General features: G+C 37.9%; 9 protein-coding genes across 13 annotated transcripts in view; 5 read left to right on the top strand and 4 right to left on the bottom strand.

Moving 5' to 3' along the window:
• Positions 1-31,673, top strand: part of LOC136250766 (RCC1 and BTB domain-containing protein 1-like) — a 123,927-nt gene extending 92,254 nt beyond the window's left edge. For both annotated transcript variants that reach the window (XM_066043054.1, XM_066043055.1), the window contains 6 exons: positions 578-636; positions 1,087-1,163; positions 14,668-14,721; positions 20,620-20,717; positions 28,307-28,437; positions 31,265-31,673. In XM_066043054.1, the coding sequence (XP_065899126.1) occupies positions 578-636; positions 1,087-1,163; positions 14,668-14,721; positions 20,620-20,717; positions 28,307-28,437; positions 31,265-31,405 (560 nt within the window). In that variant the 3' untranslated portion in view covers positions 31,406-31,673. The remainder of the gene's footprint in view (positions 1-577; positions 637-1,086; positions 1,164-14,667; positions 14,722-20,619; positions 20,718-28,306; positions 28,438-31,264) is intronic.
• Positions 31,674-50,912: 19,239 nt separating this feature from the next.
• LOC136250767 (RCC1 and BTB domain-containing protein 1-like) lies at positions 50,913-72,965 on the top strand. Of its 2 annotated transcripts, XM_066043057.1 has the most exons (11): positions 50,913-50,994; positions 59,916-60,084; positions 60,401-60,732; positions 60,921-61,005; positions 61,270-61,340; positions 61,534-61,641; positions 68,331-68,473; positions 68,630-68,699; positions 70,077-70,203; positions 72,531-72,595; positions 72,645-72,915. In XM_066043057.1, exons 2-11 carry the CDS (start codon positions 59,937-59,939, stop codon positions 72,768-72,770), a joined length of 1,275 nt encoding a protein of 424 aa, XP_065899129.1. In that variant the 5' UTR covers positions 50,913-50,994; positions 59,916-59,936; the 3' UTR covers positions 72,771-72,915. The 2 variants fall into 2 exon arrangements, with proteins under 2 accessions (XP_065899129.1, XP_065899128.1); XM_066043056.1 differs by having other exon boundaries at positions 72,531-72,965.
• A 7,021-nt stretch (positions 72,966-79,986) lies between these two features.
• Positions 79,987-91,270, bottom strand: LOC136250755 (uncharacterized). Its single transcript, XM_066043032.1, has 2 exons — positions 91,118-91,270; positions 79,987-84,163 (listed from the first exon to the last, which is right to left on the bottom strand). The coding sequence occupies exons 1-2, from the start codon at positions 91,262-91,264 to the stop codon at positions 80,171-80,173; spliced, it is 4,140 nt and encodes a 1,379-aa protein (XP_065899104.1). The 5' UTR covers positions 91,265-91,270; the 3' UTR covers positions 79,987-80,170.
• Positions 91,248-95,339, top strand: LOC136250756 (uncharacterized). The gene is made up of 2 exons (XM_066043033.1): positions 91,248-91,370; positions 93,159-95,339. The coding sequence occupies exon 2, from the start codon at positions 93,183-93,185 to the stop codon at positions 95,208-95,210; it is 2,028 nt and encodes a 675-aa protein (XP_065899105.1). The 5' UTR covers positions 91,248-91,370; positions 93,159-93,182; the 3' UTR covers positions 95,211-95,339.
• A 1,448-nt stretch (positions 95,340-96,787) lies between these two features.
• On the bottom strand, positions 96,788-98,116 carry LOC136250757 (mannose-1-phosphate guanyltransferase beta-like). Its single transcript, XM_066043034.1, has one exon. It carries the CDS (start codon positions 97,954-97,956, stop codon positions 96,874-96,876), a length of 1,083 nt encoding a protein of 360 aa, XP_065899106.1. The 5' UTR covers positions 97,957-98,116; the 3' UTR covers positions 96,788-96,873.
• Positions 98,032-101,739, top strand: LOC136250760 (cytochrome b-245 chaperone 1 homolog). Of its 2 annotated transcripts, none has more exons than XM_066043037.1 (7): positions 98,032-98,188; positions 98,807-98,845; positions 98,895-98,968; positions 99,017-99,104; positions 99,163-99,239; positions 99,336-99,403; positions 101,556-101,739. In XM_066043037.1, the coding sequence occupies exons 1-7, from the start codon at positions 98,095-98,097 to the stop codon at positions 101,659-101,661; spliced, it is 546 nt and encodes a 181-aa protein (XP_065899109.1). In that variant the 5' UTR covers positions 98,032-98,094; the 3' UTR covers positions 101,662-101,739. The 2 variants fall into 2 exon arrangements, with proteins under 2 accessions (XP_065899109.1, XP_065899110.1); XM_066043038.1 differs by lacking the exon at positions 101,556-101,739 and adding an exon at positions 99,572-101,549.
• A 230-nt stretch (positions 101,740-101,969) lies between these two features.
• On the bottom strand, positions 101,970-105,797 carry LOC136250761 (small ribosomal subunit protein bS18m-like). Its single transcript, XM_066043040.1, has 6 exons — positions 105,716-105,797; positions 105,622-105,662; positions 104,339-104,437; positions 103,929-103,995; positions 102,538-102,597; positions 101,970-102,222 (listed from the first exon to the last, which is right to left on the bottom strand). Exons 1-6 carry the CDS (start codon positions 105,765-105,767, stop codon positions 102,161-102,163), a joined length of 381 nt encoding a protein of 126 aa, XP_065899112.1. The 5' UTR covers positions 105,768-105,797; the 3' UTR covers positions 101,970-102,160.
• On the top strand, positions 105,782-112,228 carry LOC136250759 (endonuclease III-like protein 1). 2 transcript variants are annotated; one of them, XM_066043036.1, is made up of 6 exons: positions 105,786-105,942; positions 105,989-106,119; positions 109,786-109,956; positions 110,159-110,242; positions 110,462-110,643; positions 111,977-112,227. In XM_066043036.1, the coding sequence occupies exons 2-6, from the start codon at positions 106,045-106,047 to the stop codon at positions 112,107-112,109; spliced, it is 645 nt and encodes a 214-aa protein (XP_065899108.1). In that variant the 5' UTR covers positions 105,786-105,942; positions 105,989-106,044; the 3' UTR covers positions 112,110-112,227. The 2 variants fall into 2 exon arrangements, with proteins under 2 accessions (XP_065899107.1, XP_065899108.1); XM_066043035.1 differs by having other exon boundaries at positions 105,782-106,119; positions 111,977-112,228.
• Positions 112,229-115,850: 3,622 nt separating this feature from the next.
• On the bottom strand, positions 115,851-117,311 carry LOC136250754 (uncharacterized). The gene has a single exon (XM_066043031.1). The coding sequence runs from the start codon at positions 117,138-117,140 to the stop codon at positions 116,046-116,048; it is 1,095 nt and encodes a 364-aa protein (XP_065899103.1). The 5' UTR covers positions 117,141-117,311; the 3' UTR covers positions 115,851-116,045.
• Between the last annotated feature and the right edge of the window lie 1,689 nt (positions 117,312-119,000).

The raw sequence follows: 119,000 nt of genomic DNA, 5'->3' as shown, positions 1-119,000 counted from the left end.
TGACTGGTCATTTACGAATATACCGACTGTTCTATTAGGGTAGTTCGATCTTTAGCAAGGGCTACCTGTATAATATAGATATATAATGTAGATAATACATTTAGCATGCTTCCTTAAAGCAATAGCCACAAGGAAACCATATCGTAGAGAGTAAATCTTACAGTAATGTCTATATTCAATGGCTTCAATTATCGCCTATAAGCCACTGCAACCACTGTCACCATATTATTAAAGGTTGGAAGCACTTAAAAATATAAACTTTGGAAATTGTAATTCATTAATTCCAACTTCCAAATACTATATCTATGCAAAGCATAAAACTTTAGCGCTTGGCGCGCGCAGCGCGCCAAGCGCTAAAGTTTTATGCTTTGCATAGATATAGTATTTGGATGGCGGAAAGATCCCTGCATCTACATACTGTATTTACGTACATCAATATACATGCAAGGAATACAATACTAGTTCATGTTCTGTAGTAAAATGTGCTATTTTTGCTGCAAGTCTGCAACAAAAGGACTTTTGCATTTATGGACAATAAACTATAACCTTTTATGTATGTACATTATGTTTACAACAGATGCAGATACAACAGATGAGTTTGTTACTCAGAAAATTGGCCAAAGTTTTAATAAAAAGGTATGTATGAATTCTTACTGCAAATAGTAAGGACACGAGTGAAAGTATCATAAATACTACAAGTGCATTTAAATATTATGCCTTTTTAAAAGTATGGTACTACAGTACATACATACATACATAATTACGTATGTATGCTAGCTAAAGAATCTCTCCATAATTGCAAGTCATACTATACAAGCAAGAGTACATAATAAAAATAGTGAGTTATTAGTTTAGAGATCAGTGCACTGAATAATAGTAAAACAAGATGTACCATAGCTATAATGCTATTATATGTGAAAATCCATATAGTTTCAATTTGTAGTTGATTTTTTGCTTAGTGGTCACAAATTATTTCTATGGTAGTCATTAATGGGAGCATTTTAAGGGGAATCTTATTGGGGAGTCCCTATTAAATTTACCTTCATGACTACAAATCATAACCTATTATTTGTTTCTATGTTGCAGGAGGGTTCTGATTTCACATTTTTGGTTGGTGAAAAGGAAGAACCAATATATGTTCATATAGCAATTTTGAAAATGAGGCAAGTTGGATTAAGTATATTACACAGATGCTTCTCAGCTTATGTTTTACCAGTTATACTGAATGACATAAACACAAAAGATGTACTGAACAGCACTGAAGTAAAACATCATATGTCTACTATGTAATAGTATTTCCTATAAACATACAGTACAAACAAGCAAGCAACACCAATATGTCTCACCCCAATTATAGTCATTAACCAAACATTATAACCAAAAGCCACCTAGGCACTAAACAAGTAATATTACTATGCATTTAGCTACATAACTACAGTAAGTGATAGCTAAACTACAAAGTACTACAAATTTCACTTACACTTAAAACTTGATAACTGATAGTTTAAGTGTAACATTTGTATAGCTGTATACTATGATGTTGCATGCTGTGTGTCACAACATATGGGATTAATAATCTACCGTATGTGTTGAAGGGTATTGAAGTAATAAAAAGATCTGATTATATAGTGACAAACTTGACATATACGTACCAGCACATTATTAATTCCACATGTGCAAGTATTAAACCCGCTCACATGTAGGATTAATAATCTATGAACGTAGTTTGATTAATGACTGGTCAAGCAAGCAAGTAAACCAAATTGCAATAGCTATCTAAACAAGGCCTTCCCCTACAATGATATGCATTCACCCAGTACTATACAGTCAGAAAGTTCTGACAGTATAATTGATGATTGAAAAATACTAGATAGTTCATCAGCTTTTATTGGCTTCAGATTTTTTTTGTCACTCTTTATTTACCGTGGGGTGTGTCTGTCATGTGAAGCATATAACTTCCAAGCAAAAAATAGATTTTATAAAGCTGATGCTATGGGAAGGTACAAAAAAAATTGAGAGTATGAAAGCTGCTAATGGTAATTACAATTATGAAAGTCCTTATAGCTGTCTAAAACTCTCCCCCTAACTACATGTGGATTTTGTTAGCTTCAATTACTTGTTCATTGCATAACCACAAACTAGTTTGTGAATGTATTGTAGTAATGGAAGTGAATTTCCATTGGAATGTTGGCTGCCTTATTAAAGTATCAATGTACTTTAATGTTTAATGTAAGGTCAATGCTTGGCTAACCTTTGAAGCCACTCAGGTCCATCCCTGGTAACTACTTAAAGGTATGCTATATGCACTGTCTGCCAAGTTACTTTAAATAAACTCTGTCAGTAATGTTCAGTGTGAATCTAGCTAAATGTGCATGTTTGTGAACATAGGAGAAACATAGTAAAATGTAAAAGTTAGAAATTTATATTTAAATAGGGATCTGGTCATCTACATCCACAACTATACTAGTGATCATTTAATTCAGTCTTAAACTGCCTGTTAAAAGTGTAGCCATGACTGAATTAGGGATTAACATGTCCACTAGTTTACAAGTAGAAGGAAAAATGAGGAATTTTAAGCTGGATTAGGGATCAAAGAACAAAAAAGCAGGGAAACAAGGGAACAGATGAAAGTTGTGAAACAAGGGAGGTTGCCTATACCTGCAGATATCCCTAATCCAGCTTAAAATTTCTAATTTTCCTTCTACTTGTTTGTTTACTTTTTAATGACACAATTATGACTACTGAATCCACATGTACCACATTAAAAGGAAGAATGGCACCAGGAATTCCATAAAATAATTTTAAATCTAAACACGCGCCCTAATGATCAATTACGCACTGAAAAGTGAGGTGGCCATTATGCTTCGTTTGCAGCTACAGTATGCTCTGCCCGTTACACAGCATTACAAACGAAGAACAGTGCAAGAAATTTCTCGAATCCAGTTGCTACAGAAAATGTGGGTGGAAAGCATGACACAGCCAGAGGGAAGCCGTATCACGCTATCACAAATTGACACCTTGCGTTGTCAGCGAAAAGAACTGAAACACGAAGGAGGACAAAGGTAAGTCTATGATATGTGCACTGTATGTACTGCGGTTGGCAAAAAGGCATGTCTCGGGACGAAGCGACATTAAACAGGGAAAAATCAAGCCCGTAGCCTTATCCATTGTCTAGTTATGCTTGGCTGAAGGCATCAGTTAGTTAGTTAGTTAGTTAGTTGGTTAGTTGGTTAGTTAGTTAATTAGTTAGTTAGTTAGTTAGTTAATTAGTTAGTTAGTCAGAATATAATTCTGTTAAATAGAAAAATTTTAAAATTCTGTAGAAACTTGTTGGAAAGGTTTGGGGTCACTCTGAAGGCATTTTTGGGCTTGACTATGCCTAACCTATACTGCCAAGTTGTTATGAAGGAAATTTGAGGCTGGTTTTAGGGTGATGTTTTTGGGCAAGAAAGCTCAAAACTGCATGATCCCTAATATACCTACCATACTACATGACAAAGCTTCAAATGCACCTTCTTTCGTTGCCTATGATCCCTTCTCAATTTTTTTTGTTTTGTTTTGTTTTGTTTATTGTAATGTAATTTATGACTTGTGAACCAGTGCATACCACATCAAAGGAAAGAATAGCATCAAACATGTCATAAAAGTTTATTGCGTGACTGAACATGTGCCCCAATTATCAATTTCTAAAATGCAAAGTGGCTATTCCACTTCATTTTCAACTATGTTTAACCTGTTATAACCAAACAACTGTACAAGAAGCGCTTCTGCAATCAATCCAGCCACTACAGAAACTACAACTGAACATACACCTCAACTATCAATTACTGAATGGCAAACTGACTATTTCATTTCAGTGTCAGCTATGTTCCATCAAGACACATGATAGTATGTCGTGCAGCCAATTTCAGACAAGTGTGTATTTTGCAGGAACCAAGAAAATGCTATTTTCATGCATTTGTAGCTCGATAGTGCCTGACCGTAAATTATCCATTTTTGCTGTGGAAACTGCCTCGAGGTGGAGCTCCTCCCATTTCAAATTAGAGCTGAATCCACCAAGCCATCACTGAGATATGCACCTTCAAAGGTCGTCTTAGTTTCTTTGTATTTTTTTTCATCTCCTTTTTGCTCCACTTAGAAAAGTCACTATAACTTGCCCATGCTTTAGTTAATTTTCTTCAAAAGTGGACAGTAGTAAGAATGTATTGCACCACGTTTGCAGTACTAATTTTGTACACATCGGATAAAGAACAAAGGGAGTTATATGTGATTTTCAAAGTAATTTTTTGTTATAGTCATAAGGTAAACCGCTTGAAGGAATATCAGTCTGTACATGGAGTAACCATCGTAGTAAAAACTTTTGTGTGGTTTGAAAGAAATCACACACACTCATGAAGTTATAACAAAAACACCAACCATATGTAAAAAGTGCACAATTGAGTTTTGTTAATAAAAAAGTATTACTTGCCATGCCAACTAGACAAGCTAGTTAATAGAATCAGCTGAAAATAGGTAGAGAAGCAGATTAATTATTTTAGGATGATTTTTTTAGTGGTTTACAAGGAATCAGATTAAAAACTACTGAATTAAATTATGAAAGTCAACTAGGTGTAACAAGTGCATGATCAAGATACTCTAATAGTGCAGTCACACCCTAATAGAACATTCAACTACGTAATACGTCACTCTATTAGAATGTTGAGTTACAATCAAGTTGCCTTATAGAGAGTTCAGCTGCAAGCAAATCAACCTGTAGGGAGATCAGGTACAAACAAATCACCCTGTGGAGAGTTCAGCCACAAACAAGTCACCTATAGAGTTCAGCTTTAAAAAGTTATTCTACATAGAGAGAGTTCAGCTGCAAACAAGTCACCCTGTAGAGATTTCAGCTACAAGCAATCACTCTGTGGAAGGATTGAGTTCAGCTACAAACAATCCACCCTATGAAGAGATCAGTTACAAAAATGTTACCTTGTAGAAAATTCAGCTACAAACAAGTTACCTCCAGCTACAAAAAAGGTCACACTTTAGAGAGTTCAGCTACGTACAAACAAGTAACCCAGTAGAGAGTTCAGCTACAAATAAATCAGTGTGGAAAGTTCAGTATTAAACAAGTCACCCTGTAGAGAGTTTAACTACAGACAAGTCACCTGTACAGTTCAACTGCACAAAACCACTCAATAGGGCATTCTGCTACAAACAAATCTCTACAAACAAACAAACACCCTGTGGAGAGTTCAGTTACCAACAAATTATCCTGTAGAAAATTCAGCTACAAGTCTGTGCATGGGGAATTCAGTATTAAAAAAGTCACCCTAAAGAAGTTTAGCTACAAAACGTCCCTGTTTAAAGAGTTGAGCTACAAACAAGTCACCCGGTAGAGAGTTCAAGTCACCCTGTAGAGAGGCCAGCTACAATAAGGTCACTCTGTAGAGAGTTCAGCTACAAAAAAGTCACCTGGTAGAGGGTTTAGCTGCAAACCTGTGCAGAGTTCAGCTACAAACAAGTCATCCTGTAGAGAGTTCAGCTACAAGCTAGTCTAGAGAGGACATGTGATAACGTTCATACAGTATTAATTTTTGTAAAAGAAACTACATCATTATAAAATAAACGTTTTTGTCAAGTTGCTACAGAATTATTTTAAAAACAATATTTGACAAAATTTTCTATTGCCTGCCTGATTCGTTCAGTCAAGCAATGCAGAAAACTGCTTCACAGAAACATTTCAAATTCAGTAAAGAAGAAACCTTTGGCATATTGATAAACATACAATGCTTACCCTATTGTCTTGCCTTTTATCCTTCTGTACCAGTGAAGGTTCTTCATCGATAGTAGAGCTTCCAACCACAGGTGTAGCTGGGTGCACATTATGCAATAATAGTACTGCATAATGTGTATGCCCGGACACATGTTGTAGATGTTGCAGTGCTGAGTGGGCTGTCCAATATCATCAGAGACAAATATTTGTTTATTGTTAACTTAACTACTTGCGTTTCTGAACATTTGCTGTGACCAACACTGTTCACTACAGGCATGGATCCAGAATTCTAAAATGGATAGTTCCACTCTTAATGGTAGACTCCCCAGCAATGTTTCAGTGTTTAAATCCATTTAGGCCTTTAGAAATGCAACTGAAGCCTTTAACAGCTGCTGTAATAGCTTTAGAAGATAAAGACAGTAATTATTTTAGAGGCATCTATCACAGAGAGATAGCAGTATCAAGTGATATTTGAAGTATTATTGCTGTAAACGAGACAAAAGTAAGTGTAAGTGTTTTATCATATAAAATCTTGTAATAAGTATTTCTTTAACTGATAAACTGATTTTAGTTTATTGAATTGAAGAAAAACTTGTCAGTCAGGCATCTGCCAAAGGGGGATTTCATGGAATCCTTTGAGCACCCCTGGATCCACCCCTGCACAATGTGCTTCTCTTGTTCACTTCATCATTATCCAAACTGATAGCATTCTTTCCTTCATGGCTTTCTTTGTATTTCTTCACATGATTTTCAAACAAATGACATAGCAGCATCAACATTGCCAAATGGATGACAAATTATAGGGCTGTATACAGCTCCTATACCTGTATATGCATGAGTGTTAAAGACTTTTTCAAAAATCCAGTTAGATTAATTTGCATTATTATACAGTGTGTTTAGTGGTCACGAACTTGCAGAAAAAGTTCCCAAACAAGTATAAGAAAAATTAGGAATTTTAAACTAGATAGGGACAATGTAGTACCACAATAAAAAGTACTGAAACAAGCTGGATTGGAGTAAGTACGTAATGTCCAATTGCTGTAAAAAAATAAGAAGCAAATATCCCTACTGTGGTTTCAAACTCAATATTATTTGACTGGTCTATTAGAGCACCTCAGTCTTGTGAAGTATTCATTTTATTAAGCAGCCAGACTAAGTGTCCTGCGATTAGTTTGTCTATCCTCAATGATAGCTGTATGCCTCTGCGATACCTACATGATAAAGTAGAAGATGGTGTGTCTATCATACAGTACAATAGTATCATATATCATACAGTATGATAGTGCTGTATAGTAGGGACCACAAAGGTGTAGGAGTGGCCCATGAAAAAACATCACCCAAAAACCAGCCTCACTTTTCCCTAACAACAATTAAAACAGTATTGGTTAGGTAAAACTAAGCCCAAACAAGCCTTCTGATCAACCCAAAACACTTTCAACAGGTTGCTATGAATAGTTTATTAAACAGAATTTTCTACTGACTGACTGACTGATTGCCTGCCTGACTGACTGACTGACTGACTGACTGACTGACTGACTGACTGACTGACTGACTGATTGCCTGCCTGACTGACTGACTGACTGACTGACTGACTGACTGACTGACTGACTGACTGACTGACTGACTGATACCTTCAGACAAGCGTAACTTGATAACGGCTAAGGCTACGGGCTTGATTTTGTCACTGTTCAACATTGCTTCGGCCCAAGAGGTGCCCCTTTTGTGTCCCATTCATCTTTGCTGACAACAAAAAATGTTGATTTGGCAATAGCACATGATGGTTTCCCTTCGTAATGGAAGTTGTCCGTGTTTTTGTAGTGACCACTTTGATTGCAGCGGTACTTTTTGAACAGTTCTTGATTTGTAATGCTGTGTATTGAGTTGAACATAGCTGATAATGAAGCGTAATGGATACTTCACTTTTAGACGATAATTGATAGCTGGAAGTGCAGCGCCATGTCTTTCTTTTGATGCGGTATGTGTGGGTTCACCAGTTTTATTTTACAAAAAAAGTTAACAAATAAGTACACAAAAATTGGAATTTTCAACTAGAGTAGGGACCATAATACATTGATAAAAATACTTAAACAAGCTGGAGTAGTGCACAATATTAAACCACAGCCGTAAAACAATAAGAAGTGTTATATCCCTACTGTGCACAAGGAAATGCACAGTAGGGATATATATAACACTTCTTATTGTTTAACTGTGATTTAATATCGTGCACTACTCCAGCTTGTTTCAGTGCTTTATATTGATGTGTTATGGTCCCTACTCTAGTTAAAAATTCCAATTTTTGTTGTGTACTTGTAGAAGAGAAACGGGACCTATTCATGCCTCACCATGTGCATGTGAGCCAAAAAAAACTTCATTGCATTCTGGAAATATTTCACCCGGACCAATTTTGGTTGACTGAACCAAGTTTGGTTGAAACAACTGGGTTAGAGTGAACTAAAACACAATTTACATCCTTCACTAATGTTTGCTATTGTTGATTCATACCTGCTCCCTTATTTTGTTATAGATTAGAATACATTATAGTTGTGAAGTATAGTGGCTAGGTAACACTGAATGACCGTTGAAGGTCCCAAATAGAGGAGATGAGATAACGAGCTACAACACGTGTTTACGCCTTGTACCAAACCTAATATATTAGAATCACACATACGCATATTTACAAAGACTAATAATAGTAACAAGTCTACAACTAGATAAGTAATGTCAATCAGTCTGAGGCATCCTCCAGGGGGGCACAAAGTGCACCAATCCATTGTTGTACTTTTTGTCATCCACTTACTGCTGCACAATGAACTGGCCTTGGTGTCAATTCCACTGTGGGATGTTTATTAGTACTGTTGTCCTAGTGTGTTGCTCTAGGTAACTCTGCTGCTGTGACCTCAAGAGGGTAAAGTTTAGCTATGGGTCGATTAGTTTGTCCAGTGGATGTTCTAACATTGGCAGAACGAGCTAATCCATCTTTACCCTTGTTGAGATGTTCAATGACACCTAGTCTCCACTGGATCTGGGGCGTGTCATCATGAATGAGAACAACATCACCAACTCCTATTGTCTGGGTGTTATTGCCTGTTGAATGGCAGAATTCTCGTAGCGAAGTCAAATATTCCTTCTGCCACTTGGTCCAGGAATGCTTGAACACCAGTGCTTGGATCTTAGTTCGCTTCCTTAAGTCCATATCGTCACCATATGTTGGGTCATTTACTTCATCATCTTGTACATCCTGATAGGGCAGGGAGATAATGGATCTGCCATTTAGGAGATGGGAAGGAGTTATTGGGTCCATGTCCTTGACATCAGGTGAAACATAGGTTAGAGGACGATTGTTCAATACAGCCTCTACCTCTACCAAAATGGTCTGGAGACTCTCCAACATTGCATGAGTGCAGCCCAGTATCTTCTTGAGAGTTGACTTAGTAAGCCCTATGAGTCTCTCCCAAAAAACCCCAAACCAAGGGGCACGCTTTGGGATAAACTGCCATTTGACACCTCTCCTAGAGAGATTCTCCACTAGTTCTATAGATGATAATAGGCTCTGGAGCTCCTCCGCCGCAGCTAAATAAGTGGAGACATTATCAGATAGCATCAGTCTTGGTAGGGATCTGCAGCTAACAAAATGACAAAAGGCCTGTAAGAAACATGTAACAGTTAAGTCAACAACTATTTCCAGATGCGCAGCTCTGGACACAGCGCAGGTGAAAAGGTAGACATATACTTTCTTTCACCTTCACTGCTACAGACATAAAGTGCACCAGTAAAATCCACTCCAGTCACTTCAAAGGTATTATTGGCTGTGTTGACTCGGCATTTCACAAGTGGCGGAGGGTCTTGTGTTGAGTATGGTCTGCCTGCAACTTTCCTGCAGATGATACATTTCCGTAGCAGTAAGCAAACATGCTGTCTTCCTGACAGAATCCAGTACTGCTGCCTGATTACCGTCAGGGTGGCATTGACACCACTGTGGTGTTGTGGATGTGAGCTTGTAGTATCACAAGATTTATGTAGTGGTGTTTGGCTGGTAGCAAGTAAGGGAACCTTGTCAGTTCCAATAGTGGGGCATTATGAATGCGTCCACCACACCTAATCAGCTGATTATAGTCCAAAAACAGCCTGAGCTGTCGCACCAGTGGGAGGCAACAAGATTTTGAGGTCAAGTTAGAAATCTCTGTGGGAAACTGTGCATGTTGGACAGCTTGAAGTAATTTCAAATTTGCTCTTGACAATTCAGCTGAAGTTAGATGTGGTGTATCTACAGGTGATAGATGCCTTGTGTTGTGGATGAAGCGTAACACGTATCCAGTCACTGCAAGCAGCTTTCGCAAGCTGCTATACCTCTCAATGTTGATGATGTTCAGGAAGCTGGTTGCTGGACCATGGTCAATCTGTCTGGTGTGGCAGTGCTGATCTGACTCCTCTAGATCAACCTCCTCCAATTGAGACAAAAGGACCCCTGTTGGATCCCAGGTTGGCCAAGATGTTGGAGATGGCAGCCATGACAGTCCATGCATCCAAACAGTTGATGAGCTGAGCTGTTGAAAGGTGATCCCTCTTGTGATGAGGTCTGCTGGGTTGTCCATAGATGGACAATATTGCCAATTCTTGGAAATCGAGTGAATCTCAACAACTCTGTGGCTTACATAAGGTCTCAATGTTTTCTGGCTGGCTACAGAATGATCTGGCTATCTGACCACAAGTGAATAGTCAGATTGATGGTTAGGGATTTCATAATGAAGTGGCCTAGCCTGGCTGCATTCAATTCCAACTTGGGAAGCGACAGCTGCTTCAATGGTGTAGCTCTAGTCTTGGACATCAGTATTGAGGCTGGAGCTTGCCCTTGTTGGATGTATGCAACTGTACCATAAGCCTTTAGGCTTGCATCAGCAAAGATATACAGATTGGCAGAAACAACCTGAGGTACTGGAAAAACAATATTGTACTTGCGGGAGAAGGACAAACTTGTGTGCAATATTTGCAGCAATTGTGATCTACTGAGTGCACAGACTGGGGTCAAATGTAGCGTCCCACTCTAAATGCTCTTGCCATAGCTGTTGTAGGAAGAACTTTGTGGAGATTGTGACAGGTGATAGTAGTCCCAATGGATTAAAAATGCTTGATGACCACTTGAGAACCTCTCACCTAGTCATTATAGGTGGAAACGTTGTGTCTAGGTTAGGGGAGACATAGAGCATATCACTCTCAGTGTTGCAGTGCATTCCTAGTACCTTGACTGGGTTGCTTGGTTCAGCAACCTTGTGCTGTGATGCTACCTGCTGAAGGTGATCACAGTTGGAGGACCAGGAGCGTAGGTTGAAACCTGCACTACCGAGTACTGAATGAGACTCAATAAAATATTTGTGTGCAACTTCCTCACTAGGGCAACCAGACACAACGTTGTCTACGTAAAGATTGTGAAGTAGATCCTGCTGAGGATTTCCAAATTAGGTGAAAGCAGTACTGCGTACAGCATGAAGTAGCTCCAAATAGCACAACTCGGAATCTATAGATCACAAAGGGGCTGTTCTCATCAGTGGGATCCAACAGCCATAAAAAACATGTACTGTCCCTGTCTGATTCATCTAAATAAACATGGAGAAAGGTTTTCTCAATGTCAGCTGAAAGCGCAACTGTATGTAGCCAGAAACAGAGGAGAATGGTACAAAGATCTGTGAGGAACGGGGGCCTGCTGAAAGGCAGTTATTAAGGCTAGGACTGTTGCGAGACTGTTTGCAACTGCAGTCGTACAGTATTTGGATGGGTGTGGTGGCTGAGTCTTTTCTGACTGGGTGATGAGGAATGTAGTGTACATTATGTGTGTGACTGCTGCTCTGTACTCTTTCTATGAAGCCTCGTTGTTCTTGATCTTTAATGATGGTTCCATATGTTTTCAGCAGCTCTGGTGTTTTGGATAATCGATGTGCTAGGGACCTAGTTTGTTTTGAGCAGATGGAAAAGTTAGATGGGAGAGGAGGGTGATAGGGAAAGCGCAAGCTATAGGCACCGTCTGATCGTATGGTGATATGGCTTTTCATGTACTGCTGGAGGAGCACATTGTTACCTGGAGTGTCTGTAGTGGGTGACAAACTTGCAGACTCTGAATTCCAGAATTGGAATAGGTCACTAGTTTCTGTGGTTAGCTATGTGTAAGTTAGTTGAATTAATGGGTTGGGGTAAGGGGAGTGGGCCAGACAATAGGTAGCCTAGTCGTGATCGAACTGCTGTGGGCCCATCACCCCAAATTACCTCATCTTGTACGAAACACCAGTAGTAGTCAGCCCCAATGAGAACTGAGATTTGGAAGTTCTCATACCCGGTTACTGGATGAGCCAATGTGAGACCCTTCAGATATGGAACTTCACTCAGGTGGGTACGCACTGAGTTTCAGATGGGGGCAACCAACTGCTGAACAATGAGGACCACAATTGGGATACGAGCAGAGTTCAGGGTGTGTAAAAATAGTGTTGCTACCTCAAGGCTTCTGGACAAGGACACCTGCGCTCCAAATGATGATACTGAGATAGTCTCATGGTGGGTTGGATGAAGACACAGTTCATCATCCAGTGCTTGTGTGATGAAAGAGTGCTGCGCTCCCTCATCAAACAGAATGTTGCCTTCTGTAGTGGTGGTTGCTGATGACACTTCAGCAATGGCTGTCTTCAATAAGCATACACTGGTATATAATGCTGAGAGAGGAGCAGGTGTCATTGTGATGAATGCAGCATTGTCAGTTGCAGGTGCTTGTGCATTAGGTGATGCTGAGGTCTGTTGGTCAGGTTATGGTTGTGTGGTTTCTGTAAGGAAGGCGTGACAAAGGCTGGTGTGGTGTCGTTTCTTGCACTCTCTACATGCAAACTTTGAGGTGCATTGTGTCACCTTGTGCCTGGAAAGACAGTTGAAGCACAAATTGTCTCGCTTAACAATTGCTAACCTCTCCTTAGGGTCTGTTACACTGTTACATACACCAGCCTTGTGGCCTCCCTTACAGAAGACACATACAGGTTCCTTCCTCTGTTGACCATCACGATGGTGGTGGCCCTTGTGTGTAGCTGTGTGGAAGGAACTGGTGGGTGGTGGGAAGCTGTCGTAATTGCTTGGCTTACCGCCATGCTGATGTAACAGCGTTGTGAACTGGATATTGTATATTAGTGTGTATGTGTACGCATGCGTGTAGTTGAGTAGTATGCGTTAATAAGAAGAGTAGTAAAGAACCGCGTGGTCCAGTCCTTGTCCCACGCAGTTCAAGAGACAATTATGAAGATTGATATAAGAAATTCAAGAATGATGATGCAAGCATGTGTAACACAGTTGAGCTTGGAGGTCCAAGCTACTTTAACGGGAGGAGTGATGTAACAGCGTTGTGAACTGGATATTGTATATTAGTGTGTATGTATACGCATGCGTGTAGTTGAGTAGTACGCGTTAATAAGAAGAGTAGTAAAGAACCGTGTGGTCCAGTCCTTGTCCCGTAACGGGGGCACCCCAGCCCGTTACACTGATGACTCATTTCAAAAATTTGGACTTCCTTGCAAATGGCAGCCAACACATCCTTAATGGACCATTCTGTCTCATAGTGCTCACATGCCATATGCCGTTTGGTTTCAACAGGTAGTTTAATAAGTATGGATGAGGTCAATAGCATACCATAAGATTCAGGAGACTTGCCAAATGCTGATAGTGACCTCATGTGCCTTTCTATGGTATCATGAAAGCCCTGTAAACTAGCCAAGTTGTTAGATGGCTCTGTGAGGTTGAGTAATGCCTCCATGTGGGTATTGATAATCTTATATGGCTTCCCAAATCTATCCTTCAACAACTCATGTGATTGTGTGTAATTCCTTTCAGTGAGACAATAACACGAGCAGCATCCCCATGCAGTTGTGCTCACAAGTAATTAAACTTTTGCACATCATTAAGACCAACATTCAAGTGAACAGCAGTGTCAAATGAATCCCAAAACATTTGCCATTGAATTGGATCCCCACTAAAGGTAGGCAGGGTCAGTTTTGGGAGTCAGCTGACGTTATGGTGCGTGTCTGCAACTATTAATGGCTTAGGTGATTTACTCATGGTATCCTCTGTCGGCTTCACAACTGGCAATGAGGTTGGTGAATCAGTTGTCACTGGGAGCTGAGTATCAGAATGTACAGCTGAGGAGTCCGTGGGCGGAAGTGAGGTTAGTAGTATGGTATGAGCATCAGTAGGCTTAGCAGGTGGCGCTTGGCTAGCTTTCTGTAGGAACTCGGTGACGTTCGTCTAAATCAAATTGGTATGCATCAGCATTCGAAATGTCCTCTGTCTCATCATCGATCTTTCAGCGATTGCATTGTTCAGCTCGACCAGCTGGCCTTGCTTAGACTTGTGTTGGCAAAGTGTAGTATCGGCCATCAGCTTCGCTGCTTCTTTGACCAATTGAGAGTTGACACTTTCAAGATCAGCGGAAAGGATGCCATCGACTTCCCCTAGAAGTTTAGTCACACTGGATTTGGTAGCATGTCGTCTAGTCTGGAGGCGTTGGATGTTTTCCATCTCGATGTTTCGTTACAGCACCAATGTGAGGTATAGTGTCTAGATAGCACTGAATGACCATTGAATGTCCCAAATAGAGGGATGAGATAACGAGCTACAACACGTGTTTGCGCCTTGTACCAAACCTAATATATTAGAATCACACATGCACATATTTACAAGGGCTAATAATAGTAACAAGTCTACAACTAGATAAGTAATGTGAATCAGTCTGAGACAATAGTACTATAGCCACTTGAATTGGTGTGTTGCACTGCCTTCAGTTTTCTGTGGAAGCAAATAGCTTTCCACCTCTTTTCACACTTTGCTGTAGACAGTATTGTATTTGTGTTATTATTGCATATAATGCATATTTTATAATGATTATCTAGGTCTGAGTACTTTAGTAAACAGTTTTCAGGAAATTGGAAAGAAGCCACTCAAAAGTATGACATGAATATATGTATGCATAGCATTCTTTAATTTGTCTCTCAGCCATATTGTACTCAAAATATTTACATATTTTGGGAGATAAATATATAGTTGTATTGTGTTACTGTATATATCAGTTTAGTACTACCATTAATGAAATTTGATACCTGTAATATACAGCTTGCTTGTTAAATAATTACAAGTAGAAGGAAAAATTAGGAATTTTAAGTTGGATTGGGGATCAAAGAAAAAAAGGTACTGAAACAAGGGAATAGCTAAAAAGTGGTGAAACAAGGAAGGTTGCCTATATCTGCAGATTTGCTAGTGGACATTAAATCCCTCACGCACTAGTATATCTGCAAGCATAGGCAACCTCCCTTACTTTCTCTTTGATCCCTAATCCAACTTAAAATTCCTAATTTTTCCTTCTACTTGTTTGTTAACATAATTATGACAATTAAACCAATGCATACTGCATTAAAAGGAACAATGGTGCCAGGAATGCCATAAAATTTATTTTGCATCAGAATGTGCGTCCCAACAATCAACTATACAACAGACAGGGAGGTGGCCATTACGCTTTATTTTCAGCTATGCTTCACCCGTTACACAGCATTACAATTGAAGAACAGTATGAGAAGCGTCTCTGCGATCAATCCAGTCACTACTGAAAATACGGGTGATTGACCAACACAGCCACAGGGAAGCCGCATCGTGCTATCGTGAATCAACACCTTTGTGCTGTCAGCGAAAAGAACTGGAGCACAAAGGAGGACAAAGGCAAGTCCATGATGCTTGTATTGTACGTATTGCGGCTGGCAAAAAGGTACATCTAAGGATAAAATGACATCAAACAGTCAAGCCCTTTGCTTGGCTGGAAGCATCAGTTAGTTAGTCAGCATAAAATTCTGTTAGATAGAAATTTAAAGATTTCTTAGAAACTTTTTCAAAGGGTTTGAGGTTGGTCTAAAAATATTTTTGGCTTGAATTGTGCCTAACCAATACTGCCAATCTGTCATGAAGGGAAATTGAAGCCAATTTTAGGGTGATATTTTTTGGCTGGAAAGCCCAGTTCTTCATGATCTCTAAGTACAAACCACTATTCTATGTATGATAATCCCAATTGTCAGCAGTGCTGTTAAAGTAGGGATCACCTCTAAATTGACATGAGCTGCCACCTTTAAAATCATCCTAGAGACATCTTACACAACAAAAATCACCTTTATGGAATAATATATAACATCAAAATTTAATACAGCATTAAAAACAAGAAAACACTTACAGGTGACTGGATGTAGTTTTTTTTTAATCACTCAAACTCGAATTTTCATCTACCCTGCCTGCCTGCCTGCCTGCCTGCCTGCCTGCCTGCCTGCCTGCCTGCCTGCCTGCCTGCCTGCCTGCCTGCCTGCCTGCCTGCCTGCCTGCCTGCCTGCCTGCCTGCCTGCCTGCCTGCCTGCCTGCCTGCCTGCCTGCCTGCCTGCCTGCCTGCCTGCCTGCCTGCCTGCCTGCCTGCCTGCCTGCCTGCCTGCCTGCCTGCCTGCCTGCCTGCCTGCCTGCCTGCCTGCCTGCCTGCCTGCCTGCCTGCCTGCCTGCCTGCCTGTTTGCTTTCCTAATGCCTTCAGGCAAGTGTAACTCGATAACGGCTAAGGCTATGGGCTTGATTTTTTCACTGTTGTACATTGCTCTGTCCTGAGACGTGCCTTTTGGCATACCGCAGTACGTACAATGCATGCTTCATGTACTTACCCTTGTCCTCCTTTGTGTCTCATTTATTTGCTGGCAGCCCAAGGTGTCGATTCGTGGTAGCGTGATGCATGGCTTCCCTATAGTATGTTTGTAAACAGAAATTGTCCATATTCTCCATGGTGACTGGATTGATTGCAGAGACAGTTCTAACACTGTTCTTCGTTTATAATGCTGTGTAACGGGTTGAACATAGCTGAAAGCAAAGCTAATGGCTGCTGCACTTTCAAGGCAGTAATTGATAGTTTTTTTTTTTGATAGTTAGGGCACACAAATTGTCGTATATTCGTGGTGATTGGATTGTTGCAGAGGCACTTCTGCTGTTTTTCATCTGTAGCGCTGTGTAACGGGCTGAACATAGCTGAAAGCAAAGCATAATGGCCACTGCACTTTAAAAGCCGTATTTGATAGCTGGGGCGTGCGTTCTGACAAAAACATTAATTCTGGCACCATTCTTTCTTTCTTTTGATGTGGTATGCATGGGTTCACCAGTCATAATAATGTTACAAAAAAGTAAACAAACAAGCATAAGGAAAAATTAGGAATTTTAAGTTCGATTAGGGATCATAGAAAAAAAGTAGGGAAACAAGGGAGGTTGCCTACACCTGCAGATATACTAGTGAATATTTAATCTCTAATTCAGTCTATACCCCAAGACCAAGACTGAATTAGGGATTAAATGTTCACTAGTATATCTGCAGGTGTAGGTGACCTCCCTTGTTTCCCTACTTTTTTCTATGATCCCTAAATTTTCTATGTTCCCATGATCCCTAATCAAACTTAAAATTCCTAATTTTTCCTTATGCTTGTATAATATATAATATAGCATTAAACACAACAAAACACTTACAGGTGGCCAGATATAGATTTTTTTTTTGATCGATAAAACTCAGAATTTAAGTCTAACTGCCTCACTGCCTGACTGACCACAGTCGCAAGGTTAGAGCCCAAACAAAGCAGTGCACGGCCCCCATTTTATGCCACAATAACAACTCACCATGCATTTGGGATGTGCGTTTTAGTGTTCCAACAAGTGTAGGCCCTCTGTGCCTTGTCTTTTCTTTTATCTTCAATCAGGTTGCTTGTCTTCTTCTTCATCTAACAAAGCCATATTGAGGCATTAATTTTCCATATCAACACTTTCTTTCTGCAGCATACTTAGACTCTACAGAATTATTTCAGAGCTGGATTTCGGAAGCGCTTCAGTCCTGGCGTTACTATAAGAGGTATAGCTACTAGCTAGATATCTGCAACTTTGCGATTGGGATCCTGTTCATGATAGATTTGTGACCACACCCATCAAATAAAGATCTAGATGGACTAATAGTGATAGCTAGTGTACGGAGACCACACCTCTTAATAATCTAGTTATGTGCCTAACAGTAAACAAGATGACCTCACTCCTTATTGGTCTAGCTAGCTGCACACCTCGACATACTCTAATACAACAGTCACCTTAATCCAACAGTCACAAGTTACAGTCAACAGAACAGCCACAAGTTACACTGTAGCTAGCTGTGCTATAACAAAAGCTAAACAAACTAGTATTTTTAATTTAAAAATGAAATAGGGATATATGAAATAAAAAGTAGTGAAACAAGAGGTGAATAATGGCATTACAGCATTGCTCAGTGGGAAAGTCCCTACTTTGGTATTGAACAAAATAATTGTTTTACCTAATGTGCCAAAGTAGGCACCTTCCTACTGACCGTAAAGTATGGTCATGTCTCACACCATATTCATACTTTTTAGTGGCTATCTCTGGTCAGTATGATCCAATATCAATATCGCTCACTATGTGCAGTGTATCATCAATATTTTCAGCCACAGCATATCCCATTAGTTCCACCCATAACATTAATTTGGACGTCAGCACCAATAATTATGTCACTTGTACTCATCCTCCAAAATGTAGCCTTTCTTTCAATCAATATTTTTTTTAAAATTCCAAGCAACACTGTGGCGGAATGCTTATCCCAAATGGTGTTTTACAATCAGCAACTTTCCGGGATGATTTATTTTCATATTTGTGTATACAACCTTGATTTAATGTGTAATTGTTCTGTATGTGCCATGATTTAGTAATTGTTTCTGCTTGTGTCTGTATAGTTGTATGTGTGTGGTTGTAACTTATGAACATATGTAGTGGTGGATCTAGAAATTTTCAGAGGGGTTTTCAGGTTGAGTAAGTTTTCAATAACTGTCAGGAGCGGATCTAGACTTTTTGAAGGGGGAGTTCCACTCTGGAATTGCAACTTCAGCCTAGCTTTAAGTCGAAGACCAAAAAAAAGGTCACCACCTGCTGTTGAACGACATAATGCTGATTTCAAAGGCAAACTGAGTATGAAGTTTGGCCAGTAGAAAAAGTCCTAATATAACACACTATTGTTATCACCCACACGATCACGAATCGTCACCCACACGAATTGTAAATAAACTAGACAGATACTAAAAGCATTGAGGGGCAAGCCTGAGCAAATATTTGAGAAGGTATAATGTGTGATTATCATCATGAAGTTCATTATATCAAAGGGGGGAAATTGATGGTTGGTAGCAAATGACTAGTTATCAGGCAAGGGCTCATTACATCTTCTTTGGCAATACCTTTCTCTTCTTTGTAGTAATAAACTATTGTGCTGTTCCGGTATCATCTCAGCTATTCTCTGTCTGTGGTATTCTTTTTGTCTGGCTCTTCTTGTTTGTTTCTGTTGTAAAGTTTCTTTATCACGTTTTTGCCTATACAGGTCTCTACGCCTTCGTCTACATCTGTCATCTTGACTTTCGAACGAGCGCTCAACAGTAGCACTTTCCATTCCCCTCTGTCCTCTTTCATCCAGGGGATGGTCGATTAGTATTTGAAGCATCAATAATCTACAGTGTATATTGATCGTGTGATGGTCGATAGTACGAACCATATTTGGAGCATCAGTAATCTACAGCATATATTCATCGTGTGATGGTCGATAGCGAGAACCATATTTGGAGCATCAGTAATCTACAGCGTATATTCATCATGTGATGGTTGATAGTGCGAACCGAATATGGAAATTAAGCCATGTTTCATTACATAAATTTTCAGGAACGCGATGCTTGTACCGCAGTCGAATGACTACTGATCTGTGCGGGGCTCGCTCAGGCTTGCCCCAATTAGAGGAGCGTGGTATTTTTAGAGGGGGTTTCAGCTGAAACATTGCAACCCCCTGTATCCGCCACTGATATGTATGCTGTGTTTCCAGGAAAGAACAGCATTCCTGACTGGTTTGAGGCTAAATTTAACAATTATGTGTGTGTGTGTGTGGGGGGGGGGGGGGGGGGGGGGGGTATTAAAACTATGTCGTTAGTTGACACCTCCACGTGGAGACCCCTGGGCAGCATTTGTTGTTTACTGGAGATTCAAACACTGCAGAAAGCCAACTATATAGCCACATTTGGTATCGTGTGGAATTGTGTTCCAGATATTAATTGTGGTTCTACCTTCCTGGGACTTGCAATCCAAAGGAAGTCCGTGTTTTGCATGAGAGAGTGACAAGTTTTGCTAGCTTCACTAAGTACTTTTTTAGCTATGGCGTGGAAACACTTTAGAAATTATTGTAACTTACAAATTTGTTCCTGGAACATTCGATCGCTGTTAGAAGCTTCTGGTGATATTTGTAATTGTTGATGCCATCTCTTCCAGTTGTGTTAGGATCATAAGCAGTGGTCAGAGATGTGCTCCAGTGCTGTTGATGCTCTGGCACAAAACAGAGGGACAATTACTTGTGCTGCTAATGTTTTTTCCAACCTAGGGACTTTTTACTGTGCTTGTGGTCGATGCTTCAGGAGAAACAGTGACTTAACAAGACATTGTAACTTTTGTGGCGCTAGCAACTTGTTACTGATTCAGGAGGAATCCTAGAATTCTGCCATCACAGTTCACTGTACTGTGGGCTGCTACCTAGTGACTAAGTGTATGTGTGCACGTGTGTGTGTGTGTGTGTGTGTGTGTGTGTGTGTGTGCGTATGCGTGTGCGTGTGTGTATGTGTGAAGATCTCTTTTGCAAATCTAGTTATGCATGTTGTATATATATATATATGTACTTGTAAAGTAGTTTTTGTATCTAATTGAAATATTACTGTACCTTGTAATTATATGGATATACCAACTAGTCTTCATTATTACACTCTAGAAGCAAAGTAATAAAGGAGTTCGAGTTTAAATACTACAAAGCATATTTGCAGTATTTATACACCAATGAGATTGATGTTACTCCAACAGATGCAGTAGGTATGTTTTTCATTAAATTTAGCAAATAATGTGAATATATGATGTATACACGGTACTAGTGTGTTGGGCAAGTTACTTGATCGATACAACATAAACGTTTTAGCAATTTAATAATTTACAGTTATTCCAAATGAAAGTAACATATGTTACATCAAGTTGTATTTTGTTATGAAAAACTATCAAGGTACAGCAACAGTCTCCTTGTGTATCTTGTGGGACTGCTGGTATTTTCACGTGGCCATGGGCAGCTTTCTTTACCTTCAGCTCAACTTTGTCCAATCATGATGAAATACGTAGTTAGACTGGACTTATGATTGTCAACAAAATACAATCAATCTCAGCATCATGAAAATACTGGATAATTCGGCTGATTTACTCACTAGAGGGATTACTTTCCAACAGTGAAATTCATCTGTTCAATGGAGGAATGGCCTAACTTGGCTGAACTCACCATCCAAATGGCCAGTGTGTCCACAACCTGAAATTCTACTCTAGATTTAGATGAGGAGCTTGAGACACCATCACTAACACCACCAAATCACCAAGTACTGGACTCCATCACCTTTAGATATGCCAAGCTAGGTTTAGTGAGTTAAACAAGGTGCTAGCTGCCACAGCCTATGTGTCTTGATTTATTAATAATACGAGGCAACCTACGTAGTTCATCATGACATACAGGATCTCTAACAGTATCTGAGTTAACACAAGCTAAACTGAAATGGATATGCAACACCCAACACACTGTGTTTGCCAAGGAAATTGCCAATATACAGTCACGTTAAAATATCTTGCCACTAGTAAGACAAGCAAAATGATTTCTTGACAGCAATAACATGATACGATGTGGAGGATGCATTCACAACAGCCCTCTATCAAAAGTTGCAAAATATCCCCATTTATTTGCGGATACAATTACTAAACATATATACAGTGTTGTGAATAACAAGCTCCAGCGTTATCCACCTAACTTCAAAGGCAAAGTTCAGGGTATATATCTTATAAACCCTAGTACATTGAAGTTAAATCATGGTACATTTTAGTGTACCATGGTCTAGATGTGGGAGCTCTAAAAACTCAAGCTGAAACCGATTATGGAAGTTTATTACTGCTCACATGATGAAAGCCATGTGTCCAATTTTACATCCTACAGCACTCAGATGGAAGCGATTTGTCACCCTTGCCATCCTATAAGTTGAGAAATTTTGGTTTAAGGTGAGACATAGTGCTGTAGCATATTCACAAGTGGTTCACTGCATTTTCGAATACAAACCAAACCCACTTTACAAATAACTTGAGACCACTCTACAGCAAAGTTTACTGTAGTTAACAAATGGCTTGAGTGTCTTCTTGTTGGTAATCCAGAAAAGGACAATCTGGCTGTTTGGACCAAAAACGAACATTAGTACCAGTATTGATAGATGTGGAGATAAGCTATACAGTCTTGTACCAAATATATCAGCCATTAACTCTAGCCTTGGTACTGTTGGTAGAGAGTGTTGCTTAAGGGGTGATACTCTTGACTTTGAGTGCCTTGTTGGAGACAAACTACCATTCCATAAGCATGTGAACTGGCATCAACAAATACCATATTTCCTTGGTTAAATGTCACACATTTATAGTTGCTGCATTTAGATAGTGAATGTACTGTGCCCTTAAAGACAGAGAATAAACGTTTCCCTTAAATAAAAGCTGCAGCTATTATTTGAATGCGTACTCTTTTGATTATTCTAAGGTATTTACTTAGGTTAGAAAGGTGAATCCTGCAGTATTATTGAGTACTGTTCTTGGTAAAGAAAAGAGCAATAGTTGTTCTACATCAAGTATCTTAAGGCCATACCATTCATCTGCTGATTCCTTTAGTACACATCATGGTGAAATGTACCAGAGCTACCAAACCATGAAATAAAGTAAGTACATACTCTAACAGTTTTTGATGCTATATTGAATAGTCGTCGCACTTTTAAGACCTACTTATGTTATAAATGTTGCCCTCGAATAGTGACTGACCTTGAATACTAGCTGCACTGATTTTTGACACTAGCCATGGCATTTAACTAAGCACATACAACATGTGTAGTATAGGTCAAGTAGGTGTCATCATGGCAATGCACTGATGGGGAAACAGCATAGCTGTGGTTTTGGTTATGTTAATGGCAATCTCATATCAAATCTTTATTTAATTTTGCGTGTTCCAATTCAGCCATAGATTTAAATTAACTCCATTTAAAATGGAAATGTGAAAATTTCATTACTGGCAACTTGAGCTAATAGCAATCCCTGATGTAAGGAAACTTACCAAGGTGAGCTCAAACACTGTTGCAAACTGGAGCAACAAGTTTTGGTACAATTAAAAAGGACACAGGTATTTGGTCCTTGTTCACAATTTGGATAGGCACACATGTTACTGCTAGCCTCTTGAAAGCCGAAATTTGTAATTCCTATGTAATGAAGGAATGCTGAGCGCCTTTGCTATAACATTTGCAATAGCTATGGTTGAACAAATAAAATGTGTTCCTCTACGGTTTGCCAAACTATAACATTTGCAATAGCAATCTTCAGCCACCAGCACATGCTTATGGAAATTGTAGTAAGTGACAGTGGCTGCAGCAGTGGATGTTTCTTCACTCTGAGTAGTAGCACTAACTGCTTGAGCTGTGGCAGTCACTGTTTGATGTGTGGGGAACTATAGATCTGTAGTAGTGAGTGATGGATGGGTTGTGTATGTGGACAAGCCTCAATGTCAGTGGTGAAAGCACGGTAGAGGCTGGTGTGATGCTTCAAATGGCATTCTCTGCATGTAAATTTAGATTAACATTGAGACACCTTGTGGTGTGCCAAGCGATTGAACCATATGTCTGTATTTTTCATGAAAGTGAGGCACTCTTTGGGGTATGAGACTGCACATGTGGTGCACAAGTTGGGTTTGTGCATCCCCTTACAAAGGATCCTTTTCATATGTGTAGAATGAGCTAGCTGTTGGCATACTGGTTCTTCTGCTAAAGTATTGACCAACCTCAACAATTAACCTTAGGATGCTGGCTATTAAATCAACTTGGTGTCATAGGGATCCCAGGCCATACATGCCTTAACATCAGGTGGCAGTAAGAATGAGAGTCAGAAGAATACCGTGAGAATAATTTCTTAAAAGAGGAAAGTGATCTTATGTAACTATGAGTAGTGTTGTAGAGAGATTTGTAAGCTATCAAGGCTGCTGGATGGAAATGGCACATTTAGTAGGGCTTAAGCTAGTTCGTACTGTTGACCAAATCTTTCTCTTAAAAGAGTTATAATTGTCATCAGTTAAAGGGAATACATTTCAGTAGATGAAACAACTTCTACTTTAGTGTTTAACAATACATACCATGTTAAACTTTATGGTTTCTTGGTAAGCCCTATGGCAATATGTACAGTATGCACACATCAAGCAACTATTGTGATGTCATGTCCTACCACCCTTAGGAGTGGGTTCCCTTTGGCAGTATTAATTTGGAAAGACTATGTAAATTAACACAGTCAACACACTTACAGGATCAGTCACTGTGATTATTGTCTGGCATTGAATATGTCATCAAAAATCTGTAATTGAGGGTGGGTGGGATGTCAGGGTGTGGGTGTCCTGTGTTAACATCACTGGGGAGTGGCTATCCTTCTAAATATACTCTTCTAGACTTCTACAATAGCAATCTTCTCGTCTAGCTCTGATAGGTAGAAATCCATGTCAGTAAGCTTGGTCTTTAGTTCTTCTTCAGTCTGAATGGTGTCGGAAATGCCATTGTCCAGTGTGATAATGTAGCTAAAGTCTTTGAGCAAGCTGTAGGACCAGGTGTCCTACAGACCTTCAGCACTTGTGCTGTAAAGCCTTGATAAATAAAATAAATAATCAGGTTTCTCTTCATTCTGAACTGTGTGTGTTGTGGTAAATGCCAACCTGTGCATTTCTGTGACACTTCCTGAATTGACAATAATCAGTTTGCATGACATAGCTTCCTCCACCTCCACCAGTAGCTTCATTGCTAGCCTTGCAGCTCCATCTCTTAACATTAACACATTGCAGTTCATCTGTCTTTAGGCAACATTTTGGCCACAGCACCAATGATGAGTACAGCAAATGGGAGTAGTATTCTGTTACAAAATCAATTGTATAGAGTAGTGTTAGTTGGAACACAAGAGATACTGTAACAATTGTTTAAACCCAATGAATGATACACAAGTGAGCATACACTACAGAACCCACAATCTATATAACAAAAGCAGTGGCGTATCTAGAGGCGGGTCTAGGCCGGCCTGTGCCATATCAAAGAATTTTGGTGCCCTACCAAGGGGTACCATACCAGAGGTATTTGTATGTGAGATCAGGATACTCTAATCTCTAATAGAGCAGCCAGTCACTCTTATAAAGCAATCACACTATTCAGAGAAGCAGTGTAACAAATTATGCAGTTATAAATAAGAATCTTTATGTACTTTGTATATAGTTGGTGAAGGGCTGCCATTGTAGACAGATTGTAACCTTTTTTTTGTTTGCTCTTGTGTCCTACCAACACAGAGATCTACGTCACTGAACAAAAGTCAGAATTCAAAGGTTAATCACTGTCCATAACAGTAGGAATTAAATTGTACTTTGGATGGTGATACCCTAAAATGGCTTGCAAGCAGCACTTTTATTGTAATAGCTTGTAAATTTCTAAGTTTTCCTCTACTTGTTTGTTAACTTATTCAACATAATGAACTCCATCAAAGGAAAGAATGGTGCCAGATTTTTAAGGGACTGTTACACTTGTCTGAAGACATCAGTACATAAGTCAGCCAGCAAACAACTCTACTAAACAAATAAAATTAATTTTGTAACAACTTATTAAAAGTGTTTCTGGGCACTTTTCGGCTTGATTATACCTAACCATTACTGCCAAGGCACCATAAAGGTAATGTGAAGCTGGTCTCTGGTCAATGCTTTTCATGGAAAAGTACGAACCTTCATGATTCCTACAGTATACAGTACTACAGTATTGCATGATACATTAATTGAGTCACAACAGATGCACAAAATAGCAATTTCAGCAATTCTTTCATGAATTGATGCTACTAATAAGTACTTTACATTGAATGATGTAAATACTTGAAGGAAATTCTTTTTCAGATGACCCATAATAAAAATAAATATTTAGAAAAGTTTTATGTGGTTGAACGTATGCAATTGTGACCAATTACAGATGGTAGCAAGTGCCATAAAATGTGAATACGGTTTGTGGTGTATTCATTATAGCCACGTAGCCACATGGGTTGGCTATTGTGGGCAGTCAGCCAACTTCATTGGCAAGGATTCTAGAGTAGCTACATGTCTTTACCATTTTCACGCATCCATAGCTCGGTAATAGCAGGATGGAAATTAACCATTTTTGCTGTGGAAACTCCCTTGGGGTAGGGCACCACCCTTTCCAAATTTGAAGTGAATCCGCCCATCCATCACTGAGATACGCGCTTTCAAAGTTTGTCTTATTTTCTTCATATTTTTCTTAATCTTTTTCTTATCATCTCGCACACTTTAGAAAAATTGTAATAACTCACACGTACTTTGGTCGATTTACTTAAAATTTGGAGGGCAGTAGAAACGTAATACTGCACATTTATAGTCGAATTTTGGTATAGATCAGACAAAGAACAAGGGAGTTATGCATGATTTTTCAAAAATCCAAAGGCAATTTGTTGTCATGCCTCTAGGGTGAACCACTGGACAGACTTGTTTGAAATCAGTCTGCACATGGAGTAACTATCATAGTGCAAACCTTTTGTGATTTGAAAGAAATCGCATTAACAGTCATGGAGTTATAACAAAAACACCAACTATGTGTAAAAAGCGCATGATCGAGTTTTGCTAATTAAAAAGTATTACTTGTCACGCCTACCAAGCAAACTAGCTTATGGAATCAGCTGAAAATAGGTACAGAAGTAGATCAGTTGTTTTAGAACAAGCTTTTAGTGGTTTATAAGGAATCACATGAAAAACCACCAAGTTACACTACGAAAGTCAACTAGGTGTAACAAGTGTGCGATTGAGATATACTCTAATAGTGCAGTCACCCTAATAGAACATTCAGCTTCATAATAAATCTTTCTTCAGCTACAATCTAGTCACCATGTAGATAGTTCAGCTAACAACAAGTTACCCAAAGGAGAGTTCAACTACAATCAAGTCACCCTGTAGAGAGTTCATCTACAAATAAATCACCCTGTAGAGAGTTCAGTTACAAATAAGTAACCCTGTAGATACTTCAACTACAAACAAGTCACCCTGTAGTGAGTTCAGTTACAAATAAGTCACCCTGGAGAGAGTTAAACTATGAACAAGTCACCCTGTAGTGAGTTCGCTTACAAATAAGTCACCCTGGAGAGTTCAACTACAAAAAAAAATCACCCTGTAGAGAGTTTAGTTACAAACAAGTCACCTGTAGAGAGTTTAACTGCAAATAAGTCACCCTGAAGAGAGTTCAGCAATAAACAAGGCACCCTGTAGACTTCAGTTATAAATAAATCACCCTGTAGAGAGTTCAGTTACAAATAAGTCATCCCATAGATAGTTCAACTACAAACAAATCACCCTATAGAGAGTTCAGCTACAAACGAATCACCCTGTAGAGTTCAGCAACAAACAAGTCACCCTGTAGACTTCAGCTAAAAACAAATTACCTTGTGGAGATTTCTGCTACATAGTTGTCTACCTGTAGGAGAAAGGACGTGTGATGATTTTCATACAGCGTTAATCTTTGTAAAAGATGCACCATTATAAAAAGTATCCATAGAATTCAGGTCTTGATGTCGTCTCCTTTCCGCAGAAAAAGACAAGTAAAAGAACTACAAAGCTGGCCACAGGCTGGCTTTGGAGTATACAAATACAAAAAGAAATGATATCTATGCAAAAACAGCCAAGCTGTGAAAAAAGGGTGTGGCCTCCAAAAAAGCCAGGGTGAAAAAAGATGTGAAATCAAAGGTGGCAGCCAAGAAATGGCTGTAATGGAAGGTTAATGGCAAAATTTTAATAATGACAATTCAGGTGAATTTGGTGCCGAATTCTAGCAGAAGGCAACACAAATTCACCTGAATTGTCATTATTAAATTTTTGCCATTAACCTACCATCACAGCCATTTATTGGCCGCCACCTTTGATTTCACATCTTTTTTCACCCTGGCTTTTTTGGAGGCCGCACCCTTTTTTCACAGCTTGGCTGTTTTGCATAGATAATGAATAAAGTAGTGGAATGCAACCCATTCTAGCAAAACCAGTCTTTTATCCTTTCCAGATATCCAAGTTTTAAAATTCATAACTTTTTATGTCTGTAATAAATCTACTTTGAAACTTTTTCATACTTTTCTACTATGCAACAGCTTTAAGCTGGCAGTCTGTATTTGCAAGGCAAGTTATTGGTTGCCAAGTTGTGCTAATTGGAAGGGCTATAAGACCGGTCACAAGTACAGTATGTTGTTGGATCACTGTTCACCGCTGGAGTATAAGTGCAAATATTTTTTTTATTATTTGCCACTTATCCCTTTTTCATTATTTAACACAACTTACATATGTAACTTTGTTACTTCAGAGGTGATGAGGATAGCTCACATGCATTGTGAGGATTCCCTTAAGGAAAGGTGTGAATCTCTCATCTTCCATGGGATAACAGTTGACAATGCTCTGGAGTTAATCAGCTTGGCGAGGACTTATAAGCTAAAGGTTAGGTAAAACTTCATTATCACTTTGGTACCATACAGTGACATTACATTGTTATATCACTAAATGCAATGTGTTCATAGTTACATAACTATAGAAAATGAAATTGTGCTCCATGCTAGAAGCAGATTTCTGGCTGGTTTGAAGTATGTATGATGTCAGATGCTATGTCATAAAAAAGAGTTGGTTTTACCTATTATTATATATCTCCCTCTTAATGTCTGTCATGCATTAGCATGAACATGGTCACAATAATCGAGGGATTATTATTGTAGATAACATTTGATCATTCTTGTTTTTTCTGCAAATCAACAGCTTTAGCCAATGAGTATGTTACAGTTGTACAGTAACAAAACGTTGTTTATTGTTATGTCTTGTTACTGTAACTGTTGTTTAAAGCTTAATATCTTTTCCCCTCCCAGAGAAAATGATTTGCAAGTTTAATTTGAAAAATCCATCTTACAAGGAAAGTGTCCATTTATTTGCAAGACCTTGGAATTTTAATAAAATGGATGAAATTTTAGCTATCAAAAATTTCTTTCATATACATGCCTATATAGCAGTTTCTCAAATGGTGTGTAACTGTCACAGCGGGGCTAACTCTGTCACGCTGGACTTTACTCGTAAATAGTTCACTGAGCTTTGACTAACAAAAAAAACTAAACTTTTATTCATTGATTCAAAGTATTTATAGGTACAAAACTATGCACAAAATTCTATCCTATATTACAAAGCATGCATGCAGAAAAACAAACAAAAATTCCTAACCTTACAGTACACAACAACAAAATCAAAATTCCTAAAGCAGCATTACAACACCTACAAAATGTGCCTACTCTACAAGTTACGCAACTACAAAAATCACCATTACAAAAATCACACTAACAAACAAAACAGTTCAATCTCTTACAGTAACTCATCAAACAGTACAGTATTTAGGTCTGCCTGACTCACTCCCTCACTGCTTGACCACAGTCACAAGGCTAGAGGCCAAGCAAAGCAGCGTATGACCACCATTTCACACCACAATAACAAACTTACTGGTGGCATATGCCTTTTTCTGGTTCCAACAAATATCTGCCTTCAACCCTTTGCCTTTCTTTTATCTTCAATTACATGGTCTTCTACTTCATGCAAGGAAACCATACCAAGGCATTTATTTTCCACACATCTACACTTTCTTTAGAGATGCCACAAAACCATTTGAAATGCTTAAGCCACTGTAGGTGGAGTAGGTATGTGTAGCTGCACTTATAAGACCTAGTATACAGCGATTGCTGATCCAACCACTCACCTAAGCAATTAAAACATATGCCTTGCACTTAGCAATAAGTGCACTTCGTGACCACGCCCAGCTGCAATCAGCTACAGTTTTGCTGTAGAAAACTAGACATGGCAAACCATGCTTCTTACTCTATTACATAGCTCATTCAAGACGAGCTGGGAGATTGAGATACTCTAATAAAGTAGTCATAGTCATACGTGTTTATAACAATAGGAGTTGTAATTTGAGTATAGGGGTCATAGAAATAGAAAGTTACAAAACAAGGGAGTTTGGCTTTATGTAAAACTATACTAGTGGCTATTCTTCAGTTTTTTAGCCAGCCAAATTCCACATTTAAACATGAAAGTGCTCCTAAACTATTTATTACTGAAAAGCTAAGTGACCATTCTGCTTAGTTTTCAGCTATGTTCCATCTACTACAAACAATGAACAGTCTGCAATCAATCCAGTCACAAAGGACATTGCAGATGGCTTTCATTATAAATGTGGTATCAGCACAAGGAAGCCATTATGTGCTACTTGCAAATTATCACCTACACGCTGGAGAAAAAGAAATGGGCCACAAAGACAAAGGTAACTATAGGTCCATGATGATGCATTATCGCTGCTGCAGTAGGCACACTGCACCTAAGCAGCTTTGAAAGGTGAAGAAATCAAGTCCTTAACATCAAGTTATGCTTGGCTGAAGACATCCGTTAATTAGTTAGTTGGTTAAAAAATTATGTTAAATAATAAATAAGCTAACAACTTGTTTCAAGTATTTTGAGTCTCTCTGAAGGCATGTTTGGGCTAATTTTATGCCTATAGCAAGCTGTCATGGAAGAGAAGTGAGTATGGTGATCAGGAAAACCCAAACTTTCATAACCCCAAGTATACAGTACTAGTGTATGATCATGTCATTGTGGTTGTGGAAATTTTACGACTGTGGAAGTGGTCCACCTTGTATCAAACACTGTATGCACACATGTACTGAATGTGCCTATTATACTACACCTGTGGTTGAGATCAAAAGTGTCATGTTGTGGTATATAGCTGATATATCACAGCAAACTGTGGTATATAAGTGATATACCATGCTTTGTGGCTACGCTTACCATAGCATTACTATATGGTACATTCCACGAAATCCTTATCTAAACGGTAAACAAGTCTCTAATACCAAGCGCCTAAACCAACCAAGAATTATTCACCTGAGTACTGTGAGCAAGGAGAAGGGTTTTCAATGAACTCTTGTCTCCTTCACTAACTCTTGTCTCTTTCACTGAGTTGCGAGTAGATGGGCGTGGCACTGCTAAAGAGTCTAAAACGTCTAGGATTCCTACTGATTTCGATCTTCAACAGGTGCTATTTCACTTTCATTTACTGGGGTGTAGAATATAACAGTTATAACATGATTACTTGGGATATGACAAAAATATATGCACTTGTGCCTGCAGGCACTCATGCATATATTTTTGTCATATCCCTCGTAACCATGTTATAACTATAAAAATATATATATGGTATGTATTGATACTACATGAACCTAGCTCTTCCACTGTTTAGGATTTAGAAGAAAAGTGCTTCAAGTATGCCCTGAATCATATGACGGCTGTTGTGAAGAGCAAAGCATATGACTCATTTGATAAGGAATTGATGGCAAAACTTGTCAGAATGGCTGCAGAGGAAAGCATTATGAAAACTTGAATTTGTAAACATGTGATAATACTCAGGGATGCTATTTTAGTTTAGTAGGCTACATTAGCATTAGTTTTTGTGATTTAGACTGATAGTAAAGAAGTAGTTAATAGGTTTAACTTTTAAAATTTTTTTACAAGCAGCTGTTTAACATAATAATTTATGATGTGGTATGTTACTTGTTTGTTAATTACCAAAACATTTTAATATGCAAGCACATGCATGTGTTTATAAATCTGTTATGTATTTTATGTAGTGAGCCCAATTAGAAGAGTTATGCAGCTGTAAATATAATAATACAGCATTAGTATATATACTGTATGCACATGATACACTGAGTATATATAAGTGACATACTCTAATAGAGTAGTCAATCACATATTTATCTGTTAAACAGTAAACAACTTAATTTAACTATGTAGCAACATTACTGTCTTGAAGTTTCTAAAATCTTAAGATTTGCCTGGAGGCACAGAGCACCCACATTGGAATCTGTACATCTGTGTATGCTTCAAACTTTAGTACAGGTTGAATGCAGAGAAGATCTCAGATACCAGCTATTGTGGCTCCTTTGGCACATGCCTAGACTGCATGTTGCTGGGAATCAAGTCACCACTGGGTCTGGGATTTTTTCTGCATTCACGTTTTAGCTACATGTTTATGACCCCCAGGCTTTAAGTATTCTCACAGGACCCTAGTGAGATAGCATTTACAGAATGCAACTTTTAATGCCAAAGTTATCCCACCTACCCTTTGGCTTGCTCCACCACCTACGTGTTTACATAAACTGATTGTTTAATAGTTCTGTTTTTGCCATATAAAGAGCTATAGAATTGCATAAACAACATGACTTCTCGGCATGCAGCAGCGATGCTATGGCTCTTTACTATTGGGTATATGTACATCTCTTTATTGCTAAAGTTTTGCATTGATTTACTATCTAGCTTCAATATCACTTAAGCATGCGTGCACTATATAATTGTAGTAATGTTTCAATATCTATTGTAGTAATGTTTCGATATCTGAATTAGCATTGTTTTCATATAATCTACATTATACCTCAAATCATGCAGTGTATAAGGGTATGATACATACCTATCTCCATACATGCACTGTAAACTTGAAAGATAAATTTCATATTGAAGGGATGGTTCCTATATAGTCAGTTTACATTCAACTGTTCACCTGAGCCCTTGTTTCTTGTTAATTATATTGTTACATGAGCCAACTGCCCAAACATTCAGCAGCGCTGTGAAGCCCTTTATTAAACACTGGAACTGTTTCAAAAAGTGGGCTAGGACAAGTGAGTTATGCATGAGGCTTTAGAAATACTTCGTACATTAATATAGACGATTCAAGTGCACAAACATGTTTACAACGTATTGGGCACACATTTGCCTCTTTGATATGACTATTTGCAGTGTTGGGACAGTTACTTTTTAAATATAACTTGTTACATATTATCTAATCAAAAACAGCCAAGCTGTAAAAAAAGGTGCGGCCCCAAAAAAGGCCATGGTGAAAAAAGATGTGAAATCCAAGGTGGCGGCCAAGAAATGGCTGTGATGGTAGGTTAATGGTAAAAATTTTAATAACGACAATTCAGGTGAATTTGATGCCAAGACCAAGTGGCACAAAATTCACCTGAATTGTCGTTATTAAAATTTTTACCATTAACCTACCATCACAGCCATTTCTTGGCCGCCACCTTGGATTTCACATCTTTTTCACCATGGCCTTTTTGGGGGCTGCACCTTTTTTTACAGCTTGGCTGTTTTTGATTAGATATCACTTCTTTTTGTATTTGTATACTGCAAAGCCAGCCTATGGCTGGCTTTGGGGCTTTTTTAACCCATGTGTTTTTTTTATTTACCACAGGAAGAAGAAAAGAACTTATAGAAGATTTTTAATACTTCAATTGTTTTTGATTTTATTAGTAATTATACAAATTATATACATATATTTATTACATGCCCATTATTCCCCACAGTATATTTTTTAGCAGCTGATCTCTCTACTGGGTGACTTAAAATATAGCTGAACTATATACAGGATGGTTTCTTTGTAGCTGAACTCTCTACAAGATAAATTCTTCTAGCTAAGATTTCTCTACAGGGTGATTTGTTTCTAGCTGAACTCCCTACAGGTAATTTGTTTGCAGCTAAACTTTCTACATCCATGGTGGTTTCTTTGTAGCTGAACTCTCTACATGATGGTTTCTTTGTAGCTGAACTCTCTACAAGGTGACCTCTTCTAGCTGATCCCTCTACAGGGTGATTTGTTTCTAGCTGAACTCTCTACAGGTGATTTGTTTGCAGCTAAACTCTCTACATGGTGCTTTCTTTGTAGCTGAACTCTCTACATGATGGTTTCTTTGTAGCTGAACTCTCTACAAAGTGACTTCTTCTAGCTGAACTCTCTACAGGTGATTTGTTTGCAGTTAAACTCTCTACATCCATGGTGGTTTCTTTGTAGCTGAACTCTCTACATGATGGTTTCTTTGTAGCTGAACTCTCTACAAGGTGACTTCTTCTAGCTGAACTCTCTACAGGGTGATTTCTTTGTAGCTGAACTCTCCACCTGATGGTTTCTTTGTAGCTGAACTCTCTACAAGGTGACCTCTTCTAGCTGATCTCTCTACAGGGTGATTTGTTTCTAGCTGAACTCTCTACAGGTGATTTGTTTGCAGCTAAACTCTCTACATGGTGCTTTCTTTGTAGCTAAACTCTCTACATGACGGTTTCTTTGTAGCTGAACTCTCTACAGGGTGATTTCTTTGTAGCTGAACTCTCCACCTGATGGTTTCTTTGTAGCTGAACTCTCTACAAGGTGACCTCTTCTAGCTGATCTCTCTACAGGGTGATTTGTTTCTAGCTGAACTCTCTACAGGTGATTTGTTTGCAGCTAAACTCTCTACATGGTGCTTTCTTTGTAGCTAAACTCTCTACATGACGGTTTCTTTGTAGCTGAACTCTCTACAGGGTGATTTCTTTGTAGCTGAACTCTCCACCTGATGGTTTCTTTGTAGCTGAACTCTCTACAAGGTGACCTCTTCTAGCTGATCTCTCTACAGGGTGATTTGTTTCTAACTGAACTCTCTACAGGTGATTTGTTTGCAGCTAAACTCTCTACATGGTGCTTTCTTTGTAGCTAAACTCTCTACATGACGGTTTCTTTGTAGCTGAACTCTCTACAAGGTGACTTCTTATAGCTGAACTCTCTACAGGTGATGTGTTTGTAGCTAAACTCTCTACATGGTGCTTTCTTTGTAGCTGAACTCTCTACATAACGGTTTCTTTGTAGCTGAACTCTCTACAAGGTGACCTCTTCTAGCTGATTTCTCTACAGGGTGATTTGTTTCTAGCTGAACTCTCTACAGGTTATTTGTTTGCAACTAAACTCTCTACATCCATGGTGGTTTCTTTGTAACTGAACTCTCTACATGATGGTTTCTTTGTAGCTGAACTCTCTACAAAGTGACTTCTTCTAGCTGAACTCTCTACAGGGTGATTTCTTTGTAGCTGAACTCTCTACATGATGGTTTCTTTGTAGCTGAACTCTCTACAAGGTGACTTCTTTTAGCTGATCCCTCTACAGGGTGATTTCTTTGCAGCTGAACTCTCCACCTGATGGTTTCTTTGTAGCTGAACTCTCTACAAGGTGACCTCTTCTAACTGATCTCTCTACAGGGTGATTTGTTTCTAGCTGAACTCTCTACAGGTGATTTGTTTGCAGCTAAACTCTCTACATGGTGCTTTCTTTGTAGCTGAACTCTCTACATGATGGTTTCTTTGTAGCTGAACTCTTTAGGTGGTGATTTCTTTGTAGCTGAACTCTCTCCAAGGTGACCTCTTCTAGCTGATCTCTCTACAGCGTGATTTGTTTCTAGCTGAACTCTCTACAGGTGATTTGTTTGCAGCCAAACTCTCTACATGGTGCTTTCTTTGTAGCTGAACTCTCTACATGATGGTTTCTTTGTAGCTGAACTCTCTTTAAGGTGACTTCTTCTAGCTGAACTCTCTACAGGGTGATTTCTTTGTAGCTGAACTCTTTAGGTGGTGATTTCTTTGTAGCTGAACTCTCTCCAAGGTGACCTCTTCTAGCTGATCTCTCTACAGCGTGATTTGTTTCTAGCTGAACTCTCTACAGGTGATTTGTTTGCAGCTAAACTCTCTACATGGCGCTTTCTTTGTAGCTGAACTCTCTACATGATGGTTTCTTTGTAGCTGAACTCTCTACAAGGTAACTTCTTCTAGCTGATCCCTCTACAGGGCGATTTGCTTGTTGTTGAATTCTCTACACGGTAATTTGTTTGAGGCTGAACTTTCTACGTGGCAGTTTCTTTGTAGCTGAACTCTCTACAAGGTGACTTTTTCTAGCTGAACTCTATACAGAGTAATTTGTTTGCAGCTGAACTCTCTACATGCTGGTTTCTTTGTAGCTGAACTCTTTATAAGGTGACCTCTTCTATAGCTAAACTCTTTACATGGTGTCTAGTTTCTACCTGATCTCTCTACAGGGTGATTTGTTTGCAGCTGAAATCTCTACAGGGTGATTTGCTTGTAGCTGAATTTCTTACATTGTGTCTAGTTTCTAGCTGATCTCCACAGTGTGATTTGTTTGTAGCTGATCTCTCTACAAGTTGATTTGTGTGTAGCTGATCTCTCTGCAGATTGATTTGTTTGTAACTGATCTCTCTACAGGGCAATTTGTTTGTAGCTGAACTCTCTATAAGGTGATTTGATCTCTCTGCAGGTTGATTTGTTTGTAGCTGAACTCTCTAAAGGGTGATTTGCTTGTAGCTGAACTCCTTACATTGTGTCCAGTTCCTAGATGATCTCGCTACAGGGTGATTGGTTTGTAGTTGATCTCTCTGCACATTGATTTGTTTGTAGCTGAACTCTCTACAAGGTGATTTGTTTGTAGCTGATCTCTCTACAAGTTGATTTGTGTGTAGCTGAACTGTCTATAAGGTGATATGTTTGTAGCTGATCTCTCTGCAGGTTGATTTGTTTTAGCTGATCTCTCTGCAGGTTGATTTGTTTCTAGCTGATCTCTCTACAAGTTGATTTGTTTGTTGCTGATCACTCTAAAGATTGATTTGTTTGTAGCTGAACTCTCTGCAAAGTGTTTTGTTTGTAACTGATCTCTCTACACAGTGATTTGTGTGTAGCTGAATTCTCTAGAGAGTGATTTAATTGTAGGTGAACTCTCTACAGGGTGCATGACTTGTTTATAGCTGAACTCTCTTTAGTGTGACTTGTAATGTTCTGAATCTCTACAGTGATATAATTGTAGCTTAATTCTCCACAGGGTGACTTGCTTCTTGCTTAACTGTCTATAAGATTAACTGTTTGCAGCTGAAGTCCCTACAGAATAACTTGTAATGTAATAGAATTCTATAATGGAGTAAATAAATTAGCTGAATGCTCTATTAGGGTGACTGTTCTATTAGAGTATCTCGATCTCGCATTTGCTACACAGAGTTGGCTTTCGAATCATAACTCAGTGGTTTGTAATCCAATTCTTCTATACTACTGCAAGGACTTTCTATGAAGATTATTCCAGCTATACACCGATTTTCAGCTCATTGCTCTTAGCGGTTTGCTTAGTAGGCGTAAAAACTAATACTTTTTTATTACTAAAAATCTATCGCGTAATTGTGACACAGGTTGGGTTTTGTGTCATATCTCCGTGGTCTTAATCTCGATTCCTTTCAAACTACCAAAAGGCACTCCTACGATGGTTACTCCATCTACATAGCAATTTTCAGCTCATTCCATGAAGCGGTTTACCCTGTAGGCGTGACAACAAATCGATCTTGTTTTACGCGAATAATCGGTAATAACTCCTGAACCATTCATCGGATTTGCACCATATTTGATGCTAGGATGCGCCTTTGGACTCCCTTTCTGTGTGCCAAATTTCAAGGCGATCGGAGCACGCGTTTGCGTTTTATAGCAATTTTTGCAAGTGTGCGAAAAGACGAAGAAGAAAAAAAACGAAACTTTGGCCGCTCATATCTCGGAAATGGCTTGAGTGATTTCCTTCAAATTTGGAATGTAGACTCCCCTAGCTGGCGGGCAACTCTGCAGCAAATTAGGTTTCAATCGGATAAGCCATCACCGAGATACAAAAGTGTGAAAATGACGTTTTCTTTCTTCCTGTCAATATACTCATGGTGTGGCGCGCCGGCTTCTTGGGTTCTTGGGCCGCACGACACACTATCGTGTGTCTTGATTTACAACTGAACTATTTAGTTACAGGTACATATTACCCATATAATATAGTAACTATAATAATATTACATATTATATTACTTTGCGTCCACAGCCTTTAGCTATCATGTGTGAAACTACCACTTTATCATGTGACATGATTGCATTGTTGGACAATGTGTTATAAGCAAGAAGCTGGTGAATAAGCTGAACTCAGTAGGCTTCATTACTTCGTACGTAGTGGCTAGGCGTTACTCAGTGGATTACTAACAAGATTAGTAACTTCGTTACTTAAAGTAATAATATTATGTAATACTAGACTCGTTACAGTAACTTCATTACTTAGGTAATGCGTTACATTTACAAGTGAATAACTTGAGTTATATTACCTATTTTTGACAGCATAATTATTTCGTTATATAATTCGTTACCAAAAGTAATATTGTTATGTAACGCGTTACTCCCAACACTCTATATTTGGCGGGAGCTCAGGTGAACACAAACTGATTATAGCTGTGACAACTATAAGATCCCAATTTTTCTATACTGGTAATAATAATATTATGCTAGTTAGCACCATGCAAAAGTACCTTTAATGTTTAACTCATTTGGAGTAATAAGTAACTATCTGCAGTAATATGTAATAATTATGATTGTTACATAATTGACCAATTGTGACCCAATTTTGGAAAATCATCCTTTTGGACGCATGCAAAAGTTGCAGGATAACTCAATTGAAAATTTCAGCAAGCTTTAAGTTTTTTTTCTTATTCAACCTTCTTACTGTGAAGTTACACATCCAGAGCTTCCTTTCTGCTAGAAGATATGTATGATTTTATCAGACCATAATTATAGTGATTTCACAATGCATGGGACACCATGATGATTAATGTTATTTAATTAAAGAAAAGGACGAAGAACACTTGATTTTACTATCAAAAGTCTCTTAAATATATAATATATATATATATCAAGACACACGATAGTGTGTCGTGCGGCCCAAGAAGCCGGCGCGCCACACCGTGAGTATATTGACAGGAAGAACGAAAACGTCATTTTCACACCTTTGTATCTCGGTGATCACTTATCTGATTGGAACCAAAATTGCTACACAGTTGCCCGCCAGCCAAGGGAGTCTACATTCCAAATTTGAAGGAAATCGCTTCAGCCATTTCCGAGATACGAGCTGCCAAAGTTTCGTTTTTTTTCTTCGTTTTTTCTTCTTCGTCTTTTCGCACACTTGCAAAAATTGCTATAACAAACAAACGCGTACTCCGATCGCCTTGAAATTTGGCATACAGAAAGGGAGTCCAAAGGCGAATCCTAGCATCAAATTTGGTACAAATCCGATGAATGATTCAGGAGTTATGACCGATTATTCGCGTAAAACAAGATCGATTTGTTGTCACGCCTACAGGGTAAACCGCTTCATGGAATGAGTTGAAAATTGCTATGTAGATGAAATAACCATCGTAGGAGTGCCTTTTGGTGGTTTGAAAGGAATCGAGATAAAGACCACGGAGATATGACACAAAACCCAACCTGTGTGACAATTACGCGATCGATTTTTATGAATAAAAAAGTATTAGTTTTCACGCCTACTAGGCAAACCGCTTAGAGCAATGAGCTGAAAATCGGTGTATAGCTGGAATAATCTTCATAGAAAGTCCTTGCAGTAGTACAGAACAATCGGATTACAAACCACTGAGTTATGTTTCGAAAGCCAACTCCGTGTAGCAAATGCGAGATCGAGATACTCTAATAGAACAGTCACCCTAATAGAGCATTCTGCTAATTTATTTACTCCATTATAGAATTTTATTACATCACAAGTTATTCTGTAGGGAGTTCAGCTGCAAACAGTTAATCTTATAGACAGTTCAGCAAGAAGACAGTCATCATGTGGAGAGTTAAGCAAATATATCACTATAGAGATTCAGAATATTACAAGTCACACTGAAGAAAGTTCACCTATAAACAAGTCATGCACTGTGTAGAGAATTCAGCTACAATTAAGTCACTCTCTAGAGAATTCAGTTACACAGAATTCAGCTACACAGAAGTCTCTGTGGAGAGAGCTCAGCTACAAACAAATTACCCTTTAGAGTGATCAGCTACAAACAAAACACTTTGCAGGGTGTTCAGCTGCAACAAATCAACCTTTAGAGCGATCAGCAATGAACAAATCAACACAAATCTACCTGTAGAGAGATCAGCTAGAAACAAATCACCCTGAAGAGAGTTCAGCTACAACAAATCACCCTGTAGAGACATCAGCTAGAAACTAGACACAATGTAAGGAGTTCAGCTACAAGCAATCACCCTGTAGAGAGTTCAGCTAAAACAAATCAACCTGCAGAGAGATCAGCTGCAAACAAATCACCTTATAGAGAGTTCAGCTACAAACAGATTACCTGTAAAGAGATCGGCTACAAACAAATCAACCTGCAGAGAGACCAGCTACACACAAATCAACTTGTAGAGAGATCAGCTACAAACAAATCACCCTGTAGAGAGATCAGCTAGAAACTACACACAATGTAAGGAGTTCAGCTACAAACAAATCACCCTGTAGAGAGATCAGCTACAAATTAGACACAAAGTAAGGAGTTCAGCTACAAGTAAATTACCCTGTAGAGAGTTCATCTACAAACAAATCAACCTGTAGAGCAATCAGAGAAACAAATCACCCTGAAGAGAGGTCAGCTACAAAAAATCACCCTGTAGAGAGATCAGCTAGAAACAAATCACCCTGAAGAGAGGTCAGCTACAAAAAAATCACCCTGTAGAGAGATCAGTTACAAACAAATTGCCCTGTAGAGAGATCAGCTATAAGCAAAACACCCTGTAGAGAGTTCAGCAACAAATAAACCACCATGTAGAGAGTTCAGCTACAAACAAATTACCCTGTAGAGAGATCGGCTACAAACAAATCAGCCTGTAGAGAGTTCAGCTAAAACAAATCAACCTGCAGAGAGATCAACTACAAACAAATCACCTTATAGAGAGTTCATTTACAAACAAATTACCCTATAGAGAGATCGACTACAAACAAATCAACCTGCAGAGAGATCAGCTACACACAAATCAACTTGTAGAGAGATCAACTACAAACAAATCACCCTGTAGAGAGATCAGCTAGAAACTACACACAATGTAAGGAGTTCAGCTACAAATAAATCACCCTGTAGAGAGTTCAGCTAAAACAAATCAACCTGCAGAGAGATCAGCTACAAACAAATCACCTTTTAGACAGTTCAGCTACAAATAAATTACCTTGTAGAGAGATCGGCTACAAACAAATCAACCTGCAGAGAGATCAGCTACACACAATTCAACTTGTAGATAGATCAGCTACAAACAAATCACCCTGTAGAGAGATCAGCTAGAAACTAGACACAATGTAAGGAGTTCAGCTACAAGCAAATCACCGTGTAGAGAGTTCAGCTACAAACAAACTAACCTGTAGAGCGATCAGCTAGAAACAAATCACCCTGAAGAGAGGTCAGCTACAAAAAATCACCCTGTAGAGATATCAGCTAGAAACAAATCACCCTGAAGAGAGGTCAGCTACAAAAAAATCACCCTGTAGAGAGATCAGCTAGAAACAAATCACCCTGAAGAGAGGTCAGCTACAAACAAAACACTTTGCAGAGAATTCAGCTACAAACAAATCAGCTTGTAGAGAGATCAGTTACACACAAATCAACCTGTAGAGAGATAAGCTAGAAACAAATCACCCTGTAGAGAGTAGCTACAAGCAAATCACCCTGTAGAGAGTTCAGCAACAAAGAAACCACCATGTAGAGAGTTCAGCTGCAAACAAATCACCTTATAGAGAGTTCAGCTACAAACAAATCACCCTGTAGAGAGATCAGCTAGAAACTAGACACAATGTAAGGAGTTCAGCTACAAGCAAATCAACCTTTAGTGAGTTCAGCTACAAACAAATCAACCTGCAGTGAGATCACCTACAAAAAAGCACCTTGTACAGAGTTCAGCTACAAACAAATTACCCTGTAGAGAGATCGGCTACAAACAAATCAACCAGTAGAAAGATCAGCTACACACAAATCAACTTGTAGAGAGATCAGCTACAAACAAATCACCCTGTAGAGAGATCAGCTAGAAACTAGACACAATGTAAGGAGTTCAGCTACAAGTAAATCACCCTGTAGAGAGTTCAGCTACAAACAAATCAACCTACAGTGAGATCACCCACAAAAACGCACTTGTACAGAGTTCAGTTACAAACAAATCACCCTGTAGAGAGAACAAACAAATCACCCTGTAGAGAGATCAGGTAGAAGAATTCACCTTGTAGAGAGTTCAGCAACAAAGAAACCACCATGTAGAGAGTTCAGCTGCAAACAAATCACCCAGTAGAAAGATCAGCTAGAAGAAGTTACCTTGTAGAGGGTTCAGTTACAAAGAAACCATCATATAGAGAGTTCAGCTACAAAGAAACCATCATGTACAGAGTTCAGCTACAAAGAAACCACCTGTACAGAATTCAACTACAAACAAATTAGCCTGTATAGAGATCAGCTAGAAGAAGTTACCTTGTAGATAGTTCAGCTACAACAATTCACCCTGTAGAAAGATCAGCTAGAAGAAGTCACCTTGTAGAGTGTTCAGTTACAAAGAAACCATCATGTAGAGAGTTCAGCTGCAAACAAATCACTCTGTAGAGAGTTCAGCTACAAAGAAACCGCCATGTAGAGAGTTCAGCCTCATACAAACCACCTTGTAGAGAATTCAACTACAACAAATCACCCTGTAGAGAAGAAGTTACCTTGTAGAGAGTTCAGCTACAAAGAAACCATCATATAGGGAGTTCAGCTACAAAGAAACCACCATGTAGAGAGTTTAGCTGCAAACAAATCACCTGTAGAGAGTTCAGCTAGAAACAAATCACCCTGTAGAGAGATCAGCTGGACGAAGTCACCTTGTAGAGAGTTCAGCTACAAAGAAACCATCATGTAGAGAGTTCAGCTGCAAACAAATCACCCTGCAGAGAGTTCAGCTACAAAAAAATCACCCTGTAGAGAGTTCAGCTAGATGAAGTCACCTTATAGAGAGTTCAGCTTCAAAGAAACCATCATGTAGAGAGTTCGGCTACAAATACACCACCATGTAGAGAGTTTGCTGCAAACAAATCACCTGTAGAGAGTTCAACTAGAAACAAAATACCCTGTAGAGAGACCAGCTAGAAGAGGTTACCTTGTAGAGAGTTCAGCTACAAAGAAACCATCCTGTATATAGTTCAGCTACATTTCAAGTCACCCAGTAGAGAGATCAGCTGCAAAAAAATATCCTGTGGGGAATAATGGGCATGTAATAAATATATGTATATAATTTTTATAATTACTAATAAAATCAAAAACAATTGAAGTACTAAAATTCTTCTTTAAGTTCTTTTCTTCTTCCTGTAGTATAGAAAAACACATGGGTTAAAAAAGCCCCAAAGCCAGCCATAGGCCGGCTTTGCAGTATACAAATACAAAAAGAAGTGATATCTAATCAAAAACAGCCAAGCTGTAAAAAAAGGTGTGGCCCCCAAAAAGGCCATGGTGAAAAAAGATGTGAAATCCAAGGCGGCCACCAAGAAATGGCTGTGATGGTAGGTTAATGGTTACATTTTAATAACGACAATTCAGGTGAATTTTGTGCTGCTTGGTCTTGGCATCAAATTCACCTGAATTGTTGTTATTAAAATGTAACTATTAACCTACCATCACAGCCATTTCTTGGCCGCCACCTTGGATTTCACATCTTTTTTCACCATGGCCTTTTTGGGGGCCGCACCTTTTTTTACAGCTTGGCTGTTTTTGATTAGATATATATATATCAAGACACACGGTAGTGTGTCGTGCGGCCCAAGAAGCCGGCGCGCCACACCGTGAGTATATTGACAGGAAGAACGAAAACGTCATTTTCACACCTTTGTATCTCGGTGATCACTTATCTGATTGGAACCAAATTTGCTACACAGTTGCCCGCCAGCCAAAGGAGTCTACATTCCAAATTTGAAGGAAATCGCTCCAGCCATTTCCGAGATACGAGCTGCCAAAGTTTCGTTTTTTTCTTCTTCTTCTTCTTCGTCTTTTCGCACACTTGCAAAAATTGCTATAACAAGCAAACGCGTACTCCGATCGCCTTGAAATTTGGCACACAGAAAGGGAGTCCAAAGGCGAATCCTAGCATCAAATTTGGTACAAATCCGATGAATGGTTCAGGAGTTATGACCGATTATTCGCGTAAAACAAGATCGATTTGTTGTCACGCCTACAGGGTAAACCGCTTCATGGAATGAGTTGAAAATTGCTATGTAGATGGATTAACCATCGTAGGAGTGCCTTTTGGTGGTTTGAAAGGAATCGAGATAAAGACCATGGAGATATGACACAAAACCCAACCTGTGTGACAATTACGCGATCGATTTTTATGAATAAAAAAGTATTAGTTTTCACGCCTACTAGGCAAACCGCTTAGAGCAATGAGCTGAAAATCGGTGTATATCTGGAATAATCTTCATAGAAAGTCCTTGCAGTAGTACAGTAGAATCGGATTACAAACCACTGAGTTATGTTTCGAAAGCCAACTCCGTGTAGCAAATGCGAGATCGAGATACTCTAATAGAACAGTCACCCTAATAGAGCATTCTGCTAATTTATTTACTCCATTATAGAATTTTATTACATCACAAGTTATTCTGTAGGGAGTTCAGCTGCAAACAGTTAATCTTATAGACAGTTCAGCAAGAAGACAGTCACCATGTGGAGAGTTAAGCAAATATACCACTATAGAGATTCAGAATATTACAAGTCACACTGAAGAAAGTTCAGCTATAAACAAGTCATGCACTGTGTAGAGAATTCAGCTACAATTAAGTCACTCTCTAGAGAATTCAGTTACACAGAATTCAGCTACACACAAGTCACTGTGGAGAGAGTTCAGCTACAAACAAATTACCCTTTAGAGTGATCAGTTACAAACAAAACACTTTGCAGGGTGTTCAACTGCAACAAATCAATTACCTTTAGAGCGATCAGCAATGAACAAATCAACACAAATCTACCTGTAGAGAGATCAGCTAGAAACAAATCACCCTGAAGAGAGTTCAGCTACAAAAAATCACCCTGTAGAGACATCAGCTAGAAACTAGACACAATGTAAGGAGTTCAGCTACAAGCAATCACCCTGTAGAGAGTTTAGCTAAAACAAATCAACCTGCAGAGAGATCAGCTACAAACAAATCACCTTATAGAGAGTTCAGCTACAAACAGATTACCTGTAGAGAGATCGGCTACAAACAAATCAACCTGCAGAGAGATCAGCTATATACACACAAATCAACTTTTACAGAGATCAACTACAAACAAATCACCCTGTAGAGAGATCAGCTACAAACTACACACAATGTAAGGAGTTCAGCTACAAACAAATCACCCTGTAGAGAGATCAGCTACAAACTAGACACAAAGTAAGGAGTTCAGCTACAAGCAAATTACCCTGTAGAGAGTTCATCTACAAACAAACCAACCTGTAGAGCAATCAGCTAGAAACAAATCACCCTGAAGAGAGGTCGGCTACAAAAAATCACCCTGTAGAGAGATCAGCTAGAAACAAATCACCCTGAAGAGAGGTCAGCTACAAAAAAATCACCCTGTAGAGAGATCAGCTACAAACAAATTGCCCTGTAGAGAGATCGGCTACAAACAAATCAACCTGCAGAGAGATCAGCTACACACAAATCAACTTGTAGAGAGTTCAGCTACAAACAAATTACCCTGTAGAGAGATCAGCTACAAACAAATCAGCCTGTAGAGAGTTCAGCTAAAACAAATCAACCTGCAGAGAGATCAACTACAAACAAATCACCTTATAGAGAGTTCAGCTACAAACAAATTACCCTATAGAGAGATCGGCTACAAACAAATCAACCTGCAGAGAGATCAACTACACACAAATCAACTTGTAGAGAGATTATTTACAAACAAATCACCCTGTAGAGAGATCAGCTAGAAACTACACACAATGTAAGGAGTTCAGCTACAAATGAATCACCTTATAGAGAGTTCAGCTACAAACAAATCACTCTGTAGAGAGATCAGCTAGAAACTGGACACAATGTAAGGAGTTCAGCTACAAGCAAATCACCCTTTAGTGAGTTCACCTTGTACATAGTTCAGCTACAAAAAAATTACCCTGTAGAGAGATCGGCTACAAACAAATCAACCAGTAGAAAGATCAGCTACACACAAATCAACTTGTAGAGAGATCAGCTACAAACAAATCACCCTGTAGAGAGATCAGCTAGAAACTAGTCACAATGTAAGGAGTTCAGCTACAAGTAAATCACCCTGTAGAGAGTTCAGCTAAAACAAATCAACCTGCAGAGAGATCACCTACAAATAAATCACTTTATAGACAGTTCAGCTACAAACAAATTACCTTGTAGAGAGATCGGCTGCAAATTAATCAACCTGCAGAGAGATCAGCTACACACAAATCAACTTGTAGAGAGATCAGCTACAAACAAATCACCCTGTAGAGAGATCAGCTAGAAACTAGATACAATGCAAGGAGTTCAGCTACAAGCAGAATCACCCTTTAGTGAGTTCAGCTACAAACAAATCAACCTGCAGTGAGATCACCCACAAAAACGCACTTGTACAGAGTTCAGTTACAAACAAATCACCCTGTAGAGAGATCAGGTAGAAGAATTCACCTTGTAGAGAGTTCAGCAACAAAGAAACCACCATGTAGAGAGTCAGCTGCAAACAAATCACCCAGTAGAAAGATCAGCTAGAAGAAGTTACCATGTACAGAGTTCAGCTACAAAGAAACCATCATATAGAGAGTTCAGCTACAAAGAAATTACCCCGTAGAGAGTTCAGCTAGAAGAAGTCACCTTGTAAAGAGTTTAGCTACAAAGAAACCATCATGTACAGAGTTCAGCTACAAAGAAACCACCTGTACAGAATCCAACTACAAACAAATCACTCTGTATAGAGATCAGCTAGAAGAAGTTACCTTGTAGATAGTTCAGCTACAACAATTCACCCTGTAGAAAGATCAGCTAGAAGAAGTCACCTTGTAGAGTGTTCAGTTACAAAGAAACCATCATGTAGAGAGTTCAGCTGCAAATAAATCACTCTGTAGAGAGTTCAGCTACAAAGAAACCGCCATGTGGAGAGTTCAGCCGCATACAAACCACCTTGTAGAGAATTCACCTACAACAAATCACCCTGTAGAGAATAAGTTACCTTGTAGAGAGTTCGGCTACAAAGAAACCACCATGTAGAGAGTTTAGCTGCAAACAATTCACCTGTAGAGAGTTCAGCTAGAAACAAATCACCCCGTAGAGAGATCAGCTGGACAAAGTCACCTTGTAGAGAGTTCAGCTACAAAGAAACCATCATGTAGAGAGTTCAGCTGCAAACAAATCACCCTGCAGAGAGTTCAGCTACAAAAAAATCACCCTGTAGAGAGTTCAGCTAGACGAAGTCACCTTATAGAGAGTTCAGCTACAAAGAAACCATCATGTAGAGAGTTCGGCTATAAAGACACCACCATGTAGAGAGTTTAGCTGCAAACAAATCACCTGTAGAGAGTTCAACTAGAAACAAAATACCCTGTAGAGAGACCAGCTAGAAGAGGTTACCTTGTAGAGAGTTCAGCTACAAAGAAACCATCCTGTATATAGTTCAGCTACATTTCAAGTCACCCAGTAGAGAGATCAGCTGCAAAAAAAATCCTGTGGGGAATAATGAGCATGTAATGAATATATGTATATAATTTGTATAATTACTAATAAAATCAAAAATAATTGAAGTACTAAAATTCTTCTTTAAGTTCTTTTCTTCTTCCTGTAGTAAAGAAAAAAACACATGGGTTAAAAAAGCCCCAAAGCCAGCCATAAGCCAGCTTTGCAGTATACAAATACAAAAAGAAGTGATATCTAATCAAAAACAGCCAAGCTGTAAAAAAAGGTGCGGCCCCCATAAAGGCCATGGTGAAAAAAGATGTGAAATCCAAGGTGGCGGCCAAGAAATGGCTGTGATGGTAGGTTAATGGTTACATTTTAATAACGGCAATTCAGGTGAATTTTGTGCCGCTTGGTCTTGGCACCAAATTCACCTGAATTGTTGTTATTAAAATGTAACCATTAACCTACCATCACAGCCATTTCTTGGCCGCCACCTTGGATTTCACATCTTTTTTCACCATGGCCTTTATGGGGGCCGCACCTTTTTTTACAGCTTGGCTGTTTTTGATTAGATATATATATATCAGCGTTGAAACCGGGTCACTACTGCTGACCCGGATGACCCACTGACCCGGATAGCAATCCGGGTCAGACCCGGATTTGACCCAGATGTGACCCGGATTGACCCGGATTAAATTAAGCCGAGGCGCGCGATAAGAGCTATGTTTCGGGTATTCTCGAGCGACTCAGGTGGCGAGACTACGTTTTGAGCGTTCGATTCGTGTTGAGTAAACGAGTAGTTATGTGATAACTAAGCCGGTAAGTTTATAATTTAAAATCAGTCAGTGGGCTTGGTTCCACGTAGCTACTGTGAGTTTACAGACAGCAATTGGGTGTGGCTTCGTACATACTTAGTATTGCAATTTCCCAATATATTAAAATGGGTGTGGCTCACAAAAGTACTTATCCTGCTGCAAGACTAGACCTAGACTATATACAACTCATACATTAATCGATTAGCGGGCGTGGCCCCACGTAAGCTTGCAGACAGAAACGGACACAGTTTCATGCTACAGACTGTACTTACTAATAAATGGGCGTGACTGAGCGTATGTTTGTAACGCAATAAGTGGGCGTGGCTCACGAAAGAGCTACGCGACTAGCGTTTATAGGTTCCACGTCGTCAAACGATCAATTTCGTTTCTCACGTGATCCAATCCGGGTCAGACCCGGATAATTTGTAAACCGGGTCAGACCCGGATGACCCGGAGAAAATGTGACCCGGTTGACCCGGATGACCCAGATGACCCGACCCGGTTTCAACGCTGATATATATACATATTTTAGATGATAGGAATGAAATTATTTGTAAACAGATAATTTTGTCAAACTTAATCACTCACAGAACTCAGTGCATTACTATAAAAAGTTAGTTTGTAATGTACTGTGTATTAGACAGTAAATTGACCATATCTCTGAAACCCTTCAAGATTTCAAGCAGAAATTTTAACAGAAGATAGATAAAAGTGCCCCATTTTAGCTATAAAAGAAAAAATTGACCAATGTGCCAAAAAGAATGGTTTCCCAAAATTGAGTCACAATTCGCATGTAACTTGCCCAAAACTGCTGACACAAGATGTCATAGTGGACCATCAGTGTACAGCTGCCTAAGTCACTTGCCATCAGTGTAGAACATTGGGTATATCTAAAGTTGAGACTTGAGAGAGGTTGAAATACATCACTATAGGTTATATTATGGGTTGGATGTCAGGATAAGGGCTTTCATCAAGTGGAGGTGTAGAAAGGACATTCTCAATAATAGTAAACAGAGAACTCAAATGATTATTAAGAATGTTGGCTTTGCGTGTGGGATAGGCCTGCGTTAAATATGCCAGCATAATAAAAAGCATAATAGGCTGGAGTGCTATGCTAGCATATTAGGTGGATATATATTCCAAACTATGGAGCTTAATTCCATGAAAATAGACCAACACCACCTAATAGAGCAGTCAGCGGAAACTGCAACCTTAGATCGATACTCTCTAATAGAACAGTCACTTTGTAGTGAAATACTCTAATAGAGCATTCATTGATTACTGTTCCAAGATAATTGTAATAAATGTTGCTAACCTAGGAGCATAATGCAAGCATAATAAAAACACCTGAAGAGTATAATAGCCTTTAATAAGTGAAAAATTGGGGAAATTCCTGAAAGCATTTTCGGCACATATTTGACTTAGGCCTAGTGTGGAATCAGTGATGGTGGTTCTGTGATAGTATAGAGGAGGCACTCCAGTATTGCTATATATATATATATATACTTTTTATTGTTGATATAATAATTAGCTATGACCATGTATGCATGGTTTTCTACAGTTTGCTGAATCAGAGTTTGAGTATGTAGACTTCAAAAAGTAGTTATAAACTTGACGACACTCTTTTGGGTTAATTTTTTGAGAGTCTTGTCCGGGTGGTTTATAAGGAAAAGGTATTTGACTTGACTTACCTAAGACACGTCGTAACTAGTGATGTTTTAGTAATAACTTTTAGTTATAGTCGTAGTCAGTTTTTCCAATAATTTTAGTCTTAGTTTTAGTTATAGTAATTTTTCTTAATTCCTTTTAGTTATTGATTTAGTTATGGTTATATTCTCTGTGTTATTTTGGTTTTAGGTATAGTTTTAGTTTAAAATGAAAATCTTTTAGTTATAGTTATAGTTTTAGTAACATTTTTAAAAATGTTTTAGTTTTAGTTATAGTTTTAGTAATCTTTTCCAATTCTTTGTATCTTAGATTTAGTTTTAGTAAAATATTCTGCTGAATTTTAGTTATAGATTTAGTCTTAGTTATAACACGGATTTGCTTTTAGTTATAGTTTTAGTTAACTAATACATATTTGTCTTACTAAAAATACTTTTAGTTTTAGTTATAGCTGACTAAACCATCATCAGGCAGTTGCTCAGACTACTGCATGTATAAGTTCACATATGTTCTACAAGCGGAACAAAGCACAGAATGAAACTATACTGCTATATGTAGCATCCAAATATCAATATATGTTATAGTTTGTGACCTGATGGTGGTTTAGTCAGCTATAACTAAAACTAAAAGTATTTTTAGTAAGACAAATATGTATTAGTTAACTAAAACTATAACTAAAAGCAAATCCGTGTTATAACTAAAACTAAATCTATAACTAAAATTCAGTAGAATATTTTACTAAAACTAAATCTAAAGCTAAAAAGAATTGGAAAAGATTACTATAACTAAAACTAAAACGTTTTCTTATGCACAACTAAAACTATAACTAAAACTAAAACAACAAAGACAATATAACCATAACTAAATCTATAACTAAAATGAATCAAGAAGGATTACTATAACTAAACTGAACTAAAATTACTGAAGAAGCTATAGCTATGACTATAACTAAAACTAAAACTAAAACTCTTTACTAAAACAACACTAGTCCCAAACTGTCCATATATCTAAGAGGTATATACAAGCTGACAGGGCTTCACTGCAGCACCAGAGCCCGCACCAGAAGCTAGTAGGGCTACCTTTAACGCGGAGTCGAATGGCACGTGATATTCTGCAATTAGTGTTCACGTGATGAGTGGATTCATAAACGATGTAGATGGAGTAATCTAGGACAGAACGTTGAAGGTTAGTTATAAGTGTGATATTGCTTTGATGGTAAAAATGATATGGCATAGTTTTACCATACATCTATGGCTTACGCCGGGCGTAAACTCGGTGCCGGGCTAAGTGAGATCGCGGCCGTGAGAGTGAATTATGCACCTATCAATGTCAAGCCCCACCCCACCCAGTACGGGCTATGTGGGGCGTTAGGAGGGGATTTGAACTTAAATTTTGCCCCCAGGGGTGGGGAATTTGAACAAGCGCTCTATAGTAGCATAGATCCTTTACAGTAGTTTTATACGTGAAGCGCGAGAGAACATGTGATAAAACTGCAGCACCTCGTGTACCTTTGTCACTGTGGCTTCTGTTTTTACAACACATTGGTTGTCAAATCCCCTTCCTATCCCCACCTCATAGGGTGGGACTATGTGGGGATTTGACCTGATAATTCACCCCCAGGTAGGGGAATTTGACTTTCCACTTGATCAAATCCCCACTATACCCCCACCCTCCCCGTACTGGGGGGGGTGGGGCTTGACATTGATAGGTGCATTACGAAGTTGATGTTTAATTTTCCATACAGTCATTCTAAAGACATAGACACTAGGATGGTGTATAGATGGATATTGACACCTGAGTTGTTTACTATTGAATGTGCTGTTCAATTAGACTTGGGCGTACTCGCATACACAGAGAACTGCCATAAGCCTTTGTACCGAAAAATGTACCTGTCACTCAGGTGTGGTATGCAGATGATGCTGCTGCCTGTGGTAAAATTTCTGCTCTTCGCATGTGGTGGGACCAAATTTCCTCCCTGGGCCCTAGCTTTGGTTACTTCCCTAATGCAAAGAAGACATGGCGGCTTGTTACTAAGACTCAGTTTTTCTCTATTGGTAAGGAACTGTTTCATGACTCAGCTGTAAATGTTACATCTGATGGCAGACCTCACCCTGGTGCTCCAGTTGGCACCTCTGAGTATGTGGAAAGATTTACTTTTGATAAGATTAGCCAGTGGGTTTCTGAAGTTAATACACTCTCCTCCATCGCTATCTCCCAACCTCATGTTACTTATACATGTTTTACTCATGGACTATTTAGCCGTTGGCTGTATGTAACACATACAGTCCCTGATACATCTTCTAGTTTCCAGTCACTCGAGAAAGCCTTATTGACAAAGTTTATTCCAGCCTTGACTGCCCTTGACCCTCCTGGTGCTCTTCAACGTTCACTCTTTGCCCTTCCAACTAGATTTGGTGGTCTAGGCATTGTTGCACCTGATTCTTTATCATCTATTGAGTTTTCTGCTTCAATGTATGTCACAGCACCCTTACGATCACTCATTTTATCACAGAATTTTGGCTATACTGCCGATACTCGTTGTAGTCTGTACTCCCGTAAGCTTGAAATTAAACAATCCAAGATTATCAATTTTTCCACTCTTTCTAAGGAACTGTTCTCTAAGCTTACTCCCACTCTTCAGAGGGCTGTTACTTTAGCACAGGAAAGGGTGCTTCTAGCTGGCTTGCTGCCCTACCTGTGCAGGAACATGGTTTCTCCCTACACAAGACTGCCTTTCAAGATGCCCTTGCTTTGAGGTATGGCTGGATGCCTTCTCATACACCTTCCCACTGTGAGTGTGGTACCAACTTTTCTGTTGATCATGCCCTATCTTGTTCAAAGGGTGGATTCCCTTCAATACGCCACAATGAAGTGAGGGAAATCACAGCTGAATTACTATCTGAAGTGTGCCATGATGTGGAGGTTGAGCCTCATCTGCAGTCTCTAAGTGATGAAAGGTTTCAACAGAAGACTGCCAACACTCAGGATAGCGCACACTTGGACATTGCCATGAATGGATTTTGGGGTGGTCATTATGAAAAATGTTATACGGACATCAGAGTTTTTAACCCACTTGCACCATCCAACAGTGGAACCACCCTTCAGTCATGTTACAGGAAACACGAATTAACAAAGAAGAGAGCCTATGAGTTGCGAATCCGTGAAGTGGAACACAGTTCTTTTACCCCTCTAGTGTTCTCTGCTTCCGGGGGAATGGGCCATGAAGCCAGTGTATTTTACAAGCGATTGGCAAGTTTATTGTCTGACAAATGGAATGACCCTTATACCACAGTACTAGGATGGATTAGATGTAGATTGTCATTTTGTTTGCTGCGTTCAGCAATCCAGTGCATTAGAAGAGCGCGATCTTCACAAGGTCATTACATCAAAAGTGCCTTGGTGCAATCAGAGACTCAATTATTGATTTAATTGTTTAACTGTTTATTTGTGTGTTCTAATCTTATTTTCTTTATATCTTCAAAAAAAAAAAAGAAAAAAGAAATTTCAGTAAAAAAATAAATAAATGTAGATTGGCCACAACAGACTACTGCCAAACAATTGTTCTTTATGATGAAAGAAGCAAATTGGTAGCCTTGTTACAACTGACATGTCCCTTAGATTCAGAAAATATCTCAAGTCTGCAGGGTTTGAAGAGAGAGTAGCTACCTGCAGAGCTACACTCGGAGTTCGATCGTCTAGGAGTTGCTTTTACGATACAATTGAACTAAGCGTTTTAGGCCATTACCTGCCACCACCTTTGTCATCTTTTCAGAACTGTGCTAACCATAATTTATTCAAAATGAGATCAAGAAGGTCACTAAATCAACCTGCAGACAGATTTTTGACTTAGCTGCTGGTGCATGTTTTAGTTTTCAGTTCTTCAAAGAGAATTTTCGTGGCAAGAGATTGGGAAATTATTATATATTTTAAATATAAAAGATAATAATATAAATCAATAATAAATGCTCAAACAGTGGGCAGAGAGGCAAACTCTGCCCAATCTTGTGATGACGGAATTGTTGCCATTACAGAAGCAGTATTGCCACGTTGAACATCAATGGCAACCTTCTGAATCAAAAATTGGGTGGCCCTATTATTACCAGACCGTTTCATTACCTGGGAACCTATCCGCCTCACTGATGAGCATGCACATGATCCCCAAGCACCCAGGGTCTTTGACACATAGAGGGGAGAAGTGAAATGATGGAATCAGAGAAGAATACTTTCTGAATTTAGCTGACTCTGCAGAGTTTGCCAGCTGGCTGGCACCACTTGCAGATTGTTTGGGGAATCTTGAATGCTGTCTGCTAGGGATGCAACAATACAGGTAAATACCATATTGCATATTGCCTTAAAAAATATTGCAATATATTGCTGTATTGCAATATTTGGATTAGGGCCTTTGGTGATGTTGAAGTGCTATACTTGTGTAAATAACTCATGGATTTAAGCTTCATAAAATACAGTAGATAGCATTAGTGTCATGTGGTGTACACCCACCAGTCAAAAAAGCTGCTTATAATGGCCAACAGTTATTAAATAGGTATTACAGTACAAGTAGGCAGTGCTACAACCAGTACTGTTTGTTTAGGATATGTGGCTTCTAAAACATCAGCAATTACATTCTGGTGGCTTTGATGTCCACCCTCCAGGAGGGTGGCAGCTGAATAGGCCAATTATCCACAAGCTGCAGCCCATTACAACCCTGCAATATTATGCAATATATTGTAACACAGCAATATATTACAATACGCAATATATCGATATGTTTCATCGCACATATTGTATTGTATTGTGATAGAAAATATATCGATATATCGATATGTTTTTTTTGCTATTTTTTGTCGCTTTGCCACACCCGCTTGTGGGGAATTTATTGTCTTATCCATGGTCATGTGTGCATGTCCGGCATTCACTCACTGGTTATATTTGTATCTTGACTTATGTTATTCATATCATATCATTATGATAGTTTTCTCTATACGGTATAGGTAGTTCTTCTCTGCCACTATGTCTTTACTAGCCAAAATTTGGGTTTTTCCCAGCGTTTTGTGCCCAAACCACTTTTGACCATTTTGTGTATTAGGGTGGAGGAAACCTTCAAACAATCCCAGGGATTCAGAATGATATTGGAGTTACACCACAGGGGCATATCTAGGATTTTTCAAGAGAGGTTTTCCATTCATTGATAATCAAAGTTGACCAAGACTCTTAATTATAAAGTATAATGGAGTTATGTCAATAAAGCCAAGTCATTTAGTCTGTCTTGCTTCATTGTGGAAAGAAGGAAAGTCTTTATTCTGTGTAAAGCACTGAATAGCCCACCCTCACAGGATGTAACAGGTAGGACCATAGCATGTATCATACCGTCCTCACCTAGACTATGCCTCAGTGATTTAGAACCTTACCAGTTGGGTGATATACATCTGTTAGAGCAGGTACGGATATGAGCAATACATCTACTAGTCTTGCAATTCAAGAAGGCCTCATATAGTGAAAGGTTAAGGACTCCAATTTTTTTTCTTTTATAGAAGACGAAGAAGGGACATGATAATGGTGTATAAGATGGTTTGAAGCATAAGTGGATGTCCCTTTGAGAATTTCTTTGCCATCAATAGCTGTATATCAACCAAAATCATGCTCAAATGATGCAGCGACAGGAAGCCTGCCTAACCATCAACTACCTTTGCTTTTGGTGAAATTTTACTCATAGAGGAGGTTGAACTTTCAGTATTATGATAAAGAATCAAGGCTACCAAAAGTTGCAGCTCATAATCTGTGATTTTTCAGACACTTTGATAAATTTCTACCTAAAGAAGGCAATGGAATCTACTGCCACTGCAGCTGTGTTAAAATGAGATTATAGTCCAAAAATGTGGGGTTTAATTAAGGGATGAGCCTTAATATCACTTGATGAGCTCCTAACAAGTTTTGATTGCTGATTACCATATTTTAAATTCAGTATGACCAAAATCAGTTTATACTTTGCAGAAATACTTATAAGTCTTTCAGTGGTGCACTTGAATCAATTACCCCAACACTTTCATACACAATAATTGTCTCTAAAACATTTAGATGTGTGGAGCTTTTAACGGCTACTTTTGACTACAGGTGTATTCCCATTATACAGGCCTGAGCCTAATATGCTCAAAATTTTACCTATTATTCCTTCCAGAATTTCCCAAATGTTTCTCCTATTATTCTTTTTTTATTCTTTTATCGAGCCTATTATTCCATAATAATACTCACTTAGTTCTGTAGCTATAGTCACTTAATTCTCAAGATGCTGATATAGGTAGTTTTCTCAGAATTAATGAAGCATTCTACCTTACACATAATGGTTATAGTCATTACAACAGACGTAAAATAGCTATCAGGAGTATAACAAGGAGTTTTCAATTATCAGTGTATTAAAGCTGTAGCTATAAGTACATGCTAAGTTTAGTGGATAATGTTATCTAATCCAAAACAGCCAAGCTGTAAAAAAAGAGTGCGGTCCTCAAAAAGGCTATGGTGAAAAAAGATGTGAAATCCAAGGTGGCGGCCAAGAAATGGTTGTGATGGTAGGTTAATGGTAAAAATTTTAATAACGACAATTCAGATGAATTTGGTGCCGCTAGGTCTTGGCACAAAAGTCACCTGAATTGTCGTTATTAAAATTTTTACCATTAACCTACCATCACAGCCATTTCTTGGCCACCGGGTGATTTGTTTGTAGCTGAATTCTGTACAGGTGATTTGTTTGCAGCTGAGCTCTTTACAGAATGGTTTCTTTGTAGCTGAACTCTAACTTCTTCTAGCTGATGTCTCTACAAGGTCACTAGTTTATAGCTGAACTCTATACATGGTGGTTTCTTTGTAACTGAACTCTCTGCAAGGTGACTTCTTCTAGTTGATCTCTCTACAGGGAGATTTGTTTGTAGCTGAACTCTCTACAGGTGATTTGTTTGCAGCTGAACTCTCTACAAGATGGTTTCTTTTTAGCTGAACTCTCTACAAGGTAACTTCTTCTAGCTGATCTCTCTACAGGGAGATTTGTTTGTAGCTGATCTCTCTACATGATGGTTTTTTTGTAGCTGAACTCTCTGCAAGGTAGCTTCTTCTATTGATCTCTCTACAGGGCGATTTGTTTGTAGCTGAACTCTCTACATGGTGGTTTCTTTGTAGCTGAACTCTACAAGGTGGTTTCTTCTAGCTGAACTATCTTTTTCCATAGTTGCATGAATTCCCTACAAGGTAACTTCTTCTAGCTGATCTCTCTACAGGGTGAATTGTTTGTAGCTGATCTCTCTACAGGGTGACTTGTTTGTAGGTGATCTCTATACAGGTTACTTGTTTCTAGCTGATCTCTTGAATTCTCTTCAAGGTGACTGCTCCATTAGGATGACTGCTCTATTAGAGTATCTCGATCTCGCACTTGCTGCACCAAGTTGGATTTCGTGTTATAACCCCCTGGCTTTAACTCTGATTCTTCTACACCATTGAAGAGCCTTTCTAAGATGATTACTCCATCTGTACAGCGATTTTCAAAGTATTACCCCAAGTGGTTTATCTGGTAGGCGTGGCAATTAGTCGTTTTTTATTAGCTAATCTCGATTGCATAATTGTTACACACTGTTGGTTTTTTCGTTGTATCTTCCTGGTTTTTAGCTCGATTTCTTTCAAACCACAAAAGGTTTGAGGTTCAATAGTTAACCTATTCACCCACCGATTTTCAGCTTCTTCCCATACGCGGTTTACCCTGTAGGCGTGACAACATATTGGTGTTATTTTTCGTGAATAATCACTCATAACTCTTTGCCTGTTTATCATATTCCAGCCAAAGTTGGTACCGAGATGCGCCTTTATACCCCCATTCTGTGTGCCAAATTTCAAGGCAATCGGATATGGTGTTCGCGTTTTACAGCAGTTTTTGTAAGTGTGCAAAAAGATGAAGAAAAATAAAAAGAGAAAAAAAACAAACAAAGAAACTAATCCAATTTTTGAAGTCGCATATCTCGGGAACGCTTGAAGCGATTTCGCTCAAATTTGGAATGTGGAGTGCTGAAGTTGGAAGGAGTGTCCACAGCAAAAATGGTCTTGTTTCATCATGGCAGCACAGAGCTACGGAGGTGCGAAAATTGCGTTTTCGTTCTTTCTGTCAATATACTCATGGGTGTTGCGCGCCGGCTTCTTGGGCCGCACGACACACTACCATGTGTCTTGATCAATATGTTTGTTGAAAGACTTAAAGAAGATACACTGGTATAAAACGTGCAAGTTTCAGAATTGCAGATAATCATGCAGTTAAATCCCTGATGATGTCTGCAGATTGTTAACATGAAACGATCTGACTGTTCTTTAGAGTATTTGAGCGTTCTGTTAGAGTATATCTTTCTTTTAGAAGTTTTTCAGCTCCTTTTAGCCAGCACTCGCATAATAATACCAGCTATCTATCATTCTTAGTAGTTTAGTACTTTCTTCTAGCTAATCAAGAATAGGCACGCCCCTTAATTCCACTGATTATTCCCGTGGATGTCCGATAATTCTAAAATTATTTCTGTAACCATCCTATTATTCCGGAATTATTCTCACAAAATTGGTGACCCATTATTCTCACAATTATGCCGGCATATTAGGCGCAGGCCTACATTATACGTAGTATTGTTTTAGTACTGGATTTTCAATCATTTTAGTTAAAGGGATTTATAAGTATTGACTAAAATTTAACAGCAAAACATTGTTGGGAGCTTGTAATTATTTATTGTCAAATATTGCAACTAGGTTACCATGCCTCAGAGTGGAACCACCCTCAAAAAGTCAGGATCTGGCACTGTATATAATTGAACAAGTGGAGCCAGACTAGCTACTATAATAATAATCACATCAGATAATCAATAGTTCTACTTCCATAGAGTTCATCTTATACCAAAGCATTGTTTTAGGTAGATGCCATGTAGATTGTAGTACAGGATGCTGCTATTCAAAAACAAATAACTAGCTGCTAAACATTCAACACGCGTGATTGCTTTGGGGACCATAGGAAATCTCATGAGTAACACTGTTTATGCAGCAAGTTCACCTGATAGGTCAATTGTAATACATTCTTGTCCTATCCTAGTCACTGAGGCAATAGTCATACTGTTAATAACAGTTAGTTGTATAGAGGTTTAATAAAATAGAAATCTGCATTCAGGAGCAAATCCAAGGTTTGGCAAAGGGGGTTTTGTAGTGGGTAGCTATATAAAGCAGTGGGTCTGGGTGGCACAACACCCCAGAAACTAAAGGTATTTTGTATGTTTTGTTACTGAAAATTTTATTTAGAGTAGTTTTAAGCTAATAATCATGTTTTCTAAGTGGTCAGCATTGATCAAGAGCTATAGGGTCCATGTAGCGACAGTCATGAGTTTGTTTATGACACTAAAGTAAATTGTCATATAGAATGATATATGATACATTTAAACTCCTAGCAGGCTATGTAGCTAAGTGTGTCAATGAGTTGTTGCTGCAGATGCAAATTTTATACTGCTGGAGGATTCTAAATATTGTTACATGTAAATGTGGTGACTGTTCTATTAGAGTAGTTGACTGACTGCTCTATTAGAGTATGCCGATCTTTTGTATAAATTTTTTTGAGGGGGGGGGGGGGGAATGTACCCTCCTCTGGATCTGCCACTACTATATTACAATTTGCAAAGCCAAAAATGAGATAGTCTTACTGTTAGCTTGTGGTACAAGATAGGCATCATCATTGTTATTTGCATTGGATCTGTAATCCAACACTGGCACAGAAAAGCCATTGCCTCTACTGATACATGTGCTTTGCAAATAGTCTTTAGAAAATAGTTCAAGCATTATCTTTGTGTTTATACAAAAGAGAAGTATTCTGTGTCTCCAGTGGTAAAAGAGCTACATAATGCATATCGTATTGAGCTCAATCAGTGAGCCCAGTCTTCAGAATAGATTAGGTCCACAATAAATAATGTCATTTAGTATTACATGATTAGTGAAGTAATATGAAAATGAAAACTTACATGTCGTAGTATGTTTACTTGCTGTATATGCATTTCATGTCCATACATGAGTTATTGCTTTGAAGTGTTGTGCCATAGTCATTCCATTTATAGATATATGTTTGATGAAAGGGGATGGGTACCAACTGTGAGAAGCTCAACAAATGGGCAATCCTGTGTGTACAAGATCCGTTGTTTTTGGAATCTGTTAAAATCGCTTATGTGTTTGATAACGGAAATCAAGCCATACTAGTGACCAGAGATGATGATGTCTATACTATTGGTGTGTACTTCTACAATGCTTTGTGTGTGCATTTGTATGTTTGTGTGTGTGTGTGTGTGTGTGTGTGTGTGTGTGTGTGTGTGTGTGTGTGTGTGTGTGTGTGTGTGTGTGTGTGTGTGTGTGTGTGTGTGTGTGTGTTACCTTCAGGTTCCAACTGAATAGATTGCTTTCCCAAAGAATTAAACAACTTTGTTTTCCCTTGAAACAACAACAACGTGCATACTTTGAATAGAGAAATGATCCTGTTTAATGCTGAATTCATGCAAGTTTTAATAACTGGCACATATTATCAACTTGTTCTTCTTGTCTTCTGCAGGCAGTAACAAATATGGCTGTTCTGGAATAGACACTAGTAAATGTGATGTCATCTGTGGTAGCCAGTATTTTACCACTCTCAGGAAAGTTGACAGTCTTTGTAACAAACAGTTGGTATCAATTGCAAGCGGTTTTGGTCCACATGTGTTAGCCGTCACCAAGTCAGGAAAGGTGTACAGTTGGGGATACAATGCTAACAATGAACTTGGTCATGGTACTAATACTCCTAATCCTAACCCTATTCCAACTATCATAACTAAACTGGAGCAGTATCAAGTTAAACAAGTAGCTTGTGGGCACTATCACTCTGTGGCATTAACAAATGATGGAAAGGTACATACCAACTCAGTTTCCTCATAGGTATTAATTATTGATTGTAAAATTCATAATAATCATTGTTTAGTCAAACTTTGTGAGTAAATTTGCCTAATTCCAGTATCAGACAAGCAAGTAGTCCTTATGTATTTGCAACCTCTGTGTCATTGTAGTTTTCATAATTCACTTTACATTTTTTAAAATAGGTGTATTCGTGGGGCTATAACAACCATGGTGAAGTTGGGAATGGATCAACCACTACCTGTGAAACTCCGTATCACAACCAATTGAGTACGTATAATCACATGTAATTGCAACTGTAATAGATTCATAGATACACCTGGTGAATTCTTTAAGCTACACATACCACTCTGTTGTACAATGCATTTATTAACTTCTGTAGCAAGTATGTATGTATACTGTAACTATTGCATAATATTTAAATTGTATCCACTAGCATACATAACATTGTGCTGATAAAGATAAGATTCTACTTTATCCATAGGTTTTAGCCATAGCTTTTAGTAACTGTTTTATTTTGCAATTTAAATGTAGATGGCAGCACAAAGTGCGGTACCATTACATGTACTCGTTATTCATCATTTGCAGTAACTGAAACGGGACAGGTATGACAATAACGTACTTGTACAATGAGATTAAACACAGTCCATAATTGGATGTGTGTTGTGTTTGTTATAACATATGATTGTTTGTGCTACCTCTATAGCATTCACAATTGGTGTGTTTGTTATGAAACCTGAGTATTGTCAAGAGTAAATGGTGGTATTAAGCAAGCATGTGTTTGTAAAATATATACAGGTGTTCAGTTGGGGATTCAATGGAAGTGGAAGTTTGGGAATTGGGAGTACAATAGCTGAATTGATTCCAAAGAATGTCACTTCTTTACAAAATCAAGTGATCACTAAAGTAAGTTTTTCATTGTGTAACCAGGTCTGGAAAACTGGTATTATCATCCTTGACAGCAGCTTTGATTTTCACTACAGACATATAGTAACGGTGTACATTAATTTCATTATCAAGTGTTTTGTGGCTCAGACTATATGGCAAGGTGTAAGTGAGTGGTCTTAGGTCTTGTTAAAGTTCTGGCTAACTAGGAGATGAATGTATCTGACTATATAGTTCTGTAGTATTACATTCCAAACAAGAATGTAGTTTTTTATCCTCTGCATGCATCACATCTGACTGCATGTATTGATTAAGACACACGGTAAGCCAAGAAAGCTAGCACACCAGACCATGAGTATATTTACAGGAAGAAATAAAACACGGTTTTCACCCATATGTAGCTCCATGCTCCCTTCTTGAATTGGAATCATTTTTACACTGCAAATGCCCTCCACCTTCAGCACCCCACATACCACATTTAAGCAAGACTGTCTAACGCAATCGTGAAATGCGAGCCTTCAAAATTAGGCTTAATTTCTTCTCTTTTCTTCTTTGTTTAGGGGGCTTGGGGGTCTTAGATTATTCTTTTCGCACACTTTACAAAAACCATTATAATATGCAAATGTGTGACTTGATTTTCTTAAACTTTGGTACACTTTAGGAGCATATTGTGGCATAATGATGTACCACATTTGGTGCAAATCTGAATAGTAGTCAAGAGCTACGGACAATTATTTAGGCTGGAAATTGCATTGACAGCTATAGAGTTGCAAGGCAAAAACCAAATAACTGTAAATTACAGGGTCAAAATACTCTAATAGAACAATCACTGCGGGGTAAAAAAGGTGCATGAAAAGTGTCAAAACTTACCAGCATTTGAACCAGGGGAACACCCAAATCGTTAACCATGCACTAAGCCACTGCTATCATGGCTGTTCTTGTCACTTAATCTCTACTTTATAAATGAAAATTCTAGCTAAAATCTACTTTAATAGTAATAGTTCATAATTTCATATATCTACCAATGGAAAATCTAGAACACTATGTGTGTTCTATTAGAAATCCTCAAAGAAATTGTGCACTTTATTAGAGTATTACAACAGTATCAAATTAAACTCTGCAATACAATATATATTATATACTGTGCTGTCAGCTACTTGTTTAGGTGTGTGTGCATGCATACGTGTATGCATGCATGTGTGATATCTCTGGAAGGTAAGGAATCAGAAATGTGTGGAAAGTTTGTGCACATAGCCTCAATCATTAATTTTGCAAACTACACTTGATATCTGAGAATAGGTTGTTCCCAGATACAGTAGGTAATAAGATATCATAGCTTGAATAGTGGTAATAGGGCTAGGTGGTATCTTAGTATTATAGTAATACCATATATAGTACTCTAATGAAACAATACTTGTATCGTCTAGGTTACAGTGAAATGATAACAGTATTACCGTACAATAATACATGTTTATGACAGCTCTATTGAGGCTAAAAGATCACTATATTAACAACAAACAAACATGTGAGGCTACTGGTGGTACTTGTAAGTCCTAAATACCCTAATACAACAGTCAACCATTTAATATAACAGACCTGGCCCATGATAAATAATAGTTATTGCAATACCACCCAGCGTTATAGTGAAGTTGTATACTACTACTTTCTTCCACACACTTTAATGCTGATCCTCATTCTTACTGTTGCTAGGCTTGGATGTAAATAATCAGTGAAAGCTACCACCCAGTCTGCAGATTAGGTGATGGTTTGGTAGGTGTACAAGGTGTGCACTGCAGGGAGTTTTGGGGAGGGGTGCAATATAAGCCTTGCTCGGTCACAGGGTTTGTAGAAATAATTACCTTTGTAATACAAGGATTTCAAAATACATACCGTATGGCAGATTTTGAAAAGTGAAATATTTGAAAAATTCAACATAACAATGCGTTTTGTAAATTATCAGATATAAGCTAGCAACATTACATCTTTGGATTGCCAATCAAAGAAATTAAGGAAATATAGCTATAAACAAAGTTCGAGTGTACACGTGCATGTTTTCTACTTTATCAGTTAGTTATATAGACGTGTTTAACAAAGGTGTGGTCGTAAAAATGTGCCATATGTGCAAACTACCAGCCATTTTTGTAGGCAAAAGAAAATTTTCTATAGCAACTTTAAACAGGCTGTAGGACCAGGTGTCTTACAACCTTCAGCACTTGTGCTGTAAATCCTTAATAAATAAATAAATAATAATAATCAAAACTGAAACTAACCTATCAAACAATGATAAAAGCAGGTAACCATTAATAAGTTTGGGAATGGAATAATCAGTTACTTTTCAGATGATAAAAGTAAGTTTTGGAAGGTGATTTAAATTTTGAATTTTGCATTCATAAACCACCTGTACAGAAAAGTCACCCCATTGTTCTTTTTCAGCGAAGCCCAAGTATTGACTACAAGGTTTATATTTCAGGTAGTGATTAATTGATGCAATAATACAGTAAGCAGAAATACTGTGAAAAGTGTTTTCCTGCATTGATTTTACCAATCATTTTTTGCCCTACACAAATACAGATTGCATCATGTAAAAATAATGTAATATAGTGCCACGTCTTCTCATTAAACCCGTCTATAGGCCTCATTTATAGCTAGGCACTGAGCCACTGGAAGGTGAACAGAATTCAACTATATCATGAGTGAGCACGAATGGCACCACGAGTCTTGAAGCCTATAAGAGCTTGAGAGATTCATTATCCAGCCTGAGTGAAATGACCAGGAAAGACAGCTAAATATCAGCAAATATCTAGATAGGCTGAAAAAATGCAGCTACTCATGGCTCAATCCGCAGGTCACTGGATTAAGGCAAGGTATGCCAAACAACATATCAAGCCTACAAAAAGGCTTAAGTCTATTAAAGTCTATTTTGCTCCAAAATCTTCCAATTATTTTTTCTGGCAATTCTTTTTTTACTCACCTATTATTCATTCCCTATCTACCTATTATTCCCAAAATCATTCCTGAAATTTGTGCCAGATATAAGGATATTAATTACGGTTTTATATAAGTGACTGCTATTAGAATTATGGGCTTGAGGTTGACTGCTCTATTAGAGTAAGTGACTGCTCCATTACAGTATCTCAATCTTTTCAACAATTTTTATACTTGTACTGTTTCAGTGGTGTATTCAAATGATTTTTGCATCAGACTACAAAGAAAAATTTTGCACTTATCATTCTTAGAACTTGTCCGATTATTCTAGAATATTCCCCAATTCTTTCAACTTCCTATTATTCCCGAAATTATGCCGGAATAATAGACGCATGCCTACCTACGAAAAAAGAGCCTAATTATAATGTAGCTAGATGCAATTCTACCAAAGTTAGATGGGCTTATTAATATCTATACTGAACAATCAAAGCAGCAAATTCTACTGTAGTTATCTACGTATGTGATCAACGCAACCATTGTTAGCTTTACCACTAATCTTTCTAGTTAATTATCTGCAGTGCAGCATGGTAAAGAGGAATTGTTTCCAATCAAGCACTCTTTTTTTTAAATTTAACCTTTCAATAATTTCCTGCGATATAGTAATGCTCGGGTGTGAGGCTAGTTGTGTTTTATAACTTTTATAACATCTTAGCTTATAAGGAGGCCACAGAAAGGCCGCTTGCACTTGTCAAGGTGCCTTTCTACCCAAGCATTATGTTGTGGTGTTATTTAAATTGTTAAACAAAACTACTCACATGGTAACATAACAAAGTTAGTCATGTGGTACTCGCAATACAATCAAATACACTTAAGATATAGGAATTAATCACATGATACACCCAATAGGAAAAAGTTATAATGTTGCTTAGTTCATGACCTACTTGACAAGAGCTTTGAAAAATCCATCATTTGTTCTGGTGAGACTGTGATGTAATACTGATGACAGTTGCTACACCATTGTCCCAGCATTTTGATGTACATGTCTGGCTTTCCTGCTTCCTTTGCTGACGTGGCCGCTCCGATGCAGAAGCTGTGCGGGGGTTTTCAGCTTGAAGCAAATGAGTACACTGTCCAAAAAGATGCTAACTTACTAAATTACTGTGCTGTGTCAACATTCTTCCGTCACTGAGGAGCAAGAAAGAGCCTAGCCCTGGCCCTCGTATGGCTAAGTATGGCAAAATTGCCTCCACACAGGGAATATAGAGTTTTCTGTCTTTCCTAAGGTCAAGGTAACTCCTTTTCGAAAGGGTTTTTGATTACTTTATTGTACCTTCAGAAGCTGAGGTGCTGCCCTGCTATCTACTGCTAGATCACCTTGTGAAAGATGAATTTCTTCATTGTACAATTCCTGTGTTGGGATGGTGAATTCAATGGAGCATATATATATAAAGCCAAAGAAGGCTAACTGCATGAAGTTGCATGTGGCCCACATCATGATATTGTAGTAAGAGTGTCGATCTTTCTGCAATTCAAGCTTCATTTGTCTCATTACTGTATGTGTGCCATGATAAGTTGGTGTACCCTAGGAGTGGTGTTTGCTGCTTTTTATGGAATTTCTTTGAGTGCCTGAATTGTTGTAATTAAAAGTAATCTACCATCACAGCCATTTCTTGGCTGCCACCTTGGATTTCGTATCTTTTTTTCACCATGGACTTTTTGGGGGCCACACTCTTTTTTACAGCTTGGCTGTTCTAGTTTAGATATGGTTATCACACTGAAACAATACTTTTACTTGCAATACTTGGGACCTAAAACTGCACAACTGAACAGAATCGGGATGATTCTTTTGCCATGATAGACACTTGCAAATGAGTGATTAGCCATTGCCACTGAAGCCACAAAACTTCAAGGAATGCACCACAGTCCCATGATCCTGATGCATCTGTTTAAATTGTGAAATCTGCTGGATAAGCCCTGTACTAGCTCAGACCATTCCATATTTTTAAGCAGGTATGCCGGTTTAACCAGAACTCCACTCCTAATCTTGAGATCTTTTCAAAAAAGTTCCACACCTGAGTAGAGGACTTGTGATGCAAGACTCCACTGAAGCTTTGCCAGGTTAGTTGTTATAGCAACTATTAGCCAATTTAGTAGGCTTTTCCTGTTCCCTATGTTTCATACACTAGTTAGTAAGCAAGTCAGTGGTGGTATTGGTATAGGGTGATGATAGTTCTAAAATGGTGTAAGGGACTAATGGTATGGAATTGTAGAGTAAAGTTACAAGGATCCCTCCTCATTAGCCACATTTCTAGGGAGTCCCAATTAGGGCTGAGCGATACTACCATTTTAGCGATATATCGCAATATTTTGAAAGTATCGATATCGCGATATTTTGTTATTAACTATCGTGATACCATACCTGTACATTACTGTCATTAAAAATCCATTTGTTATGCAGTACTAGGCTAAGAATCCTTGTAAATGATAAAGTCCACCCATCTGGTTTCCCCTGCAGAGAGGTGTGAACACCATAACAACCTCAAAGCATGTGTTACAATAACTGTTATTGTAAACAAGGATGATAGTGGCTAGTTTGCTATCACCTATAAGGACTTCCTGCAGGAATGCTGAGCAATATGCTATGTAGCACCAGCTATGATTGACTTATTTGTAAGTATCGTGAACTATTCAGTATCGTGAATAGTGACTTTATTATCGATCGTGATACTAAAATGGCAGTATCGCTCAACCCTAGTCCCAATGCAAGCAGGTAACTAAATGTAAGGAACACATTCTCCCCCACACCCCTTGCATTCAGGCTTCTTTAAGTGGGCTGACACAGATATCACTCTATGGCATAGAAGCTTTTCAGTTGAAGGAAAATCTTCAGCATGCAGATGCAAGCACTGCTTGAGCTTGTACCAAAAATCTGTTGAATGCAGTTAGGATCCTGGCAATCATATTTCTGCATCAAGGCTCCCCAACTCAACATGATCCACCTGAAGCAACTACCCTCTTCTACACATTTTGGTTACCAAAAACCTCCAAAACACACCTGCAACCCCTCAAGTTCCTTTAAGTGCTTGACTAAATGTATGATCCAAACTCCTTTACATCCTGACATTTGGCAAGCAACATTGTCACACCATCCTAACCAATAACTCACCCATTACTTTCTAGATGGATCGCTAAAGACTTTAGTATTGGACATCTCCAGCATGAAACTCAAGTCTGCAAGGAAAAATTTGCAAAGAGCCCTACAAAATCCTGCTGTTGTGAACAAATACATTGATAAAGAAGTAGCACTCTGTAGAGTGGTGGGTCCATTCAACAAGTATCAGTTAATGGGATCTCCTTCTCCTGTTGTGTAGCATTGCCAGTACCTTGTGGCATTTCCTCTGCTGCTGTACTGCTGCAAGTTCTCTTTGGGCTTGTGCCCTTCTTCTGTGATGCCTTTGTCCTCTTTCTTTTTTCTAGCACAGTAGAAAAAATTTGTTAAACTCGTATGAATAATGAGATTTGTAAAGAGCACAGATTTGACACTCCAACCCATGTACTTCACACCACAAGACTGAAGTTACGTCAACATTACTCCGCACCTAAAGAACAAGGTTGAGCTAATATTTCTTCATGCCAAAATTCTAATGCATGAGTGGTGGGTGCACCTATCCTTATTCTATACCTACTTCATCTCAACATTAACTGCTTTAAAACTGTTTAAACTTCTAATAAATACTAAGTTGTTTGTTTACATTATAACTGTTTGTGTTTGGTTTTATCTACAGATTATTGGTGGCTCCTATCATGTACTGGCACTGACAAAAGATGGAAAGTTATACTCTTGGGGACATAATGAATATGGACAGTTAGGAATTGGAACTACAACCTGCAGTACTGTGCCAGTACAAGTTGGAAATCATTTAGGGAGGTCAATAGGTGCACAGAGTCACTTCTAGGAATTTTTTAAATCATAAATCTTAGTGATTTTTACAATTAAATGCTACTATATATGATTATAATGATACATATGTATGCAGTATGCATGTGCATGCACTTTATTAATAATATAATTTCTTAATTTCAGATTTGTTGATATTGCTGCTACTATTTCTAATGATGGTGCTCATTCGGCTGCCTGTACATCTAATGAAAGTGTATGTAACTTGTACTGTAGACCACATGCAGTCTAGGGTGTACAATGAGATGTTAAAATTGAAGGCAAAAATGTATGCGTTCATGCAAAGAAAACATATTGGAAGATAGACTGTAAATAAATTTATGTAAAAGTGCACAAGACGCTTTTGCTGTGACAAGGTATACTGCTTATGCAATAGAATATGCATTTTGTCCTCACCCTTTTCTGTAAAACATTGCGAACTCTGACCCCGTAGCAACTTTTATGAGACTACACTAGAGATTTCACATCACCGTTACTACTGACCATATAAGCCATAGTATTTTGCTAACTATATTATTATTATTAAGTGCATCACTACATGTTTCATTTGTATGGGGGACAGCTCCAGAGGAGGTCGAAACAATTAAAAGTGCCATTTAAATATGTTACACAGAAAGTCTGTTCTCTTTGATTAAACTGTGGATGATGTAATAAAGTGTGGATGATGTAATAAAGTGTGGATGATGTAATAAAGTGTGGCATCATTAGAGAACTTGTTAGTACTAATGAAATAGGTTATAGATTTTGCCTAGAAACTAATTGCAAAACAAAGTGTATTACCTTAATGCTTACACAAAGCACAATCTGAGTATCTGATGAGCCCCACTGTCTGTTTGTGACTATTGATGCTCATGTGAAATTCCAAGCACAATCATGTAATGATGTAAGTGGTGCTTGAATACTTCCAACCTCCTTTCAGACAGCACATTTGTTACTTAATACAAAATTAATTACCATTTGAGTTATCTATTAATGTAGTATACTGAAACTTACTATACAGTATACTATATTCACTATTGGCAGTGTTGGGAGTAACGTGTTATAAAAGTAACGCATTACGTAATATTATTACTTCTGTGGTAACTACGTAATATAACAAAATACGCTATAAAAACAGGTAATATAACTCAGGTTACTTTACTTACAAATGTAACGCGTTACCTAAGTAATATAGTTACTGTAACGAATCTAATATTACGTAATATTATTACTACAAGTAACGAAGTTACTAATCTCGTTAGTGGTCCACTGAGTAATGCACGAAGTAATGAAGCCTACTGAATGAAGCTTATTCACCAACTTCTTACTTATAACCAAGATTTGCACATTGTCCAACAATGCAATCATGTCACGTGATAGGGTGGTAGTTTCACACGTGACAGCTTAAGGCTGTGGACACAAAGTAATATAATATGTAATATTATTGTAGTTACTTTATTTTATGAGTAATATGTAACTGTAACTAAATAGTTCAGTTGCAAGTAATATGTAACTAGTTACTTTTAAAAGTAACTTGCCCAACACTGACTATTGGTATAGCACATATAAAGATTATGTACAATATTACAAACAGATTTATGTATGGGGACGCTACCTTGACAAAGCATTATGCTTACCAGTATTGTCAAGTTACAAGAGGCTAGATGATGTGTTTACTACAACTAGTGCACCAGCTGCAATGTGGAGACCCCTTGTCCTTGGTAATACGTATATGTCTGTAACTTTAGTGTATAATGTGTGCTTTCTTGTGTACATCAATGCATGTACTCCATAGTCAATTGTATATGTACATATAAGAGTGAACACTATACTGGTATGTTTTTCCTTAGCAATAAATTGTAGCAAGTAATGCTTTTTTCTGAAGTTTTATCACTTACTGTTTGTTAGCTATGTTGAATTGCGTCATGTATTATACTAGATAGAGTGTGATAAAATGTGCATCACCTCATGCTTTATTGTCAGAAGTGAAATTTCTGTTAGTGGATTACAAATAAACATTCACACTGCTACTTTATTCATTGCCATCCTACACCTGTACACACTAAAATACCCCAAGCCTGAAGGCTTGTTTATAAATGCCAGACCCAATATATATATATATATAATATATATATATATATCACTTATATTCCCAAAATACATTATGTCCTTAACAGAATTTTTTTACTAACTGTCAAACTATAACTATTTGTTGCTGTCAGACAGGTGTGGCTCAATAACAAATACATCGCACTACAGGCTTAATTTTTCACATTCTATTGTCATTTTAGCCCAAATTTTGGCACACCACAGGAAGTACAATTCTGATGATGAACTATGAAGGCTTTTGTGTATCCCACACATTTGACATTAAAAAGTTGTTACTATTATACAGTATGATAGTACTGTATAGTAGGGACCACAAAGGAGTGGATGTGGCCCATGAAAATATCACCCAAAAACCAACCTCACTTTTCCCTGACGACGATGAGGCAGTATTGGTTAGGCAAAACTAAGCCCAAGCAAGTCTTCAGATTGACCCGAAATGCTTTCAACAAGTTGCTACGGAATTTTAAAATATATATTAAACGGAATTTTCTACTGACCGAGTGACTGACTGACTGAGTAACTGACTGATGCCTTCAGACAAGCGTAACTCGATAATGGCTAAGGCTACAGGCTTGATTTTTTTCACTGTTTGATGTCACTTTGACCCGAGAGGGTGCCTTTTGGCATACCGCAGTACGCACAATGCATTCTTCATGGACTTACCAGTGTCCTCTTTGTGTACCATTCATCTTTGTTGACAGCGAAAAGTGTCGATTTGGCAGTAGCACGTGATGGCTTCCCTTCGTAATGGAAATTGTCCATATTTTTCTTAGTGGCTACTTTGATTGCAGAGGTGCTTTTTGAACAGTTCTTGATTTGTAATGCTGTGTAACAGGCAGGGCTAACATAGCTGACAACGAAGCATATTGGATACTTCACTTTTCAGACAATAATTTATAGCTGGAGCGTGCGGCACCATTTCTTTTGCAGTATGCGTGGGTTCACCAGTCTTAATTTACAAAAAGTTAACAAACAAGTGTACAAAATTTGCAATTTTCAACTACAGTAGGGACCATAGCACATCGATTAAAAGTACTGAAACAAGCTGGAGAAGTGCATAATATTCAATCACAGTAAAACAATAAGGAGTGTTAGCTATAGCTATCCCTCCTGTGCATTTCCATTAGGGAATCTTGAGCACAGTAGGGATAATAATGTTTTACTGTGATTAATATGATGCACTACTCCAGCTTGTTTCAGTACCTTTTATCGATCTGCTATGGTCCCTACTCTAGTTGAAAATTCCAAACTTTTTTGTCTACTTGTATAGTCAAAAAGACATTAGCATATCATGTTTGCAGTCATACGTATATTATACTCAACAACCAATGATAATAATATCAATGCAAGCTGTGAACAATTGTATATGGCTCCCAAAGCTATTAAAGTAAAATCAAAAGTGGCAGCTAAGAAATGGCTGTAGTGATGTTATTGTGAATAGATGACATCAAACATCACACAAAGAATGACCAATCGTAACTAAACAATTGGTCTTCTTTACACAGATCATTACTTTAAAATTTTTATTGAATTTACACAAAACTTGGTATTGGAATTCATCTTTGGATCCTTATAGGTGTGCCAATTTCAACTCAATCAGATGGATGCATTTGTGTTTAATTTATGTAGTAAGCATTTAAAAACCTATGAAAAATCCCTAAACTTTGGTCACTTGTTATCTTCTTGAAATTTGGTATGTGGACTGCTCTTCCAGGCATGGAACTCCTCATAATATTTACTATGGAATTGCAGAGCTACATATGCATGAGAATCACATGTTTGTATGGTACACTAGTTTTCTTGATATTTGCAAGAAAAAAAGTGCGTGTTTGAATTTCATGCAACATCCAGTTTATTCAGAAAACTAACACTTGATCTACAGTATGTGCATATTTATCTACATAGGGTGTTATACAGTACCTATTGTGTTGTTATGTAGAATCTAATGTAGTTGAACCTAAGTCTGCAACATCATCCGTAATGCCACCAGCTAAAGAATACAAAGTATTGTTGGAGTACTACCCCAAGATGATTTCATTAATCTCAAACATAGATAGATTACTGCCACACATTACAAAAGAAAGTATCATTGATTTTGATGAGGAAAAGGATATTCTTTCCAAAACTAAAGCTTCAGACAAAGTTAAAGAACTGCTTGGTCACATCTCGAGTCATTTAAAGGGAGGATATGTGCATAGTTTTCACCTACTCTTAGACATCATGGAATCTCATGGAACACTGGCCACTAGGGAGTTAGCTACTGACATGAAGAATAGTGTTAAATTTTGTTGACATGATCACACAAGTCTATACAATTCACACATGCATGTACATTAAGGCATTATTGCTGCTTTGATATTTCTGTCTTCTATTGTTTCTGGATTTTCTTGTAGTTGCGGATCATGCCCTCCCCCAAGTACAAAGATGCTCTACTAGAATGCTCAAATACACGTACAGTCATTTCAATGTTGTTAATAATCTTGCACAGCTTTTGCTGAGCATGAAAACTTCCATTTGTAGCAGCATCTCATGGGCACACTAAGCATACCAGAAATTGTTTGTAAATAAACTTGGTCCTTTGTATACCATTCTGCTATGACAATATACTGTAGGCTCATAACTAACTACTACTAATGACTGTCACAGATCCCTATACAACTTGTGTTCAATGCAGACCACTTGGAAATCATGATTTTTATATTACCCTATGGTTTACAATACTCTGTATCAGAGACAAAATTTTATCCCTGAAATTATGTAGGGAACAGCTCCATATACTACCCTGGTGCACCCTCCCCCTGAATCCATTCTTTCTAGTGTTATAACATAGCTAGCACATTTAATTTAATGGAAAAATGACTTGCCTTAAAGGCATATATATAATATATATATAATATATATATATATAGGAAAGCTAGGCAAATCATGAATTGACTTGCCAGACTTTAGTCATCTAAATGATAACACCAGCCACAAACTAATCACGAGATCTTGCATACATACTTAGATCTTCAGTTTATGCTGTAATCACTCACAAAACAATCCACCCTTGGCTTGTAGAATGTACATACAGTAGCAATATCTGAATAACTATCAAGATATTAGCTGTTGCTGTCACTGTAGCTAGCATACAAAAACTGAATTCTTTGTAAAGACTTACAATGTATGCAAAAGGACTTTGAAACTTTAAAATATATATGCTGTCAGATATATGTTAAATAATGCTTGCTTAAAAGTGGGGCAGTTACTATGTTAGCAATTTTCTGCTACACAACTACTGTCTGATGGTTGTGCAACCAACTCAAAAGTATCAACCACTCAAAGTTGGCATTACAATGACATAATTAAAAACTCTATTTCACCCTGGTACTGTTGTGTCACCTCCACTTCAGTTTTCTACTTTACTAAGTATGAAGTTGCTAATTAATCTACTTACTTCATATGCGTTTACACACCACTGTATCCTGATGTATATATGTATATAATAATTAGCATCTTTGCTTACCACAGGCATGTAAAGGTCACTGAGATTTAAATACGTACAACCAATATCTAGAACCAATTACAATTTCAATAGCCATTTCTGCTTTTTAAATTTTTTTAAATGTATGGGAGAAAATTTTTACAGGAGACAATTCAAAATTGTTGAGTATGTGACATTAGGTACAACTGTCATAGTCACATCGAAGTCCTGGCCTGTCACAAGCTCTGTTGGCCATACTATGCACTTTCCAGAGTATCTAACAATAATCACCATGTGTGATATGTTCCACCATCTGATAGCTATTCACATTTTCCAATACTTCTACTTCATAGATCCATTCTTGTCAATTCTCTTTACGTGCAAGCATTCTACAATTAACTCTTATAGGTTCTGTTTTTGTTAACAGTATTTCTGAAATTATGTATACTCTCTGTACACCATCGATTCCCTTTAAGACAACTGATCATGTTATTATGTGATCAAAGTTTAACCATTTTGTAACTGATGTGCATGTACAGGTGTATAGTAGTATTTGTTGTTTCGGCTTTTTTGTATCTTGTGTTTTTGTAAGTGATAAACCTATAGGCTTTTTGCCTTTTGTGCTCACCTTAGTTACCCTTCTGTGGAAAAATTAATACCAAAGTGTAGCTAATTCCTGGATATAAGACCAGCAATAAATATATTGAGCACATATAAACTGTTCGAATAATCTGGTACTGCTAGGCTAGCTATATGAATGACCCATATGCATGTGACTAGAAAAAATCCACAAATATATATGTTTGTCCTTACCCAATACGACGCCTGAGAGAGTACAGGTTCTAGAACAAATACTATAAAAACCTTAAAATATCAAAACATTCTCTATCACTGTCTAACACATTAGTTCATGCGCCTTTTTATTGGCCCTGAGAAATGATTGATTAATCAGTACAGTTGGTGAGTCCCTGGATAATTTGCGGGTAACAGATGTAGCTTAATGATACATGATATAGCTTAATGATGCATGTTGTCCTAAATATTAAAATATGATAATGCTGCATTTAGCACAACAGTTACTTACAACAGTTTCACGATGCAGTGTAAGTAAAAATATTACTGAATCAAAGTATACACAATTGTACATCAGTACATAAAGTAAAACAATCTTGCCGGTTTAGTCAGTTAGTGCTACAAGGGGCTCTTGAAATTGTTGATAATCATATGCAACATCTGGAATTTCACATTTATACTCTTTCATGTTTATAAATTCAGCGTCACTTTGTTTCATTACTCCTGTCTTCACCATCTTAACAACCAGATTACACATTTGCTTAATGGTAGTGCCACACCTTGACATTACACAATGGCAGATAATGAACACAAGATAATATGCAAACACTGAATATATGAGTGACTTTGTAATGAACAGCTCAAATCTATTATTTCCATTATTATGCAGTGCAGTGACATGTACTGCTAATAGGTTAAGTGACACCAGAGATTCCTGAATGTTCATGAACCTGCTCTTAAATGGATGTACGACGCCTTGAACACACAATAAACTCCCTAGAATAATTATGCCACTTGTTAAGCTAACATCTTGATGACATGCTGATAAGCCAAGGAAAATAGCTCTGATTAAAAGCTGTAAACCAGTCCAGTAAGAATACTTGTCCTTGTATGGACCAAGGTATGCATCAAGCAAAGGTTTAAATGTATTGATCCATTTGCACCAAGACAATTTTCTGTTAAATAAAAGAATAAAGTTGAATGGTAGCATTATTAGGAAAATTAGCAAGCACACAACAAACAGTATAGTAAATTTTACACCAAAAAATGGGACACCTGTGTCTACTGACCACATTACTGTAGTATGTCCACTTGGAAGATGAGTGATCTTACAATAAAGGAACAAAACGCTACACACAGTTAGTAAAGCTTTTGTATAAGCTAGTAGGAAGATAGTTGCAAGAACTGGTAAGGCATTGTGTGCAGTCAGCCGTTGTATTTTTGTTGAATATCGACTCCCTATAATCAACAACAAAGCAATGATAATGAGATAAAGTGGGAGAGTCAAGTAAAACCACATTTTGGCATAGCTGTCCATACCATCATAAAAGCATGTTTGTACACCCAAATCTAAATTGGAAACTGAAATCAGTATGCGGACAATCAACGATTCACACTCAGGGAAGAAAACAGAAAAGTTTATAGTTATGATGTTGATGTAGAAAATGAAGGTGTTGACAGAACCATTAGCAACAGTGAGATTGAATATGAACAACATCAACACCACTACAACACCTGCAATAGCTATTGGTACAATAATAAACACATAACCATTTGAGCAACGTTTACATTGAGATGAGCCAAACATACTACTGAGACCTTCTGGACATTGTCCACACAACACACCACCTCTATCAAACTGACACTGTGCGTTAGGATTAGACAGATCAAGGTTTGTTGGGTGAGGTAGGCAATAATCAAATGGACACCTCGGAGAAACATGATATACATACAAATCATTGACAATATCTGCAGATATATAACTGTTAGCAGGACGTACAATAGTTTCGTCGTCTATGTTGTAAGAAGTAATGGAAAGCCCACGGTAAGATGCTAATACTGGATCTAAAGAACACTGTTTTTGCAATGAGAATCCTAATGGACAAGACTTAAGGTGAACATAAAATAATTCTGTACTGTCGTCTGACTCTAAATACAACTCACACTTGTCCAAGTTAGACCAGACTGTGTAGTTGTACTCGTTGCAACCATGATGATCATGTGATTGTGATATTTCACTGCCTTCAGTTATATCACAGCCTTCTCTTGGCCGGTTTCTAGATACAACTGTTAATCTAGTAGAGATGTATGGTGTGGGCTGTAAATTGGGCATAATAAATCTGACTCTCAAAGTTTGGCCAGGATATATTGCACCTATTTCATGTGAGGAACAATTGTAATGACTGGAATTTGTACAGTGACAAATATATGAAGGAATTATGCCTATACGATCTTCACCAATAGCTTTATTCTTTATTGACATAATTTTGCCAAAAACTTCTTGTGCTGTAGATGTATCAAAGGCTGTATCAGTTAACCATGTGCAGTTATCAAAGAGGCTATGAGATAAGTGTGAAGGAGCGGTAAATCTATTTTCAAACCAAACAATGGCATAATTCAGAGTTTCATTCATTGTTACCACTTTATCAAGGTTACCTTCCTTACTTAAAAATTGAAAAATGCATACAATTTGATCATTTTCATCATATGCCAATCTGTGCTGTATAACAGCATACAACAGATTTTGAGTAACGTTTACTATGGAATTTTCATTTAATAGGTAATATGAACCCTCGAGGCCTGTAAAAATATATTTAACCTGATTGCCAAATATTTGACAATGTCCACTAAATTTCAGCACAGTGAACCGTACTTTAATAACTGAGGTGAAATATGTGTTGTTTCTAATTATGACAGATTTTGAAAAGATCAGTATTCCATTTGTTGATAGGATTAGGTTTACACCATTTTTTATGATGTTAAATGATATATTGCTGGATGATATGGTTGTGAGATGCGAGAACTGCAACAAAGTTTGTACTCTACTGACTACTCTTAGAACATGTGCAACATGGTGGTTGTAAAAATTGCAATTAGATATGGTGGTATTAACTTTTGATGACAATGTGTTTATTGGAGTTATGTCAATCAGTGCTTTAATGTCAGTATTGTTGAAAAATATACAATACGCAATACTTATTTGACTGTAATGATTTCGGTATATCTTTATTTTGTTTCCGAAAATGTAGTCATTGTTGTGAAAGACTATTTGTAGAAGAGAAATAGATGAATTGCCAATGTTACCACTAACTTGACAGCGAGAAAAAGTGAGGTAGTTCCGAGCCTTGGTTTCAGAATCAATTGATTCTCCATAATATTTCAATACAGCAGCATTATACAAGCCACTAAATATGCTTTTAAGTACTTTGATATTAACATTGTACTCTGACTGTGTTAGTACTGTATCCATGGCACACTGGGACAAAATTGTGGAGCATGAAACATCAGGTTTGTAAACATAACCTTTTACGCTGACAGTTACTGAGTGATTTTTAATCACTCTCCAGTTATAGTAATACAATAAAATTTCATCAGTGACTGGTAAGCCGGTTGGTGGAGCTGTACAATCAACTTGTACTTTTAGGTTAGTCAAATTCATAGCAACATTGACAGCAAGTAATCCATTCACCCCAGCAGTAACTATTATTGATACATTGTTTATTGTAGCTGGTACACAATAGTGTACATGGATTGCTGCAATCCAATGAAATGGATGAATGTTACGATAGTGGATATGAAAGGTATTTGATAGCTGGCTATAATTTTTGCTACATTGGAAAATGGCAATATTATGTAGTGTAAGATTTGAAACATTGCTGATGATTATTCCTACCTGGAAATTGTCACATGAAATGATACTCCTATTACCAATGGCATGCATTGTAAAATTTGTGATATTGGCAATTACTAAATCATCATTGAGATAAAATTTTCCTGGTAAAAAACAAAATTCTGCATGAGAAGTGAAATATTTGGTGATGTCATTCATGTAATATTGTAAAGTGTGTGAGCCATTGTAGGTAGGATGATGACCATTAGGTACTACATAATGTACAATGGCATCTGTGAGGTACACCAGCATTACTGCAGATAAGATGCTTGTGGATCGGGAGAACATCATGAATCTGTTTACAAATGACAGTGTGAATACTGTAGTTTGTGAGATGTTGTTTAGTAGTTAACATTCATGCAGTTTCTGTTATATTGAATATAAAAAGTAACTATAGTCACAAGTAACTGTCATACCAACATGGATACTATATTGTTGTTGTGTGTTTGCATTACTATGGACTCTTGTTTGTGACGAATCTTATACTACCAGTAAAACACAAATTTGCTTGCATACCAGCCAAATAGCTGCATGTTTGTGGGTTGCTAATATAATTCCAGGTCATAATCAATGGAGTCATTGTTTAAATAATTGTGAGACTAGATTCTTCAGTGAGTAAAGGGTTATAAGATATTAGTTTGATTCTGTCACAATCTCTGGTCGTTGTGACCGGGCCTGGCATGTGGCTCCGTCACACAACAGGTCATCATACCTAATAACTCTGTAATTATAAAGTCGTCTACATGTGTGATAGCAGCTGAAAATTGCACGGCCATATATGACAAAAAATTAATGTTACAAGTCATGAAAGTATGTAGATAAATTTTTATGTGCCCACATGCCTTGCACTTTTGTAGACCCAGTTACAGATAGACTTGTTAAATAAAATTAATAGTGATAACCATGAAGGTGCAAGAGCTGATGTGCTTGAATTATAGTGAGATGGCACAGCTGCACTTATAATAAAACACAAATGTTTTATTAAAGTAGCTATACACAGTGAAAAGGTGAGCCAAATTTCAAGCCCTCATCTACAGTAACATGCAGTTGTTAATCTACTCAAGATATACTATAGCACTGCACAGATAAACATAATTATGCACATATAAAATTGGATATCTTCACTGCACATGTACAACATAACATGCAGTATAAGAGCTCTTACCTGGTAATGTATTATCATCAGAGTTACATGTTATGCATCTTATATACTTAGCTTTAAAGTATGAAGCAACATAGAGTATACATGGTACTTTTGTATGTATGAGATATGCACCTGTACACTGTACATCATGTAATACACAATATGAAAGTAGCAATTTCTATTGTAATATACATAACTACACCAAACTAATAACTATATTTGTAAGTGCATAAAAATATCATTAAAGTTTTGACAAACATGCTACGTAACAACATTTGGAATTATTCAGAATACCTCCTGCATGGTATAAATTCCTTGAAATACTCTCACAAATCAAAAACATTTATAAAACAAACAATACCACTTGGTACACTACACCTTTAATATACAAATTACTATAAAAATAATAGCTACAAAAAGCATAACAAATAATGAATATAGACATATAGCACAAACACAACTATGATGCATACTTTTACAGCATGTGTATATGTGTATGTAGTAAATGTACTAGTCAGGTTGATCTGAAAATGTTTTGTAATTAGCAGCAGTGGCCATGGGAGGTGTACTGTTGACCAGCCTGGAAGGCTCACTATCAACTACAGAATGCAGTCTCTGGTGTGAGTAATTACTTGGTTGTTGGCCATTGTTGTTCCGTGAAGCTTCCTGAGTATGTGACACACTTGGGAGCCTATCACTGACACCATACATTTCTTCTCGTTCCTCCTCCATGTCAAAATCCTCTTCTAATAGTGTGTGACCGCTGTGGTAAGTCTGATAGTAGGTTGACTTGCAGCGCTCAATAATAACCGACAGCATATAAATCATTAGATATGCTATTGGTATACAGGCTAGCACAAATCCTATGTACTCTGTTGGCCAGTGTTCCTCTACTATGCCATGACTGACAAAGAAATAATGTCCTTCTAAGCAACTCAAACATAGCAGCACTCCTAGTATCAGTCCATCAACCAAGTTATACAGCCTTCTATTGTATGGCTGAACTACACAGTGAACAATCAGAAACACTGCACAAAGCAACTGCTGGATAATATATTGTTGAGATAATAACGTGAAACTTGCTGAAAAAAACAATGCCAAACGATAGAAAAAGTAAAAACTGGCATACCATTGGAAGTTAGGGCGGTAACAGGAATAAAATTCATTTAAAAACAAGTCAATTCTTGTTAAAGGTAGGAATCTTCTTAATAGCTGTTCAACTTTCTCATATTTCCATAGAAATGGCCTAAAGAGCAGAATCATTGGAGGGAATATTAAAATGAAAATCACAATGACAGCTGGGACTGCATATTTGATGTGATTTGACCCAAAATAAGTCACAGAGCCATCTAATAGATAACGAAATTCACCATCTTTTGAGATATTGGGCCAGTTCTTCTTTAACGAATAGGATGGTTGCAACATGAGAAAAGACAATGACAAAAACTTGGCATACGATAACACCATAACTGCAACTAACCCATGCAACACCTTAGAGTCAGGGTAGAAAAATTTACTCTTCAATGCTACTAAAAAATCCTTGGATTTATTACTCATAAAAGAGAACCTACAAAATGATCTTGGAATACAATAACGAAGAACATGGAGTAAACAAAATAAAGGACAGCAGATCACTCTTCCATAGTTCATTATTAGCACGACTAATAGGACTAAAACAAGTGGCATGACTGCTAATACATAATGAAATGCAAACACATCCAGTGTCGTCCAATGTTCCATAAGACAGTAAGATGGTAAAATAACATCGAGAAAGCTGAGATTCCAAATACTATAAATTATTAGAATATGGTCAGTGTTTCCCAGTTGAAACAAATGATTGTAAGCAGCTATGGAGCTAACAACCTGAGCAAAGAATATAAAACTGTTTAGAGGACCAGACGTTAAACTGAAATTAAACAATACTAATAGCAAGAAAAAGATGATCAAGGGAATTATTTCGTACAAAGCATATTGTAGGAGACCAAAATATTTCCCATACCGTAAATTATGACACTTTCCACATTCTGATACATATGAACTTGAGTACACTGATGTACCATTTACACACTTTCCACACAAGATTCCCGTTCTGTTTTGTGGCTTACATATCTCTACATCCAGCTCTCTGTAATCTTTAAACTCATACTTTGTACGACTGCAAAATCCATTGGGACAATAAGCAGTTGTAAAATACTTCTCGTTTCCAATTTGATTATTATTAACATAACCAGCCCAGAACAATGGAGCAATTGTAGACTGGTATACATGTATGTCACAACTGTATACTCCCTGGTAACTACAGTTACAGTTACAGGTAGTTTCATTGTTATGATCAACTTTAAGACATAATCCAGGTGGGCAATGCATTATATTGACTGATGTATTGACACTATAAGGTGTGGTTGAAGTTGTTTGTAACACCAAATCTGCAGTTGAATTGGGTTCACCAAAAAGACGGACCATCTGATTTGAACTATATTTAGTGTCATTATCAAGTGCCACAGTACCATTGTTCTTAATGACTGATACAAAAAAGGTGGTATAAGTTGTAGCATTGTTTCCTTTATCATCAGTTATGTTTATTGGTAAACTCTTCAATTGTCCAGGAAAAAAAGATCCTTTGCTACAACTGAATTGTGATGCAGCAGTAGCAATGTCAGTATATTCAACTGATTTGTCTGAGTGTTTATAATAAAAAGGTTTATCAGTAAATAAACTATTCATTGCATCTGTCAAGTTGTACATTGAATTAGTAGATGATGTCCACAGACAAGGCAGGAGAGTTGTTGTGTATATGGAATCCCCTGCAACTGCAGCATCATTGTCAGTGAAATTAAAGGTTGCATTCCAGTCTGGTAACAAAGTGGATGAGTTATAATATCGAATGAAGCAATTCCTGGAAGAAATCAAGTCGTGTTCTCCAATAGACATTGTATAAATAGCACCACCCTTGTCATGAGCCTTGTTATTCTCAAATAACAAGTATGCACCTTCATTAATGGTCATCCAGCTACCACCAAGTAATGCAATCGCACCACCATTATCTCCTGTATTATTGGAAAATTCTGTTATATTGTGAAATCCTATTCCCACTGATAGTACAGCTAGAGCAGACCCATTGTTGCCTTTAAAATGATTTGAACCAATGAATTCTACCGGAAGGTTATCAACATACACTGTACCTTTTCCGATTAACCTGCTATGTTTATCAGAATAAGATACACTGTTTTTTAAGAAATGACACGAGTTAAAGACAATCTCAGAGTATGCTCCAACAGGTAAACCATGCCATACAGTAAGGTCAACAGCAGACCCTAACCTAGCTTTGTTGTGATCAAACGTACAGCCAGTAAAGGATATGATATTAGTAGCTGCAAAGACTTTCTGCTCTGGACTAGTACGATATGAAACGCCTCCACCCCAGTATGCCGCATTGTTTGAAATATTACATTTAATTAATGATATAGAGTTATTATGAATAGTGGATGGATCATAAAAAATAAAACCAGTGCGGACACCTCCCCCACCAGTTCCGCTGCTTTTACTACTTAACCTGGGACATTTGTTGTTAGTAATAGAAGTGGAATCAACAGTGAAATTATTACCATTTGAATGATCTTGAAATTCTGCAAATATACCAGCTCCCCAATAAGCAGAATTATTAGCTACAACACAATTACTGATGTTGATATTCTTGTTTTTAGAACTTCCTTTAAAATAGACAGATAAGCCACCACCTCGACTAAATGACAAGTGGTCATTCTGAAAAGGTCGAATGAACAGTGAGACATTATCACCATGTACATCAGCTACATTGTTGGCAAAGTGACAATGGTAGATACTATAATCAGCAGTACTGTTTTGTGATATATTATGACCATACTCGGGATTCTCATATGTAAATTCTATATATAGTCCACCTCCACCAATACCATGATAAGGAACATTGTAACTAAAGTTAGAATAGCTAATGTTAACAAGTCCATTCACATCATACATAGTCAAGCCAGTGCCATTTGAATTTCTGACAGCTACTCTGTACAAAGCAGTGTCATTACAACCAGAAAAATACAGTGCTGAATACATTGGTAATGGCACCAATAGTGAATCTGTAGAGTTAAAGCTGGTGCTAGTGTGGTTTGTGTAACAATTCTCAAATATCAAATTAGAAATGACAATATTGCTTGAGTTAAGGAAAGACAAACCAACCAGCTCAACACAAGACACCGTAACTTGTTGGTCAATACCACTAAGGATAATACTGCTTACATCTTTTAAAGTAACAGATTGTGATAGTACAACATCATTCAGAACATAAATGCACACATTCTTGAAGTAGTTAGTGGCATTCAATGCGTCAGTTAAATGAGAACATGGATTATATTGGTTATACCAGCAATCAGATGTGTTGAGCGTTCCATTACTACTGACAGTAATATTGTGGCTACAGGTAGTTGCATTCACTATCACAATGCTCACAGTTAGAATGGCTACCAAGATGACCTGTGTATGACATGTATTAGTAAAATGCATTGGCTTAGAGAGATAATATGTATGCATGTTGTAGTTGGCTACATTAAATGAATGTTGGAAACCTGAAGTGTGTTAAATTGTTCTAATAGTTATTAGCTCATATAGTAATGCTAATGGAGGAGATGTTTTTGTTCACCAGTTAGCTGATTTACATGCAATTTGCTTAGTCTACTTAACTAGTTACTAACTTACCAATGGTACAAGAAACCATCGATACAGTAAGGAATTTGGCAATGCGGAGGGCAGCTTAGACTACAACAAGTTTGATACTGAAATTTGATTGGCTGAAAACGTGGTCTCTAAATCTCATAGAGCCACACTCATGTCCAATAGAAACCACGCTCTGAGGTGATACGAAACACAATAACTACAATAACTATGTGCCTGTGACATTGGCAACACATGGGCATTTAAATGGCTAGTAACAGCTGTACTGAATTAGAGGGAGGTGTAATGGGCTTGTTTGTACTAATCAACACTACATTACTTGTTTACAAGCAGCTGTTGAGGCATAACAACAGCAACAATGAGTTGTAGGCCAGTCACTTGAGCAGTATTTCAATAGATCCTATTTCAAAACACAGAACATGCCTGTAACATTGGCAATGCATGGGCATTTAAACGGGTAGCAACAGCCACGCTGAGGTTAGGGACCTGCCTAAAATTTTACCTATTATGCTATGCTGCACTGCTCAAAAATTTTACCTATTATGCTCAAATTATGCCCAAGCTTTATGCCTCATTTCCTATGTTTTGCTAATAAATTTGCAGTTATGTGCACATAATAAGTGGCTGAAGCACATCTTTGCTCTTCAGAATGCATGTGACAGAAAAGATCGATATACTCTAATAGAACAGTCAGCTGCCTGATTGTTCTATTAGAGTTATTGACTGTTCTATTAGAGTATATCGATCTTTTCATCAAGGATTTGTAGTATGGCTCAAATGTTCTTCCTATTATGCTAACATTATGCTCAATGCTTTCAGGCACCTATTATGCTCATAATTATGCCAGCATAATCAGTGGGTCTCTAGATGAGGTCCCACCATGTAGAGGCTTGTTTCCAGTAATTGGCCATACATTTCTCGTTTACAAGAAGCCGTCAACTCAAGGTACAATAACGAGGTATAATCTAAATAAGTTAGACGTCAAGAACCACTGGGTTCTACGGGATTTAGAAAACCCTCAGGCCCTTAGTAGCGCCCTCACTGCACTCGGGCGCTACAGCCCAGGGACTTCAAGTTTTCTAACTCCTGTAGAACCCTGGTTCTTGATGTCTAACTATTATTTAGGTGGCCTTAGTGGAGATGAGAAAGTAATTAAGCCTTTTAGAGTCAGTGAAATATAAAATAGTCAAATTAAGATACTCAGTCATTAAGTAAGAAATGATTTCTCCCGTCTACACTGGCTATTGCAAAAATCACCAAATGTGACAATTTGTGTACATGACTAACCCTAGAGTCAACAGGTTCTACCATGCAGGGGCTAACTCTCTGAATTTTCAGTAAATTTACACATCTCTAGCAGCGGAAACTGATTTAAAAATAACATCAAGTAGTGTGCTATGTGGCCAAGAAAGCCATCTTATCACACTACAGGCATATTAAGAAACAAAATGCTATTTTCACGCATACATTGCTCCATGCTTCCTTCTCTAAATTGCACCATACAGCTGTCCACCAAACAGTCTACATACCAAAATTGCTTCAGCCATTCTCAAGATATGGGCAGCCAAAACATTCTTTATGCATTTCACTCTTTGCACAAACCCTTAATTTGATTACCTTGAAAGTTAGCACATGCAGCTTGTTGCAAATCAAATAAAATAATATTCACAGATGTTTGTACACATTATAAAGATTGATCCTTAGTCAGGGTAAACCGCTTATGGGAACAACTTAACAACTGAGTTACAAGGAAAACACAAGCACACAACAACTTTGAGTTATCAAACAATGTATTTTATCTAACGACCAAGTGTCATTTTTTGTGTAAGATGCATGCAACACGTTTGTTTACTACAACATGCATGTATTATTCTATGAGACATGTATGGCATTGCCATTGCATGCACATGACACATACATGAAATTTCAAGCTGGGATTATATACCAGTACAAGTATACAATTTTTTTTTGGAATTTTCAACTAGGGTAGGGACCATAGCACATCGATAAAAAACAAGCTGGAGTAGTGTATGATATTAAATCACAGTAAAACGATAAGAAGTGTTATATCCCTATGTGCATTTTTTGTGTACTTATTTGTTAACTTTTTTGGAAAACAACTTTTTTGGAAAACAAAATTTTATGATTGGTGAACCCACACATACCGTATCAAAAGAAAAATATGGCACCATGTGTCCCAGCTGTTAATCATTGTCTGAAAAGTAAAGTATCCATTACGCTTCATTGTCAGCTATGTTCAACCCGTTACCAGGATCGCATCGAATCCTATGGACAAGGGAGCATGTAACTTTGTAAAGAGCGAAATTCAAACATGGCTGCCGTGTACTATAATAAGTAACTTTTAAAATTTTCTAATTAGGATATTATGCGGAGGCGCATGCTCGATATGTCACGTTTCTACTGTGATGAAGCAAAGCTATGGAAATGAAGTTGAATGGAACGATGGAGGAATAGTAGCACAGGCTTAGCAGGACAGTCTTTCTACAGTCACTAATCACATGAAATCAGGCTAAATTACTCCACTTGACTATTCCAAGCTCTACCTTCAACTCGACGATCTTCCTATCGAAGCAGCTTTACATAAGACGATGGAGTAGCAGCCCATTCAGTGCATCCTGTTGCGCGTAAGAATGATGTAACCAATTATATACACAGTAACACTGGACACCATGTTTGAATTTCGCCCATAGTATTGGTAGTGCACAGAGTTACACGCTCCCTTGTCTATAGGATTCCATGAGCTCTTGCCATTACACAGCATTACGAATCAAGAACTGTTCGAAAAGCACCTCTGCAATCAAAGTAGCTGCTATGAAAATACGGATGGTTTCTGTTACGACGGGAAGCCATCATATCATGTGCTACAGCCAAATTGACACCTTCACTGTTAGCAAAGATGAATGGGCCACAAAGGAGGGCACTGGTAAGTCCATGAAGAATAGCATTGTACATACTGCGGTATGCCAAATGGCAAATGTCCGGCTGAACAGTAAAAAAATCAAGCCTGTAACCTTAGCCGTTATTGAGTTATGCTTGTCTACAGGCATCAGCCAGTCAGTTAGTCACTAGAAAATTTGGTTTAATAATAAAAAAAAAATCATATCAACTTGTTGAAAGTGTTTTAGGTCAATCTGAAGGCTTGTTTGGGTTTAATTTCATCTAACCAATACTGCGCTTCATCGCTATCAGGGAAAAGTGAGGCTGGTTTTTGGGTGATGTTTTTTCATGGGCCCGGGACACACGATAGTGTGTTGTGTGGCCAAGTACAGCTAGTGTGGACATGTGACAGACAAGTGTGTATTTTACAAGAATCAAGAAACACTATTTTCATGCATTCGTAGCTCAATAGTGCCTAAAAGGAAATTAACCAGTTTTCTGGAGAAACTCTCTCTGGGTAGGCCACCTCTATTACCAATTTGAGTTGAATCTGCCCAGCCATCCCTGAGATATGCACCTTCAAAGTTCGTTTGCTTTTTTTAATCTTCTGCTTCTTTTTGCTCCACTCGCTATAACTTGCGCCTTCTATAGTCGATTGACTTCAAATTTGGAGGGTATAAGAGCATAATGCAGCACATTTACAGCCCAATTTTCATAGAGATTGAACTATGAACAACAGAATTATGCATGGTTTTGAAAATTGTAAAAGTGATTTGTTGTCACGTCTACAGGACAATCTTGACAGAATAACTTGAAAATCCGTCTGTACATGAAGTTACAGTACTATTGTAGTGCAAACCTTTTGTGGTGTAAAAGTACTGAGAGTATTAGCTAAGGAGATTTAAAGCAAAACCAAACATGTGAAAAAGCACAATTGAGATACTCTAATAGAACGGTCACTGGGAACTAAAAAAAAAATACCTGCACAAAAACTGTCAGATAAAAATTCTCAAGTTTTTGAACCAGGGACCTCCACACCTATATACCCAAGCCCTTACCACTCTGCCACTGCTGTCGGTTGCTCACCTCACTTAATTTCTACCTTATAAATGAAAGTTCTGGTTTAGTACACAAGAATGATTACTCATAAATCTATCAGTGAAAGTTCTATACATGTTATATTGAATAAATGTGTGCTCTATTAGAGTACTACAAAAATTATTAAAAACCTATATCAAGCGTGCCACGTGGCCAAGTACAGCCGGTGCGGGTGAGTGACATACTTGTTTTACAGAACCAAGAAAATTCTGTTTTCGCGTATCCGTAGCTTGATAGTGCTTGAACAATAATTAGTCATTTCTGCTATGGAAATTTCTTCAGGGTAGGGCATCTCCATGAGTTGAATCTGTTCAGCTACAGTATCTTCACACCTTCAAAATTCATTTTATTTCAGTTCTTCGTAAATACATATAGCCATGCAGTCTTTGATGATTCATATAGTAAAGGGGAGAAAAGTTCAAAGGCGAGCTAAAAGGGGGGCCAACCAAAGGCTGGCTTTGGAACTTGCAATTACACCAAGAACACGAAAGCAGCCAAGCTGTGAAAAAGGTGTGGTTTTAAAAGCCTGGGTAAAAAAAGTTGTGGTGGCAGCCAAGAAATGATTGCAATATGTTAATGCTAATAAGACATTGCTAACATTTATCATCATTGCAGCTATTTCTTGGTTAAAATTATTAGCTTTTGCAGCCATTTCTTGGCTGCCATTTTTGCTTTTTAAGGTCGCACCTTTTTTCACAACTTGGCTACTTTTGTGTGGATTAGTATAATACCCATCTTATTAGCAGCACACATTACAAGAAATTAGTTTGAAGATCTAATTTATACTCCACCTGCAGATATATTAGTGGACATTTAATCCCTAATTCAGTCTTGGTAACTTGTTTGTTTACTTTTCTTTGTAACATTATCACATACTGCATCGATAGCACCACAGGTAATGTTTTTGACTCCCAAATATCAATTACTGACTCAAAAGTGAAAGTGGCAATTAAGCTTCACTTTCAGCTATGTTCAGCCCATTTCACAGCACTACAAATGAAGAACAGTAGAAGTGCCTCTGCAATCAATCCAGTCACCATGGAAAATACGGACGATTCCCGTAGGGAAGCCATCGTGTTACCGCAAATTGACACTTGTGGCTGCCAGCAAGAAATGGGGCACAAAAGAGGACAAAGGTAAGTCCATGATGTACGTACTATATGTACTGTGCAAAAGGCACATCTCGGAAGTTGGGATGAAGCAACATAAAACAGTGAAAAAATCAAGACTGTAGCCTTAGCATAATCAAGTTACGTTTGTCTGAAGAATCAGACAGGCATTTACTCAGTCAGGCAGTTAGCCAGTCAGTAGAAAATTCCATTGAATAAAATTCTTAGTTATACCTGCAAAGGCGTCAGGATGGTACGGTGAAGCTGGTTTTTGGGTGATATTTTTGGCCAGAAAAACCCAAACACTAATTAAATATACAGTACTATGTACTGTATTATACAGTGTATTCGTGTATAGTTGTGTACAGACTGTGCGGAGGATACAATTACTTGAACGAATATCTCCCCAAGTTATTATTTCTATTTTCAGTCTTTTTTCATATTAATTTCTGCTAACTTCATTATATGTGTATGGCATGTTTACTGTTTTACTAATGATGAAGATCACATCTGTTCAGGTAAATTAAACCAGTTCAGCCGGACCAAATTTTGATACCAAAAGTATGCAGTCCAACTAGACTGATTTTGGTCAACCAAAATTAGCCTGGCCGCTAGCAATTAAGTGGTCTACCCTGACCAAAATGGTCTGAGTGGATGCAAATTCCATAAGTAAACTTCAGCTATACACAACTGCAGTGAAAGCATAATTCTGCTACATTATTCCATTGGTGGAATCTACAAAGATACTCTAATAGAGCAGTCAACCATCAGCAACACAGCGGAAATAGCTGTCTCTTCAAAGCTTTAAAAAAATCCTGCTTATAAAGGTATCAATATCCCCCTCCCCACCAGAAATGTATTCATATACCTGTTGTATAGTCCACAGTGTAGCTTTGGGATTTGCATGAATGCCATGCAGTACTAACAACACTTTACGAGACTTGAAAATCCATTGAAACTATTGCTAATGAATACTCTATGAAATTAGAATTTTCATTGGTTATTTTCATTAGATTTGATTTGTCTAATGAAAATACTATGAAAATAAAAATTCATTGGGGCCACCAATGAAATTTCCTAGGTTTCTTTGAAAATTTCATTTATTTATTATTACTGGGCAGGCAGCTCTGCTGATGTGCCCAGGAAAAAAAAGAATTTACAAAGACTTATAGTATTAGCTAGCTACAATGATTTAGGAGTCTATAGCAATGTTAGTAAGTTATTAGTAAATAAGTTCAAATCATCGTGATCAATTATTGCAGTGGGTAAGTTGTTCCATTCATTAATTGTTTTTGAGTAGAAGCTCTGTTGATACGTTACAGTAGATGAATTTGAAATGCCAGGATTTTCAAGGCTAAATTGTTCAATAGTGATATATCTGTACTCTGTACTACTGAAGACAGACGCTTAAGAGAAAAGTTACTTTTTATGCAGCTTTTTTATGTATAGCGGCTTGAAAAGCTGCCAATATTCTATTATGGAAATTGACCGCCCACCCGCCCGCATACAAATATGCCTTTAGACGGGAAACAGAGAATTTATTTGGAGTGGCCTAATTAATGCTTGTGGCCCTCGTTGTGGCCGCACCCGTTAAACCTCGGAACTCGCCTCGGAATATTTAACGAGCAATAAATATTATGATTTAACTTACTCTTTGCATCGAGCTCGGCATTGAGCCGTGCATTAATCGAGGCATCAATCTTTTCACCAGCATTCTTGTTTGACACCAACTAGCGTTGCTTCGATTCCGCCCGTTCGATTCAGAAAACCGCGACGGAAATCCCCTCGAACCAAACATTGCACTCTAAACAATGCGCACCTGTATATTGCTAAGTAAAGTACTCCTACTTGTTTGTTGGAAGAACCATGTTGAAAGAACTGGTGGCGAAGTTGCTGTATAAATTGTAAGTTTGCACATTAATTGTTTAGTTGTTTTCGTGTATTATACTAAAATGTGGCCACAGCTTTATATATTCGAGCTTATATTAAGACTCTTGTTTCCTGCGAGGTTTCCTGAAGGCTGAATGATACTAAATTGATACTGAATCATATAACCTAGACTATGTTTTACTTGTATAGAACAGATATAAAAAGCCTTTCATGTCCATGCACAGCTTCAGTCCAAAAATTAGTTCATCTCTAGTGTGACAGCTCCTCGAGCTCAAGGTACAAGCGTTTTTATGCTGTGGTGACCTTAGAAAAAAGTGGCTGAAAAAGTCTCAAACAAAAAAAAGACTGACCTAAGTAGATCTAGAATCGAACCAGCAACCCTTGACCATAAATCTCATGCACTACTGCTTCACAAGGGGATGGCACTCCAATATATCCTGTACTCTGATCTTCGTCCTCGGTCAAAATGAAAGTCAAAAGTCAAGCAAGAAATTTGCAGTAGGTCAAAAGACAAGCTTCGTTTGTAAAGTGTGCACCACAATTGATACAACATAACTGTAATTTTACGAAAATATTCAAGAATTTGGTCAAGAGTCAAGCGTGGATTTTAGTGTAAGTCAAGGGTCAAGGCTTATTTTTCAAGTTTGACCGATGACGAAGATTGGAGTACAGGGTATATTGGAGTGCCACCCCCTTGGCTTCACTATCATCACCACTCATGTGAGTAATTATAGCTATAAAAATCTAGCGCTAACAAAGACAATGCAAGGGAAAGGGCCCTCTAGCTTTACTTACCCTCCCTAAAACACTAAATTGACTTCTAAACGGTTGCCTAATCCTAACCCTAAAGTCCCTAATCCTAGGGGCGCTGCTCCTAATTCTAGGAGCATTGTTCTTAATCCTGGGGGGGTACTGTTCCTAATCCTAGGGTGTTGTTCCTAATCTGGTCTCAACAGAAAACAAAATTTATTCTGTACCTAGCAGCTAGCCATTCTAATCAGTATATAATGACTAACCAGATGTATGAACATCCGTACTGTATTCCTCAAAGCGTTCCATCATGGCCAGCAAGGTTAGACCAATCATGTGATATGTGGTATACAATAATTTACAACATGCTAAAGTGTTCCCTATAATGGTTAGTCTCCTATCTGGAGTTAAGGCATAGAATTTGGATATAATGCAGTGCATGAAATGAAGGCTAGTACTTCACAACATTAGCGACATGTGGTGAGTGAGTGCTTACATGTGGCTCAACCAGCCACTATAGTAGGCCATATGTAACATGAAAATTCTTGCCTCTGAGAATCAAGTACCAACTACTGTATCTAATACAGCAGTCACCGATTTAAAATGTATTCTAAGGTTTTCCGTATAACAGTTTGTTATGTATCATACCTTTTTGTGCTTGTCAGGTTTCATGTTTACCTGACTTGTATCTATGTTGCTTTGTTATATTTGCAAGCAACTGTGAATCAAAATGTTATGTTACATAGCTAGTATAAATTTTAATTGAGTGTTTTCAAGAGCAAGGCTATCTGTTTTCCATAAGTGACTACTTGTATGGAAGTGAGGGGTAGTATATTAGACTGACAGACAATTAAAGTCTAATACAACAGTTACTAATTTAGAGAATGTGTGTATTCTAAGGTTTTCGCTACAATACATACTAAGAACAACTTACCTTTTTGTGCTTATCAGGTCTCATGCTTATGTATATGTTGCTTTGTTAGTTGTGTAGCTATCAGTCAATTGTAAAAGCAAGTGTTAAAAGTGTGTATACTTTTTGTGTTCATGTTCAGCTCCCATGGCAGCAGTAGAATACAATGAATGACTTTTTTACACTGGACATCATGGTTGGGTATGTACTACCTGTTCAGGATGAAACGTGGTTGTTCCCAACTGTAAACCTCAAACTACACAACTTCCCTTCTTTAACTGTTAGTTATATTCCACCGGAGAAACAGCAAAGACTCAAAGAGAAATTTCAAACCTATCCCCCATCAGTTATAGTGAATAAGATTTGTTTCAAGGACTCACAAAGTCGTATAGTTTTCAAGAAGGGAAAGTCTTGTTCATTTAAACTGTCAAGAGAAGAGACTCAAAAGCTATACTTCCCTCTAATTGTTACGTTAAAAGACACTTGGTACCTGCCAGCTAAGAATTTGGGGAAGACTTGTGTTGAGATTTTAGTTCCCCATTTGGAACAGAAATCATCGATTGTTCCAGTCAGTAAATTGAAGCAGATATATGAACTGTGTAATAGTGATGGTACTAAGGTGGCAATGATACAGTTATCTTATAAACTAAGACGTGTACATCAATGTAACTCACTTAGTGATTCTTTGATGACAGGAGCTACTAATGTACAGCAACCGAAAGATGCAAACAAACCAAAACAAATGAAGGCAACACCTTCTAGTAAATGTTCAAAAGTTACAACAGAGGATCCAGTGTCTAAGTCAACTGAGTTACATACTGTATGTCCACCTCCTTTGTTCTATACCTCTACCAGTGATAATCTCAGTGACAAAACTAATGAACAAACTGAGCCACATGCAGTGACTGAACCCAAACCTAGTCAAGACATACTTGAGGTTGTGTGGCCTAATGGTTATGTTCATAGTGAACCAAGGAGAGAATACTGGAATGGGGACCAGTATCGTGACGTACTGTTACCCTCCTGTGGTCAGCCTTCTTTAATACCAGCTGATCTGGAAAACAACACACATGGTATTAATAAAGGCCATGAATTTTCTGTACTACGAGCTCTTATGAAAGAGCTTTCTGTTATGGAGCAGTTTTTGGGATCAAAAAGTATCCAGCCTACGACACAGGAATGTAACGATGCTTATGTGCAGACTAAAGAAATAAGTAATATTGAAGATACACAGCCTGCTCCGAGTAAACCTGTGGCCAAGAAATCGGGTAAAACAAGAAAGAAGTTTATTAGAGAATGTTGTACCAAATCACCCAAGTCACATTCACCTAAAACCTCACCTGTAAAGCATGGTTACTCACCTGGTAGACACTACAAGTTGTACTCACCAAGAAACAGAACAGTTTCTTCAGTATTGAGTGAAAAAAAGGTGAAAAAAGTTAAAGCCAAGTCACCAAAGCCACTGCCGCAAACACGTGTTGATCCACCATCACTTAACCAAGATGATGAGCATCAAACTGAGCCAGTTAGTCAAATTAGTGAACAATTCTTTATTAATACTTCTATGGAACACACTGGTGACCGTTCTAAACTAAACCTTGATATACATATGCCTACACTAACAAAGATCCCATCCACAACTAGTGTAGGCTTGCAACATAAAGACTCCATTACTATGTCACAAGATGACACTCATGCTTTGTCGTCGTTACCTGTTAAGTCACCTGCACCTATCATATCTCAAAATGATACTGTTACTGCTTTGTTAACGGTCAAGTCAGTTACACCATCAGTAACGCCCATGGTTTCTGCTGTACCCTCAGCACCTGCTTCACAACCCGACCACTTGAATATAGCAACGCCTGCTGAACTGCAGAGTTACAGTAACTTATCATTGTCTACTAATTCTGAGGACCCCCTGAACCAGTCACGTATATCAAACCTGATGTTTAGCACTAAACACTTGAAGGCTGCTCTATCCAGATGCCAGTCAGCTAAGGACCGACCATCATCTGCTGTACCACTTGATACAATCTCAACAGACAATACAAACCATACAACCAGCAACACTACACCATGTTCCCCAACCAGTAGTAAGGCTAGTGACAGTGTTCAGTATAAAGATGACTTTGAGGATGATAGTGACCATAGTTCTGACGGATCACCATCATCAACGTATAGTACTAATTCATGACTACCGAAATATTATCAAGAGATTTAACAAAATTTATCATTTGTGCAGTGTATGTATGTTTGTAAAAGTATACAAGTGAAAAACACTAATAAATTATGTCATAATGAAATTACTTACTTGTTCATTGTATGTGTATAATGTTAAGTGCTAGTACTATTGTTGCTGATGATACCGGCTTTCTCAAACCCACTGACCACAATGGCTGGGTTCATGGAGAGGTGTTGGTATGCAGATCCCAGCCAGTCTGCTTGTAGCTGCTTCAGTCGGTTATAGTTTAGATCAACAGAGATATCTTGAACCCTTTTGCCCATATTAAGTTGCTGCTGGACCTCACCCGAGTACCACTCCTTGAATTTTGCAGACAAATGCTCTTCAACAGATTGGTAGATAGGAAAGGTGATATCGCAATCTGTACAACTACTGTCCAGTTCAATGGATATAATACCATTGTCTTGCAGAAGTGTCTCAATGTCAGTTTTTTCATCCAATAATGGGCGATGTATCAGGATGGCTGGTTGGGTGGCTAATAATCCTAAGTTTGATCGTACTCTCTCTACGTAAGGCAGAATGATTTTGGCTAAGAAACTGAGAATGCTCTCCTTATCAGAAATGTTGGCTGGATTACGTTGATAAATATTGAAATCATTTGGGTTCGTGATTGGTGAAACATCAGCAAGACTCTCATCACCTGGCCTTGGAGGAACATCGGCATCATATACCAGTTGGAATGGTAACAGGTTCCCAGACATTGTCACAGCCATCACTACAACAGTTGAAGAATTGTTTCCACAAGCAAGGCTACTATCAGTGTCATTGCCATAACCATCTGGAATCAGTGACATATCAAACTGTTCCCAACTAATTATTAGTTCCATGGGGATATTATTTGTTGTCACGGCGGTTGAGATTTGATCGATGACTGACAGATCTTCTGTTGTCGGTATACTAGGTATACCACTGTACTCGCCATCTTTGCCTTTCCTCTTCCTAAGGCCTACCCGCTTCATGAGAGACACAGCCCATGTTCGAGACAGCTGTATACTACCACCATTGGTAGCAAGGAGGTTCTTGTCCTTAGCAGAGATGATGCCTTCTGCTGCAGCAATCACAACTTGGGGAGTGACTGAGGTACCACCCTTATGTAATACCTTCACAAACTGCTGCACTTGAGCATCATATTCCCCCAGTAATTGGGGTCTACCTCTTCGCTTAGATGGTATCTTATCTATAGAGGATGCTCCGGATTCTAGCGCATCTTTGTACTTGATCTTGAAGGATCTCACCGTGCTTTCTGGCAGTTCTGGAAATTCTGTTTTAAATCGTTTCATAGCTTCAGCGTTGCCGTGTTCTGCTGCGTACTTCCCGATAGTAGCGCGATCTGTCTCACTAAATCTGCGGTAGGGCTTTCTTTTCCTCTTGGCGCCATCTTGTTGTAAAAGTAAACTTTGCACCGCCTTGTTCGCCTCCTGCGTGGCTTCTTCTCCGATCCCGGTTTGTTCAGCAGTCGGCAGGCTAACCATTTCTTGCGAATGGGCTCAGTATAGCAGCAGACAAAAGAACTCGCTAAAACAAAACCGGACAAGAAATAAAATACACTTTAGAAATAACGCGCAAATTTCTACAACTCTTAAATATTTTAAATTTCTACTGTTAATTTAAAAATCTACATAATAACTTTTGGTTCAGTTACAGAAGTTGAGATATTCTTATGAGGCAGCACCAGTGCTCCATTTAGATACAGCTCATCTTGTACTTGTACATCTTCTCCTAGGACAGATACATTCTCAATACGAACCCATTGACCTACAACCGATCGCCAGCCAACAATACATGACTTGATCCAAGTATGTGATTTGACTCGTGCACCAGCAAGCAATGTCGTGCGCGAAATACACACGCCATTCTCGATGACTACGTTGGGGCCGATAACAACATTCGGTCCAATACGGCAGTTTTCACCGATCTTTGCAGAGGGGTGTTTCAGTACATTTCCCACAATATGAGGACCTTTCTCCAGCACAAGTTCATTGCTGGCTTGAACTGATGTTAAATAGAGACACATACCAACGAGGAAATCTTTTGGCTGTCCAATATCCATCCAAAATCCTTCAAGAGAAAATGCAAACAGTTCTCCATCTTTAGACATAAAGGGGAACACCTCTTTTTCAATGGACGTTGGTTGAAGTTTGATGCGCTTTAGAATGTCAATATTAAAAATGTACATGCCTGCATTGATTTTGTTTGATACAAAAACCTTTGGCTTCTCAACAAATTTTTCAATCTTTCCCGTGCCTTCGTCAAACACAACAACACCATACTTTGAAGGCTCGTCTACCTTAGTAACAACAATCGTACCTTCTTTGCCGTGTGATTTATGGAATTCCAGTAACTTTTGAAATGGATAATTACAGATAACATCACTATTTAACACAAAGAAAGGCTCAGAGTCACATGTTAGGGCTTCCTTTGCAAGAGCTAACGGTCCTGCGGTACCCAGTGGGTCCTCCTCAAGAGAAGTGGTTATTTTAATTCCTAATCGATCTGCTTGTGCTTTCATTTCTTCTTCTAACATTTCCGCACGATAACTAACAGCTAGGATGATGTGTTTGACTCCTGCGGCAACCAGTGCCTCGACTTGGTGGAGAAGGATAGACTTGTTCGCGAATTCCACCAGTGGCTTGGGTTTTGACAATGTCAGTGGACGAAGACGTGTCCCGAATCCTCCAACTAACACCAACGCTTTCATGATGAGTATTTCGTGACAAAAGCAAAAGAGGTGACAAAATTAACACTTGAGACGTACCACGTGCCCCCTAAAAGTCCAATTTCAGCAATTCTAATAAAAGCGCATTATTTATTAAACGCCCACGTGAACTTTCAGACGATGGCGAAGTGCTACATGGAAAAGGTGGAACAGAACGAATTCTTGTTGCACTACAGACGAAGCCCGTCATTTAGATCACTACTGGTCTTCATAAGTGAGTCGAATTACACCATTCACGTCATATCCGCCAGTTGTATCACAATTCCTGATACCATGGCAATGTTATTAGGAACCACACACGACATGCGATATGATGTGGTAGCTACATGTGTGTGTTGTGTGTAATGTCTGATAGGTGATACATTGTCAACACATTCTATGTCAGTTTAAAAAATGTCAGATAGCTAGAGTTCATGCCCTTTCCTTCCCTGGATAATTTTTGTAATAACTTAAGTAATTATATCTGTGCGTTATAATCATTTGTGATTTCTGCACAGTAAAAACAAATAATAATAATAATAATAATAATGGGTGAGAGCAAGTGCTACATTTGATTCCTTGTAACACTTATATGGTTATTGTATGCACCTGGACTGATTTGCAGAAACCTTTCTTGGTACCTGTATATGGGATCAGTTTATAATGTGTGTCATGCATTCCTATAGGAATTATCAGTCGCTCTTGACCCTCAATAAAAAAATAAAATAAAAAACTACTGTATCACACTTCACATTTACATGCCATAACAAGTAAATCGTGTTGCATGATTTAGCTGACATAGAAAGTAATTTCATTTGCCGCTATTAATACGTGTATGTTATGTACTCCACAGTGATTGTCTTGTTTGGATGGTTTGTTGCTCTGTCAACAGGTATGTAGATTGTTGTATGTCATCCCATTATTTTACATATATTTTGCAGTCAACAAATGGCTGCAGTTTTCCATAGTAGCCATAGCTATTTATTTTGCATATATTTCAACGGAGAAATACGAGGTACACGCATACTCATAAGGCAGACATGTAACTGATGGATTTTTGTAGGAGTGTATATTGAATAAAAGAAAGGGGACAGTCACCCTCTGCAGTGCTAGACTAGTAGAAAGAATTATTTTGGGATACAGAAAATTAAGTACGTGTGTTAATACATTAGTGTGTGGATGTGATGTACGAGTAGTTTGGTCTTGTAGTTGTGTCAGAGCTATCACAAATAGCTGGAGTAGAAGTTACAACCTTCACGTCTAAATACACTCGATCTAGTCATCAGGTATGTGCCTGTAGTGTGTGTGTGCGTGTGTGTACGTGTACGTGTATGTATATTCATATATGGTACACATGCATAGTGTAAATGTATTATATGTAGGTATGCTTGAAGTTCATTGATGGATTCAGTTTATCACTCACAGCTTCTTGTACATATGAGGACAAGAGGTAGGTGATGACCTGTACAAGTCAGTAGGCTTGTTATGAAGTAATGTGATTTTTGTTTACAAGTGTGTAAAAGTTAATTTAATTACTGGGATATTTTTGCTAGAAATACTTTTTAAACATCTACAGTGCTGGACATGCAAATATATTTCCAATGTTTGTATTCTGTAGAGAATGCGAGTTCTGCATGTAATGTCTATCGTAACCATATGAGCAAGTATTTGGAAGGAAAGGCGTGTGTAGTACAAACAGAGGAAGAGAATAGTGGTAATTTAGCTAATACAAATGTTATTGATTTCATGCTGCAGAGCTACTGTATCCTGTTATCACACCTCAGCTTCACATAACTCATGTATATTGGACTGTGTGTGCAACTGGATCAAATAGACATAGCAAACATTTTTTGTTATATGGGGAAAACATTGTGCCAAGTTGCTGAAGGAAACAGGTGTGCATGTACCACTTCATTCACATGGGCAGTTCAAAGGCATCACCAGTGCCTTAAACTGTATATAGCACTGTTGCAGAGAGTGCATTATAATAGTGTTTAACACAATCATTGCTTTTTTGTAGAAAACAAGTGTGATCATACATTGCCCACATACTATAAGTTATAGTTAAAGCACCACTGCACATGTGTATGGAAAATACAACATGAGGGGGCATGTTGAGAGGCTAATACAGCACAAGGCAAAGCCGAGTGCTGTATTTGCCTCGAAACACCCCCAAGTGCTGTATTTTTTGCACACACAAGCATAGGCAGTGCTTTACTTCCTGGTTGTCTTGCTTGGAGCAATTTTTTGATTACCCAAATTGATTCAATTTTTTGGTGATCAGACTATCATTAAGTTGTCTATTTGTAGTCGTAGAACAAACTGGTAGGATTATTTTGGCTAGTTTTAGCATTTGACAGTCACGCATGTAATCCATCGTGCCATCTACATGGGGTTGTTGCTTCATGTCAGACTATCAGTAAGTGTTCGTGTAATCTACTTCTATTCATAGAACCGCCTGGTAGGATTAGTCTGGCTAGTTTTAGTGATTTACAATGTCATGCATGTGATCAATCGTACTGTCTGTTTTCGTAACATTCCTTACATAACTGCGCTGCATAATTGTACTTTGTTAGCCACATAACTGTACTCATAGATAATAGACACCCCATACTGGATTGGAAACTTCTAAGCACCTCCTAACATATCCGCGCTTCGCGCCCCTCATACTGTACACAGTACCCAGAGTGGATTTTATAAGAACATGTTTTCCTTATTGGCGAGTAGTAGGTGCACCACTATGGAATATAAGGTTTGGCCTATTCATAGTGGGTGTACTGATGTGTATTAGCTAGAAGTTTGACAAGTGCGAAAGGTTGATACGAGAAGCAGGAGATTTGTGAACTTGGCTAAACTGGAGCGAATATACCCCCATACCAGTACACGTAGCACTAGTAACTAATAAGCATCAGCCTTAAACTAGACTTGTTCACCCCGTCATTTTCACAAACATGTGCAAATACTTTTTATACAGAAAGCACCTATACCAGTAGTAGGCTAATCGCCATCCAAGAAACAATCTACTAAACTTACCAGTTAAAACAACCGAGCTGTATCCAGACAGTAAACAGAATCGAGTGAGAAAGAGTGTTTTAAAACTTCAGGCGCGAAACGTGGATAGTCACGTACTTTTGTATGGGCACTATACATGTGCTTCCAATCCAGGTAGGGGTGTCTATTATCTATGCTGTACTTTATGACATATACAGAACAGTCATGCAGCTAATCAGAATAATATGGGAAATACAGCATGCAGCAGCACTTTGATCCTCCCACACAAAGTACAATGAGTATACGTAGTACAAGAGTTTTATACATACATGTTTTGTTCCTTCAATTTTTTAATCAAGTCCTGATTAATATACATATGTGAACTTTTTTCATTTTACTGAAGAACACTTTATTTATGTGAAATGATAATTAATCCAGCCTACATGTGCTGTACAGTAAACTAAATTACATAGTACATACATTTAATTTTTCACAGGAGCTGGCTTTTTGTATAAAATCACTCATTCCTATGTCTTAAGTGTGTACTGTACGTAGCTTAGCTTAATGACCATCTGCATTAGAATCTGATTTCATTTTATTTGTGTCCATAGAATTCATGAGAGTTTGGCTAATGAAATTAGGGAGTTCTTAGGAGTACCAGATTTTGAGAGAGTGACTACATTGAAGGCAACACAACCAGGGAAGAAAACTCACTAACAAAATTTTAGGACTGTAAATTATTTTTGTACATAATTGAAAGTTGTATACAAACAAATTCATAGTCATCGCAACAAAGACATATTTAAGGAATAAAACGTTGAAGACATGTGGTAGATTGGAGCAACTTGTAGAATGGAAGGATCACTCTGTATTTAGTAAATGATATTATGTACCTAAAAGACAATTTTTGGACTACAAAACTAGCTATTCACAAATGTTATGAGGTTGCACCAATGATTAACACACAAGGTATATTATTGAATGGTATTGTCTTCAGCAAATTTTGTGTACCTTCTGGTTTGCAGTTCAAGATAAAGGTGGACATTCAACTAAAATTTCTCAATACAATATGACGTACATAACATGAATGTAAATGCAAGGATGTATACTCCATCGTTGACACTATACTACAATATGTATGTTTACTACATACGTAATGTTCAGTATATTTCATAACAGATTCATTGATAGATGACACATGATGTACACAACAGGGTCAATAAAACAATGGTGGATCACGAGCGTATTCTGGATGTTTGCCAATAATAGGCATCAACCCTACAGAACAATGTACACACATCACATAGACACTGTAAACAGTATACACACCCCTAGTGAACACCTCAACGTATGTGGTCCCACTTATGCTAGTGTATGCATACAGTACGTCCAATAAATCTCTGAACCAGTTGTACATGTTATACCATGCAAATAACGACTCTTGTAAGTACATATACCCAAACATCAATAAACCATCTTGGGTTATTTGTTTGTCTAACAAGCTTATGTCTCTACATACTCCTTGTACTAGTATTAGATTCTAGTGGTATCAATGTAATTTGCAGCTACAGAGTGTATGGAGCTGTTACACACCTGCACATCTTGCCTTCTTGATTGATTTTCCTATTTTCCACTGTGCCAATCTGCATACTCCTAATATGTCCAAAATACAATGCACCAGTATTACTGTATAGTAGGGATCAATGAGGTTTGGACTTTCTTGTCTAAATATCGCCCACAGACCAGCCCTTGGCAGTTAGGCATAACCAAGCCCATTAATGTCCCTCCAACAAGTTTCTGTGAAATTTAAAAAAATTAACTGAATATTCTGCTGACTCTGCCTGACTGATGCCTCCAGCAAAGCAGATGGGTAACTCGACTATGGATAAGGCTCTGGGATTGATTTCTTCACTGTTCAGCATCGCTTCGGCCTGAAACTTGCCTTTTCGCCAACTGCAGCAGCTACTTGTCCTCCAATATGTCCCATTTCTTTCTCCACTATCACATAGGTGTTGATTGGCAGTAATGTGTCATGACTTTAGTACTTTAATTCCTGCGGATTGATTGCACAAGAGCTCTCTTTTACTGTTCTGAAACATAGCATGGAATTCAGTATTTGATAGTTGGGATATGCATTCAATTAATTGCACAATTAGTTTCTATAATGGGCCTGGCACCATTCTTTCCTTTGATGATGGTTGAAATACTTGTATGTTACTACAAAAAAAGTAAACAAAAAATTAGAAATCTTAAGGAATAAAAGCAATGAAACAATGGACCTACAGCTACCTGAGCTACATATACTGGTTGACATTTAATCCCTACGGCTATATTATTGACAGACTGAAATACTGTATAGCAGAAAATGTTGGCAAACTCGTCAAATTAGAATATATCCACCAAACTTTTCTCAACCAAAAATTCCAGTTTGTAAAGAGGAAGCATACGGCACTTGATACTGTACCTGTGCACATTGCAAAGGTGGCATTACTTCAGTACTTCAAACTTACGAAGAAAAGTCAACACTTACCCAATCACAATGGTCTGAAACTCTTATGGCCCCTTCTGCTGTAAATGCATGTGTAAGCAAACCAATGAATGATAGATGCTAGTAGGTTAAAATCCGTCCCTCCTGAAAGAGGCTGTTGAGTGATTGGAGTTCAAATCCTGAGCTAGGAGGGATTCTTTCCTTTTCTTTGTCTCATTTTCTGTTTCATCTTATTGCTACTGTACGTAGGTTAAGTAACGTGTTTAAATCTCCAGTTTCTGCTTGTTAGGTTAAGTAATCCAAAGGCTACAGCACTGTTGCTGTCAGACCTTCAGTGCTGGTCATTGCACAGCTCTAATAACAATAAGTAATGGAGAGTGCAGTCTGACTGGGGTCATACACAATTCTTTGCAGACATGATACAGGCTTCAAATTGCCAAACTTTAGTCACACAAAACTTTCGTCATTATATATGGTATTTTAAGGTGTAACTTACTAGTTAGTGTTCTGGGTAATATGTTTCCTGTCACTGGTGAGGTGAACTGGGACAAAAATCTGGCATTCTGTGATGGAGGATAAGATCAATAATAGCACTGGGTGAAGTACTCCACTATACATATAATCAACAAACATGGCTTCTTGTGTTGTACAAAAAGTATCATGTGGACCATCTTCAGGTCACATAATTTTGTGATGCATAATGTATGTAGAAACATAATACACTTGTCTTAAAAGAACATCAGTGTTGTATCATAATGTGTATGATACAGTATTTAACCAAACTAACTCCTAGGGACCTATGTTCACATTACTGTAACATATGTAACTTTGTGGTATAGATTAAATGCTCAACTACTCTAATAGAACAATCCCTCAAAAATTTGGTAGTTTGCACATAGCCCATACCTTATAGTCAATTTCAACTCGGTTTGTGCACAAACAATTATTATTATCACAATCATTTACTCCTGGTAGCAGTGGTCCAACTTTTGGCATAGGTACAATCTGTAATAAACCACATCATATAAGTAGTGGTATTATTCACTTCATGCCTTTGATCATATGAAGATACACACTATGGCTGCTCATTCTAATACACTAATGGGTCTAGTGAAGTGTGCAAAATTACTGGTATGCTAATCACATGATGGTACCGTATAGCCTAAATATTTCAAGGGGCAAATTCTTCAAGGTTGAGAAATGTTGCTAACAATATTTTTTTTTTGCATATTTGTAGACTATATGGAGGTCTAAATGTTTCAAGGATAAAATTTTTGCTGATAACTGTGAAATCAGTGAAAATTTCCCCCCTCAAAATATTTAGGTTATACGGTACAAGAGTTACATGTCAGCCATAATTACATTAGAGTAACAATGATTTCCCACAGCATAAACAATTTAATGACATGTGATTGTAGCAGCAGAGATGATGGCAGTAAGACTTTGCATACCAGTTACAGTAAAGCTATTTCTTAATACTCTAATAAAACACACACAAATACCATAAGCAGTTTGGGGCTGACAATTATATAGTTATACACTCTTAATGCAATACAGGTACAGTACAAGTAAAATTTAGGAATTTTAAGTTCAATTGGGGATCAATGAACAAGGGAAGTCACCTACACCTGAAGTATACTAGTAGACATTTAATCCCTACTTCAGACTACAGGAATTAATTAACGTCTACACGTATATACATATTAAAATGTCTATACATGCATATATAATATATAACAATTTCTAGTTGAACTTCTGTTACTAGAAATTCAGCAGCTTGGGTTATTGAACCACAAAGTAGGAAACAATTATCCTCCAACAATCAGCTATGCATACTTAACAGTGTGGAGTTGCAGCCAGTACAGTATGCTTGGTAATGTTCAGACAGAACTATGTAGTCTGATAATTGATAGTATCCTTGAAAATCTTCCCCTTCATTGATGCATGTAAGAGATGACATGTCTGTGACACCACACTAAATCAACTCCTTAACACAACTCTTACTATCAAGCTTGTCCACACATATTAACACAGACGAGATGGATACCATTGCACTATGCCATTAGGTCTTGCATTCATGGTGAACATGTTCACATGATTTAAAGCCAGCAATGGAGACAATCTCTAGTTCCTCACAATCCCATTATCTCGCATAAAAGCACAAAATAGGATACAGGTATGCAACTTACAGCACGTGAAGTGGATTTAAACATATATCCAGTACGATGACCTGCAGGTTGTATTACACATAAACACTGCACACACATCACACAATATCCTTACAATGGCTCCATGGTAATCGTTGTGTAAGCCTGTGCAGTGACAACGCCGACATTTTCCTAATTATTTCGAGCAGAACACGATTATTAATTTTAATGCACGCTTATAATGCTTTCCACCGATTTTCGTTGATTCCGAGTTTGGTTTATCATCAACAGCGCCTTATGGCAGGTATGCGGCTAAGGAAACGCGGAGGGAGTGATAGCAAACAAGGCAGAAAGCTTGTAAAGGTAGAGTATGAAGAAGATAAAATAGCTGTACCAGATGAAGTCGCAGATGTGCCCACTTGGGAGCCGAAGAACTGGCGGGACCAGTTTGATAACATCAGGAAGATGAGGGAGAAGGCTGATGCTCCGGTGGATAATGTTGGAGCTGCAAAACTGGCAGACACGACCGTGTTACCTGAGGTATTATGGTATTATATAGTATACAGTTTTTGCAACATGTGTACTACCTGTTTGACCATGTATACGGAATTCAAGTCACACCACTTCAAAAAAAATTTTTAATCATATCATGTGTATCTTAAATTAAAAATGATATAGAGCTAAGGCTCCTATTCGGTGATTATTAGTTTCTCATCCAGCCTTTCTAATTATTATGATGCGGGCGGGAGGGTATTACCATTATGCCATTATTTTATAATATTAACACACTGATGTACAGACCTTGTCCAAATTGACTTTCTTTCTTACTACAAACATTTCCTTCACCTACTTTTCGTGATCGCCAACTGTTTTTCGACAGTCAACTGAAAGCCTGCTTTGATGAAGTCGATAGAGCACGATTGTAACTGGCACTGCAGCAATTTTTTAAGGAAAACAACAGTTCTCCTGGCGATATATAGCGCAGTGTAGCGTTCATCAACAAAAAATTATAACAGTTTGGTATCACGCGTTCTTCTGAGCATGCGCAGAGTAAATAATGGCTTACCATGCGGTAGCTTAAGAAGGATGCGGGCGGTGGATGAGAAACTAATGATCACCAAATAGGGGCCTAACATTAGTCTCATGTGGCCAGACCTCTTTTTCTCAGCACGGTGCTTATTGACTATAATTATAAGCGCCTGTTCGAAAAGGGTCTGGTCCAGAATCATTATGTCCAGTGGCGTAGCCAGGCCTCCACGAATGGGTGGGCACACTCACCCACACATTTCACCCCCATGCAACTAATTAGCATAGAATTCGAGTCCATACTTAGTGGACTCTACATACATTTGGTTTAAAAACTGTTTCAAAAGTGCATAAATGTATCTAGCTAGCTAATAATACGCTACGCTGCTGTTCCTGCAGCTTATTTCACTAGTCTAATGCTATTGCATGAATGATATAGAAGCTGGAAATTGAAACTAACTTATAACACCTCCTTGTCTGGTCTCCTTTAACTCATCTGTACTTGTACACAACTCTTTATACTCCAGCCTGGCTCTTGAGATAATCGTATGGCTTAATTCAGCCACCAATTGCAATTATTCTCCTCCAGCCGACTTTAGCTACACCATTTTTGTCTATCACTTTAGGTCACTTCACCACGCCAACAAAAGAACATCTGTGCTTTTGCTCACAATTCAATATTCCAGATGTGAAAAATAGACTGGATTCCTCCTTCCTCGTGTTCCTCTCTTCCCCGCCTAAATTTTGGATCACGTGAGGATGTGCATTAAATAGAAAACACTGAAACTACACGAATCGCGTGATGTAATTATTGAACTTATTTTAATATCAACTGCTGATTTACAACGAAAATGTCGTGCTACCAAGGTATGCACCATTTGTCTCTTGTTGGTAATAACAAAATCCAGCGGGCGCCGCTCTCGTAAGGAAATTTGGGTGGGCACGTGCCCACCCAGGCCCACCCTTAGCTACGCCACTGATTATGTCAACTCTTTTTCACACCCTGAGCCTTAGAGCTAGGGGTGTTTAATCAACTTTCGTTTTAAAATGTATACTTCATTTAATTTCAAGCCACGTACACACTGGAAATGTCATGGGCAGTGATGGGAGACAGTGAAGCTATTTTTCTAAGGCTGAAAAGGACACGGATTGATTTCTTACTCAGTTCACCCTTAGCCTTTATGTTTTCACAAGGAATTGATCCATGTTCTTTTCAACTGTAGTTTTACATCAACCGTGTCCTTTTACATGAAGTTTTACATCAAAACACAAAATAAGTGATTATGTATGAGCTGATAGTTTATACTATACACTGAGTCTATCAAATTGTCAAACCAGGACCAGAATTGCATCTCTTGTATGCATGCACAACTCAGTGGTGCATCTAGCTGGTTTGGAGTTACTCAGTTTCATATCATATGTTAGATTGTGGCCAAGTAAGCACTGTTGACGATTTAAAATTTTTAGCTGCCCTATGCTTTATTTCATCAACTTGCATGCAATGCTACCATAGCACACCAGTTTTGCTTAAGGACCAAAATACTCTAATAGAGCAGTCAATGCTAGTAATTAAATCAGAAGTACTTTGAAGTTCAACTTCATTATCTCACTAGTTTGCTTGGTTACCTAACACAGCTAGACATCCTTGTAGCACAAGGTGTTATATACTTGAAGCATATAGCTATCATAGCTGAGGGGTCATCATTCTTCTGCATGTTGTCCTATATCTGTCAGTATTGATCTGGCCTATTCTGATGGTAGGCTTATAGCTTTGTTCTTAATAGTCGTTGGTGTTATCCAGCTGTCCAGCACTTGACAGCCAATACTGGGGTGGTGGCAAGGTTATTCCATCTAGCCCGGGAAAATAAATTTAAAAAAGCATATAGCTATATTGCCTTCAGCTAAAAGTACGTACATGTATCTGACTACTTTAGTACCATGATGCAAATATTAGTGTTGGGCGATATACTGGTATCGTTAGTAATCTGTGATATTTAAGTCATACTGGTTATGGGATAAGTAGAATGGAAATGGGATAGAAACGGAAAGTGGAAACCAGAACAGCCAATGGAAAATGCCTGATAAAGGTCATTATGCCAATATAAAGTTTGGATTTTACAGCTCTTTGCAGCATTGTTGGATTCTTCCACTAAAACAATCTAATAGACCAGTCACCTCCAGTAAATACTCTAATAGAGCAGTCAAGAAAGTTTTGTTGTTAACTAGCTATCCCGCATTGAAAGACTGTGAACTGATGAAGGTACATACATGGACTAGCTAAGTCACCAATAATGAAAACTATCTACTCCCTAAAAACCAGAAAGATTCAACCACTGTACATGGGTAGGCCTAATAAGCTGCTTACATATAGGAACGGTTAGGTAGAACTAGAATACTTTTAAAACCTCTTCATGTTTAATAGTTGAATCTTTAAATAAAATAGTTTTGGTTCAAGGAGTAGCTAACTTTCAGTGTTGATGAGTTCTATATACCTAACCTATGCATCCATTCACAGGCTTTTAATGCAGGTCCCCGGTGAAACATTATTGACTGCTCTATTAGAGTGTTTTAATCAAGTGATTGCTCTATTAGAGTATTTCAAATGCTTTAGTGGAAGGATCCACCAATGCTACAAAGAAGCATTGTACTGCAAAATCTAACTTGTATATTGGTGTGTTGACTTTTATCAGGAATTTTCAGGTGGTCATTCTTGTTCTCAATTTCTGTTCCCATCCTGTTTCCTAGAATTCTACTTACCTCTGGCAGACTGGCACCATATTGTTTGGGCAGTATGGCCTCCCTGTAGGCATGTTTCATCCCATATTTAGAGGGTAACTTAGTAACCAGACATGTACATGGCAATGTTTGTATGCAGGTTCTGACCCCTGGCACTATAACATTTCACATGAAATACATTTGTTTGCTGCAATTTATCAAGCCAGTCAACAGTTGACAATGTATATTACAAAATGTGCACAGTTGGGGCCTCACATCATTTAAACACATAGGTACCAGTTCATTCACAAAGGATTTAGTTGTTCAGATAAATGAAGTCCATGCATTTGTATGAACACACTCTAATAGAATGTATGCCAGTCTGTTGATGAAACACTCAAATAAAGTAGTCACTTTTGTCTTTAGAGTTGAGTTTAGGTATGTATTTTATTGTTTAATGTGTAGGTTAAAAGATACCAAGTTCTAATCTCTCTGATGTTATCCAGTCAGACTAAGGATGAGATAACATCCAGAGCAATGCAGCAGTTGAAGGAGTCCGGACTGACAGTCAGTCACATTAATACTTTACCAGAAGATGAAGTAGCTCAGTTAATATATCCTGTTGGGTTCTGGAGGGTATGTAAAAATTTTTTGTGTATATGTTGTTTGTGCATGTACAAGTCTTGAATTGTACAGTAGAAGTATGAACTGTATGTACGTCATGTGATCGAATTATATACACAAGCTCTACAATGTAGTACATTTGAGTTAAGCATACAATTGTTTTACGATCAGTCGCTATGTATTACTTGTTATCAAGTTTGCTATATACTTACAGAGAAAAGCTGGCTATATAAAGAGAGTCACTGAAATACTTGTGAAGGAATATGATTCTGACATTCCACAGACATTTGATCAATTAGTAAGTAAGCTGTGTCGATCTGTTGTCATCATACTATAGTCGTCATTAATGATATGTCTACTGTCTATGTCTATGTGTTTCTAACAATGAAGTTAATATGTAATATGAAAGCTCAAAATTTATCATAAGAACTGCTACTAAACTAGTGAACTTCCATATTACAGTTGTATTATCACATCTCATTCTCTTGCTACTGTACATAATGTTCATGTGTTCCAGGTGGCATTACCAGGTGTTGGTCCTAAGATGGCACACTTAGTGATGGACATTGCCTGGGGCAATGTTACCGGTATTGCTGTTGATACACATGTACACAGGATCTCTAACAGATTGGGATGGGTCAAGAAGACCACTAAAGATCCTGAAGACACTAGAAAGGCATTAGAGGATTGGTTGCCTCGGTATGTGTGTTACTGTTAAATGCATAACAAAGGGTCCCTTCATATATGGTAACAATTACTATTGTGTATTAATATGTCCAAGACCTAATGCCACTCAGTTGGTGGTCAGGTCATAAGGTTTGATGATATGAAGGTTTTGGTTGAGAAAATCTGATTACTCTTTGTATTAGGACAATTGCTGTTAGGAAATTTATTCTTTTTGTATAAAATCAATGGTTATGAATTATTCATCATTGTGAACATGCATCACACTTAACATGTATACTTTCTTTGAAGCAGTTCCCTTTCATGTCCATTAATTTCAGTCAAACCAACCTTAAAGGACAAATCAATTAAAAAGTGTAACAGTGAGCTGACCCACAATGCATCGATAATCTCTTTGAATATGATTTAGTTATGCAAGGAGCTAACCTTGTCACTTGTATATTCCAGTACTGCTATTGACAGTCTAGCTAGCCAGTTGCAGTGTCATTATTGTCAATACTAGTTTATCATTACTTTCAATACTAGTTTATCATTACTTTCAATACTAGTTTATCATTACTTTCAATGCAATGACACTTCTAATTTCAGCTTTAAAAATGACGGTATTGACATGTCATTATTATTATTATTATTGCTAATAGATTAGTCCAAGCCACTTGTAACCTGTAACTATTGCCTAATTTATTTGCAACTACAAATTGTGATCAGTAGACTATCCACAAAACTGTTTCTCAACCCACAAGTGGTTTACCTTGTAGATGTGACAAAAATTAATCTTCTGACATGAATAATTCATTGTTTAAAATTTAAAACTCTGTATATTATGTTCATACCAAAGTTGGTAATTAAATCCACCTCGGCATCAACCCCTGAATTATGTAACAGTTACATAAATTTTGTGAATTTTATGAAACATTATAGGTCTTACGTATTGAATAAAACTTGCTATATAAGTACAGTACGCAGCAACTTTACTACAAAAATTATACGTGAAGAAGGAAGTACGGAGCTATGTTTGTACGATGACAGTCACATTATTGTTGTTCCTGATTGATGTGGTGTACCGGCTTCATGGGCTACATTTCACATTACTGTGTGTTTGATTGATCAATTTTCATATCATGCATGACAGTTTAAAATCTAGAGTTGATTTTTCAATGTATGAATTACTATGACCTGCACTCGTATGAGAAAAAAATTATCAATTTACAAACATAGACACTCCAGTGGCAGATCTAGAGGGGGTTTCAACTGAAACCATTGCAACCCCCCTGTATCCGCCATTGCACTCCCATACCTATTGGCACCCCCTAGCTTTATTTGGTAATGATTTATATACCAAATGTAGGTCTGAGTGGAGTGAAGTAAACTGGTTGCTGGTAGGGTTTGGACAGCAGATATGCTTACCTGTTAAGCCACGTTGTAGTGACTGTTTAAACAAGAAGATGTGCCCAGCTGCTAGAAAACTATCTCATCACTAAGTGGTGAGGAAGTAATGGCACAGCTATAACTGTTACACAGTGTTTTGATTCACACGTACAATGACTTTGACTGTATTGTATATCATACGAATACCAATCTATTTTATCAAAATATTTGATGATCATCTGTCTTGGTGGTGATGTTTGTGGTGATGTTTGTGGTGGGTGGGTTGGTTGGATACACAGCAGTTAGACAGTTCACATGATTGTTGATCTAACACTTGATCACGTTTGTAGTCGCACACATGTTGTTATAAAGACATGTGATGTGTAAACTAGGGTGCAGAAAATTGATTCTATTGATTACAGTAACATCTGTCATTTGTTGGCTAGTAAACAATGTATGAAATGAAATATTCTAATAATATAGTATGGTAGTGCTGTTAGAGATCATAAAGGTGTGGGCTTTTCTGGCCAAGACTACTACCCTAAAACCAGCCTCACAATGTCCCATTTATCTTTGTTGGCAGCAAGATGTTGATTGCGGTAGTGCCGCGTGATGGCTTCCCTATAAAGTAACTGATCATTCTACGGACACCATTACATGGACATTATTACATCACCTGGTCCCAGCTACTAACTACAATAAAACTGCACTACTTTGAAGTACTTACATTGCATTAGAATTGTAGGAGCATAGCACAGCTACTGTGGATTTGAAAGTCACACCTTTCAATGTCTTCTGGACCATCAATGGAGCAGTAACACATATACCAGACAGGAAAGAAAATTACTTTGACATCGCAAAGAAACCTAATCAATCCATGCAGCTAGATCATGCTATGTATATTGTTGAGGGTCATACTGCCAAACAAAATCCAATTATTTTTGCACTTGCTTTGTGTGCTACAGTGTGACTTATCCAGCAAGCAGTATTCAACCCCTCCCTCCCCTTTTTTCACAGTCACCAAGGTGCCAATTAGGTAACCCTCAATATACAAACTATACCTAGGCCACCAATGCACAAATTCCAGTGCATTGCATTAGTAAACAGTAAGTTTATAGCATCATGTTTCAAATCAGCTTCAATAACACATTTTATAAGAAGGATTTCAAACAACTTACATACGTAGATAACAGCTCCAAAAGTTTTATTGCAATGAAACTTTGGGCTTATAGTTAGCTAGACTGGTATTATAAGTAGCCAAATCTCTTGCATGATACCAAATTAAGTAAAGCTGACTCTACGAAGAACTGCTTTAACTGCAGTAAAGCTCCTCAGATCTTTATTCAATGAGATAGACTTGTTGATGCCATATTAATGCAGCATACTTGGTTATTCAGCTAGACAATTGGATATCACCTCGCCACCCGCCAATGGGTATGGTGCATGGTAGTAGTGTCAAGATTTAAATGTAGTCTTTCCTTGTTTGACTATACTTTTTTTTGATCCCTAATCAAACTTAAAATTCCTAATTTTTACTTGTACTTGTATTTTTAGAACTGCTAGCTATATGTTCTGCTAGAGTTGATTGCTGATCCACTTTTACAAATGAGTGGCAACGAGGACTTACTAACTTTCATGTATGTGTACACAACAACGTGCACCTCCTTCCCTAGAAATATTGATCACTGAAGTGCTTCTGTTGTATGAACACATACATGGGTTGGTAGCATGTTGCACTATAACTTATTTTGGGCTTATTATATACACTCCACGTATAACATGTTACCGTATAGCCTAAATATTTTGAGGGGAAAATATTTCAAGGTTGCTAAAAATAAAATTTTCATGGATTTGCAAAATGTATTAGACTATAATATTATGGAGGTATAAATATTTCAAGACTAAAGTTTTCGCTAATTACCCCCAAACCCACAAAATCAGTGAAAATTTTCCCCCTCAAAATATTTAGGCTATACGGTATACACTAACACATGTATAAATACTAGTGTATAACATGGTAATATCAAGAGTTAATAATTATTAACTCTTGGTAATATGTAATGGTTCATGTCTTGAGTCATCAAGGTTGACCGATACATTCTGGTGCATATTTCTCAGACATGATAATATATTATTTGATCAGATATTTTCTTACATTGTCATTGATTGTTTACACGGACAAGGCTAAGGGGTGGTAGAAAAGGCCAAAATGTGAAGGGCTAACGTTGGCAATAAATTTACACACAGTGCGTGGAGTAATTTGAAGCATACGGCAGACATTGATATAATTCCAAGAGGTTCCTATATACTGTACTGTATTTATTACAATCTTTACAAATGTAGACCAATAAATTTATATCATTTAATGAGCTACACACTCTAGATACCATGTTACAGTGTAATTCATAATGTGAATTTGTACTGAAATATTGTGTGAAATGTTTTTTTGTGAGGACAAAATCACAAAAGCTTTATTTTGAGTAATAAACAAAAACTCCTGTAAGTTTATTTTGCAAACTGCTTTGAATCACACCGTTCACAAAAGCTTTGCTGAAGTGAACTTATTCCAAATGAATTCAATGACACTAAAACTGACGCAGTTAAGTATGTAGACTCATGGTTGCATCTAACTATGGTTAGATTCACTGGAATGGTACACGTAGTTGGATCTGACTAAGCGTACTGAGTTATAGCTAGTCACTGTTGGAAAAACAGGTTCTCTATCACTACTCCTAACATGAACAGTGATCAAAATTCATAATCTGTTTGCATGCATTGGAAATGGCTTCTACATGTATATCTTATAAACGGCTATTTTACATATCACCATGCACCTGTGGCTTCTGTTATTAAACTTACACTACACTTGTTTAACTTATATCAGATGGCTATTTTCAATACCAGAAAGAAACCCCATTATTAGTAGCACTTGTACTATATTGCAGTTGGCACTATTATCTAACTAATAAGGTAATGGCCTGCACCCAGCAACTATATAATATACACCAATTAACATGCTATGAGATAATAATTTCACCACAGGTAGTCAGTGATCACGCATGAATACATTTTACATTCTCTTCTGTGTGTGTATATTAGGGCTGAGCAATAGTATCGATAGTGCGATATATCGCGATAATAAATCACTATCGTTATCGCGATAGTAGGGATATCACTAGCGTGATAGTTATGATAAGCTCAGATCTGCATTAAAATGGTATTAACAACCCTTCTATACTGTTTTACAGTTGGTATTACCAGCTTTCTTACAAGGGAGTGGCCTGTAAAAGCTATACCAAAAGTCCATATTCATTGGCTGCCCACGCAGTTAATTAACAAATGTCCTGTGCATGCAAAATAACTTTCTATATGACTGCAAATCATAGCTATACAACTAAGACTTTGTTAAGAACAAAGTGTTTCATAAACTATCGGGATAGTATTCACTATCGCGATATTTAATGAGTAACTATCGTGATAGTAAAATTTTTACTATCGCTCAGCACTAGTGTATATTAAATCTCAAGCCCTGCATGTACAGTATAGGCTATCTCTTGGGCTGTGATGTTACACACATGTATAATAGAAAGCAGCCAGTAACTGACCTATTGCATGATTATAATTATGATTACATATACAATGTCAGAACACTATATAGTGCTATAGTAACAAGTTCTTACATCATAACTTTTTCAGAAAGCAGACAATATCGAGAAGTTAAGTAAGTGCCACAAGATAGGATTTCCGTATGCAGACAGATTAACAGTCAACAACATAACTGATTGCCTTGTAAAACCCATCCTGAAACATGGACCAATGAATGCAACATGTGCATGCATGATATGTGTGAGATGTTTTAGCTGCATAGAACACATAATGTATAGACTAACAACATGTATATTCATAAGCACATAATGCATGTTAATTAATATCAAGAGTACATAATATATATATATATATTATGTACTCTTGTTAATATGCACTTGACATATTATAATTATTGTGACATGTTATACTAATCACCAGTGAGATGAATAATAGTGTCAGGTTCATGTTGCACTACTACCTTGATATTTATCTGTCTTCTGGACAAAGCCAAATTCTATAAGACTATATCCAGTGTCAATTACTGACTGTCTGATAGGTGTTGGTTTGATCCCAAGCTCATCAATCATTCTATCGTTAACCAATGTCAGCCTCTTTCCGATGCCTGGGTAAATGAAGCGCATGCTGGTGTTAAACTTAGAAATAATCCAAGCAACGAACTTCGGAATTCTCATGGTGCCTATCTTGTAACCTTGAGGGTCAAACTCATCTTGTATCCATTCAGCAACCGTTCGAAAGTGAACGTTGTTTTCAGCAACAAGGATATAACGCTTTCCAATACACTCAGGTTTTTCCATAGCGATGATATGAGCCCTTGCCACATCCCGAACATCAATCACCATCATGGTAATGTCGACTGCTCCTGGAACATCTCCTGCTAGCATTGCTCTTACAAAATCAACTGAAGCGCCACAAGATCTGACAATTATCGGACCAAAAGTCAATCCAGGATTCATAACAACAAGATCAAACTTCTTCTCTGGTAGTTCATCTACAAATTTCCATGCAGCCTTTTCTGCTAGTACCTTGCTTCTTTCATATGGTGGACATACCTCTGGAATTGAAAAATCTTCCTCTGTGTATATGTGGTTTTCCCTGTCAGGATGACCTGCCAGTCCACAAGATATAGCCATGGTGGAACTAGTTAAAATGACCTTTTTCACAGTGCCACTTCCAGCACAAGCAGAGAGCACATTCAATGTGCCCTGAATTGCAGGACGTGACATCTCATCTGGATCTCTGGGAATGACAGGTGGGACTGGAGCAGCAATGTGAAACACGTACGTGCAACCCTTCACAGCAAGCACCCAGGATTCTTTATCTTCTAGTTCTGCTTCACAAAGTTCTAAAGAATATTTAGCACCAGGAACTAACTCCTTCAGAGCCTTGACTCTTTCTTCGTTCTTCAAACTTCTGATCGTTCCTCGTACTCGGTAATTACCAGAGGACAGAAGCTGCTGAATGACATGGGTGGCTATGTAGCCTGAAGCTCCAGTTACTAACACCAACGGCACGTCTTCTCTGGGTATACCAGCCATCGGTCACTGTACCGCTCGGTGCTTACGCTCTTTAACACAGTTTGACAAAAGTCAAAGAAAACAATGGCTTTTTACTCACACACAACAGAAACCAAGAAACATATATATTCCTGTACACAATCATGCGAGGGGTCGCCAACACCTTGGGACTCCCGAACACTATCTCAGAAATCCAATTAGAAATCCATTAAATATTTAGAAATCTCAAATCCCAATCACGTATTAAATAGGTTACTCTCGTTTTTGTCCGTTCATGAGCTCAATTACGGCCGCCGCTCTATATACACTTGCACATGCTCCGCCACATGGCGAGTCTTCTAAGCCAGGCTGGGCCACGGTATGTAAACAAATGAAGTAGCTATAGTCCAGTCATTTTATGGTTTAACCTTTAACTAATTGCAACACAAATGGTTTCAACAGTTTCTAGCACAGAAAAATGTGCTCTATACCATATCAAAAGTCCCGGAAACTCCCAAAGTGACCTTTTGATGACCTTTTTTGCCACTTTTAGCAAAAAAAATAGGATTTGTGCTTCTATTTCAGCTATACATTATCCAAACTATTTATATTTGGTATCAAATGATTGCTCTCACTATAAGGAACAAAGTGACACTTGTTTGGTATCCATAGCTTAATCTGTTCTAAAGTTATCATTATTTTACTGGACAAAACTAATATTATTTAGTCCCGCCCACGCACTTAATTAAATTTTGGTTTAAGCTATTTATTGCTTGTCTATTGATTGTTTTCCCATGGTATGGGACTGTTTTCATAACAGAGGGTCATGATGAAGACTAGAAGGTGCATGTGTTACCATGGAAACCGAGAAATAGCATAGTTTATATACAATTCGGTTGTTTTCATTCTCCATTGTCATGAAGATGGATTTAATTGTTTACAACTCGAAACCTGACATTGTACAAGTTAAGTTAGGTACATACACAATGACACGCGTTAACCATGGCCGTGGTAGGGGAAAATCTATTCCCTTGTGTATATAAATGGTAAGTTTCGCTTTCATTTAGTGTTGGTATCTGTATCATCTTCTTCATGGATTGAGGTGTCTGAGTTGGTGCAGCCTGTTCCCTTGCAGTTGCCACAAACAGAAGAGCATTTCACCTTGTATTTCTTGCAAGTGCATCTCATGCTGCTGCAGTCAGTGTGACAGTTACATCTAATCATTTTCAACAGCTTATCTGGAGCAGGTAATAGATTAGTTAGCACAGGCATCAGTTTTCCATCATGGTCTTTCTACCCCCATGCAGTTGGCTGCATTTCACTGGCATCACCTTTCCACTCTTGTGTTTGGAATTATACATGGAAACTGTGATATTTAGCAGCAGCTGGCAAAGTTTGTGGAAGAACAACTGTAGTGTTTTTAGCTACCTATTCACAAAAACGCTTGTATTGGAGAGAGTTTAATCCTTCCTTTGGACTTCCACTGTATAAATCCACTAGTGCTTGCTCTCCTGCAGCCACGATGTCATTTGGTGTAGATGCTACTGCACTGAACACTTTGGCCTGCATTTGAAAGTATTTACTGGACTTTACCTTTCCCAATGTCATACAGCTGTAGTGTTGTGTCACATCCAAGTATTGCATGTAGGAAGAGAATGTTTTATATAGCATATTTCAAAGCCAAGTTTCTCTTTGACAGCAGTTATGTTCCACAGCCTGGGTTTCATAGTGGCTTTTTTGACTCTGATTTGAAAAATGTGTTGTATGATTCCAAGCAGGCATGATAACACAACAATACAAGAAGATCGGTGTCATCGCCAACTAGCACAGTGTCTGCTACTCTGGCTAATTCTACTGCTTTTTTGTAATGTACAATCATCACATCAGCATCTCCTGAAGCAT

The sequence above is a fragment of the Dysidea avara genome, chromosome 3 (genome assembly GCF_963678975.1).
Source record: "Dysidea avara chromosome 3, odDysAvar1.4, whole genome shotgun sequence".
Classification (NCBI taxonomy): domain Eukaryota; kingdom Metazoa; phylum Porifera; class Demospongiae; order Dictyoceratida; family Dysideidae; genus Dysidea; species Dysidea avara.
Note: the sequence above shows the minus strand (reverse complement) of the source record. Positions and strands in the feature narration are given on the sequence as shown.

Excerpts from the sequence above, each read along its gene's own strand:
- LOC136250757 (XM_066043034.1), bottom strand. The coding sequence starts at position 97,956 with ATGAAAGCGTTGGTGTTAGTTGGAGGATTCGGGACACGTCTTCGTCCA.
- LOC136250755 (XM_066043032.1), bottom strand. The coding sequence starts at position 91,264 with ATGTTTGGTTCGAGGGGATTTCCGTCGCGGTTTTCTGAATCGAACGGG. Across the intron at positions 84,164-91,117 it reads TGCCGAGCTCGATGCAAAGA|GTCATCTTGGTAGCCATTCT; the intron begins GTAAGTTAAATC and ends TGTCATACACAG.
- LOC136250767 (XM_066043056.1), top strand. The coding sequence starts at position 59,937 with ATGGGTACCAACTGTGAGAAGCTCAACAAATGGGCAATCCTGTGTGTA. Across the intron at positions 60,733-60,920 it reads CATTAACAAATGATGGAAAG|GTGTATTCGTGGGGCTATAA; the intron begins GTACATACCAAC and ends TTTTTAAAATAG. Across the intron at positions 61,006-61,269 it reads TCCGTATCACAACCAATTGA|ATGGCAGCACAAAGTGCGGT; the intron begins GTACGTATAATC and ends ATTTAAATGTAG.
- LOC136250760 (XM_066043037.1), top strand. The coding sequence starts at position 98,095 with ATGGCGAAGTGCTACATGGAAAAGGTGGAACAGAACGAATTCTTGTTG. Across the intron at positions 99,240-99,335 it reads ACACTCGATCTAGTCATCAG|GTATGCTTGAAGTTCATTGA; the intron begins GTATGTGCCTGT and ends TATTATATGTAG. Across the intron at positions 99,404-101,555 it reads TGTACATATGAGGACAAGAG|AATTCATGAGAGTTTGGCTA; the intron begins GTAGGTGATGAC and ends TTGTGTCCATAG.
- LOC136250754 (XM_066043031.1), bottom strand. The coding sequence starts at position 117,140 with ATGGCTGGTATACCCAGAGAAGACGTGCCGTTGGTGTTAGTAACTGGA.
- LOC136250756 (XM_066043033.1), top strand. The coding sequence starts at position 93,183 with ATGAATGACTTTTTTACACTGGACATCATGGTTGGGTATGTACTACCT.
- LOC136250761 (XM_066043040.1), bottom strand. The coding sequence starts at position 105,767 with ATGTCGGCGTTGTCACTGCACAGGCTTACACAACGATTACCATGGAGC. Across the intron at positions 103,996-104,338 it reads GAGTTGAAATTGACTATAAG|AATGCCAGATTTTTGTCCCA; the intron begins GTATGGGCTATG and ends CCTCCATCACAG. Across the intron at positions 102,598-103,928 it reads ATTACCCAGAACACTAACTA|GAGTATGCAGATTGGCACAG; the intron begins GTAAGTTACACC and ends TGGACATATTAG.
- LOC136250759 (XM_066043035.1), top strand. The coding sequence starts at position 105,808 with ATGCACGCTTATAATGCTTTCCACCGATTTTCGTTGATTCCGAGTTTG. Across the intron at positions 106,120-109,785 it reads ACACGACCGTGTTACCTGAG|GTTAAAAGATACCAAGTTCT; the intron begins GTATTATGGTAT and ends TTTAATGTGTAG. Across the intron at positions 110,644-111,976 it reads TTAGAGGATTGGTTGCCTCG|GTCTGAGTGGAGTGAAGTAA; the intron begins GTATGTGTGTTA and ends TACCAAATGTAG.